This window comes from Gallinula chloropus, assembly GCF_964237585.1.
Source record: "Gallinula chloropus genome assembly, chromosome: 5".
NCBI lineage: Eukaryota > Metazoa > Chordata > Aves > Gruiformes > Rallidae > Gallinula > Gallinula chloropus.
The window spans coordinates 63,532,721-63,676,899 of record NC_140090.1 but is presented as its reverse complement, the minus strand read 5'-3'; the positions used below and the strand labels follow the sequence as shown (position 1 = coordinate 63,676,899).

General features: G+C 39.4%; 2 protein-coding genes and 2 long non-coding RNA genes across 4 annotated transcripts; 3 read left to right on the top strand and 1 right to left on the bottom strand.

The window, feature by feature from the left end:
* Positions 1–49,401: 49,401 nt before the first annotated feature.
* On the bottom strand, positions 49,402–84,013 carry KIF20B (kinesin family member 20B; the record flags this gene model as incomplete). Its single annotated transcript, XM_084264931.1, has 33 exons — positions 49,402–49,594; positions 50,852–50,994; positions 52,388–52,535; positions 53,217–53,300; positions 53,510–53,713; positions 54,094–54,216; positions 56,069–56,230; positions 56,794–56,970; positions 58,051–58,206; positions 59,114–59,244; positions 59,494–59,619; positions 60,260–60,320; positions 60,804–60,926; positions 61,712–61,850; positions 62,955–64,170; positions 67,582–67,744; positions 68,942–69,061; positions 69,253–69,314; positions 69,878–70,154; positions 71,106–71,256; positions 71,829–71,968; positions 72,696–72,947; positions 73,957–74,119; positions 76,227–76,373; positions 76,837–76,908; positions 77,326–77,437; positions 78,725–78,919; positions 79,558–79,606; positions 81,272–81,456; positions 82,724–82,862; positions 83,058–83,174; positions 83,278–83,364; positions 83,858–84,013. The coding sequence occupies 33 exons, from the start codon at positions 84,011–84,013 to the stop codon at positions 49,517–49,519; spliced, it is 5,658 nt and encodes a 1,885-aa protein (XP_084121057.1). The 3' UTR covers positions 49,402–49,516.
* A 4,523-nt stretch (positions 84,014–88,536) lies between these two features.
* On the top strand, positions 88,537–95,787 carry LOC311192046. Its single transcript, XR_014617319.1, has 3 exons — positions 88,537–88,577; positions 95,321–95,416; positions 95,679–95,787. It is a non-coding gene; the product is annotated as an uncharacterized lncRNA (long non-coding RNA).
* A 716-nt stretch (positions 95,788–96,503) lies between these two features.
* LOC311192291 lies at positions 96,504–104,067 on the top strand. The gene is made up of 5 exons (XR_014617329.1): positions 96,504–96,569; positions 96,664–96,735; positions 101,005–101,117; positions 101,438–101,487; positions 103,948–104,067. It is a non-coding gene; the product is annotated as an uncharacterized lncRNA (long non-coding RNA).
* Positions 104,068–106,776: 2,709 nt separating this feature from the next.
* PANK1 (pantothenate kinase 1) lies at positions 106,777–134,397 on the top strand (the record flags this gene model as incomplete). The annotated part of the gene is made up of 7 exons (XM_084265497.1): positions 106,777–107,032; positions 115,406–115,758; positions 123,441–123,694; positions 126,176–126,352; positions 126,756–126,879; positions 131,552–131,677; positions 132,281–134,397. 7 exons carry the CDS (start codon positions 106,777–106,779, stop codon positions 132,338–132,340), a joined length of 1,350 nt encoding a protein of 449 aa, XP_084121623.1. The 3' UTR covers positions 132,341–134,397.
* Between the last annotated feature and the right edge of the window lie 9,782 nt (positions 134,398–144,179).

Genomic DNA, 144,179 nt, shown 5'->3' with positions numbered 1-144,179 from the left:
CTGTTCAATATCAGAGTAAAACTCTTCTTGCCTTTTCAGGTTTTAATTGCTTCCAGCACCCCATAAAATTCTGATCTCCTCCAAAAGCCTGAAGAACACTCATCTCAGGCGGTGCAACCTAATTAAAGATGAGGAAATATCACTACAAGTTAAATAGCTGTTGCGAGAGCAAGACTTTGGAACAATGCAAGTCCGGGTTGCGTTATAGAGGGAGTTCTTTGCTGTGACAAGAACAGAGCAACATTAAACTAAATCAAAATTCCTTAAAAAAAAAAATCAGAATTAATTCTACTCAATTACTCTTTTCAATAATAATAGAGGTGTTTGCTGAATACTTATTAACCTGAAGTTTTTCCTCAAAGAAAATAAAAATAGTTCAATCTGTATTTAATTAAATTTCAACAGGGAGGAAAGAAAAAAAAAGGACCACTGTGAGAAACAGTGAGTAAACAGTGATTTTTGTTTACTTTCTTGATTAAGAGTTCTACAAAAGTTCAAGATGAATTCTCTAAGGGGGTGAGGGGGCAATTTAATGCTATTACTGAATAGATGTGTCTTTGCTGCAGACTAGCACTCATATTCAAGTCTTTATGACTCGGTAATTAACTAAATTGGATGCTCAGAAAATATTCAGTTATAAGTGTGATAGAAAATTGGGGCGAGGGGGGAGAAGGGGAAAAGATACATCAGTTTTCCAACTTATTCACTAAAACTGACTTTTGTTATACTATTTATTCCACCAGCTCAGGGCTTACTTCCCCAATAAACAGATCTTGTGTTCCCAATCTTTCTCTGGCATCACATTCAAGACAAGCAAAATCACCCAGTTATTAAAAATAGAGAAGAATGCAGTCTTGGACAGAAAGAAGTCATTATAATAAACATTTGCTCAATATTCAAATCAAGAATAAGGCAGATAGCAAGGCAAGTGCTAAAGAAACATGAAACATCATTGAAGTTATTTTAAAATTCCTTAGAAGTCATTGATGCCTGACCTTCGCCTATACAACTGAAAAATCTGAAGGGCTACAGTAGATTGATTATTGACCACGGTTGTTCTGGGTATAGAACTTTTAAAGTTAGATTTATTGGATTTTTATCAGTTAGAACTCGAATAGAAAAAGACTATGGGGAGATTTAGGAGGAAAAAGGTGGAGAGATGCTCTGGCAAAACCAGAAAGCCACTAGATCGTCACATCAGTTACCTTTTATATTGTAAATAAAGTCTTTCTAATGGAATGCATTACAGGAAAGAACTTATTACTGCCAGCTTCACAGATTTCATTAATTAAGACAGCCATTGCTTTACAATAATAGTCCCCTTTCAGAGAAATAACTGTTTGGATATTGAATAAAAACAGCCTTAAATTACACTGACTGTTTTTTACAGAGCTGTGATTTGCCATGGTAATTAAATTTTCCAAGAAAACCCGCTACATTTTACAACTAGATGGCACTGTCCAAATAAATGGTTATGTTCATGCTCATTTGTCTGCTCATTAGACTGAGTTTTCTGTTTAAGCAATTACTTATATTTAGAATAATAATTGCCTATTTTCACAAAAAGAATTTAAAATAGGTTTTTTTTTAAAAAAAGAAATCCTTTTCTAAAACAAGGGCTAAACCAAATTTCCTCTAATTTCAAGTATTGACACAGAAATTCCTGCCTGAGAGAACTCAATGGCAAAATTCCCAGGTGACTTGGGCAGAGCCAGGGTTCGACTCATGATGCCAGTGTTCATTAGTAGGATTATATAATTTTCCCCAACCTTTGGCTTCTTTTAGTCTCTCTCACCATCACACTGACACACAGAGATGTTTATAATATTCAAAGCAAGAAAAACATGGACATTGTCCAGAACATAGCAGAGTTTGATCACGTTCCCTCTCCAGTTTAAGTAGGCAAGAATTCCAGGTACTTTACTGGCAGTGCTGCTCAGCATTTTGGAAACCGCCTGTTAGCAAGAAAGGAGACAACATAATGAATGAACCACCAGAGTCAATTTTCAAAAGGCTTCAAGCAGGAATCTGTACAGTGGGATGGAATAAAGAAAAGCTGGCAGTTATGAAAAGGTTGAAATTAGCTAGAGGTATTTTTGAAGAAGGATTGTATTGCCTCTATTATTTTTCATGGTTTTCTTCTGTTTTATATACATTTGCACTTATGTTTAGTTTAAATTATTGCCTAGTAATACAGAAGTACAGCATTTGGTACCTATGCACAGGACTTGGGAGAGCATTCAACAGCAGAGTGCCCCATGGAGACAGGCTGTTAAGCATGCATCATGTTAAGCAGGGAAGTTTTATTCTTTATTAGCTTTCAGATTGTGCACTACAAAGCACAAAATAGACAGGAGACACCTAGTCTCATGTATTGTTATGATTACTGTTGTACTGCCCACTAGAAAAGTTTAAACTCCAGTTAAAAAAATATCCAAAAAAACCCCTCTCCACATAAAAAAAACCAGAACAAAACAAAATCAAACACCAACAAAAACCCTAGAAAAGCCAGTAACAGTCCCAATCCAGTCCATGCAGTTAGGTAAACCCAATCTCTTGCCACAAGCCTGCTGCAGAGATACACAAGACAACAAATGAATGGGCTTTGTGAACAGCCTTGATTTTCAGGTACAGGGAGCAAACCCTGGCACAGTGGCAGGGAGGTGCCCACCTCCTACAGTCACAACGCTTGCGAGAAAATATCCTGCACCTAATCCCATGAGATACAGCAAATGGGGAAAATGTGTAAGGGATTATAGTGGTACTACTATATTTATATGATAAATTTATTTGCTCCATACGACAATAAACATTGTTTAATTTTGAGCAGACCACACTTTTGAATGTATAACTGACTGTGGAAAATTTCCCCAAAACATGGAGTTGCTCTTTCTGAAGAAAAGTATTATTGCTATCCCCAGGTATCTGAATGTCCCTTGACTGAGGCAGTCAGGCATATTGACAGAGGTACGTGTTTAGTTTCTTCTTCTGCTTGACTGGATTGGGTCCCACATCCTCCCTATCCTGGAAAAGCCCTGACCACAGCAATACAGTAAGGTGTCCTGGCAAAGTCTCCTTTCAGTATTAATGCTTTGCCCTTATGTTTGCTTACCTTTCTGAAACACATACAACATAGTCTAATGGCAGAGGTTTTTTCTGTATGCAAGCCAAGGTCTGTAAAGAAAAGAGTAAATAAAATCACTAGAGCAGAGAGTAAAAACCCTCTGTCCTATCTCAAAAGTGCATCCTTGCTGGCAGGCTGAAAAGTTACTCTTCTCTTGTTCTCTCTCATCAGCTATTTAATTCTTTTACATAAGATAGGACAGCTCTAACAGGAGGTTAGGGCATCCTCCTAGGCAGTGGAACAACATGTTTTCAAGTCTTCCTCTTGCCAGGTGAGTACCTTCACTACTGGGTTATTACACAAAAGAGCAGTCTGTTCCTTCAGCACCACCAACACAAACCGTGGTTGTCTTTTTTTGCAAATGCACTAACATGTTAAAAAAAACCCAAAACAACCAGTTTTTGTGACATGTGGAACACAAGCTCAGGATACAAAAATAGTTTGATTCAAATTTGTTTTGTGTGACTGCCTCTGACTTCTTTTTCTTCACCCTCACAAGAGACATAGGGGTAGCGGGGGCAGGGAAGAAAAGAATTTATTCCCATAGCCCAAAGCACAGGACCCAAAAAAGATTCCGCTAATGAAACAAAACCCAGTTGGGTCTGCTGAGGTCTCACAGGAGAGCTGAGAGCCAAGGACTCTGAGTACAGTGAATACAATTTTATGGGAGAGAACAGGCACAGGCCTGTGAGCTAAAAAGTTGTATCCACACAGAGGCTACACAAAGGCTCAAAGAAACAGCTTGCCCTCTACCAGACACATCACGTCAGACTGCTTTGGTTCACTAATCCTTTTACAAACCACACGCTTTCAAATGCAAACACAGTGAATCTTTTAGGGGAACTCTGCTAAAAGTATCCATAAACCAAATGCTTCAAGATATTATGCAGATTGCAAATTATTTGCATTTTGATTGACTAATCAGCTTCCTGAAACAGAGCTCTCTATATACTATGATTACGGTCTTGTTTGGAATTCAGCTTTGCCAGCCTCCTCTATTTTAGTAAATCCATACATTTATCTTGGATAACAAAGGTTCTGGAGCTTTTTCTGTTGTCACAACTGCCATGGGTGTTTTTTCTTTAAGTTCAAAAAAATCATGTGTTGAGCAAGATGAGTAAAAGCTTTTATTTAATTGTGTTTAAAATGAAACATGGTCATATTTATGCTGGCAACTCCTGCGACACGTTCACGCTCTGGAAAGCATCTGAAAGGTTTTATTTAAGAAGAATGAATTTTTGCTTCATGCTTGCTTCTGTTCACAGCCCAATCCTGAAGCCCTTCAACTCAGCTCTTGCCAAAACCAGAGAAGACTGTTAATCTAGAAGCACTGCTGTTTTTACGTGACCTTCTCTCCTTGAAAAGCAACAGCTCTGAAGAGGCAGAAGACAGTGACAAGTGTTCAGGTAAAACGGAAACAGAACAAGAGCTTCTACTACCTCTAGGCATCAGAAGATCCAGAAAGAGTCTGCACTGAGGAGCTTGGCACCCCTGCTAAATGTGCTCTTGTTGATTTATCACAAAGCTTCCTGCTGCATATGAGGATATTGTTCATCTCCCTGAGAAAAGTTACCATCATGCCAGAGGGAACACTAGCAAAGCAAAGCACACCCAATCTGCTGGAGCATTGCTGGGGAAGCGGCAGGGACACCTGTACCAGCCACAATAGGCAAGAACTCATTTCTCTAATGAGAGAGAGAGATTTATGATTTAATTTGCATTTGTGCAAAGCATAAAGACAACTGATAGTGACCCTTTCCTCTATTGATCACCCAAGCTACAAATAAGTCAGGAGTTTGACAATACCACTGTCATCAGCTCTCAGTTTCTAAAACCATCACCAGGCTCACATGACTGAATCCCTGCACCCATGGAGCAGAATTGCACACCAAGGAGAACCGGTTGCAGGAACAGAGGTGGGAACATACTCACCTGATACGCACCAACCTAAGCCCATCCAAAGTAACAGAAGTGGACATGACAAAGTGACTGCAGAACTAGCACAGTACCAGCCCAGCTCTGCAGCCTCCAGAGAAGCAGAGGACAGAGAGGATGGGCTGAAAGGGTCTTGGTACTCTGGATTTCGCACAAAAGTATTTAAAAAGCAAAATACTTCATTTCTACTTTTGTGAGTGAAGAATTGAATGAACACAGTCTGTCTACAGCTTGAAGGTGTGAGGAGAACATCTACCTAGAAATTTTAAAAAGCACCATATTCAGAGTGGACAGCTTTTATCCATAAAAAGCCAAGTAAATTTTTATGCTAATGAAGGACAAGTTCCAGCAGTTTTCTCTTCTTCCTACTTTGTAGCACACAGAGGCAAATGCAACCAAATACATTGAAAACCTAAATCATTCCCAAGAAATAACTATATACTCAGATATAATCTGCACATGTCATCAGTTCAAAGCCACTCTATACAACCCTTGTTTCCTACACCACAGCCGACAAACAGCAGCTCCTCACAGCTCTCCCCCACATGCCACAAATTTTGCATGCTCCAATTTTTAGATTACTTCCAGTGCCATCTTTCCCACTATAAATCCAAGTCTTATTCCTCTTCTATTAAAAAACAACCCCCCCCCCCCAAAAAAAAAAATCAAACAAAAACCCAACAACAAACATCAAACCCAAACCCCAATTTATTTCTCCTAGCTTTGGTCATGCAGCTGTCCTGCTGCCAATACAGCTGGGTGAGTTTAACTAGCTCCAATCTTTCCTGTAGACCTACTACCTGATGTTCTTAAGGACAGTAAACAATAGACATAACCTCTTTTTAAGTTTTAGTTTTGGAAAAAAACTAAAAAAAAAAGGAGAGCAAGGAAGAGGAGAGAAAAAAAGAGAAAAGAGAAGCTCTTTCACTAGGTCACAGCAGTGGCACTTGAACACCTCCCTTCTCAATCCTGGAGACACTGACCAATTTCTGAAAGTTGGTTTATGTCATAGAAATTTCGTTGCCCATTTTCACTGGGAGTATAGCTTTTGTCCACATATTCTAAACTAAGTCAAAAGGAAAGACCATTGTAAGAAAGTACAAAGCAGTGTAAAAACATAAAAAAAAACCCAGATCCTAACTACTATCCAGTTGTTGCCTTAGGTCCTCTATTGGGGGGATCTCAAAAAGCTAGGAACATGAAAAGGGAAAAAAGGAATCATAGAGTCATATGTTAGAAGAAAAATATTTTCATAGAAGTGAGAGCTTTCTCTCCCCTTCTCTGTTAATACTGAAGAACACATCTGGCTTCCCTCCCACAGCCTTGCTGTTCGGATAGAAAGGCAGCAGTTAGAAAGCACCATATTCTGGAAGACAGTTCAGAAGGGAAAAATATACACTGCATGTAAGGACAAGCCAATTAAGTAAAAAAATGAGAAAAATAACAAAAGGTTCCATTCCCAGCAATTTGAAATAATACACTGAACAAATTAGTCACAGAAGTAAAAGATGACCATTTTTGGTTGCAAAAGGGCTTTTAAAAACCTCTCCACCATCTGCTTTCATAATGTGATCCCTAAATTAGAAAAAATCCTTCCTTCCAGAATCATTTTGCTATGTGGTAGTTAAACTACAGATATTACAGATGCTTTTTTAATTTTTTACAGCATACCTGGATTCCAACAGGAAGGAAGTTGTCAATGAACAGTTTTGGGTTTGGTTGGTTTTAGTTTCACTACTAAGATTTAAGTCTTTTTCCTTCCAAAAATCGACCCGTTTTCATAACCTTTACCTGCAGGTGCCTTCAAGACCATGCAAATTAGGTATAAGAGGCCTTTTTGGATGACACCAATAATGACATGGGGGACAAATGAGCTGAAAAGGCAGGCAGAACACTAGTTGTGAAAGTGTAATTTGTGTAAACAGAATAAGAGATGTGTTAATTAACCCTTGTCCACACTTGGAATGTTATCACAGTAGTCCTCCCAGTATAACTGCTTTGGTTGAAATCAAAGTAATTATTCCAGAATAATTGCTGAGAAGTTTTCTTTAGTTTGATAAAATTAAACTATTTTAGATATTTATAGGGAGGGAGAAAAAAAGCTTGCTCCAGTGATTGCAGGTGATTTCCCCATATAGGACACTGGAGGACTGTTCAAGCAAAAAAAAGGAATAAAAGTTTTGGCCATTTTTAGAACTGTTCTATATTTTACAACAGCAACAAGGTCTGCCACTGTGAAGGCATTTTTGCGTCTTTATAAAAGAACTGTAATAAAATCTGTGCAGGATGAGGCCTTGGTTTGTCTGGAAGAAAAGAAAAAAGAAAAAGAAAATAAATCAGCTCTACAGTAGTCATTTTCAAGAGTTATAGCTTCAGATTGGCCCCTAGCAGAAGTGTTAATACTCCAATCACTTTTACACTCAGATTTTACCACCAGCTTTGACTATTGTCTGAAGATAACCTATTAAATAATAGAAGTTGTGTCAATGCAGTCACCTCTGAAAAAAAGCACTTACCAACAATGACTTAGTTGTCTAACAGCACCACAGAGCTAATATTAAACTAAATGATCCAAAAGAAAGACACCAGTTGACCATCCTTCTGGGTGTCTTTCACTATCCAAAAAAGTGACCACTTTATGTACAGAGAATGAGTACGAGTGTCGCTAAAACACAATGCCTCCAAAGACAATAAGATAAGAAATTATGCCTTGTTATTCTGCCCTAGAAATGCAATACAGTCAGTGGTACATCCTCACCGCAGTACAGAGTTGTAGTATCACTGCTAACAAGGTAGGAAGATCACATTTTTTGTGCTATAACAATTTAAGGTATAATCTTCAAATGGAAAACAAGGAATGGACCAAGCAAGTAGTTGTTCTACCATGAAGCAGTCTGACCCTCGAAACAGCAGGGGAAGCATCAAGGGTAGAAGAAATTTGTGTTTCAACTGTGTAGTCTAAAAAGTTGACTCAGTGTGATACAAGTTAAAATGTAAATGTTGAAATGACCCTTGAAGAATGTCACCCACATGAAAAATCTTGTCTGCAACTCACACATCTGTTCCCATGGAGGTGTCCACACAAGCTAGGACTTCACAACTGATGGCAAAAGCAATAAAAAGAACAAGGCAAAAATTAATCAACAAATCTCAGAATATTAATACATGATAAAGATTTTCAGGCTATCAATAGATTTACAGAATCAGCAGAACTGCTGTCTTTTGTCTTCACTGTGGTCTTGACCTACTTTTAATATAAATATGCACATTTGAGGTCCAGTCTAATGGTAATAGGCAGAAGGGTTATTTCAGGCTTCAAGGCCAGAGTGAATTTGTCTGGGGCACTGGTGAAGGCCAGCTGGCTGTCTTCCTTGTCTATTGTTGTGCTTCCCTTTGCAGTCCCCCTTTAGAGTGGGATAAAAAAAGAAAGAAAAAAAACCCATATTCATTGTCTAATCAGCAATCACCCTTCTGCTTCCCTCCAAAGCAGTGAACTATAAAAGAATTGAGATCAATGCCACTGGAACAGACCAACACTATCACTCAACAAATGATGACCTGAATAACTGAGGCCACTGCTGTTTAAAATAGAAAGTAAGACAGGAAAAGCATATGTACACCTCTGAGCATCTCTTATTTTGTGTACACACTTGTTTTGTTCACACCTGAGGCTGTCTTTGCTTTTAGTAGATTTTTTTCCAAGTGAAACGTACACATTTTAGAGGTGTGACCTTTAAGAAGAGTGAAACACTGCACTGTTGGGGTACAAGAACAGAAACAAAATTTCCACAAATAATTTGCAGTTCTATTAGGTAAAAGGCCAAAATTGAAAAAGCAGTAATCCATTGGGAGATTTTATTTTTGTAGTTTCAAGTAAAACATTTCTACAGTACTACACAAATTTAAATAAAGAAATTTTCAGAAAAATACAAAAAAAATGCTATCAGCAGACTAGCAGCCCCATACCACAACATTTATCTGATTACATGTACCTATGGAAAGTAGGGGGGGGGGTTCCCATCTTCTAATTATGAAAGAGACAAGTGAAATTATTTTGGAAGAGTTCTGTGAATTCTGTTTCAAGGGTTCAAGGGAGAGCAGATGACTGAAGCCAACATGGTAAAGATCCACATTTTAGCATTTGTTCCCCCTCACAACACCTTAACCACACTGCCTCCACAGTTCTCTTTAAGGTATTCTATTCATGTGAAAGTATACATTTTTAATGCCTCTACTATTAGTTTTCATTTCTATTCTAAACATGGCTAGACATCAACCACAAATGGGACTATGTTGTGCTAGGCATCACAGACGGAACAGCAGACAATTTAAGTGCTCCTAGTGCAAGCATATGGAAAAAAGAGGATGTGAAGAAATGAATGTAGAGTAACAAATGCACTGAAAAGCAACACATGCAAAACTGTAGCTGGCTGAAAGCTAGATGTGGCTAAGAAGGTATGACAGTCATGAGAAGTGAATGCAACTGAGTGGAAATGGAGAGACACACAAAGTGAAGCCAAGGTGAAACGTTCAATTCTTGGCAATTCTTTAGCTCCTAAACACATGGACAGTAAACCTGCAAATAGTGAGTATAAGCTCTGCACACAGAAGCTAAATCTCAGTTGATCCAGAGTTTTTATTAATCTCACTTCACCCCATACCTGTGGTACCCTACCCCTGCTCAACTGCCTCTGGGAGAATCTACTGGTAAGTCTTATTCACAGCATCCATATTGATTGATAAGTTTAGTTTTCAAAGATTCCTAGTTTGAACAATTTAAAAACTATTATAGCAATTATTTTTGATAGTTTTCACAAGATCTTCCCCTCATGAAGACTATTTTCTTATCAGAAATTAACTGCCTGCCTCTCACTGTTGCAGCTGTAGAACTGTTCTATATAGGTTATAGCATCTAGTCCTAAAAAGATGAAAGGAATATTTTGCACCTAAATTTTGAAACCCAGAAGATTGTGTTACTGTCATTGTGGGAGAAGGGGGGCAGGGAGGAAAACCACACAAAAAATATTTTAAAAAATTAAACCCAAACACGCACACAAGAGCAAGGGAATGGAAACAGTAATTATAGTCTTTTCCATGCCAATTTTAAAGCTTGAATGAGAATGGTACAAAATTCTTCCTGCAATCAACCTGCTATTCTACAGCTCCCTGTGAAGGGACTGGAATAATCCAACTAGTTTCACATCTGTGAGCAAGACCTGCTTGCCTGCATTAGCCTTTCCTGAGAAATAATGCTGTTACCAGACTAGTCAGAAGAAAGTCATTTAAGGACATAAGACTTACTCTGCCTTCCTAGTATATAAAATATTCTTTTTATTTATTGCTTCCTATTTCCATAGGATGTCATCTACATGAAGTTACTAGCTATATTTACCTTTTCAAAGGAGGGAAGTTTTGTAACAATCAGAATTAACTGCTCGTCACATGCATGCCCAAAAATGAGAATGGCACGAAGGCCAGATAACTCCCATGCAGAAAACACTGAAGCTGGGATATAAATCAAGTAAGCAAAATAGAGAAAACTCATGTAACGAGCTACTTTTTGACCAAAGAAATAATTCAAAAACTAGGATTTGCAAAAGCTAAAAGTCTGCATCTCTTCCTTTTAATAAACTAAACCCTCCCAGGATTACCTTATTAAGGTGCACAAGTTCTAATAAACTCTGAAGACTTAAGCAATTTGCGTTTTGGTTTGGTATTAGGTTTTGTTGCTGTTGTTTTTAATATATGCATTTATGTATACCAAAGACATATATCCATATTGGAATCCTCTAAGACTACAGCTACAAAAGGTCAATTTCTTCACAATCAAAAGTGTAAGTAATAAATGGTGTTTCAAATGACCAGGCTGCTATCTGACTTAAAGTTACTTAGTAATAACCCTCTAGAGTTGGTGGTTATCAATTAACTTCAGTCAGAAATGGTAGAAAAAAAGTGTATTTTAACCAAAAAGGAAGAATAACTTTCCAGTAAGTTGCATAGAATAGCACATATTCAAACCAGACATCCAGACAAATATCCAGGCATAATAGCAAGTGATATTTGCTAATTTTACAGTCCTATCTCCCAAGAGAAAATCCCAACAGAGCAGAAAATCACTTAGAATAAATTAATTTTATTTAGGCAACACAGGTTATCTTTAATTACTAATTAATCCCCCAAGATCCTTCCTCCTTCTGCTCCATGAATAGATAATCCATCATCATTTATGATTTCTCACTTGAATAAATGAGAGCCTTATTACAAACTAGGGTGAAATATCATGTCAGATTTTTTCCAATACTGCATGACTGAAAAGGTTGATTCTGAAGTTAAAACCAATAATTAAATTTTTCAGATACAAAATATTCTTTTAATGTATTCCTAATAATTTTATATAAGTTTGTCAGCTGTTATACAGTTTGCCACAGACCAATTACTTGGAAAAATAATGCTAGATTACATGTGAACTGATTTTTTTTCCTCTTGTTTTTAAACAGTATTACTACTGATCATACTTATTTTATACACTATGGTGTTTAAACAAAGCTGCTCATTAAAATAATTTTGTCTTCATGGAAGCCTGACATAACTTTTATTTTTCCATTTTGTGAACTACAATGCATAATAAATTCAGGGAGCCTTTCTCCTCAAATGGGGATAGAGCACGGGCCACATCCAGTCCCATTTAAGTCAGTTTTTTCATTGGTATCAGTAGGCACTTTTGGGAGGAAAAATCAAGCACCACCCAAAAACCCCACATGAACAAAAATAACCCACCACCACAAAACACCCATGCCAAACATGTTTATTAGTCTTCAACACTGTATAAAAACTAAACTTTCTGGACATCAGCAAGTAAAATATCAGAAAAGAATCTGTAGGCTATAATTCTTTTCTTTTTATATTTCCCCTCCAAATTCTTTATATAGATTTGACTCATTTTCCCCAATATGTTTCCAAAACAGTTTTTTCTGCATGGTTGGAAGGGATACAATTGCTGAACCATTTGTTCAGCTCAGCTGTGCAAATCTATTGTATTTCACTGGATATTTTCAGCAACAGAAATATTCTGCTTGTCTTTGTAACTTCAGATAGGAAGCAGAGAAGTGTTTGGCAAGGAATGCGTCAAGACAACGACAAGCATAACATGATCTTTTCCACCTCCCATCTCTTGAGCATTAATCTCTCATCTAATGTCACAGTCAATGAAAATCCTAAATTCATTTCCCCTTTCCTTCCAAAGGATAAACTTTGTTGGCTAAAACATTCTGAGCCATCAAGCTTAACTAATCAGAGGGTGCCTCCTGACACTTTCCAGATGATTGTAGTATTCTGACACTTCAAGATATCTGAGGTGACAAATGTGTCATTATATTTCAGCATCAATTGTTTAAAAAAATTCATCAGAGTTAAAGGTAAAACGATCAAAAAGAGATTCCTGTGTCAAAATACCTATTAAGAGGAGGATAGCATCATACTTAGTTTAAAATTATTTCAGGAGACAATAGGTTACAGCTTTATATATGTACCTACACAGCTGCAAGCTTTTCCCATGGCTTTTCCACAGACAGAGGTGCAGTTGCAAAAAAGGAATAAGTAACTCAGATTCCTTTTCCACTGCCATCAGTAGTGGTACTTACCTGCATTTGCTGACTCAGCAGGGCTCAAACCAGCTGACATAAAACCTATAGAAGACGTGTTATTGATATTATCCTCTAATGATAGCAGGGCCAGTTTTCTATATCCCATGGCACACAGATGGTATCACCCTTTATTCCTGAACAAAAAGAAAGCCAACAACAACCAGTTAGAAAGATGTCTTAGGAACACAGAGGAAAGCACAAATCCATTGTAGTGACCCTGCAACAATCCCATCAATAGTTTCTTGAGGGTGATTAACTTCAGAGATCTTTTTCAGATAACTGTATGGATAACAGAGAGTGAAGGCAGAAAAAATTTTAAGTTAAGGATTAAAGTTTCAGGTTTAGATGCTCACTCTTAGGTTCAGAACTCTCCAATTATTAGGCTATTACCAAGTTAGCAAAAACTAAGTGAAAAAGAAGCAAAATATTAGACCAGAAATTATTTTAATTTCACTGCCTCCTAACAAGATGCATTTCCAGGACTGTTTTAAATAAAATGTCTGAGAATGTGATTTTGTCTGAGTTTTCAACTACTGTTTCCAAGGAAACATAAAACTAACCATCCAGGTAAATAACCTCTGGCTCAGAGCTACCACAGTGCAGCAAGAGAGCACTAGCAATGGCAAAAATACCAGCTTAGTTTGACAAGGGTAGCACAAGAGTAGCTCCACCAAGAGACAGAGTAAGGAGAGCAAGGGGAAATAAGTGGAAAAAGGGAAGATGCAACACTACAACTGAGAAGGCAGAGGAACTACAGTTATCAGAGAGATAAAACAATGAAGCAGAGATCATCATCTGTCAGGTAAGAAAGCAGACAGGTGAAAAATCAAAAGAGGGACAAGGAGCTGGCTGTGGTACAGCTCAGAAGTGACCACAATCAGAGTATGTTTAGGAGTATTAACAAGATGATAGTAAGGTATTAGAGATGAAGACATGGTTTATATATTAGTCCATTTCCACATCACTTCTGCTACAGTCTGACCTAAACTCACCATGGCTCACTTGAGAGATGCCAGCAAATTATGTTATGTTGTAGTAATGCAGACAACAGTAACTCAAGTCACTGATACCATCTTTGTGGCTAACTTCACTGCACTCTCCAAGAACACAGCTACTAGCCTGTTTGATGACTTTTAGCCATAGACCATCCCAATGACACGAGGGGTGTTGAGAAGAATGAATTAAAAAGGCAACTGATAGCCAGTTAGGAGGGTTTTTTTTTTCAGTAGACAGTAGGTGCAAATGAGATTTCTTCCAATAGCTCAGAACATGAGTCATGCTCTAGTGTTTAAAAGTTAGAGGTGAAATGGCTGTCTCTCCTTGCCTTTGACTGCTGCTCCCAGACGGCAATTGTATGACCATTTCCACCTTTCAGGAGTTTAAAAATACTAAATTTGCTGAAGGGAGACAAGTGAACATGGTAAAGTGAATTAGCAAATCTTTTATTTTAAGATGAAGTTCTGAGACATGCAATGCTACTTGTATATAGAGGTATGCTGGTTGAGTATTTCCATTTCCATGTTTAACCTTCCCATCCATCAAGTCAAATATGTATTTTTAACTGTCTCTAGAAATAGAAAAGTTAATAAAATACTTTGTCCTGGTATCTATGTCACATACATGATAAAGTTCATCCATTTTCCCCACAACAGAAACATCATTCCCTTTAATTCCCCTAAGAAATGAAGGGGGATGGTATGCTTCTGTATGCTACTTGGGGTAGAGAGCTAGACCTTTGACCAAAACAGCAAAAAGATATTTTTTCTTCTTATTAACACACTGCCTCATACCTGCTTACAGTTCTACCAGACTGAGAGCCAGCTGGCTCTAGACTTGTCTACACCTGAAAATTTTCAATAACAACTTCCTGTTCTCTCAGAGTGACTGCTTATATAAGCTTTGGCACTGGTACTTTACTTATCTCTGATAGTATTATTCTACCAAGTCATTTTGTAGTTATTTTCCAGTTTTCATAGTGTGTGGTCTATTTTTTGTTGAAGCAAGAGAGTCATATCAAAGAGTTAACTCTTATTGCAAGGGTTTAAGATTTAAAATAATGAGATGTGTAGGAGGGAGCTGAAAAGAAAGGGAGTCTGGAACAGCAATATGACAAATGCCTTAGAAGATCTCATTGCAATCAATACTTTATAATAACTTATTTTTAATAAGTACCAGACAACAAATTATTTTTAAAGCTACCTTTTATAGAAATGTACAAACATGGAAGGTTTTGTGTTGTGGCATTTTTATAACTTACTGAGTCACACAGCCCCTTTAAAAAGTACTTTAGAATAAGCTAAAAAGAACGAAATAGAAGTATTCACATATGATGGTAATCATTATGCAAGTTGGCTCTTCATGCTATTATCTCCTACACAAAAATGAAGCAGAGGTGGTAAAAATTTCTGGTAAGGTTAAGAATGAAAAACATTGACAAAATAGCAAAAAGCTGAAATTTCTGCACACCAAGCACCACACATCTGGTGTCAAGAGCATCACATCACCACAGTCTCTCAAAAGGGCTTTAGCAGCATGGGAGAACATTCAGGTAGGCCATTGTGGTGGACAGGATTAGTCTGAGGTAAGGGACATCTGAGGAGGATAGCTTTGGTTTCATTTTCTGATAATTTCTTTCTCACTGAGAACAAAGCTTAGCCAGAAACATGCAAACCTAGCAGCCTGCTCAGAACGGACATAAAACCACAGGCTACTGGCTGAGTCAGAGCTGTATTTGCAGTGTTACTTTTGAGATTTTGCACAGTTAAGTGAACAACAGTTTCCATGACAAAAACACAAGTCATTGCAAGGGTAGGGAAACAAAAACGTAGAGGCCCTCAGTGCCTCATCTTACCATGTTACAAGTTATGTTTGCTATTCAAGTAGCATCAAATTCACATAAAGTAGTAACAACTCATCATTTACATGGCAAGAATGGAAACCAGATTGTGAGACACTTCATGAAGACCAAACCTTAACTCGGGAAAGAGCCTAACAAAGCAGCAACTTGCTGCAAGAAGAGCACCCATCACAGAGAATGCCTTGAAATGCTTCTAGCAACATCTTAAAGGATCAGAGCCCTGACAAATAGAAAGTCCTTGTGAGGAGATGAAAATTAACATTCCTAACCTTTCTCATGACAACAAAGCAATGGATTTTAAAGGTTAGTTGCAGACTGATTAAACATGTGATTATGAATAACGTGCAATACAGCAAAGGCTGGATATAAATTGGAGGAGACAGAGTAGAAATTCCAGGCCAAGAGAAAATTGAACCATCACGTTATAAATAGATAATACTTGGCTGAGGGAGATACACTCACTTAACAGGCCTAAAATCAAGTTGTGATAGTAAGTCACTTAACTGGCACATAAGTCAAGCTAGTATGTTATACAATAATACAGAGCCTCCTCCACAGGAAATAACTGCAGAGTCCCTCTGGTATGAGATGTCTAGAGCCCAAAGTCTTGTAAGACTACACCTTGTGCTTGCTACTGGCAGGCACAGAAGCATTTCCTCATATGCATGAGGGTCCCGGGTTTAAGAATGCCTGAAAATATCAGGGCATGACGCTGGGGAAAGAGACGTTCAAGCAAGTGAGCTCTAGAGACCAAATGTGCTAGAAGATCCTCATTTCATTTTTCTGTACAGTCACAGCTCTTCAGCTCCTTCATTTTTTACTATCTCATTACTCTCCCTTATGTACAGGGGATCTTAAACAGAAGTCCCTGAGGATACAGAGGTAGAGCTGATAGAAAAAGGATCTTATTTCCTCATTCGTTTTATTAAGACCAAAATTCCACTTAGTTCACAATCTAAAAAGAGCTTCCCAAATAACACACAGTTGAAGTTCTGTGATGATTAAGTTTAATATTAAAAGTCCGTAAGCAACTCTTGTGCAAAACTGCCATTATTACTCCAGTCTTCAAAAAGGAGGATCTGAGTTAATACAGACCAGTCAGCCTCACTTCCATCCCTCAAAAGGTGATGGAACAACTTATCCTTGATGTGCCTAGAGACAGCACCAAGGATAAGAGGGTTGTTAGGAGCAGTCAACATGGTTTTACCAAGTGGAAGTCATGTTTGACTAACAGCCTTTTATGCGGATATAACCAAGTGGATAGATGATGGTGGGGTAGCAGATGTGGTCTACCTTGACCTCAGTAAAGCATTTGACACCATCACCCACAGCATCCTTGTGGCTAAACTGAGGAAGTGTGGTCTGGAAGGCCAAGAGGTGGATTGAGAGCTGGTTGAAGGGAAGATGCTGATGACTCTAGCTGGAGGCCTGTGTCTAGTGGAGTCCTTCAGGGGTCGGTACTGGAACCAGTACTATTCAGTACATTCACTGATGACCTGGCTGAAGGAATAGACTGTACAGTCAGCAAGTTTGCTGATGACACAAAACTGGGAGGGGTGACTGACACACCAGAGGGCTGTGCTGCCATTCAGGAAGACTTAAACAGGCTGGAGAGTTGGACGTGGAGAAGCTTAATGAGATTTAACAAGGGCAAGCACAGGGTCTTGCATCCAGGGAAAAACTTCAGGTACCAGTATAGGTAGGGGACTGGCCTGTTGGGGAGCAGTGTAAGTGAGAGGGACCTGGGTGTTCTGGTGGACAGCAGGATGACCATGTGCCAGCAATGTGCCCTCATGGCTAAGAAGCTCCATGGCATCCTGGAGTGTATTAAAAGGAATATGGTTAGTAGGTTAAGAGAGGTCCTCCTCCCCTCCACCTTGCCCTGCTGAGATCATACCTGGAATATTGTGTCCCATTCTGGGCCACTCAGTTCAAGAAGGGCATAAAACTCCTTGGAAGACTCCAGTACAGGGCCACCAAGATGATTAAAGGAAGGTGTTCCCCTCCCTATGAAGAAATGCTGAGAGAGCAGGGTCTCTTCAGCTTGGAGGAGACTAAGGGGTAACCTCATTAACATTTATAATAAATAAAGGGTGAGAATCAGGAAGACAGAGCCAGATTCTTCTCAGTGATGGCCAGCAATAGGACAAGGGGCAATGGGTGCAAGCTGGAGCATAGGAAGTTCCATGTGAACGTAAGCAGAAACTTTTTCACTGTAAGGGAACAGACTGCCCAGAGGTGTTGTGGAGTCTCCTTCCCTAGAGACATTCAAATCCCACCTGGATGCATTCTTGTGTGATTTAGTCTAGGGGATCCTGGTCTGGCAGGAGAGGTGGACCAGATGATCTTTCTAGGTCCCTTCCAACTCCTAGTGTTCTGTGATTATAGCCATGCTCACAGTTCTATTGGGATTTTTTTATCTTTGCTGTTTTCATGAAACACACAAAATTATCCTTTTTCCATCATCAGTTAAATCAAGTATGAGGTAGCAAGTTAAATTTTACTTTATTATTACACTGTATTATGTAAATGAAGTACAATTCCATAGCATTGCTTACACTAAATTCATCAGACACCATAACACAGTTTAGGATGAAAAAAGCACAAGAGAAAAGTAAAGTTTTTACGTGACCTGCAGGCCAGGAATGTGCAGGGCTAATAAAAACTGTGATCTGTCATTTTTCAGACTTTAACTGTAGGGCTGATACAGATGCTTAATGAGAAAATTTTCAAGGGCATTCTAAAGCTATCACACCTCAAAAGATAGTAGCACTAGTCTCTTGGCAGAAAGGTATGGGCAGAGGAAGAATCACACTGCTGGATCCTCTGCCACTTCGCAGGTATTAAAATCTCACTGTATTTCCAGAGACACATACAACTAATGGATGGTAGATTCCTTCCCTTCAGCATTAGCCATGGGAACCTCTTTAGAGAGCAACAAAGCAGAGATGAGTGGTAGAAAATAGGCAATTTATTCACAGGATATAATCAAAGGAATCACACAGAAAAGTTAGTACACTTCAATCAGCAATATCCAGGGAATATACATTATAAAAACATACACTGCCACCATTGCAAGCACAAATATAACAGCTTCTGCCAAATTATTTATATATTCCAATTGTAAAACCTGAGCTCTCGATTGGTTACTGAAAATGTATATACACAGACACCAGCAGCCTCTCCTACAATTTGCATTTGAGCAGTGACAATGCTGTAAAGCACAGTAGCAATTATTTAGTTTCACCTTCGCAAAAGTCTCCCCAAAATGTGTTTGCTTGTTTACTTTCATTTTCTCAGCAAAAATCTTGCATTGCAGTTTTGTTTACTTGAGATTTCAGCCAAACATTAGTGGCAGCACTGGAGGGTTTCCCCACCCGCCCCCAACTCAGCAGCCTGTTGCACCCCAACACCAGACTGGAGTCTTCCCTTTCTAGGACCACTGACTTCTCTTGCCTCATAATCCTACAGGCTCTTCAACAGGTTAATAGACATATGCCACTATTCATGATGGGGCAGAGGACAAGGAAATAATGGCAAGACACAAACAGGAGAAACAAAGTGATCCTCCATGCACCACTGACTGCACATAAAGTGTTCTTCCTCACTCAGAAAGTTTCAGACTTCCTCTATTTAAGATCTTTACTGTCTGGCTGTTACCAACCACTCAAACTCCTATGTCCCTGTACCTCATGCAGCTGATACAATTTATAGTTTTTTCTCTAGCTATGTTGCAAATGAAGCCAGTACTTGAGATGAAAAATGAGTGCTCTTTTGTAGTACTGATTTGCAGACAGAGTCAAGGAGTTGTCGATATGGATCTGAGCAACTTCATGCCAAGAGGAAATGCAATCAGTATAATTCCATTTCCTAAAACTAATTAGATTGTGTGTTTAGTAAGAACAGTTTTCTTAAGAAGCACCTGCTTAATTCTCTCACTAACAAACCCCATCAAAATCACATATATAAATGCATACATTAATATGCAGTAACCAGAAAGTAACAGTGATGAGAGTCTACTTCCACCAGCACAGAGACACCTTTCTCTAGCCCATGGGTCGTATTAGCACTCCTGGCATGCAAAGTTAGATGCATATGCATCCAGGTGAAGAGGAGAGGACAGGACATAGGCAGAGAGATCAGGCTAACTTTAATTTAAAAAACCATAAAAACAAAAAGCCTCACCCCAATATATAAATTTTAAGAGCCAATTAGAAGTGTAAATATGTAGCAACAGTAAGGTCAAGTATCATTTAGAATCAGAGATGTGAATAGTGCATTTACCTAGGCAACACCTGGTTCTTTTTCCATTAGGTTTTTTCACCCATGTAAAGTGACAGAAAAAAGTAATTGAGGGCTTTCAGAAATTATTCAGGTCCCTTTAATGGAGTCCCTAAGATATACACATATAAATAATGCTTAAGGGGAAAATGTCAGATTTTGTACACAAAAATCTGTATTTAAAAAGTGAAATATTTCACAAATTAAGAATGACAAAAGTGTCAGCACATCTGAAGTTAACGTCCAAGCCAAAATAGTCACAAAAATTACTTCAATGCAGTGAATAACATTTTAATGATTTGTGTCCTGGATAACTAAAGCCAGTTCATGAATGAGTTTTATTCTTCATGGCATTTTAGATTTCTCTGAAAACAATGAAAACCCAAACTGAGAAATAAGATTACTTATTCGTGAAAAATCTGTTACCAGCATGTAAGTGCATGTCAGACCGGCAGGATCTATTCAGTTTCAAAATCCAACGTAGTCTGCACAAAACTATTTCAGAGTTAATGCAACAGTCAAATGAACTGCCTCTAGTAACTTCTGTAATGGACCATTGTAGGCAGAAAAGTGATAGGATTGAATTCTGTTTCTTTCAACAGTAATATTTACTACTGTTAAAATCTTTCCATTTAAAGAGAAAGTGCTCAAAGGCAAATTTGTATCCAGGAAGACAGATGACTGCATCAGCTGAAATTCGCTAATTTGCTCCTGCTGCCAAATGAAAAGAATAGTTATCAGATTAGAGCAAAGAACAAAATGACATTTCTGAGACATTAATCTTTACAAGATGTTAAATTACTTGTAAAACCTCAAGAAAAACAAAAGAATTAGTCAGACTATCATTTTCTCAAGAAATGAAAGTGACTGAGCTAACTGGATCATGTAACACATTGAGGACATAATTATTCAGTGAGTTTGGTAAATTAGTCAGGGAGGTTCAGTAAGGACAGCTGTCTTGTCACCAACAAGCAACAAAGAAAACAGTAGTTCTGTCACCTGTTTATTTGCCTAGTCATTTCCAGCTTAGTCTTCAGCAATACTTCCAGGACAGCATGTAGAGGAAAGGATTTGACTGCATAAATTTATAGACCAGTAAATAGAAGCAGGAAACTCCATGTTGTTATTAAAAATGGATAAAAGCTTGGCTCATGGCTGATATCATCAGTATAGCTCATTCGGATAATCACACTGCAAATCTGAAATCCAGGATAATCAATTTCATTGTTCAGCTGTACTTCTGAAGTTTAATTATTCATAACATTCAAATTAGAGACTATTAAAATCTACACCCAGTCACAGTTCAAACCAGTTTTATTTTACCATCATGAAGAGGTAAAACACCTGTCCTTTTCATCTCTTTGAAACAATACATCACTTTTTTTTTTTACTCAAGTGCAAATTACAGCTTGGAAAATGGCTTGAAATTTTCCATTAGTCCTGTTCCATGGTTTGCTGGTTGTGGAACAATGACTTCTCTACATCTTGGGTTTGGTTTTGTTGTTTGATTTACTTTTTTCAATAGTTTATAAAACCTTTCTTCACCAGGTCCGTTCATTTTCTTGAGACCTTTCATTAATTAAGGTACTTTTGTAGCAGTGTCAACTGTTAAAACACCACTAGCCACAACCGTAGAAGTTATGTCTGAGGAGGAAATTGGTGGCTTCAATGTTTATTTTCATCAGAAACCAGAGGGAAAAGGAGACTTGAGAAGGGGCAGAAAGGAATAGCTTTCCCCAGTTCTGTGACCAAAAGCCTATACTAGGGAAGCACCAGCCAGGCAGTGATGGTATCCACCTACCCTGTGACAGCAAGTGCACAGCATCGGCTGACAGCACATCAAAACCACCGTCAGCACAGCAATATCTAGTGACAAACACTCATTGCCTTTCCTTTAGGTGGGAGAATTCTGCTTCATTCCCCCATCTAAAGCAAAACCGTGGCTGCCTTAAAGAGCTCTGTCAGCCCAGCAGGTTCCACAGTTGCTTCCAAAGAAAACTCAGTGCATCAACTTCAGCAACCTGTTAACAGCTCAGAAACACAAACTGTATCTATACAGACCAACTATCCAGCTCCTGAATTGCAGCTGCACCAAAAATGCTTTGTACTTATGTATAAAGTTCTCCAGCCCTTGAGAATGAGCAGGCAGTGCTTATGAGCAGCAACACATAACCAAGACAGTTACAGTTCAGCACAGTGATAATAAAATCTGAATTCTGGTCAAACAGCATGGCGAGATGGCATCAGACACTTCTGTTAAAGGTGAGAGTGTGCATGAGCAAGGTCAGATATTTAAGAATCACATAAAAATCACAACATTGTCACAGTTACATTTTAATCTCCTACATAACAATGATCTGCTGGATGTATTTTCTTATAAGCATAACAGATCTTCCCTTTTAAAGCACTTTTTTTATCTGAAAAGTTTAGATATACAGCTTTAGTAGCTAAAAATTAAGGCTGCCCAGGTGATGCTTAGTACTCTCCTAGGATGCCAAGTTAAGCAGTACTCAAGTAGCAGAATTTCATTTCCCTCTCAACTCTAGTCTCTTTAAGCAATGCCCTACACCACCTTTATTGCCCATCTTCATCTATCCATAGAAATAAACTTCTACACAATGAGCTTCATAGTCATGTGGCTTTCCACAGTGCCATAGGCCACTTGACACTAATGCTTCCCAATTGCCCTTTGTTACACCCGAGGTCCTGCTGATCTCTTCAGTGGTCAAACTGGAGGTTCACTCACAGATCTCTACTGTGAGGACTTGCAACCAGTGCTTAAGCAAGATATACTGGGTCTTCTCAGATGTAAAGCACACACACATGAAAACATTACACTGAGAACCTGAGGCATCTTGTTTTACCTAGGTCTCACAGCAGTGCCACACAACCCCAACCAAACTGACAGCACCACACTCAGTGCAAACAGAACTACCTGCATCCTCTACCAGCTTCAGACAGGACAGGTAAAATTGGGGCAAGCCCCTTTATACCTCAGCATTTTCAGTCTGGTTTTTGCTGAAACCTGAATTGGTATTTATTGAATAAATACAAACATCTACTAACCAACATTTGCTACATTTAATGACACCATTAGTTCAGGTCTAGTCAAACAACAAAGCCATTTGCAAACACATGGATAAAAACACCATGCAGGCAAAAACAAGCTTCTGTCAGATCCAGCTCTGTACCTCCCCAGGAAAGTGGCATTTCAGGAAGCACATGCTACAGGTCTTGGATGTATGTATTTATTCTTGTACCACTTACCATCTCAGAGAGGTTTTGCTTTAGCCAGCTGCTGAAAGTACCATCCACAGGTAACGTGATGGGAACACAGCTAATGAAGTCCAGAATAAAAACACCTGATTTTCCATTGGCAGGGCTCATGCCACATCAGACCTACAGCAAGCAGTTGGGGTTTGCTGAATGTAGCTGACTTACAGGCAGAACTGTCCTTCCTCCCTACCTGCCCAAAGTTTTAATTCCAGCTCTTAGCTATAAGCACTTTTGTAGTTAAGTTCTTACAACATTTTACAGGACAAGTAGCAAATGATTCATACCCTTCACACACATCTCGTGTTTCAACTAACTTGGTATTTTAGATTGTTGTGTTTCAAGGAAAATTGTTGTTACTCCCCTCTTGGGCTACTTGCAGTAAGAATAAAAGGAGCTGCAAAATTAAGCAGGTTTGACACAAATCTTAAAAGAAAACAGAGTCACCTATGCATCCTCCAATTCCCAAGTTATTTACACTTCATACCGATGTTTCAAACTCATTTCTCCACAAAGCAAAGCATATGTTTCAAGTCCTGATGTTCTAAGACAGTCTTTATACAAGCAACCACACAAACTCATTTGTCTGCTCAAGCTTACCACAAGCAGCTTCAGTTAACCACAAAGTCACCTTTGATGTAGGCAGCTCATTGCTTGGCCTCCTCTGGTTCACTGGCATGATGCAGGGCAGCCTACCAGCTCCTACCCTCTCCTTCTAGCTCCTGCTTTTGAGGCCTTAGGAGCATGGGCACAACAATCAGGATAAAAGGTAATATTTCTTTCCACCTTCACCAGCAGTATTAGAGATGAAAAAAATCTGCCCAGTGTACCAAAAAACCTATAAGACACCTACATCAAACTCACTATCAAAGAAAGAGTGACCTCATAGCCCTGCACATCAATCTGATCACAGCTGAACCTCATAGTTCTACAGCAGAACTTTGCTGTGCAAGAAGACAAATTGTGTTTCAATATAAACATTTGAAAAATTTGGTAGTCACCTGAAGCCACAGAACTTGATTTTTGCCTTTATTGTCAAGACTTTGGGATTTTGAGTAATATTAAATGAGTCCTTTAAGTTGCCTAGTGTTCTGAATAAAAATTCTGCAAAGTTACCCATAGGGAGAAGGACACAACTGTACAACTCAGGAATGACGCTGCAAAAACATCACTTTATGCCTGAATTTTATCGGGAATGACCCCATAATTGGTTTCCATTTACAGTTATGTGAGAAAAAAAAAGGTCTGTTGAATATTTAGTTACACTCCTATCCTTTTATGTCTTAACAGCACCAGAACATTTACCAACAGTTTTAAAAGTCAGCTCGCTAAATACACAAACAAACCAAAATACTGCACTTGTGAAAACCCAAAGATTAACACAAACTTAACAGACCCCTTAGTCATGTAACCACTTCCACAGCACTGAACACACAGCCCAACGCACTAGGAAAAGCATCAGTCTCTTCATCTCATGCAGAAAAAACACCCGTTCTTTAAAACTGCTCACCTATGTTCTTATGCAAGCAGAGCACTCTTTGAAGTGAAATAGAGTTTTACAAAACACAAGCTAAATAAAGATCAGAGAACCTGAAAAAAAATCTTTGGTATTTTTATCTCTTTCTGCACCACAGAAGATAAAGCCTTTATCAGAAGCCACTTCAATAGCTACCCAAACAGCAGAACCCTACTTTAGAGATGAGAAAAAATATTAACCTCTTGAGAAAAAGAAGCTTTAATAAGAGATATAAAGAAGAAAACAAGCACCCAACACTTACCAAGCAGAGGACTGAAGCTGCACTGGTTCATTCCATGCCTCCAGCAAGCAGAGCCCCAAACTCACACTCAGTGATCTACAAACACTTGCTCCTCAAAACCTCCCCCTTCTGTTCACCAGAACACAGAGCAAATATTACAGAATATATCCACCACACCACCCTTCTTTCCAACCCCAAAAGAGTTATCTAGCTAGTGACTTCAGCTGTAACTAATATGTCAGATCAAACTTCATGACCAATGCCTGAGCAACTTCTCAGGCATCAGCTCACCACCCAGAGACACCTGTGAACTCTCACACCTTTAATGTCTACATCTCTATAAATAATTCCACTGAGACCACATAAATATAAATAGTAACAAAGCCTACTTCACTCTCCTTGTGTTAGATGGCCTTATGTTTGTCTCCAGAAATTAGTGAAGCATCTTTTTTTATCTAGAGATGAGAGAAAGGAACTTTTTCAACTTTCACAATACATTATTTTCCAATTTAAACATATATACAGAAATAATATAAACAGAATATAAACAGAAAGACTTCAAAGTCACACTTTAATCTCTAAATAAGCTGTTTAGACAGTTAAGCTGTTTATTTTGCCAAAGTTAAAATGTTTAGTTACTTTTTTTAATCCAGCATTTCACTGCATAAATGAAAAAGAATTGTTGAAATGAAAAAAGTATTTTCCTCAAAAGATCAGTTGAATAAATTGCAGTTTCCCACTAGTTTCCCATCCCCTCAGCTTGTTGTGTGAGTTAAGGTTTCAGCAGTTCTGTTCCATTCAGAAGGGAAGCCAGTGTAGCCAGCATAACACAGCTCACATCAACAGTTGTTTTTTTCACCACTGAATTTCTGTGGAGCATTTCTAGTTCTAATACAATTCAAAATTTGGTGTGTTAATTAGTTTTTATTCCTCAGTGCAAAAGCCAGATTTTCTTTTCATTCCTTGTGTTTTTCTTCAAAGCTAACAAAACCCCGTAAATTCTAAGTAGCTGTTTTGAATTGAAGGTTTTTCACTGTCAGCCTTCAGCAAAAGGTTAATACTTAGAATTTTTAAAAGTGGTGCATTGTGTAATTACCATTAAATTACCTCTTGCCCACATGAGCTACTCCGAAAAGCAAGATCTGAACATGGCACATCAGTAGTGTCAAGAAGAAAAAACATCTGGCATAAGAGTAAAGAAGAGAGTTTTACCTTCAGCTGTGGTATAAACAATGTTGTTCTTTCCTGAATTAAACAATCTTTAAATGTTCTCACAAACTTGCTGAAGCATTTAATTCATAATGGCAAGATTATAATATGGATACGTATAGCAACATTTCGAGGCTACTTTTCATGTCATTATTTTCAATGTAAGCCATTATTTGAGCTAACATATAGTCTAATGGGTTTCAAGCCCATTTACAGAAATTTTTATAAAGCTATATAGCTATTTTATTATTAAGATACTGTTTATTCAATTGCAGTTATAAGTTTCATATTATCTACTGCACAGTGACTTTCATCAGTGTGGATTATCTGGAAAGAAGTGAGATCATCCTGCAGCCTTTTACTCTTTCCTCTGTCTGGCTGCCTACTTCTATGAAACCTGTGGAGATATAATAATTTTGACATCTCTGCCTACCTTCTAAACCTGGCTGAAATGGGCCAATATAATCAATAGTTAAGATGTGGACACACTCACATGGTATGTTTGTGTAAAATCTCATCACTTCTGTAAACCAAGAAAAAAAAATCCCACTCACCAGCTGCTGTATGGGGTTGCAGACATCATAACTTACCTACAGCTGATCTTTGCCATGACTCTATTGACTAAATCCCAGAAGAACTGCAAGTCCTGCAGGATCAGAGCAATGCATCTTCTAAAAATGCAGACAGTAAATTTACTCACAAGCAAATGGGAGTAACTGCCACAGCCACCATGTGCTGATCTGCTGAGCATTGGGCTCCTGGGCTGCCCTCCAGTCCATCAGCCACATGTTTTTAAGTTTTGACCCTAAAAGAGAAAGCACTACACAAAAGTGGGAAATTTACTAGAACCTTATTAAAAAGTCTCAGCTCTTTTTCTCTTTATGGAAGAGAAGTGTAGCAATATATTGCACTCAATTAAAGCTTTTTTCAGTCAGAGAGGAAATTCAGTCTCTTATAAAAAAAACCCTAACCCTTTCATAGCTGCCCAAAAACTTCTTAAAGGAAGTCAGGATGAGTTGAGATAAAGAAACATGAACATTTCCACCCATGTTTTTCACCATTTTCCAGAATATTGAAGTCTGTTTCTTCTTTGGATTACATAGTAAAATGTTTCTGAACTGGTTCTTAAATAACGAGTCTGTCAGGGCACTCCAATAGTGCCTATGGCCCTGACCAGCCTCCCAACAGGACCTGGTCCCACCCTGGCACCCTGGGATCCCCCCTGGTTCCCCAGCCCTCACTGCACCCTGACAGAGCCAGCGGGGTGAGCAGAGAAAGGCACTGCTTTGTTCTGAAAAAGAAAATGCTAATGAAAGTGAAGGGCCCATAAACTTATTACCAAGTCTTCCCTTGTATCAGGCCCAACACAAATCAGAGGGCTTTCATTCTGCAGAAACAGCTGGTTCTTTGTGTTCAGTTTCATTTGCATCAGGTTTCTATTAGTGTCACACCAGAGGATGTGCCTACAGTGATCCCAGAGAGCAGTGAAAGCCACAAGGACAGCTGGCATCACTTTTCTAACTTCAACATCCCCAGAATATTGCAGAGTATTGGCAAAGGAGCATCACTGGATACCTGCATCTTGTCCTCTGGTGCAGACATTTCAAACCATTGAGCATATGCAACCATTATACCTGAAAGATAATTCTTCTTGTGATTCACAGCAATGGCCTACATGACCAGCACTACCCTAGCCACCACCTGTGACTGTCTGTCCACCTGCCTGTTCCTTCTCATCCCTACCACTCCCAGTGAACATTTGAACCATCCTTGTAAAGTGGAAAAAAAAGTCAGTCAGTCAAACTGAGAAAGGAATGGTGATTAGGTCTCGGTGGCTTTGAAATATAGAAAATAAGTGAACCCCTGACCACTGGTGAAGTGTTAACCAAGGTGATCTTGGGCAGGGGATTTCCACTGGTGCCTCTTATAATGTGATTCTAGCTTCTGTTTCTTTGACTTTATTACAAATGCTCCCAAATTGGGATGATCCAGTTTGCATATGCTTGATAATTCCAGAATCAATAAACTCAAAAAAACAATTTTAGCTCATCCTATGTTTATCTTCAAGATTTCCCCAATCCAGCTGCCACATTATCATCACATTATATTCCACATTATTCCTGCAATCTTAGTGCACATACCTCAAGATACTCTCCATGAGTGTTCACTGTGCCTACTCACTTGCTTAAACTGTAGCACATACCTGACTGAATCGGGCCTAAGTGAAATAACAGAATGATCTTCAGAACTGGCTTATGCATAACAGAAATAAGCTATAAGAAACAGGGGGGAGGAAGACAATTATATCTTCTTCCTTTTCCTAAGAAATGTAAAGCTATTCATAATTAACAGCCACAAATCTCTTGAGATAAATTTATTTGGAATGACAGTTTTGTTAATTGTGGATTTTTTTAACTAGGGAAGACTTTATATGCACATTTTCTAATATAGACCACTGACACAGAGATTAAACCGATTTACATGAGAAATAGCCTCTTCTAGTAGCATTTGCCAAAACTGCTTTGATTTATTATAAAATCAAGTCCCTATGAACATTATACTTGGTTGTATCTTGACTGCAGCAGGGAACAGACATCTGCCATCTTTCTGGTCATGAGAATAGAAACCTCCAAAAGCATTGTTATCTACCAGGTAATAGCTGCTATTTCAGACACATTCAAAGACATCCTTCATTCAAACTACAATTCAGAGAATTCTTAGTATAAAATGATGCCTTTCAGGAGAACTTTACTGTACTTGTTAACAGGGTGAAGCCTGTGTTTTCTAGCCAAAATAAAATATACAAATAGCAGCTGTATACCATGGCCATTTAAACCAGTTTCTGACTTGTATGAGAAAGATCCAAAGGCAGAGAGCAGAAATTTGAATGAGGCAGAGAAGACATGCATGGAAAGTGTTGCTGCTGAGAAGCTGTGAAGAGTTCAGGACAGATGGGTGCTGAATAATTATAGAATCATAGGACTAAAAGAGTTAGAAGAGCTTTTTTACTGCTCATACATCTGACTGCCAATTCAAACCATCTCCCCACATACCGGTAGCTACTTCAAATGCAGACTGTGAAGGAAGGGTGAGTCCCTTTGCAACAAGATCTACAAGCTACAAACAGCAGAATGATGGAAATGGTTCTAATTGCTTATTTATACAGTATACTCTTGTTCCAATAAACCAAGCAGCTTTATTTTCTTCATCACTTATTCCCAGCTCTCGTGTTTCTTGTGTTGCTCATTCCACCTTTCATGGCTGAAGATGACAATTCTCTGAACAGATCAAGTTGATTTCAGTTCATTGGAACTGTCCACTGATACTCGACACCATATCCAAACCTGGTTGCTCTGGAGACAACTTAAGCCATGCTTTTCTGGGTGGTGATGAAGTTACTTTTCAAACTGAGCTGCAAATTCCACTTGTTCTTCTTATTTCTGCCCAGGGACTGCTGAATGGGATTGCTTCAGGTTTGAAGGGAACCATGGCCAAAAGCATTCATATGGGGATCACACTGTCTGGCCCCTTCTCAGTCTCAGACCTCTTTGAAACTGCTTAGAAGAGGACAGAGTATTTAACTGAATCCACTAAGTTGTGGTTGGCTAAAATATCTTTTGGGAAAGGCCTGAGGACATCAAATATTGAGTTGACCTGTTCCTGGAATGATATGCTAGAAATGCTTAAGCCTTCTAAGTCTGAAAAGGGATGCCTAGTTTCCCTTTCAAATTGCCTTGGTCTCTGTACTCCTAAATATTGATTCAGGTCTTGTATTTTTCATTGAACTCAACACAGTAATATCTTATACACAATCCTGCAAAGGTACTCAGAGATACTATATTCCAGAAGCATTCCTCCCTTCTGTTAAGTGTATCCATTGCTGCCAGGTGCTGAACTTCGCATTTCTTTGCATTTCAAACACGTTGGTTGAACGTGCACAACTTAGCTCTGTAATTTACTTCTTAACATAACAACTTGAAACTTTTAAAAAGATATCATATAGCTTTCTCTGCTGTTTACAAAACCTCCAAGTTGTATCAGACCTCCCAGTAGTGTTTACAATCCCATTGGAAAATCTACTGTTTGAGGATGATTTTCCACTGACAATGCCTTTTGGGGATCTCTCAGGCCATGCACCATTTCTCTTAGATTTTACTATACCTTTCTGGTTGGTTGGGTTTGGGTTATTTTTGTTTGTGGGGTTTTTGGGGGTTTTTTGAAGTGACACGGTGAAGTCCCTGAATACTTAGAAATTGCTGGGATGCCTTTGAGAAACATTACTGAACAGCATCTCTAGCTGTTTACAGTCCATGAGAGAAAGCTGCCTTCTCAGGATGTTCTTTCTTATAAAAGTGTGTGGGCATATCATGATGATGTAAAATACATAAATCTAAGCCCTGCTACAACTCAAACTGCCCTTTAGGACTGTAACTATCCTGTGTGTCCCACAGGCACTTTAACTGGATTTTTCACCTGGGGATTATTTCAGTTTTGTGACAAAGGAAAACTGATCAGTGCACGAGGACACACTTGAATTGCTGTGCCTAACACACTGACACAAGTTAAGAAGTTTACCACCCTGGTCAGTGAGAATCACCTAGGCATGGTGAGATCAGGCTGACTTGGCAGAGGTTAGACTTTGGCACAAGGAGACACCAAGCATGAGAACCCAGGGTTGGAGCACTGGCTGTAGGAGCGACATCACACTGCACTATATGCAAGCTAGGGTAGCGTTGCCTGGTATGAAAGTATGCTCCCACACCCATGTTCGAGCCACAGTTTGGGACACTGTCAGCTGTAAAGAGAAACTTCTGGGCTGATCAGAGGCTGAATCCAAATGCAATTTTCCCTCTCCTCAAAGAGCCTGCTTTGCAATCGTGTATCAGATGTCAGATATAAGGTGCAGGCTGCTTCTGTAAATTGCCATGTTTGATTTTCACAATAATCCCATATTTCACAGATTATGTATTTTCTATAGAGAAAAATCATGCACTGTTTTGTCTTCAAACAGCCAATCTTTCACATAAAACGTCTGCCTACTAGATAGAGACAACAGACAAGAAAAATACAGTTTGCAACAGGGCACCTTGGAGTGAATGACAGTTTTTTTCCTTTCCCTGAATGTGCACATGTATCACACTGACACTGAAGATCTGACATTAAGGGCAGCAGAAGTCATCAACGAGGAACATCGTACCAGCATTCACCTTCTCTCTCCCACAGGGAACTCGCTGCTTATATGACAGGTTTCACTCTAATTATTTTCCAGGATTAAAAAAAATAACACCACACAGATGTACCTGGAATTGCTGACATAAGGCCAACTTAGTTCCAGGATTCTCCTGTTCAGTGGGAGAATGGGAATTCTAGACGTAACACCAAGAAAAAAAGAAAAAAGAACAAAGAAAGAAGAAAAAAGAAGAGCATTAAGTTTGGAAAGAATCTACAATTCTCAGACACAAAGTAAATTATAACACACAGTTACAGTGCCTTTCTAATCATTTACACCTGATTTTGAGTTCAGATTGCGTCTTCTTATCATAGAGGGAAATTCTCCTGAAGATCCAATTATACCATATAGTGTAGCAGCTATAATTAAATGAGAGGAAGCTTGATCTGTGCTTTCTGACACAGGGTTGTTTGAAAGATTTGTGAGTAATTGGCTTAACTGAGAACAGATGTAAAATTATGCTACAAATCAGACAGAGCAAAGATTTGGCTGCTGTAATAGAATTTAGAATTTAAAAGCCCTCTTCATCTTCAAATGCACATGTACATAAACTTTAATTTATCAAAATTTTTCTCCTTTTAACCTGAAATATCCTGACAGGTTAAAAGGAGACCGATAAAATCTGTATTAAAGAAAATTCCAATAAATTTTACTCATAAACTGCTTCAGATTACCTCCTTTTGACACATCAACTTTTTCCAAGAATCTTTTCTTCCACTTGTTAATGGAAATCTGGACACTGAACTCTGTGAAGGACAAAGTTTAGCTGACAGTTGGGGTTCTTCTAGATTTTTCAATTATAGTCTCGTGGTTTTTGTAAGAGTTTTAGTTAACACAGTTAAAATAAATCCAATACTACCAAAGATAATAAATGATGCTGTACTCTATCACCCTTTTAATCTATTTTTTGAATCAAAGATAGATTTTCTCCTATGGTTTTTAGAAGTTTTCTAAGAGAAAGAAGTTTACCAAGTTGCACACCTCAGCACCCATCAGATTGTAAGGGAATTCAAGCTAAAAATATACTTTGTACATAGACTGCGTGAAGACAGACATAAAGTAATCTGAAAATCCTTTACTGGTACAGGGCTTTGTATCATAGTTCTATTCATATATCAGTTCATGCAAGCTTCTAAAATGATGATCAAATGGGTGGAGATGAAGGTAAAGCCATACAATCTCTTCTGGAGCACTTTTGCCTCAGAGTAAGGCATGACACTCCAGCTGTCCTTTATACCACTCCAGCTACCTGATGGTGCAGCCAAGGAGAAGAAAAGGCTGTAATCAGGTAGAATCATAGAATCATAGAATGGTCTGGGTTGGAAGGGACCCCAAGGATCATAGAGTTCCAACCCCCCTGCCACAGACAGGGACACCAACGTCCAGGTCTGGATCTACACAAGGCTGCCCAGGGCCCCATCCAACCTGGCCTTGAACACCTCCAGGGACGGGGCATCCACCACTTCTCTGGGCAGCCTGTTCCAGCACCTCACCACTCTTTCTGTAAAAAACTTCCCCCTAATATCTAATCTAAACCTTCCTTCCTTTAGTTTTAATCCATTCCCCCTTGTCCTGCCATTATCTGCTTTTTTAAAAAGTCGAATCCTCTCCTGCCTATAAGCTCCCTTCAGGTACTGGGAGGCTGCAATGAGGTCCCCCTACAGCCTCCTCTTCTCCAGGCTGAACAAGCCCAGCTCCCTCAGCTTCTCTTTGTAGGGCAGGTGCTCCAGCCCTCTAATCATCCTTGTGGCCCTCCTCTGAACCCTCTCGAACAGTTCCACATCCTTCTTGTATTGGGGGCCCCAGATCCGGACACAGGACTCCAGATGGGGCCTCACAAGGGCAGAGTAGAGAGGGACAATCACCTCCCTGTCCCTGCTGGCCACCCCTCTTCTGATGGAGCCCAGGATACTACTGGCCTTGCGAGCTGCACGAGCATGCTGTTGGCTCATGTTAAGTTTCTCATCCACCACAATCCCCAAGTCCTTCTCAGCAGGGCTACTCTCAAGAAGCTCTTCTCCCAGTCTGTATCTATATCTGGGATTCGTCTGGCCCAAGTGCAACACCTGACACTTGGCAGTGTTGAACCTCATTAGGTTCCCTCGGGCTCATCTTTCCAGCCTGTCAAGATCCCTCTGGATGGCTTCCTTTCCTTCTGGGGTGTCGACCACACCACTCAGCTTGGTGTCATCCGCAAACTTGCTGAGGGTGCTTTTTATCTATCCCATCCCCCAACACTGTAACAGAGAAACCACACAGCCAAATGCTATCAGGCAGTGTCAGATGGAGCTTCCTTGCTTTGTTTACATTTTCAACATACCTCAACTAAAGCCAAAACTGCGTTTGAAGGAAAGGCTTGTCTTTGCAGAGTTTGGTGCAATTTCTCCCTCTTTCTGCATGGTTGTGTAGAAGGTAGCTCAGGAGACAGCTCTTCATTTATGACCAGTATAAATCAAAGAAAGTGCCAGTGATGGGCTGCATGCAACCTGATTTGCCTGGGATCCCCAGAAGAGTTTGCCAAACAGTAGAAGATTAGCAGTTGTCATTTACCCAAGTGACAAGAACGTGCCTTCAGCACTGATAAATATTCAGACTATCAGCTGCTGACTGCTTACTCTTTTTCCACACAACTGTGCAAATCAAATCCATAGGGGGTCTGAGAGGGACACAAGTTTCAGCAATACAAATTCTCAGATTTTAGCATGCTGTAGGGACTGAGCAAGCCACAAGGATAAGAATTCTGAAAAACTTCTCCCCAAAACAGAGTTATGAAGGGCAACAAATGCTGCATTCTCACAAGATGCCTGAAGAATATTCAGAAGTATCCTTTACCACGAATCTACAGTTTTTATTTGTTCATAGTTATATGTCTATGAATACAGTGTTTCTGTAGACTTATCAACACATTGATACTAAAGAGAGTAAGAACAGATGCTGTTGTCTACCAACGTCTCAGACCCACTGTTAAGGTGTATCAGCTGTTCCTAGCAAGCCAGGAGCACATTAGGTTTTCCTAAACATAAACTTTATTAACTATTTCAACACTGAGCATCTTTTAGCATCCAGTTAGAATTCTTGTCCATAATTCTAACCCTCTTCCCATAATTCCTGAGACACCAAGGAATTCATTCACCACCAAGAAATCAGCAGGGAAAATCTTGTTTTTTTTTTTAAGCACAGAACTGTAACTGAAATTTTAGTGAGTTAATTCAGTTGTCTAGATAGATTCACAGAGGCAGGAAAATAAACCCAGAGCTGCATTTTAAACTTAGCCTGGAAAAAAAAGGTGATAGGCAAATCATAGAACAACTTCCCTGAGCAAGGTCCTTTCCACTACCTTTCAGTATCCTCAGAGCATATTAAGAAGAGGCTGGTGACACGGCAGAGGGGAGTGCTAGCTTCCACAGAAAATATGACTAGTACAGGGTAATCCCCAGTTCCCTCCTCCACTCTGGATTTTTCAAACTCTTTGTATTTCATACCCCTTTCCCTCTCACCAGACCAGATAAAATTAGCTAGATATGCCTCTACTGCTGACTGTAATTGCCTTTGTGAAACCCCAGCCTTAATCCAGCAGCAGAGCTCAGTACTAACAGGCAGAAGGAGACATTAGTGTTCTGCTGCTGCATGCCTGGCTGTGCCCCTCTGCTCTCTTCTGTCACCTGTCACCAGCTGATCCTGCTCACTAAGTCAGCAGAAACACACCTCTCATGCAGCAAACACCCACAGGAGATTATTAGTGGAGACATCTTGAATCCTAGGTGTAACAGATCAAGATCTGCTTTGTAGGAGCACATCATAGCTGCCCAGCTATAAACATCCATAGCAAGCTTGCTATATGATCTGGTTTTGAAACTTTGACTTAGCATGACCAGAGCTGTTATTAGTAGAATAACCTTGCTCTGTCCTAGAAGAGCTTGGAGACAGCATTCCCTGAGAACTGATCTTTTTTCTTAAGAAAAAAAATTACCTTTTATTCTGCTAAGATTGGAAAACTATAGCTGGAGCACATCTTGTAACAATTTTTATTCTCTCTACAAAGTAAAATTATGCTCTCATTTATACAAAGTAAAAATTTACCTCCTGATCAAGAGATCTTTGATATTCATTTATAGATTTTATTCACTGTTATGTATCACTGGAGAGCCTGGTACCTCATAGTTAAGAACAGATTAAAATGAATGACTTCGCTTTTTCTTCACAAGCACATAAATCTCATTCCACGAAGCAAATGTTTGTCTCTAGAGAAAACACATTTACATTTCCCCTGAGAATACAAAAGCTTCACTGAAGCAAGAAGCTATTCTATCTCATCCAAAATGTGACATGTAAACCCATCCCAGACTGTGTGAAGTGGCCAGTGCCCTTCTTGCACCACAGGGCAAGCAAAACATAGCCTCAGCGCCAAGACCCTTGCCCCTGCTCAGCCATTTCTAGCCCACAGGTTCAGACAAGGGATTACGGCACACTGGGGAGAAAGGCGCTAAGAATCACCTCCAAATCAATTACCAGTATGTCTGGGCTCCAGCAAGAGCCACTGACGAGCTGCTGAGAGCTGCCACAACTAAATATTCATGTCAGCTGTGCTTCCTGAAGTCCAGGCTGAAAGAGAGCACAGACCCTGCTACTCAGCACAGAGCCAATGGACAAGCTCAAAGCCCCACGGACCATTCCTGCCACTCTGTGTGGGCTCTACACCCAGCCACATCCTCTCACACCTCTGTGCTCCTGCTGTGGCAGCTGTCTGCCTGCAGGCCAAGCCAGTCCCCTTTCCTCATGACACAGAAAGATGGATGTGCTTGGTTCCTGGGGCAGTTTTCTGCGGCTCTGTTGGGTGCTGGTATCTGCACTAGAAATGGGAGCAAGAAGAGGGGCAGCCACTATGTCAGCTTACCTTTATCACTGAATCCTGTCCTCAGGCACAGTGAAGCAAAGCAACAATGAAGCGTGCATTAGGTAAGCAGAGGAGTTGTGTCCCTTTCTCACTCAAGGATTTGTCATTCAGCCATTCAAGAGCAAGAGATGCCATCTAGCCAGTGTAGAGACATTTGCATCTCTGAGAAAACAAGGTAGGCTAGTCTACAAACAGCAAAAGCATCTAGGGTAAAAAAAAACCCAAACCAAGTCACAGGTAGAATAAGGGGCCCACAGCACTTCAAAAGGAAAGGGTGATGATATTCTACCATGACGAGGTTATTTGTAAAAAATATTTTTTAAAAGAGCAGAATCACGACATCAGGTAACAAAAAACTACAACCAGTTCTGCCAATTCTGGAAGAGATGGAGATTCAATAACTTCAAATTTACTTATGAGTAGGAGGCCTGTCTTTTCTATTTTAAATATTTTATTTACATCTGCCTTAACTTTGCTTCTGTTAAGAATAATTTTAAGGCAAATGAATAACAAGAAGCCATTCTCAAACCATGGATCTGGTAGATGTACAAAGTGGCTACAACAGGGCATGAAAACTGTAAATTCTCATGCAGAAAAGGGCTACAAGCAGAGGAAGTGTGACTTAATAAACTAACTTGTACAGAGGGAAGAATTAGACAAGCCTTTAAACATGTAAGCCCTTCTTGATCTTACAAGGGCAACTGAATCCTTAGACCATCAGGGCTACTGCAAATCCTGTATGTTGGATGGTATATATGCTATATATTTACATATATCTCCATACCATGATATGAAAGACAGAAAAATTGTTGTAACTAAAAAGCAGGGCCCAAGTCTGTATGGCCATAAGCTTGTCTGATCTTTCCAGAAATATCTGTCAATCTGAAAAATATCTCAAAGATATAACCTCTATTTACAGGAACTTCTTCTGTGTCTGTCTTTGGTCCTTCATAGCTACAGAAAAATATCATAACTTTTTACGAGCACAGGCTCCAGATCCCCCAGAACATACCAGGATGTGAAAACGTGAAGCAAGTGGAGCTGGTACATGATTATATTCTATGAGGACAGAACAAGGAATAATGAACTAGTATCACAGCAGGGACATTTAGAGGCCAGAGAAATCCAAAGGTAAAGAAGATGAGCTCTTGGACCAGATTTGCTGAAAGATCTGGACTCCCACTATGGAGGACTTTGATTCTCGATGGGTCTACAGTCTGTCACAGATGCAGCAGAGCAACCTGATTCTTGGAAAAGTCATCCAGTCCAGCCATCCTCCCATCTCTTATTCCTATAGCTTTTTCTTTTATTGTACTTCTAGTTCTACATGCTGTCATTCTTCAGGCCATTTTGACACCATTCAGTAATCCTTTCCCTAATGTTTCATGGCAATAACTCACCCTGGTTTTCCCTTAATTTTCTGTTAAGTTTATTGAAATACTCAAACTACAAAATGCACATGAAAGGCACTTGAAGTCAGAGAGATCAAAACTAGTGTAAAATATTTATGCCCAGAAATTTTCTAAAGTTTTTGTTGTTTAAAAGGGAAAAAAAATACATTTCCGAGAAATGCTGGGTAGGGCATTTTCTGAAGATTGCTTCCTGCAGGAGTTGACTGCAACTACCGTTGAAGTTAAAAATTAGCTATGTCCTTTCTAGAGGTGTGCTCTTCTTTTGTGCTTCTGTTGTACCTGTCTAACAGAGATCACACCTGCCTGAATAGCCTGTGGGCAGTGCTAATCTCTGTTGCAGGAAAATTACATCATTGACTGTAGAAAGTCTTTTTGCTCATGGGAACAGATAATACCACCTCAGATTTTTGGCCTCAGGTATCTACCTTTCCTATTTTCATGGGTAAATTCACAGCATTCAGGTAATGGCTTTGACAGAATACAGGTCAGGCTAGGGAGAAGTAGGAATTCAGCTTTACACTAGCTTTTGTTCTCACTGGCCCCTGATGAAGCTCCTTGAGGTTTCTCTGACCCTGTTAGTGTTGACACCATAACTGCAAGCAAGAGAAAGGTAATGCTAAATTGTTGAGACAGTTGTAGAATTGGGTTTTGTCAAAAGGTTCGTGCTGTCCACTAAATGAAGGAGGCTAGAAATGTGGCAGTTTTGGTTTTTAATTTGGTTTTCTTCCCTTGATTGTTCCAAGTGCTACAAAGTATTGTAGCACTTGGAACACCCATTGATGAACTGCTTAAAGCACCTGAAGTAGTCTAACCTTTATGCTTCTGCTAGTTTTAAGGCTGTAATTGCAGTAGCCACTGCTAACAGCTTCACCAGCTCCCTGTTTAAATAAACATCAACTTGTCAGCATTTGCCTGTCAATGGACCTCTCATAATGGCAGCAACTAATTCAGTGCTTTTTTTGATCAATGTCCCCATAAGGGTAAGTGTGGTGGTTTGACCCTGGCTGGAGGCCAGACACCCACCAAAGTCGATCACTCCCCTTTGTAGTTAGACAGGGGAGAAAATACATATTGAGAGGCTCAGGAGTCAAGGCAAGGACAGGGAGAGATCATCCTGTCATCAACGATATGGGCAGAACAGACTCAACACAGAATAAAGGAAAGCAAAGTATCTAATGTATTACACTACACTGCACACACAGTGACACCAGAGTCGGGTAATGAGAAGTGCGACCAGAATTTAAAGCACCTCCCTCCACCCCTCCCTTCTTAGCAGACTTCACTTCAGTCATGATTTCACTCCCTTCTCCCCCACTGTGGCACAGGGAGGGTCAGGAACTGGGGGAATGGGGGTTTCAGTCAGTTCCTCATGAGTTGTTTTCCTTCTTGGCCGGTAAGCCGGGGGGTGGGGGGTGTTGGACACAGGACAACAGACAGGACATTCCTCGCACCCTTCTCCTGCTGCACCGTGGGGTCCCACCCACAGGAGACAGTCCTTAATGAACTTCTACAATGTGAGTCCTTTCCCACAGGGCTTCAACTCTTCACCAGCCGCCCTGGCATGGGTCACTTCTATGGGGTGCAGACATAATGTGTCTCAGTCTCTCAGGCCCAGACTGCTGCAGCCTGGTCCTCCATGGAGTCACAACCCTTTCCCCCCCCCCCACCCCCCCCACCCCCAGCCCCCCCTTCCCAGCCCCAGCAGTTTGCTGGCTTCTAGATGCTTCTAGCAAGAGCCACCTCTTCTCCACCAGAACCCAGCCCTGCAAAACTGCAACAGTAACTTTTGGATATTTTGGCAGACTCTAAGCCACCACAAATTTCTCACTGCTCGCTCGGACCTCAGAGGCTGTAGTAGTAGAGTAGTGGCTTCTGACTACAGCCCCTCCTGAGGCCACAGGGCTCAATACTGCTTGCAGGCACATTTCCATGGTAGCCAACACAATCTTGTACAATTACATTTAAGGACAGGGTTTGGCACGCTGCAGTTAATGTAGCAGTCAGGGCAGCTTGAATAACATAGCAGCTAATACTGAAATTTTATTTATCACACAGCAATTTATTCCAATTCAATTTACAAATTAAATGACCTTCCAAGCTAGGATATAACACTAACAAAAAGGTACATGGGTTCCCAACATAATGACGTAGTCTCCTCTTTCTGATTTAGTCCTTAGCACACATATCTTTGAATTGCAGTGTTGGAAAGCAAAGCTGTAAGGTATGAAAAAATAACTCCAGTATCTACAGCTTTAAAATCTGTACATTCCACTATCAGTATTTGCTGCAATTCCAGCATGCTAATATACAAGTGCCTTATGTTCTGCAGTGTATTTTGGGGGTTTTGTCCATCATTGCTTCTATCATCAGCTATTCCAAGTCATCTGTAATTAGTCTTACTGTTACACGGGCTCGTGTTCCAAGTGCCTTTAGTTAATGCAAAAAACCTGACAGCAATCAAGAGAAGCATGTCACTAGGAGAAAAAAAATGTCAAAAAAGGATAAAGTAAAAGGTAGTTTTGAAATTTTCTGTCCAGTTTTAACTTAATCCACTGTTGTCCATATGATAATAAATTAATTCAATCATTTTAGTCATTTGACTGTTAACATCAAAAAGAATACTATTTAGTGACTTGTTGCACCTAGAACCCTCATTTGATTTAAGCAATAAGACTGTTAAAAAAACCAAAACCTGAAAAAGATGGGAGAAGTGTCTCTGTGCTTTTTTCCAGGCAGTAAGACCTCCATCAGTAAAGCTAAAAACAAAACCAAAATTGATATTTCGGTTGTCTCCATAGGCTGGAAGAAAAGGCATGAATTAATGTTAAATAAAATGGGAGCAAAGTCATCAGCCCATTCCAATTGCAATAAACAGGACCCTCAAGAGCTGTTTTACTGTAGATATTTTATTGAACTACAGCAATTGGAATTCTAAGTCAAAAGATGGGCTGGGAACTGCGTTTGTGAGACACCTGCTCAAGGCACAGGATGGGCCTAGAGGCTCAGTGAATGCAGTTATTCAGACAGACCAGGGAACCTCCAAGCAGGTGTTAGGTACCACTTGGTAGCTTGGGTTCATCCATACAGCCACAGCCTAAGTGAACATGGGCTGACTTCCCTGCTGGGTTTAAAACCAATCCTAGGGTTTCATGAACCATGTGCTCAGGTGGCAACCTCTTGGTTTTTCCTGAGAGGAATGCACCATATTTCAATACCCACATGAGCCTCACACTTAGTGATATCAGAACAAGGCTAGTGAGATCCCTCCTGCATCGAGAAATAAGTGACTTATGAATTACCTGTGCATAAGATTGATTCAAAGCCTTGTTTCAGACTTCACTATTACAGAAGCTTGGGCTTTTTCAGCTTTTTCATCTCTTCTCCAAATGTCTTTTCCTCATCGACACCTTTAATACAGGTAAAACATGTCTAAAGATGCATGGATCATAAAGCCAGTTTCATGGGAGAAAAGGATGTCAACCTGTGCAGCAGCATCTTGGCTATCACTGAAACCTGAATCCCACAGATGACTATAAATTTTCTTCCAATAAGGAAACACTTGGACCTGCAATCATAACAGCTGATCCAGAGGAGGAGGTTGCAACCTCACATGTGTAGAGCAAAGTCTGAGGCATCCAAACACTCCTCAGAAGTCAAATCCGAGTTCTACTGAAGTCAGTGACACAGTCTAAATAATTCTTCAAAAACATGAAAAGTAACATCATGTTAAATACCAAGAGGCTGGTGTAGCTGGGAGTAAGTGCAGGTTCTGTCATTCCACTTACAACTGGGCAACAGGGAGCTCAGACTGCAGGAAAGACAAGCCAGTGAGTTTATCTGTTCCTCAGCTGAGAACTACACAGTGTCCACGTCCTGGATCCAGAGGACAAAACTGCAGCATCCCAGATGGTTGCAGAGCAAGAGGAACCAGTATTGTTTAGTTTGGTTGAGACATCAAGTAATAAAAGCTCAGTTCTGCAAAGAAATTGTGTGGTAACGTCTCCTGCCCTCATTGCCCCACAAAGCCTCAGCTCAGGTGGAACCTTACTGACAACACAGCATGTTAAAAGAAATTTTCAATAGATTTGTAAGATATCCTACTAAGTCACAGTGGTTAAACATTGCCAAGCTGATAAAAATCCTGCTATGTTAAATGTTTCAATTAAAAAATGTGAAGCAACTTATTTTCCTTGCCTGCTGTGCATTATGAAAATGCACACAAGTTTGAGCTTCAGCAAACACTGACTTTTTATATAAGATCAATGAATTCTTTATTAGCAAACTACAAGTATAGTAAATTCACTACTCCTCCTCTTCTCGATTTTGGAATTTCATTTGTTCAGCAAAAAGTAGCAAAGTAGGCTGTTCTCATGATTTATTTTTTTTTTAAATACTGTGTCTGTGATGTATTTATTGTGAAATGTTTGATAGAGATGAAAGCTCTAGTAACATCTCTTGTTCCAAGCTGCTCACTCTCAGCACAATGAGGCTTTTTTCTCTGCTGTCACAAGATCAATAATTTGCAGATTTCTCAAATGGAAACATTTGCTCAAGGATTTTGCAGATCATAGTTAATCCAAGTCAGCTTCAATGGCCTCTCCGATCATTTCAAGCTTTAGTTTCATTGTGCAACCTGGTCCTGAGGCATTCTGCTCTCTTCTGTTTGCCCAGGTGTCATCAATCCTGGAGGAAGGAACAGTTTCTGTCTTACTGGATTATTTTCTCTAGGTACTTTTGCCACCCATGCTAATAATCTTTTTCCTTTCCCATACTATCCCTCAGACCCAAACCAAGGGAAGTAATATGGGACAGAGGTAGCACGCACGTTGCCCTGTGGAGTGAGACATCTCATGCGTCGCCTTTGAGTTAATCACATCAAACTTTTAAAACTGATTTCTGCCAAAGTTCAAACAGCATTATCTTGTAACTATTGTATGCAAAACAGGTTTGAAATTGTCCCTACCATTTCTAAACACATCTACTTCTATAAATTCCTCACTTAGCTACCTGTGCAGGAGCACTTGTGTGTCTTCCCTGGGAGTCACCAATACTGTGATCCTCTCAGGATCAAAACTAACCTTCACATCGGCATCCACATGCAGGTGTGTCAGGCTAATACCATGCAGTTTAACAACTTGAACTTTAGAAGCTTATGAGCCAATTAAACATACATACTTTCCATGATTTTTTTTTCTACCAATCATTTTCTCCAGAACAAACCTGGATATCACAAATCTAAAAGGAAAAAAGTTTTTTTCTATGGGAACAAATACTGTGGTTCTGTCTTCAAAAAATAAAACCATTCTGTTATAATCATTCTATTGCCAGCTGCTTTTAAGGCAAATCACTCCTGTCAAACACTCAAGTACACTCTCACATCAGCTTCCTTCCACATTTCTATCCTTAGAGCAATTGAGTCCACAGGAGATTGCATGGGGACATAATGCCAGGCCAGAACATTTCAACTGGCTCATCTGATAACACCCAAAGTTTCGAAGGTCACTGAGGGGAGCATTAGTACTTGAAGTTCTGCACAAAGCCTGCGCAGTCGTTTTCACTGCTGCGTTAACACGTGTCAGAGCAAAGACACTATTTTAGGGCTATTGGCCAGAGTTTACAGGACAGAGCAACTAATCTTCCTTGATTAGTCATGCACACAGAAGCACAGCTAGATAGCTTTCTTCAAACATACAGACAGAATTATCCACCTTATAGGAGGTCTACCAAGATGAAGAATACCTGCTCATAAAGGTACAATACTTAAAGGAACTGTAAAGTATACCTGCTGTTCAATGTACAGAAGTATTTTCTCTACACATGCTGCCTCTCCTTTATCTACAGGGTTTAGTCAGAATTTTCTGTCCTCTTCAAGCTGACGTGAAACAACACTGATGCATCACATTAGCCATTCATCTATGATTAAAAGGACTCCTTTTTAAAAGCAAAACACTTTAAACAGTTGGGAATGAACCTAAAGAGGTGCAAACTCATTTTATCCAACTTTCCTAGTTATTTAATGAATTGAAAAAGCTGTTTTTTCAGTTAAACTCTAAAAACCTGTCTTTGTTCCTGAATAAGGGTTTCAGAACTCCTCTTTCAGCAGCAATTTAAGAGCCAATGGAGTCTTCACTGCACAATAGGAAAGGCAGAATTTGGCAGTTTTAATGTTATAAAATAAGCCAAAGCTTGCTTCTTGCAAGATTCCTTATTCTTATAGACCATTCAAAAAACCAAACAACTGTTATACCACAACTACATAGCTTGACTTTATCCATCAATGCAACGATCTATAAGTGGAAACAAACTCTTCCTTAACAACTCTGATCTCACACACCTTCTTACACCTTGTAGAACCTCTAGTTCAGCCTAATTAAATTTTCAATGCAAGTATATATGATTTTAACAAATTAAACTCCTGTGAAATATTAGTGTGCAGCAATGGATGAACAGGTTACAGGAGACATTGGTGCATATAAACCAACAATTCACCTCTGAAGCCTGACAGGAGAAACAAGAGCCCTGTGTGGCAGGGCTACGTGCTGAATGCCTGTGTACATGGGGAGTGTCACAGGAGCAGGAAAAAAAAGAACATCCTGAGGACCACGAATTCACCAAGATATAATCCAGCAAAACCTTGTTCTGAACTTTTTACAAGGCTTGGTTGAACGGGATGAAGAGCAGGTGATTTGAAAACAAAGTGATCTGTGATCTATGATTTCTGCCCCAAGCGCCACTGGCGATGCCGAGCAGTGTCCCGGCGCCATCTCCTGGGGATTTTCCTGCTGCACTCGACACTTGCAGCAGGAGGCTTTGCAGACACCCGGACAGGGTTTATTAAAGCACAGGCTTTTTTTTTTTTTCTTTCACATCACTAATCAAGTTTCAAGAACATTCAAGTGCTTGCATTATCTGCAGAAAGCTATCCTATCGGTGAAAAATCTTCCTAAAAATTTTATTCTCCTTTTTCTCACTTTAATTCCAGAAACACTCTCATACCATGAACTATCTGATCAAACAGTGCTGCTGTTTCTTTTCTTTTTTAAAAGAGAAAAGCCTGACCTATGTGAAGCAGTAACCTCATATTTGCCTTCCAGGAGCCTTCATTATGACTGTAATTGGAATGCCACAAGGACAGCAAGAGAAGTGCTTGTTCCAAACGAGCTGAGGTGGAGTAAGGAGTAGTCTTTTCAAAATGATGTTTAGCCATTAGAAAAGTTTGGGTAGTTTGACACCAGTATAGCATAGGCTGTTTTCCCAGAAGTATCCCCCACTGCATGACATGCTCAAAAGGAACTAATCAAAGCCAACGGTGTTGCTGTATCAGGGGCTTTGCTGAATTCAGGTGTTAGAGCAGAAATAGGATGTTTTCATACTCTGGAAGAGTTTCCTTCCTTGTGTGGGAAAATACAAAACAGCAAAGAAGTAAGACCAAGTCTTAGGAGTCTGTTATTGAAGTTATAAGGATCGAAGCTTATTCTCTTGTGAAAAGAAAATGGAAACTTCATATTAAGTATCATAAGTGTTCAATGCATAGAAGAGTGATACTGAACTAGGTTGTCACATTTCAGATTTACTCTTTTTGGATAAAACCTTTTTATTTTTATTTTTTTTGAGAAAAGCAACACAGTTGAAGCCATAGACTTTCCTTTGTGAGATCTGAGTTCTCTTAGGATATCATCACTGCATGACCCAGTTTCATACACAAAAGCTTTTCCCCCTTTTTAGCCAACAATGCACAGGGATGCATGCACCATACATCGTTGTATGGTGTATGTACACCTTCATACTACCAAGTCAGTGCTGAAGGTAACAAGGAAAATTTAAGTATTACCAGATGTCTTCTCCATGTCAAAATATAGACCAATTTTCTATTAAATGTTTATCTTGGTCTTTGCTAGGTAAAGAATTGAGCTCTCCTCCCTTCATGCGCTAAATCTATCCTCTTTGCTCTGCAAGCTAATTGATGAACCTTACACTTAGGTAAGAACAGAATAAAGAGGAGGCATATTTATGCTCAGCTTTTAATTAGCTACAGTATTTATCAGGGAGTCAGAAAGAAAAAGGGAAAATTATGTCCTAAACCACCTTTGCTGTTGTGTTCTCCAGTGGAGCTGAAAGAAAGATAATACTGAGCTAACCCCCACCCACTCCTGACCACAAAAAAAGTACTCCCCGTTACTTCCAAAGAACTCACAACAGACACCATTATATGCAGTAGTACTGAAAAACTTGCTTTCTTAGGTCATTTTTCCCCTTCATATATCTGCATATATCTTCATATACCCGCTGGAGAAGAGCTCTGTGGAGAAGGACCTGGGGGTCCTGGTTGATGACAGGTTGGCCATGAGCCAGCAGTGTGCCCTGGTGGCTAAAAGAGCCAATGGGATCCTGGGGTGCATCTAGAGGAGTGTGGCCAGCAGGTTGAAGGAGGTGATCCTCCCCTTCTACTCTGCCCTGGTCAGGCCCCACCTGGAGTATTGTGTCCAGTTCTGGGCTCCCTGGTGTAAAAAAGGACAGGGAACTCCTGGAGAGAGTCCAGAGAGGGGCTATGAAGATGATTAAGGGCCTGGGGCATCTCCCCTATGAGCAAAGGCTGAGTGAGGTGGGACTGTTCAGTCTTGAGAAGACTAATGGGGGGGACCTAAATAATGTTTATAAATATCTGAAGCAGGGGATGCAGGGGGAAATGGCCAGCCCCTTTTCAGTGGTCTGTGGAGACAGGACAAGGGGCAATGGCTGCAAGTTGGAGCACAGGAAGTTCCGCACCAACATGCAGAAGAACTTTTTCACAGTGAGGGTGACAGAGCCCTGGGACAGGCTGCCCAGGGAGGTGGTGGAGTCTCCTTCTCTGGAGATATTCAAGACCTGTTTGGACGCCTATCTGTGCAATATGAGCTAGAGAGCTGCTTTGGCAGGGGGGTTGGACCCAATGATCTCTGAAGGTCCCTTCCAACCCCTAAGATTCTATGATTCTATATCACACTCACACTCTTCCTGCTCAGGGAATATTTGATAATCCTGACACATGCAAAGGGCTTATACAGAGTAGGACTGATTTTCTAGGCTACCAACATACATGCTCAAAAGCAAGAGCTGCAGGAAGTAATCACAATCCTTTGACCAAAACACAACCAGGATGCTTTATTTCTGTATGTATTAAAAATCTGTAACCATGGAGTTTGAAAACCAAGCCTAAACCTATGAAGTAAATTCAGTGTAGACCTTGCAATTGCAAACACAACCCTAGGGACAGGAAATGACAGTAAGTGAAATATAGAAAGGTTTTGTGCCTGTATTCGTACAGCCACACCAACGCTCAGATTACATTAAACACAGCCGTTCAAACGGCTCACAGAAAAAACCACAAGGTTTTCCTATAGCCTCCAGATAGCTCAGCAACACTGATAAAATTTTAGTAAAGGAAAATTGGCAATACAGATAGAAGTATAATAATATTGCCGAGTGTCAGTGACTTGCCTAATTTGAGATATTCTACTTCCCAGTTACTTGCACAGATAACTAACCTGCAATTCACCAGAGAATTGACACCAACTCCAGTTAGTGTTCTGTCACTTACTGTTTACCCATGAAATCTGAAAGAAGTCTAAGTTATTCGTTATATTTGATCTGGAGAAGAACAAACACTATCAATCAGTGATTTCAGAGACATCAAAGGGCTGGAAGTATTTCTATTACTTTCCACACATTTGAATCAATAAAGAAATCGTACATGCAACAATCAAGTAATTCAGTGTTGTTCCAATCCCGCGTTTACCTTGCAAATGTTTTTCAGTTAAATAAGAGCTACGAGGCCATTTGATGATTTAATGATAAGCAATCAGACTGTCATTCAAGGCAACATGATGGGATATGAATTTCTCTGCAAACAAGTGCAAGGTTATACACAATGGAATGAACAATCCAGCTAAACAGGCACATGCTGATGGGTTCTAAAATTAACGGAAACTATTCAGAAGAAATAGGAAGGGTCAGGATGAGCAGCTGACTGAGAACATCTGATAAAAATGGAAAAAACACCCCAGACAAAATGTGAAGAGAAAGACAGAGAGCAAATATTCCAAATATTGTTCCATTAAGACTATTATATGACTTCACTTTATATATTTACTGCCTTCAGCTGTAAGACTTCTGTAAGATGAGCAACTTGCACCTACATGAGGTAAGAATTTTCACTGCTGCAAATTTCTGTAGCCCTGAAAGAAATCAGTCCAGATATCTGGACCACAGATAGCAGAAAAGAGAAGATCTGGGGAAAGACAAAGGGCGTCAAAGTACAAAATCATATCTGTGAAAATATACTGAGTGACATTGCAGTCTTTTTTATTTAGATTTATCTGGTCGTCACCTGGATTTACATTTTTCTCTTGAAGTGAAAAGAGGGACGAAAGAAGGTGGTAATACCAAGCATGATCCAACTAAAAGAAAACTGAGTTCTCATTCACCCAGACAGAAGATGAAGACAAAATTGAGGCAAGGGAGGAGCTGAATGATTTTCTTGTCTCACTTCACCACTTTCAAGTTGGAAAGAAGAAAACATCAATCAATCTTCAAGGACAAGATACAGAAGAGAGTCAGGGTACAACTCCATTTTACAGTTAGAAAACCAGAAGCAACTTAGTATGACACTCTGATCTTACAAGTCAGGTTCTATGGAACTGAACTGTACATTACCCTTATGAAAAGGCCAAACATCACATATGGGCAAAACAGATTGAAAAGGAGCTCTTTAAGCAGAAAGATATCACAGACTCATAGATATGATGGGTGAAACACACAAAAATACAGTAGCAATCAAGATAATTCAATACACCAAGTAAAAATGATATTGTATGGTTGGCAGTAATTCAAGAAAATAAAAATAAGAAAGCTGCATGAGCAAGATGTTAGAGTAAATAAAAGCCACTTTCTTGGATTGTCCTGCTTCATCCACATCAGGAGCTGGTGATTGTCAAAAAAAATTTCAGCTCTTTCTGAAGACCACCTGTACTGTTCTTTAAACAATGTAGAACCCTATGAGATACAGTCATTATCTGTGACTTAGGTAAATGCTTCATTGGTGAAATCAAAAGTGGTTTAAATGTTTACTCCGTCACGGATTATAAAGCCGAAACCTTACTGTAGAAAGAGCTCCTGTTCTAGTTGAGAAGTGGATGGTTAGAATAAAACATCAAATGCCTTCAGAGTAAGTCACTTGTAATAGTAGATGTAGTAATAGTATATGTTCTGAAGAATGAATATTGTACTTATAAATTACCTAATTTAGAAGAGTAAATAGAAGGCAGTTAAAACCTGTGTCTGTCTTTGGTCCTTCATAGCTACAGAAAAATATCATAAATTTTTATGAGCACAGGCTCCAGATCCCCCAGAATATACCAGGATGTGAAAACGTGAAGCAAGTGGAGCTGGTACATGATTATATTCTATGAGGACAGTACAAGTAATAATGAACTAGTATCACAGCAGGGACATTTAGAGGCCAGAGAAATCCAAAGGTAAAGAAGATGAGCTCTTGGACCAGATTTGCTGAAAGATCTGGACTCCCACTATGGAGGACTTCAATACTCACTTTTTTCCACTCAAAGTAATGGTAGGTATGGTAGGTATACTGGCCACCTGAAAACTTTATTCTGCACAGCCATAATAATTCTGTTTGCACAGTGGTTAAGGTATGAACACTTCCAAAGACTCCATTCCCAAAAATGACTCAGACACAAGCTTTCTCGAACAGTATTTCACCTTTAATAGTCATAACCACAAGCCATCAATTCAATACATCTATATACAAACTTGCATAACTAATTACTACTTCCTATATACAATCAGCTGAAATAATACAATGGAAATATACCATAGCTAGGAAACAGATTCACATTTGCAAGATTATTTAGCAGTTTTTGATCGTAGCCGGCGCTTGATCACTAGGTGATCACTTTCCTTCTCTTTTTGTTCAATAACAACCTGAAAAAGATATTTCAAGAATTAGTCAGCATTTCTTCAGAGACAGATGACATGCTCTTTTGCATCCATGTAGCCAAGAACATGCATTTTTCCAGAACCTGTTTTCAGAAAGTTTATCTTTGTTAATCAGGGGTCTCCAGGAGAGAGGTACCATTTTAGTGTATCAGAATAATTGACAAATAATAGGAACATACAGAGTTCTATGATTCTGTAATTCTGGTTTTGAATGAAGCAAATATCAAAGTCCAAAGAAAAACGTGATCTGAAGACAGCTCTTGCTTCTAATGTCTCCTACTCATTATGTGAAACAGGAAGTACTCAGAAAACATACTTTTAGCTTAAATTCCTTTAGCTTTCTCTGACTTTCCCACAATTCAGCCTGTCACTTCTCTTTTCAGTCTCAGGCTGCTTCACTGCTGCTTTTGCTCTGTGATTTTCTTCATCCTCCTACGAACAGGATTTTGGTTTCTGCCTTGTTCATTCACACAATTTACAGAAAATTCAATAGGATGTCTCACAATGGACAAGTGCTCACCACAAGCAAAGGGAAAAAAAGGATTGAACAGAATAAAGACAGATACATACTTCCAGCAGAGCATGAGTATGCTCAGCACTGTAGTGAGCTTCAAAACCATAAAGGTGGGTTCCAGAAACAACACATCAAGCCTTGGCCTATGAGACTCTTCATAAACTGTTTTAGCCTTCTAGGTGTGCATCAGTTGTGTTGCCCTGTTTATCTGAACTGTGCTTTGAAAACCATGGATGCATACACATCCTACAGTAACCCAAATATCAGTGGGCATAAATGGAATTTGAAATTACCTTAGGTGCTCACTCATTATGCAAAGTGGACCCCTTAGACATATTTCTAGTCTTCCTTTACACTACACTTAAATGATCAGCAACTACTGGTAAAACAAATTAAGAGTCAACTCCTAAGTAGAGGAAAAATGAATCCTTTACATAACACAACTATGATACCTATGAATCCAAAATATCTCTGTATTTGCTGTATCACGTGTACAGTAAGTCAGCAAACACAGCGAAAGTAAGGAGAATGGAGAAAGTAAAGTAAAGCAGCAGGAAGAGAAGACAAAAAGGAATGGTGAGGTAGAATCAAGAAATAAGCTAGTACTTTCAAACCTCTTCTAAAACTTGATTAGACCTCAAGTTTGTTCGGTCCCCTAATAGCTTACTTTAAGACAAGATTACAGAAATATGTTACAGTGGGTAGAACAGTAACCTGTAACCACTTACTGAAGAAGGAGAGATATCTAGAGGGCAAGAAATGTCAGTTGAATACAGCTTTCTCTTGGCTCGTTTTGGCTTGTGCTCATTTTCTTTGACACTTTCTGGTTCTCCAGATTTGGGAGATGCTATTGTTGCCATCAGCTTCTTTGCTAGAAGAAAAGTTTTATCATAAATCAGTGTCATATTGTTTTTGTGAGCCTCAAAATTAACGAATAAAACAGGCTTTATTATATACAGTGTAGAAGTGAAGCAGATGTAGTCTGAAGTTTAAATATTAAAAATTCAGAAGTGGTATTTAACTATATGTAGCTTTAAATAGTTAGAATGAGTTTTCCATAGCTTTGTATGCAAAAGATTAAAGGACACATTTAAGTAGCACACTAGAAATTGGGATTTAGATTTCTCTGTTCGTTAAACACTTCAGCAGGAGTTGAACAACAGGCTGATGGGATAAAGTCATTTTTCTCTACACAGTTGTATAGTTTTATCAAACTAGTACCATCTCTTTAGAGAAATGAGCGTATGCATATTATGAGCTAGAACATTACTACTTTTTGCAAAAGAGGAAAAAATATAGGACAGGTAACAAAGGTTACAAACAAATTCATTTGATCAAACTAAGTATTTTCAAGAAGAAATTACATAGTCTGAATTTGGCTTCCATTGATAATGATATGTTGTCCTCCTGGAACCAATCTGGCAAACCAGGAAAATAGAAAAAAAGCACTCAAGCTATCATCATCTAGACTGTCTTACAGCAGAGAAGTATGACATACTCTGTTGCAACAAAGTTCTTAACTTTACCTGTCCATGTTGACTAATGACCAATCTTGTTTTAAGCACCAAATAACAGTGTCTTTTAGAATTTAGTGCTGGCAATTCCTTGTGCCCTCTGCTAATTTTAGTCTTTAAAAACACTTTTTAGTTTTTAAAAACACTGTAACTAAAAGATCATGTCTAACAGTAGGAAAGAATAAAAATACATTCCTCAAAGGAGGGGCCTAGCAGTTTATCTTCCCAAGGCTATGCTTAAACTTAATGAAATTCATTAATCACTTCATAGTCAGTTTATTGAAGTCTTCTACATATTATCATGAGACTAGGGCTTTCAGATTCTGTAGAACTAATCTTCCCCTACCACATATGTACATCAAAAATCATTAATACAGTTTCCACAGAAACAAAGCAGGGCAGGAAGAAGTTTTTGAAACTGCCTTTAACTATTTTACTGTAAATAAGAACAAAGTAACTCAGACATCGAGCTTAACAGTTATCACTGCTTTTATCAAAAAGTTACATGTGTATATTGCACAGTGTCCTTTCTTTCCAACTGGTTTACCTTTCACACCTAGCCTAAACTTTAGCACCTGTGGTCCTTGCAATCAAGACTACCTTTTCTACTCTGCAAAGCTCAGTATAGCTTGCCCCCATTCAGACTCTTATTTCATAAATGAAATTACTTAATGCAGCAATGTGTTGCAGTACATGACAGCCATTCTACAGTACCCAGAGAATGTGGGATCAGCCTTATTCTGTACAAACCTTTGGAATGAATAGCAGTAGGAGAACTTTGAAAAAAATCTCCAAGTTTTTGTAGTGTTCCATCTTTCTTTTTAGCTGACTTCTTACTTGAATTAGATTCCTGCTTTCTTAAGTAGTATTCTCTAGTAAATGTCTGTGCAGTAGATATCTGTACAGAAAGACAAGATCATTGCTTAAGTTGAAAGCTTACTTAGCTTCAAGCTTTAATTTCATTTTTACTTGACTTCAGTGTTATTTTCAAGCTGACTTCTGTTCATTATGCTAATCAAACTATCACAGCAAGTAACATGGGCATCCCCACTTTACACCCAGAACAAAAAGTCAAAGTTTCACATAATACATTTAAGGGCACAAGTAATAGTCTAAGCATATATATATACACACACATATATATATATTTATATAGTATATAAGAAACAATATCTTAAAAAAAATTATATAGATTCAATGGTTGTGGAGTATGCCATTACACAAGCTGTTTTAGATCTGACTAAAACAGAACACCAACTAAGAAAACAAATCTACTGCCCACCCTATGAAACCGGACAGATTATAAAAAGATTATTTTAGTCTTTAGCAGTAGTTATGCTGAATATGCAACATCCTCTCCTTCGAATCACTGTACACTGCAGCTAGTACACATTCTTGGCAAACACAGACTTACTCTATTTAAAATACAGACTTCAGTAGGAAGACAACATAAATGTTTAAGAAACCTATTCAAGTACATAGACAAAGTTAAGATATTGCTGCATAATAAGAACGTCTGCTCCTTTCACAAGTTCATCTCTACAGAAAGGGCCAAACTAACTTCAGAAACAGAAAAAAACCAAACCATTTTCTTGTGGCTTGTGGAGGGTGAGTTAGTCACAGCAGGTTTTGCATTTTTCCTGTTCTCACTTTTCACAAAATCCTAAGAAAATAAGTATGACAAATTGTAACTAGGATTCTTCTGGAAAGAACAATTATTAATAGTACAGGAGTGAGAAGAGATTTAAATATACCCTAGATGCATCCTTAGGACTCTCAGCATTAGAAGACAGAGACAGGATTTTAACAAATGATCAGAGCAATACATTGAAAAACTGCCCAACTTATTTTGTTGCTTGGTCTATGTCATACCTCATCCATCTCTTCACTCTTCCTTTTCTTTCTTGGCTTGAGCATTTTAACTGTAACTGGTAAGGTGCTACCCTGGTGCTTCACCTCTATCTTATTGGGTTGCAGAGGTGTGAACTGGATTTCCATCTCTGGCTTTGGGAATCGACTACTGTTTCCATTTTCTGTGGATACTTCTGAAGAGTCAAGAACAGTTTCTGAATGGTCCTGCAAGCACATGGAAATTTAAGAAGACAAGTTTTAAAATACTTATGATTTAAAAAGCTATGATACATACACCTCCCCAGTGGGCTGCAGGAGCATTCCATTTTCCAGCTGTCAGCTTTCAGAGCACTTGTAACAGAAACAAAGAAATCTACTTCAACTGTAGTAGTTTAACTTACTTTCTAAAACTTTTGTTAAACTGTGTGGTCTTCAAAAATTTACAGCAGTTGTAATTATTCACATGATTATGTTTTAAATTTATTTCTACCAAACTTTAGAATTGTGCAGGCAACAGGATGCATTTTATTCCATATTCTGGACTTAGCGAAATTCATACATAAAGCTGCACAAAAATTTAAAATTTTAATAAGTTTTATACCGACCTCACTTAATGAAGAGGCACTACTATGACATTGAGAAGATGAATGATTCTGTTTAACTTCATCACATCTTACTGGAATACTTTGTCCAGCTATAGGATTAGTCTTGCTCTGTTTTTTCATAAGCTGTAAATATTTAGAGTAAGATTATGCTGGACTGCAAACATCAAAATATTTTGACTTTCCTGAAGTTGCAATATAAAATCTCAAGCACAGACAGCCGACGAACGCCTGGACTGAAAGACACCACAAGTTTAAGGCAGTAACATCACAATGTGATTAAGATGTGCCCTGCTGGGTCTCAGCAACAGTCCATCCAGTTCAATATTCTGCCTCCAAAAGCAGCAAAGGGAGATGCTATTTAGGGATAATGTGTGTTATTCTGGCCACCTTGTCATCTGTTCTCTCCATAGTCTCCCACCACTCTAAGTTGTTGCATTAGAAGTGTCAGAAGGTGTAGCTCTTCCGAATACTCAAGAGTATCCATTTACAGAGACATTTATGAATTTCTACTACAAATTTTTCTAATCCCTGCTGACAGTACCTGTTTCCACCACCTCCAGAAGATCACTAGCTGCTTCATATAGGAATGTGTTTTTTTAACTGTTCTAAAATTATCAGCTATTAGTTCCATCAAATGCTGCCCGGTTCTTACAGGATTTTAGGAAGGACAGTTTCACTTTCTATTTACTCACCACAACCATGATTCTATAAGCCTTAGCACCATAACCCTCTGGTGGCCTTGACCTCTCCTAATCAGACTGTCAGCTTCTTAGCTTGTCCTCACAAGGCAGGAGATACATATCACCTTGATCACTTTAGTTTTTCTTCTTTATCTCCACTACGTCATTCCCGAAAATTATTTGACTTGCACCAAAACTCTACCACATTCACTTCAACACCACCACAAGTTTCCCACAAAATAATTCTATAGCAGCCTCTCCTTATTCATAACATGAAGTGTTGTTCCCTCCTGGCTTGAGGCAACTACTTCAGACCAACTGTTTACAACAGCTCTGCTCTATAATTTTATAGGAAAAAACCTGATTTATGGAGCTCCTTTAGGTGCTATTACAAAAGCTGTACAAAGCAGTAACCCTTCTGAGAGCCATTCTGTCCTCCCTCATACATCACGAGCTTTATCTACACGGCAGTAGTTGAACTGATGTAGCAAGAAATTAGCCAGTTGTCTTTGGCAGTAGACAGGAAAAAAGATGAAAGGATGCATTTTGGCATTCAGTCCAGTTCTGCAGCAAGAGAATTGCACCTTCTATGGTCCAGAGGAGGGACTGCTAGGAAATCCATGTTCAGCCCTGATCATTGTTATTTAGCAATAGAGCCATGTAGCATTAATTCACTGTAGCAGAACTACTTCATTAAATACTGTTCACATGTGTCACACAAGGGATCAGTCAGAATCAGGAGCCTCAGCACAGTTGCAAGGTTTCAAATTTCTGTTCAGGAAATAGGCAAAGTTGATCTTGTCTTTCTGTAAACTTCAAGTATTGTTTTGGTTTTAAATGGGCAGCAAAACAATGCTTTGTTCCTGTGAACCCCCCCACGGGCTGGCAACTGCAATTACAGAGTCATCTCTATTGCCATAGGAGATATCATGAAAGTTGTTTGAACTTAAGCCCCCTTAACATAACTAGATTGAGATGGCACTACAAATACTATGTCTTCAAATCATTAGAACCTGGATTAGTTAACTAGTTCTTCTCTTGGATATACAAGCTCTGTAACATATAGAGAGGTGGTATTCTATTAAACTACTTTTGGGTTTTGTTTTTTTTCTGAGAGGGAGCAGAAAAAATTAACAAATACTCCTCTTCAGTTCTGAGGTCACGTACAACGAACTATGAAAAATCATTTGTGGGAGCTTCCCACTACTGCTGAAACATATATTTAAAAACAACCACCCAAAAGTTATTAACAACATAATATTAGTGCATACTTTCTATAAATATAGCAAACATACCTCTCTGTTTACAGACTCATCTACTTTATCCTGTCCTTCACGTGAAGATCCTTCTGCCACGGACTGAAGACTTTCACGGTTAATTCTTTGTTTCAATTCCTTTACTAAGTCATCTCTCTCAGCCAGCTGTTTTCTTAGTTCTTCTATATCAGCTTCCTTACCCTAATAAACATAGCAAAAACAGACACAACTTGCAGTATTGGCAACAGACATTAACATATACACAAATATCATTATGATTACTTGTTAGCATTAGTTTTACAATTGCAGGCTAAGACAATCAGCCATCCAGTAAAGTCATTAATTTCATGTAAAAGTGGCCACTATTTAAGCTCAAGTCATATAATAGCCTTTTTTGTTTTATTCTACTTACAGTCATAAGAACATCACCTCATTTGTTCATGAACTTACTTGATGCTGTGAAAAAGGCAGCAGCTACAACAATTGTTTCAGATTTTCAGCCCAATATTACAATCAAAGGATCAAATAGACTTGAATGCTTACTTGAGCTACTAAATGTTTTGAAGCTTCAAATACTGTTACAAAATTCAATTTAAGCAAAAATAGTTGGTTTTTTGAAAGAGCTGCAAATGGTTTCAACATGTCAGTGTTGAAAAATAAAAACACAGAGCCAAAATGCACAGAGCAAATAGGTTTTTGTAGAACTAATGGATAACAATCATAAATAAGAAAATAATGACACAAGAATGAAACATAAATATAACCTGTCCTGAATCCTTTTGTGCAGCCTGTTTCAGTTCTGCTATTTCTTTGTCTTTTTGTGCGGTGTTACAAGCCAGAGTCTTGAGCTGTGCTTCCAAAGCTTCTACTAATTTATCTCTTTCTTCACGCCACTTTTGAAGATTGCTGTCCTTTTCTGCCAGCTGTGCAGCAAGACTTTCCTAAATAGGGAAAGAATGAGTTACACTTGAACACCATTTCTACACATTATCATAACTGTGCCAATAATTTGCTTTTGCATAGTTAGTACTATTCTATGGCCTCAGTAAACTCAAGAGCCTATGTAGATCCTAAACACCTCTCACTGAACTATGCAAAACCCAACCACGCTTCAGTTAGAAAATTCTGCATCTATATTTATACTCTTTTTGTAAAGAGGATTTTTGTGAAGAACCACCACTCCCATTTGCTTGCTTTGTGATTTTATTACTAACATGGTCTCAGGCAAGCAAAGTCACAAAGTAAAACAATCCCAGCTCATAACATCCTCTTGTACTGACTGCAGGTCTAGAAAGTCATTGCTACCCACTTCCAGATACAGTTTTAGATTGTACAGATTCATATGATAATTTTCTACGTCTAAGAAATTATAACCTTGACAGTCCACTGAAGAGGCAAGGTATGCACCTTGTAATTAAGTATCAGTCACGCTACTTTGAAAGGGATATGGAGCAAGACCAGTGTCATTTTGATTAAGTATTTTATATCTGGAAAAAAGCTTTTTTAAGAAAAGCCCACACCCATCAAATGCCCCACAACTTCTACTATTCTATTGCATTTTCTCTCCCTTTTAATGTTTTAAAGCTTCATAAGCTTTCTGTTGTGTTTTTCTGGTTTGGGTTTTTTTGTTTTTGGGTTGTTTTTTTTTTTTTTTTTAAAAAAGCCAAGCAACAAATCTTGTTTTTCAAAGTATGGGTATTTTTATCTTCATTATGTAGCAATTAATCAAGCATAGGTTACTTATTGGTCTTTTACACACAATATGAAATTTGAAAAATTCCTTGTTAGGTGGCAGTAGAATAGAAAGTTATAGACATGTTAATTTCCAATAAACATTAAATTTTTACATTTTGTGACTCTCCTTGTCTTCTGTTTTCATCCAGGCTTTTCCATGTGGTACAGTGAGGGGACTTTGACAGAGGTCAGCTACCCTCAAGTGCCCATGCTGGTAACACTTGACATATTTGCTCTGTACTAAAGCCTTACTGTGGAAGGCTCTGCTGCGACCTCCAGTCACTTACAATTTCTGATTGCTGCTTTACATAACGTTCTCTATCCTCCACGTATTTTCTCATTTCTCTGTTGCGATGGCACTCAGCTTCTTTTACTTGACTCACAAGTCCCATTTTTTCCTCTAGCCATTTCTTTCGATCAGTTTGATACTTTGCCTCATTTTCCTATTGTAATAAAAGCAGAAATAAAACCATAGGTAGAGGTTAAAAAAAGCCTAAAGAGTCTTCAAACCCAGATTACCATTAGCTGAATAAGTTTCAAAAAGATAACAAATATTATCACAGCTTTAATCTAGCATATTCCCAAATGAAAGTATTAAATTCTCATTTGTCTTTCTCTACAGAAAAAAATTAAGTTTTCAGCACTTCTTACTCAGGCTATCAGGTCTTCACAGAACAAATTTTTTTTCCTCTAAAAATGCTCTGGGTAAGTCACACCCACTATAAAAGTCACACAAAAAGTAATGGTAAAGAAAACCTTTTACAGATTCCAAATAATTTTATGCTACCATGTGTGTTAGGAAACTTCTACTTCAAGACTGAAAGGCAAAGAATGCAGTACAGTTTGAAGAGTAGGCAGACACAGCATGGACGTAAGAACATCACTCCAGTCCACAGCACCTTGGCCTCCTTTTTTATCACAATCAAACTTCTTGTCAGATGTTCTCCCACATAAGACAGGAGACACTTGAAAAGCTGCTTGGAAAAACAGTCTACTTTGTAATTCAAGGAGAATTAGAGCTAAATCCTAACAGCAAGGGCTTACAGGTCTTACAGCAAGCACAAGTATGATTTAGTTGCTGAAGTAACTGACGGGAAAGCTGTCCAGAACAGAAATTGGGAGTTGGAATGGTTAATACAACTGGAAGAGGAACCCAGCCACAGAAGCACTGTCCTGTAGTGGTGGACTCCATTATGCAGCGTAAGTGATAGCTTTTAGGGAGGTTTCCTTTACCAATGTAAAAACTTGCCATAGTATACTCTAGCTCTTAAAGATAGTGACACAAAAAATTTAGGCTCCCAATGAAAGTTATGGCTTTGAAAAAAAGTATGAATTACATCACCATTTTACCTTCAGTTCTGTTTGTAGCCTTATTAATTCTTCATTTATGTTTTTCTCCTCATTTTTGCTCATCTTTTGCTGCCAGTCACTACCATCATGGTTATTCAGCTCTCTGTATTTCTGCTTCCAAGCTTGCAGTTCTAATCAGTACACAAAATGAGGTTACATAACATCTAGCATCAAATGCTTATTTGGCCACCTCTTACTAAAATTATTTGTATTTATCAGCTATGATAACAAAGACATAACAGAAGCCTTTAACTGTTAAGTTTGTTATGTAGCACAGGAAATTGATGCCTAAGTAACAGTCAACAAGTAAAAACAGAAATTCACAGCAACTAACACAATACATACACAACAATTTTGCCCCCCTGCTCCCTTTTATTTACCCAGGAGTAATCTGTTGATCTCTTCTAATTTGGCCTCAAGCACTTGATCTTGTTCAACCTGAGTTTGTTCTTGTTCTTCTAATGTCAACCGCATATCTTCAATTATTTTTTCCTTTGCACACAGATCTGAAGATTTGAAAGAGAATTAACAGATGTTCCCCTCATAATTCCTCCTCCCCTCTTGTTTCCTATCATCCTCTCTCAAAGCACCTTCATTACAAGACTTCCCCCCCATCGCCATCTCCCAAGATTAAAAGCTGTTAGAAATCAAGCATCCCTACTGAACTACCCAAATCCAAAATGAAGTGATTCTCATTGACTTGATTCAGGTCAGTGTTTCAGTATTATTGTGAGTCAGACTACAGCTTGCATTATACAAGAAACTAACCACTGCAAAACATTTATCAGACCTGCAGGCACCATCATTGTGCTAGTTCATGGTTCAGTGTTTGATTTTGTTATATCAACCAACTGAAGTGACAAATAAATACCAACAATTAGTAAGTTAACAGATAGAGCTAATCCAGACTTCCTCTAGGGCTTATGTTTCTTATTTTGAGACCACTTCTTTGCTTTCAAGCATGCCTGCTAATAATGACTATGACAACAATTAGCTCCTGACTGTAACGTTTTAACATCCAGGTAGGAATTTCTCAGTATTTTAAAATATACAAGACTTTCCAAATTCATTAACAACATGGCAACTCATCATGTTGCTATTCCACAACAACAACAAAAAAATTAAACAATAATGGCTTTTTCTGACCTTTACAAGCTCGCTCATACTGGTTGGAGATATCTTCCAGCTTTTCATTATTCAACTGCTCCTAAATATCACATTGAAAGCAAATTAGAGACAGCCTACTGAAACAAGCAAATATACATGCAGAAATGAATAGCTTTTCTTTCAGAGCTTTAGTAAGTCTTAAATAATTTATTCATTACTAACACTCCAGAATAAGTAAGCTTTTCATACGGTGTAAATTAGCATTCAAGCTGATTAAAAAAAAATGTTTAGAGGAATACATTACTACTAATACATTTAAGTATCACAAATCAGAATCAGGGTATCTGGAGATATTAAGTATGCATGTACCAAGCAGATTATTTAAAACAATCAGACAGTGTCCTGTAATGACGAATCCTTTAAGCATATTTCATTTATCCATTAAAATTAAATTTCAGTGGGCTACTCCCATTTTCACCCAAATTTCTGTAAGATTTCTTCTGTTGCTTGAGAAGTTTGCTTTCTTAATTTGAATTAATGGATAAATAAAAATTAAGAGCAAGTAATATTAAAAATGAAATACCTTTTTAAGTTGCAGGATTGTGCGCTGCTTGATCTCTAATTCTTCATTAAGCTGGTTTCTATTTTTCTGGAGTTCATTAACTTGATTTCTTAGGGATTTCTCCTCAGATCGCATTGTACACACCTGTAACAATGCACAAAGACAGCAAGCAAAACTAAAAGTTACCTATAAGTGTTTTAAAATCTCTCAAAGTCATCAAAATAAGGAAATATTTTAATTAAAAGTCACATTTTTACAAGCATCTTAGCTGAATTTCGGAGGGTGGAAGCGCACTATGCTGTGCATCCTTTAAGCAGAGAAGAATTTTCAACACAGAATATTACATTTAGCATAGGGGAAGAAAAAATAAACCACAAAACCCATGACCAAACCACCCCCTAGTAAATAGCCTAATCAAGCCACAAATGTTGGGCTGCTAGGGAAGATATTAACACTAATTTAAGGCTTGACTTTCAAGCCCAAACTTTTGCAATAGTATTTTGCATATTAAGTTCTTGCAATATCCCACAAGGTTCTAAGAAATACTACTTTTCTTTCCAGAAACCACTATTTTTTAGAAACTTGAAGTCAGAGCTTTGAAGTCAGCACAAATAACAGTGTAATGAAACTGTTATAAAGATTATAAAGTCCTTCCTCCATAACCAGACTAACCATAATTTCCAAACCTTTTTCCAGTTCACTAATAAATCTACTTCCCCCTTTCAATATGTGTATTAACCTATGTTTTGACATCTGTTCTTTAGCTTACAGCTTCAAGGACAGATTCCCTGTTACTCAAAATGTAACACTCAAACTTATTGCGAATCACTTCTTACATTTGTAGCTTGCAACTTCTGAAAATAGGTCTTAATAACCCAACTCCAATGACAAACCTGCAGAATAAACACGTTTGGCCTATGGTTACCAACCTCTTTTTGTACTTGCTGAATTTGTTTCTTGGCATCAGTAAATTTCTCTTTCAAATCTGTATATTCTTCCTCTTTTCTCTGCAAATCTTTTTTCAAACTCTGTATAAGGACAGTGCTCTGAGAAAGATCTTTGCGTAGCCTTGTATTAGAAATTAAGAGACATAAAATAACATCAGTGTCACACACCTCAATAAAGCAGCTTTTACATGGTAATTCAGGCTCTTTGCTGGTTTTATTCATTAATAGACACTCAGATCTACCAGATCAATTACAAGCTTTATAGTTTTCTTGTGATTTCAGCTTCTTATTTTATGGTCCTGAAATAACTAGCTGCTCAGGTTCATTCCTGGACACTGCAATTTTTAATTTTTTTTTTTTAAGCATAGTAGAGCAGCCACTTCTACCTTTAGGTGTCCTTACAAAGTAACAAAAGGATCAAAGTCGGTACCAAGTAAGTTTAAGCTTACTCTACATCCCAGACCTTGTGAGGGCCAAAATAAATAAAAATCAGAAGAAAGTAGAAAAAACATGAACATTGCAATAAGCACTGCTGTTACAAGTGAGTACTTAAAAGGTTTGATAGAAGTTTAAAAGTAAAAAACCAAGATAGCTTACCATAAAAATAAGTAATAGAATGTTTTTTAGATTCTAAAATTCACTGTACAAAACGAGGTCTCACAAAAGGAAAACCTTTCAAAGCCTTATAAGCAAAGGACGGGGATCCCCATTTCATGCTAAGTTGTACTCTACAGTACATGCAGGTGCCCACAGACAAGGCACTAGAGAAAGTGTAGCCAGGAAAAGGGCTACACTGCATCTTAGAGCTATTTTCATATGACTGCAACTGCCTTAACATATGGCAAACATAATCCATCAGATACATTCAATCTCTTACTTTTCAAAGACTTAAAAAGCAGAGAGCCCTGGAGGAAATTCTACTCCCCTACACTATTAGAAATAAAAAACAATTCCTCATATCCTTCGTGCGCTCCTGCTTTCTCCAATAGTTCCCTGTAATTTAGAACTATTTTTTTAAAGAATATACAAACAAGCAATGAAAACATAGCTAGTAGAATACACAAATATAAAATTCAAGTAGTGTATTAAAAGTCTTAAAGCAACAGTTCGGGTAATAAAGTTAATAAACATGCAAGTGTATTAAGTCAAAATAAACTAACGCTTACAGGAGGGTTTTAACTTAAGTCTACTCTTAAAGGGCTACAAGATGTCATAATTTACTTACAGTTCTATAGATTTTATTTGCTCATCCTCATTTTTCTCTTTTTCCTGAAGAGCGTGTTTCATGTTCTCCAAGCTATTCATCAACTGCACAACTTCCTCCTTCAGATTTGCTTCTTGATCATTTAATTCTTTCAGGTTTTTGTCTGAATTGGCACATTTCTCTTGCAGAACTGCAGTATTACTTTCTAGATTTAAAATAATAGATTCTTTTTCTTTAAGTACTTCTTTTAATTTTGTTATGCTGTCATCTTTAGCTCTAAAAGTTTCCAAGAGACATTCAAGCTCACTTATTTTTTCCTTGTAGGTAGTAACTTCCTCCTCAAACTGTGCAATTACTCTGTGATTTTCTGCAGCTTCTTTTTCAAAATCCTGGGTTTTCTTCTGGATTTGCTCTTGTAAATGATTCATAATAAGATCTTTTTCTTTTCTCGATTGACAATCTTGATTTGCAGCCTCATTTAATTTTATTTGTAGTTGATTATTATAATTCACAGCATCATCAAGTCTCTTCTTTAAGTCTTCAACTTGCTGAAGTAGTTCTTGAATCTGATGACTTTTTTGTGAAGAAGCCTTAACAATATTTTTGCACTCTTCCCAAATGCTTTCAACACTGCAGCGAAAGGAGCTCTCCCATCTCAGATCTGCTGCAGAAGCAAGTTGGGACTGCATGCATACAGGGCTTATTTGAGTCCCCTCAGGTTCATCTTTTTGAGACTCTAAAGTATCCTTTAGATTAATTAAATCAATATCCATAGTGTAAGACTCTAAGTGACATTTATACAACTCGTCTACTTTGGACTGCACTTTTTTAATTTGTGACACTTTAGCAATTATATTTTGCTTGGCACCTTCTACTTCATTATTTAGCTGAATAATCTTTTCTTCTTGTTCCTTACTTATAGCTTTCTGTTTGTCCAAGTCAGAAGCAATCGCCTGATAGTCAGCTCGACACTGCTGCAGTTCTTCACTTAAGCCAGAAGCCCTTTCTTCAGAAGCAGAGAGCTTGAGATGCAAGTTCATTATCTGCTCACTGAACTCTTCTTTTTGGTCTTTTTCTCTTTGGTATTGTTCTTCAAGTGTGGCTAGCTGGCCTTCCAAGACTTTAGTTCTCTCTTTCAGTGCTATTATTTCTGCAGAGTTCTCAGAAATATTTGGGTTTGCGTATTCAGTTCCCTCTTGCTCTGGAGAGTTATCTTTCCAGTTCTCCTTCATATCTCCTAAAAAAACCAAAACAAAACCGCACATATACACTTCAGGTTGATTAAAATCAATGGTACAAGTCATCAGCAATACCAAACAGCAACTACTATATAGAAAATGGTCACCACCTGAAAGCCACACTCTCATATCATATGGCAATTTGAAGTCTTGAAATAGTTAAAGCCCTCTGAACAGTTTTAGAAGCCTAACAGGCAATAGACATAGCTTGCAAGTGTTCAGTAATTTTAAAGAACACCTTCCCATGGATCTGTAGCCTTCTATCTTGTACCACTAGTAGAAAAATCTAGCTAGTTTTACTAGTATACAGTAATACTTATGAACTAGATTACACCTGCACCTGTTCAACAATTCCTTTAATGCAGCCAGCAATCCCATAGCACCATTTTGGTTGGAAAAGATTGAATATCAAGTCCAACTCTTAACTTAGCACTGCCAAGTCCACTGCTACACCCTGTCCCAAAGCAACATTCTACATCTAGAAGAACAATGGCATTGCATACTTCACTGATAAGTTTAATTCATACTCAGTATCCCCTTGTTTTGAAAGTTGAGCTGAAAATCCAGCACAATTTTTTTCCACTTAGTGTTCAGGACCTATCTCTCTTTTTTTCAACTAGTTTCTAAACTAGATAACTATTTGTGCTCAAACCATGTGTGTTGCATGTAATATTCTCCTGGGAAGATGCACAACATTCAATCACAACCCAAAATTTTCATAAGTGTTTTATTAGCTTAAGACTAGCTTTCCCCATAAGCAATGGCCAGTATTAACTAAAACCACACGTATTTCACCACCTTCAAAATTGACTCCAGCTGTATTTCACACAAGTATTTTCAAATCCAATTGTGTTAATTTAGTAACACACATGCTACATTTTAGTATTAAAATTAAGCCTATCTCTAAGGATTAGGTCATCACAACTATGTACTCGAGGGAAGTACTATGTATTCTTGTGAGCACTGCAGCTGCAGTAAGGTGGAGTTTGGCAGTCATCAAGCATTCATGTACACATCTACTGCATGGAAACATCCTCTGAAGAGATTCAACAAGTTAGTGACTACATGTAAGTGCCATACTGAAGGACTAGCAATTGTGTTTTCTCAGTTCAGTGTTTGGTTTTTGATTACTTTTCACATAATCAAATTCTACAGGACACTCTTTCCTCCAGCTTTTCTGCAGCTTTTGTTTTAACTGTACATTATCAAGTGTTTCTGCTAGGTCAGACACAAGAGCAGCTTCACTTGAGATCGTAAAACCATGCTTCTACATCCTATAAGATTAAAAATTTTGTACTGGGAGATGGTTTTCTCTGAAAGCATAGCTGTGCAGTCCCAAGAAAATATACCAAACCAAATACTACATATTCTTCACACTGGACATGATTTTTATATGCTTCACCAAAAGGAGAGGTTATGAGGTATCTTATGACATTTTGTAGTCTAAGGTAGCAAGATGAAAAGTGTAGCAAAGCTTTACCCAGCACCAATAGTGAAGTGGTTACGATCATTCACAAGTGAATTTAGAAGCTATGTGGAAGGCTTCATACTAAGAACCACAATCATGCAGCAAAGCAGGAGAAATACTGGTGTAAGATACATGATATTTAGTCCAAAAGCTTTTTTCTAAGTACTAAGAAAATGCCCCATCCCCCAAAAAAGGAGGCAATGCTTCAAGAATACAAAAACCTGAACTGTTAAACAATGTAACTTAACCCAAAATAAACTTTGTTCATAGGCCACCATATCTACATTCTACTAGAAATACATCACAGTGTAGCTGTGCTCATTGTTCTGTTGTACCAAGTACGTTTACAAGAACAGTTTAATGGACAGGTATATATATATATAAAGCTCATCATTATGAAGTATCAAACAAATCAGGTTTTAAAGTCAGATGCCTTATCTTCTCAACACCCACAAAAGACAATTAATATAACTGAGTAGTCTGTTCTTCCCAACAGAAAAATCTGTGCTGATGTTACTTGGCACTGTTAGCTACTTATTTTTATTTCTTGTTTGAGAAGAGCTATCACTTTTCTAATTTAAAATGAGCTTCTGTCACGAGATACAAACTCCTTGATATACTGGCTAGCAGTAGGTTTGTTATCACTTTCATTTCCCATCCCCTTCCAGTAACATTCAGATAGATGGCATTGTCTAGTCATGCTAGCATATAAAACATTACAGCCAAAGGTGGTAGAGCCAAATGAGAGATGCACCTGGTCAGGGACAGAAGTTCTTTGTTCCATAAGCTTAAGATAATCTTCTACTAGACTGAATGTTCCCCTGTTCTTTCACTGAACAAGGTGATGAATGACAGTCCACCATTTGGTTTATTCACAATCTGTATCCTCAGTTTTCTGTAATCATGTGAATTTGCAAGTCTCCTTTTCTCCCTCTTTATGGAGATATTTACTGCTTCTCAATTTTTGATCTATTTCTCTTTTCCTATCCCATTCTCATCCAAAGTGCCTGTAAGAATTTTTCTTCCACCTATTCCACAGGAAGGCAGCAAGCAAGGGACAAAAGAAAGACCTTTCCTCCTTTCTCATCTCTTCTCCATAGTTCTATGGAAAACTGAAGCTCAGATGTGTGCTGAACTGAAGTTAGGGGAAGGTAGATCTTAAAAATAAATCCCATTTTGTACAAAACAGTCCCATATAGCTCAATCCCACAGGCTTTAATGAAATGGGTAACATAAGTAGCAATGTCCTTTTAAAGTTTCACCCTTATACTTGAAGATCTTCAGCTGAAACTAGTTTATTCACCTCATTCTAAAAAGACTAGCAAGCTCACAGATAAAGCAAGGAAAGCAAAAAGATTGCAAATGCAAAGGTGAGAGCTATACAAGATATGCCATCTGTGGATCTGAAGTTATTTTACTTCCATTCAAGTGGAAAACTTTCTCCTTTGCCAGCACTGTCACCTTGACCAGCAGGAATACAGAACGAAATACCAAGTTGCACAGCACATGATGATTGTTCAATCACAGGAGTAAGCCATTTCACAGCTTTGATGCACATTTAGGCAATTCAAAAAAAAAAATCCTTGAGCAGGAGATGGTACACTCCTAGAAGTGCAGCAACTGCACGTTTAGTTGTTAACCAGTTTCTTAACGGTTTGTTTTGAACTACAGCCAAGTCTGAAAGTATATTAACCGATGAGAAAAAGCAGCAGGAAGGAAAAAGTCTGAAAACTAACTTTTATTTTAAGCATTTAGGAATGAACAGTATAGGACCTTAAGTAAAACATATGGTATTTACATAATTACTTCCGTTTACAGTTTAACACAGTAGACTTCCTCCTTATAAGATAAAATTTACGCTTCACAACTCTTTGCTTCTGTTCTGAAATAGTACTCAAGTTTTTTTGGAGGACCCCCTGTTGAGCGATGGTAGAAATTGTACCTTTCTTTGTAGGTGGCTCTTCTTCCACAGTAAGCTTTTCAAAGCAACGTTTTCTTCCCACTTCAAATACAGTTTCCTCACAATCCTTGAGTTGGCTGCTTTCAATTATTTTGTTAGAATTCTGTTCTTCCAGTTGTCTTTTAATGGTAGTTACAGTGGTGTCCTGTGTTAAAATAAGATCAGTACAGAATGAGCACTTCCATGGCTTAGTAATCTTTTATATGCAAACACATTTACAAAGCTATATGGATAACACGTATAGGGGTTATCAGAGGCACAGGTCAGTTAAAAGCAGGTACAGCTTTAGATATTAATAAATGCTATGCTTTGCACTATACAGAGAGCTGAGCAAGAGACTTGGAATCTACAAAATGTAAGCGTCAGATATAAGAGGATTGTTTACCATCTGAAAACAAATTTCCCATGTCAAAAGAGTTGATAAAATTCCCAATTTGTTCAAAGAGCAAGTGGTCAGCTCTACAAGTTTGTCATTTTCTTGTCATAGTTGGTACAGGTATAACTTTTAACCACTTTCAAAGCCACAGATCAGTTTTATCATGACAGATGTGATGCAATTTGAAAACCTATAGTTTAAAGTATATGACAAGCGACTGTAGTTAAGAAGAAAACTTCTTTACTTGCAAGATAACACAAGTGGCAAGCCATGCTGGTTGTCAAGTATCAGTTACTCATCTTTAAGTACTTCATTTTAAAGACTAAGCCTATGAGGTTTGTGGTTAAGTGTTGCAACTTTCACTAATTGCATCAAAAGCGGAAATACCCTGGCTATCCACTCTTAGTTCAAACTACGCTCAAAACACTCATATTACTGCTCTTCCTTTGCAAGTATGTGCACATCGTGGTGGTCAGTGGAACACATTGATTTTTGTTGCCTGTCTACACAACAACTGCCTCCCTCACATTAACCTCTAACTGAAATTTGATATTTTGCTGTCATCAAAACCTTTTCTTTCCTCTTCCACAAGAAACAGCAACATAATCACTTTGTTCCCACTGTTTAACTCCTCCCAGTTGGGGGAGGGCATGGGGGCAGGTGGGCTGGGTTTTGGAGAAGGGACAATGGGGGGCAGTGGAATTAGGGTGCTTGGATTTGTTTGGTTTCTTCTCTTCCTTTAGAGTGTCTCTTCAGGCTCTCATCTATGGTCCTCCAGATCACTGCTTCTGAAAATCCCATTATTCCACACACACCCCCATTCATTTTGCTGTAACCTGAATTTCTACATCAACTTCACTTGCTACTATTCCCAGCAAACAGCATTTTTCAAAACCAGTTAAGTCCATGTTAAGCACAGATTTAGATTTTTTTTGTATAAAGAAATCTGAGATGTCTATGACTTACATAGTCTTTTATGGTTTCTTCTAAATGGGATATAAAATCTTGTAGCCTCATAATAACATCATCTTTTTGCTCCACAATGTCCATTAATTCTTGAATCCTTTTATTCTGTGTATTCATTTTCTTGGAAAAGAAAGAATAGTAGCTCAGTGTTAAACTGTTGAACTATACCATGCATTTAGAAGCCAGATCAGTTAAGCTAAGCTAAGCTTGGTTAAAAAATACAATATAAGCATACCATAATAGCATTTAAACTACTGGAGTTTTATATTAAAACAAACAATTTTGCACAAGTGTTTCCTTGAGACACTTACCTCAGTTGCTTCTTTAAGCTGCTCAGCAGACTCATCCAATTTAATCATTTGCATTCTAATGTCTGTAACAGGAAAAGAAGCCTGCATCAAGTAAGCAGCCATTACATAGTTTACTCAGCAATCCATTTTTCCAGATCTTCTGATACCTCAGTAGCTTTTGAATAGATTAAGCTCTTACTTACAGGACACATGTCAAAAATCAGTTCAGCTTTTTTGAACAGGAAAATTAGGCCTAGCAAGGCCTATAAAATATAGATCTCATCAAGAGACTTCTGCTGAAGTAATATTATCAGGTATTAATACTTTTTGTTCTAAAACATTCCATAGGATACCCTTTTTGGGTAACACTACATCAGGAAAACGTCAAGTGTAGAGATTAGAATATAACTGTGAAATAGAAAATCAATGATGTTGACATTTTACCCCACAGTCTGCAACTGACAAAACTTACCACTGTCTTAAAAATAAAATAACCACAAGGCTTTTGAAATTGTTCAACCTGAATATACACGAAATAATTGGTTAACACCTCTCTACAGATATGATTTGGTTCCAAAATCCTGTTCAACTAGATTATTACTTTCAGTAATTTTTATTTATTTTTCCTGTCTTTCACATCACAAACCCAGCTCACCTTTGGTTTTCTGTGTCAGCTCTTCCTCAGTTTTGAGTAGTTCATTGGTTTTCTTTGTCAGGTCTTCCTTGGTTTTAGTTAGTTCAGTGGCAGTTTCTCTCAGCTGTTTTTCAAGCCAACCTATAGCTTCCTGTGGATCCTCTAAGGACACAATGTATCTGTGTGCTTCTTCTACATGCTTTTTGATATCTATTACATCATTCTGCAGAGAATCAATAATGCCCTCAAGATCAATATAGGTGCCCGGTCCTATGCTATGCTCTTTATCCTGAAAAATAATTTATAACCATTTAGAAATAGCAAATAATTACACAACATCAATTATTTCCACAGAAAATTTTAAAGACCATTATGAATTCAAACAGTTAATTCTAAATTCAAAACCATCTTGTGGGTTCATATGCAGTTTGATTGCCAGTAACAGTCTATGTTCACGCACAAGTCTCCAGTATCAAATAACAGTTAATTTGTTTTTATAGTATTTAATGACCTATCACATTTCCTCGTGCAGCACTATATATCATCCCCTTCAAGATTAATATAAAAGCAATTTTTTTCTTACACAATGAGAACACCTGAAACTTCCATGTATCAATACAATTTTGTGAAATGAAGTAAGATTGTGGTAATTTGTAAAGTTGTACTCAAAACATGGACTTCTTGTCTTTCCTATTTGTTTCTCAAAAAGCAAAGGGTTCCAAACTCACAAGAGCTGGCTTTAAGAGTCTAGTTATGGCTTAAGTGCATACATATACAATTCTCATTGCTTCAGTTGTAGCTGCAATAGCCTTAAGATGAAAAAAAATCTAAGGGACAGTCCATATATGGGGCCTAAGAAGTCAGCTTTAAATACTCTTAATGTAATAATATTTATATCATAGTCATCTCTCTTCCCCCGATTTCACATACATACACATACGGGGTTGGAGCTTTATGATCCTTGGGGTCCCTTCCAACCCACGCCTATCTATGATTCTATATATAGAGTAATTTGCACTTCGTGTTGCAGAAATGCACAAAATCCAGAAGATCCCAAAACTGAGCCTAAGGGCTCAGTAATTGCTCCTTTCAAATGTGATAAACATATCTTGCTGACTGTATAGTTAAACATCATGCAATTCCTCAAACCATCCTTCTAATCCCTGAGACATACCACCACCACAAGTAGCTAGTTAGTAAAATAGGTACTATCGGGGTGGGTGGATGGATATAAAAATACCAGAGGTCCAGCTTGTTCACAGCAAGACTGATCCTTTAATCGGTTTTCTTTATCTGTCTCTTCAGTATAATCATTTACGAGTTCCTTGAAGATTTCCATGCGCATTTCAGAATTTTCTTGAAGCCGTTCCCGCTCGTGAGAAAGACACTTTCTATACAGTAAGAAGAAATAAACCATCTAATAGCTGCTGAGTTCTTATTCACACAGCTTCTTATAAGCAATAGTTTTTCTTCTTTATTGAGGCACAACAGAAACAAGAAGTAGTGTTGTTACACCAAATAGATGTATATTTCACACACACCACCCGCCCACCAGAACAAGAGGGAAACAAATATATACACAGATTACAGACAGCACCTAGCTACAAGCTTTTTTCCAAAGCTTTATCTGGTGATACTCTATACAGGTGTTCTAAGAGTGCAGTAAACAGAGATTTTTAAGTGCCACTCTTTCTACAGATATCCTATCAACAAACCTCTTTTCAGAGAGCGCTCTTCGGGAACAAACACTGATTGTAGATCCCACACATGCACACCTATCCACCCTAAAAAAAAAAATAAAGCCTTTCCTACACAGTATTATTCCTAAACTCATAGTCCAAACTGGTCTATTAACAGAGGTGGTAAGTCTAGCAGAAGTGTGTGGTCTCTTATGGCCAAAAGATAAGACTTAAGAAATAAACAAAGTTTAGCTTTAAGTGGTATTAAAGTGAAAGTGACTTACTTGAAATCTATTTCCCCCTCAGCAAAGTATTTAGTAAATTCCTGTGTCACTTCTTCACGAATTTTTAGTTCGAGCAGTAACTTATTCTTCTTTTCGGTAATAAGTTTGTTCTTCAACTCCTCTATGAGACTCAGCAGTGCCTAGAATTACCATTAGTATTAAGGTTTTCATAAAGAAATTGTTTCCCAGAAGCGAAATTTTTCCCATTACTTGAACGCTACAACACTTTCCTCTTCCAGCTGGCAAGATCTCTTCCAGTTATTTTATTACCTTATTCATAAACAGGAGGTCTCATGAGTGTATTAAAATACCTGTTTCATACTAGCACAGGAATTCATGCTTGCACAGAGTGGGCATTTCCAAAGGACATTAAGTTGATTACAAGAATAATTGAAGTTGTCTTAAAAGCAGGTGTAAGCTCCATAGAATTTGGCTCTTGTTTTCCACATACTCATTTTTGGGGCAATATTAATGAAACCTAGAGACAAAAATCTATCTAGTCCCCTCTTCCTTGGAAGTGGCTAAAATTGCTGATCCTTAAAGGGGAGTCTGAGTTTTCTTGTGCAAAGAATACAAAGGAACCCTCTTCTGTATTGCTAAAACCCAGGTAATGCTTACTGTCCATTGAACCACAGATTATCAAAAGGAGAAAGAGACAAATCTGTAGGTCTCACTGCTCAGCCTCTATTTAGACACACTTCATAGTTTTCTCACAGTAAGCACTAAATTTGAGTAATCCCACTTTTAGTTCTTAACACTAGACTTCGATAGAATAAAGGAGATCAGAAAAAGAGAGGGAAAGCCAGAAACACACCCTGCTTCAGGACTCCCCGCTACATCAACTCTTAAATTAGCCCTGGTACATACCATATATTCTTCTTCTCCAATAAGAACATCATTTTCTTCGTGTTTTGGCACTGCTTCTTCTCTTGATACGTTATGCTGATCCTCCATCTCACCATCATCTTCAATCACATCTTCTAAGGTCCTGTCCCATAGCATAGTAGTTCTTTTCCTTGGGAACGGCATTTTAGTGACACTACTTAGTGATGATCCCCTTGCTGATTTCTGACCAAATGATTGATCTTGGGCAAGAACAGATGCATCCATAGCTAAAACCTACCCAGAAAACAAAAAGATCAAAGTCATCAGTATTTTTTAGACCTCTACTGGTACTCCCAAGATACCTGTTGCACATTCCTATAGGTCTTCTGTGCACAGCACCACCCTAGCCTGTCCTCTGAACTGGTTTAAGTCACTGCTTAAGCCAGTTTCCAGCTGGAGTACAAACAAGTCACTTCATAGTTTAACCCTTCTTTTGATCCCTGTTTCACTAGCTCAATAACCTACGAAAAAAGTTGCCACCTCATGTATCAGATGCCTGCGTTTCCTATTCTTTGAGTTTCTCATTGCATAACATCAATATCATCCTGCAAATTCTATTTCTGAAACAGCAGTATCACCCCTACAGTCTGGTCCTTCAGTGCTGTACTTAACCTGCTTAGATGAGCCCACATTCCAAAGGACTGGATATGTTGCCCTTTGAACAAATTTAATCGTCCACAGAATTTTCCTGTGGTTTCCATTATGCTGCAGCATTGATGTCAAATAATTTTGTCTTCCTTCCAACTTCAGAGTTATATTACTGCACTTAGTTTACTTATTCTACTTCCCACTGAAGTCTCTGTGGACTTAAAGACAACCTTTCAAACACTTTGGTGTTCAACCTATTTTATCAGTATTTCAGGTGAGTAATATTCCAAGATAACAGTAGCAAAGGCCAGCTAGAATTGCTCCTAAGTGAGAGCATATTATGAGTGCAGAAGAAAAATTTACCTAGATCAAGGACTTTCTTCCAAATAGTGCAAGTGTCTTGTTAGACTGGGCATTTTAAGAATTACGGATTTTTAGTAGGAGATGCTCCCACACTTGCACTCCAAAGGAAAAAAAAAAATCCAACAAAGCCATTTCAAAAGCTTTACAAGGAAATAAAGCCTAAGAACAACAGAAAATGACTGTGAGAGAGAAAAACTAAATCACTAAATCAATACTCCTAGAAGTGGGAGAACATGCTCTTTAAATGCAAATCATATGTACTGATCAACAAGATAAGCTACAATATACTTACTTTTTGAGCAATGGCTGAGAACTTGAGCACATTGAGTGTTTCATCATACGTTGAAGCACATCGGCTGATGTTTACTATCATGTAGACCTTCCCCTTTCCACTGAAGTATCCTTGAAGGAAATGAGTTAACTTACTTTCCCGAAAGGGTATGTGCTGCTGCAACCTTTAAAGAAAAAGGAACAGATGATCAGAAGTTCAATAATTCCTAGTCAGTGTAAGAATTATGTAGCCTGAAAACTTAGAAAATGTTTATAAAAATAGTAGCCTTTAAATCAATTAAAATTTATTTGGACTAAAACACAGCTGTTTCTGAAGAGATTGCAAGGTGGTTGTGACTGCTGCTTTAGCCATAGTCTCAGACAGACTATAGCAATGCAATACAATTCATCAGAATACTTAAACCAAGAGGTTTAAGTATTTAATGTTCAACATTAAGCCTAGGGTAGGTCACAAACTATACCCCACCTCTCTCTTCCTTTGCACATTGATGAAAAGGACATATCAAGTTCTAGGCATGCAGTATTCAGAGATCTCTCTCAACCAATATCCTGCCTCTGAGAGCAGACAATAGCAAGTCTCCATGCAAGAACACAACTATACACCAAATACACAGAGCAACTAATCAGAACTTTTCCCTGATCCCAGACCAGTTTTGCTTTTTCTAAATCAGAAGGTGAACAGTTGAATTTAATGGCTAGCAATGATTCTTATATGAAGTTTTTTGGTAATTCCTAAAACATGATGAAACATACACTTGCTACTGAATAGGCTGCCAACATTTGGATTACATGACAACTGTTCAGCTATACGAATAGTGCTACATGAGATAATGGCACTCCTGCTTGAAGACATATATGGCTCACAAGTAGTTTTGCTACAGGACTGATAAATAAGACTAAAAGTTGCTGCTTCCTAATCAACTTTCAAGGGACATCTGTTAGCACTTCAAAAGATCATGCTTCAGAACTTTTGTTCTGCTGTTATACATCAGAAGCTGTTTGGAACAGAAAAAGACCTAGAATCACAGACTGGTTTGAGTTGGAAGGGACCTCAAAGACCATCTATTTCTTTCCCATGGCAGACGGTTGGGACAGCCTTCACTAGATCAGGTTGTCCAAAGCCCCATTCCAACATGGCCTTCAACACTTCCAGGAATGGGGGTCCCACAACTTCTCCGGGCAACCTGTGCCAGTGCCTCATAACCTTCTTCCTAACATCTAACCTAAACCTACCCTCTTTCAGCTTGTCCTGTCAGTACTCTCCCTGATTAACAATCCCTCTCCCACTTTCCTGTAGGACCCCTTTAAGTACTGGTAAGCTGTAATCAAGTTTCCTCAGAGCCTTCTCTTCTGCAGTCTGAATGAGCCCAACTCTCTCAGCCAGACATTCTGCATACATGAACAGCCCACTATGCAGCTGTTAGTTTTAATGCATCCTTCCTCTCTGGAAGGAACAGAAAGATAAGACAGACTGTAAATTCACAAAATGTAGGGTTAATCAGGAACACTTGCTAGCTAGCTCTTTGATCTTAAGGTGTGGTAGCCTTTGAATAGGCTGTCAGGAACAGTGCTATGGGGTAGGTGAATTTGGCAGAACACATCCAGGCATATCAATCACCAGACTGAGAATTCATTTAGCTCTGAGGACAAAAATAGATCTTTAAATTAGAACCTGTGAAAAAAGTAGTACCTGGATGGTTACATCCAGTAATAACTATACATTGCATTTTTTTGACAGAACTTTTTGACTTATTTTACTTCTATTTAGATCTCCAAGCTAGCGCATAAATAGTGAAGAGATTTTCTTTTGTCTGTATTTGGTTAGCTAAATCAGGAAGAAAGTATTAAACCTATGTCCAAATTTAGAAAAAGACAAATTTTGTCAGTGCACAATTATGACCACAAAGAAAGTGTGCTGCTGATGAAAAATGTTACATTAGAAGAAAAAGGAGTTTGTTCACAAAGGGGTAATAAATGCTGAAAACTTGACTCTGACACCAGTGAAAAGTGGGTTTTAAGCTTATTCCAAAAGTTGTTTGATAAGCCAAGCTCAGAAAAAAACATTTAATTGCTAAAACCTATGATAGCATGTTTAAAGGATGCTAGAATTTTAGTGATTTAAAGAGCAAAACAATGGAAGTTTGAAATAACTTTGGTAGATAACAAGAATTTATACTATAGACAAACCTATGCAGCTTTACACCAAAAAAGCTTAGTGGTGTATATTTTAAACAATAACACAATCAGTTTGAAATTTGTAAAAGGACTTACTTTGACTGATGACAGTTCTTGAGTGCCTTAATACACTTGCCTAGAATCAGGAGAGAGGTGTTTATATTTCCACTCTCTTTCAATCTGTCACCTTCATTGCGGGTCTTAGTACATCTTTCCGAACCAGCAAGATCACACAACGACAATCTGAAAGCAGTTATGGAAAGTTCAATTATTTACCTTAGAACATAGGCAGATCATTCACTTTTAAAAGCAAGTAACTTTTCTTAGAGGAAGAATTCCTTGATCTTCATCTGCATGAACCCCTCCATCCTTTTCAATGATGCTTCCTCGATCAAGTTCACACCACTTCCTTCCAAACCGTGTCCCCACTTACTTCCAGTTCCCCACCACCATCCCCATCCTCTTCCTTTCAGTAGTACAGCAGGCTAGCAGAACCTCATGCTGAACAGAGGGGACAAGATGTAGAACAGTATTGCAACCTGGTGGCTTAAGGTAAAGGGCCCAGTACCATATGAGTGTAGGAAGCAGAGAAACCAGCACAGATGCTTGAGGCTCTACCAGGGAGCCCTGGGTGTATAATATAGTACCAGTACACCAACATGAAGAGCAGTTAACATCACAGAGGGAGATTCCGCTATGAACTTACTCATTCACTCGGGTCACTTGTGGTGCTCCTGAATCTTCAATTTTTAGTATCTTAACTGTAAATACACTGTGGCTAAAAGGAGAAGCTTAAATCAGTAGAGAAATTGTAAAGTAGACCAATACCTTCAAAATATTTTTAGCCTCCACAATATCCATTCAAAACACTGTTGAATCTGTCAACATATCTAAAAGTTTGTATCTGATAGAGTACTTATGCAGCAATTATTTTGCTTTTTCCTCATACACTTAGATGGCATAAAGCTAAACACTTTGAGTAGCTGATAAAATGCTATTAGTTTTTGTACATGTTGGTCTTATTGAAAGATTGAATCCTTTTGGCTTAGAAGCATTGGGTCACATCTAGACATTGAATATCTAGACATTGTGGCTTTTTGGATGGAGAAGGGGCTTCAACGAGCCATATTTTAATTTCTCCTTCCTCCAACACACCATGTCCTACACACTCAGTGTCCCTCAAAATGTTTCTCACCTTCTGCTGGAACAAGCATTTAATTTCGTGCTTCCAATACTCAGATGTTTCAGCCCCAGTTTTAGAAGTCTAAAAGCTTCTCGAGAATCAGATATCTGAACCCACTGCAGATCTTTGGAAAAAACAAACATGATAATCTTGTAAATATCATTATCAAAGAGAAATAAGAGATATGGGGATAACATGCATACCAAGAATAAGACATTTACTTGAGACATACAAATATTTTACTAAGCAAGCAATCTTCACCTAAGCACTGAAAAGCCAGAAGGCACGGTCTAATATTGGTATGAAAGCCCTGTGTTCATACTAATAAAAGCAGAATTCTACCTTGACAGGTTCTCTGTTTCAGCCTATGATGGAAGGGAACAAGGAAGGGCAATTATCTGCATATTTTTCAGGGCCATCAACTGAAAAAATTCAGTGAAGAATTTTGTCTGTAATATAACAACCGTATGTCATCTAGGTATGTACTAGACTAAATACCTACAATCCTATTAGTAGAACTTACAATAGAAACATTATGGCCTCTACTAAACTCTAAGTCATTAAAAATGTAATAGCAAAAATACCAGCTATTGACAAGAAAGAAAATCTGGGAGTTCTCAATAAGATCAGGAACACCCTGATTTTTCCAAGATTTATTAAAAAAAGCCAAAACATTATGCTGAAGCATAGCTCAAAGATGTTTTTCTACTTCCAACATTTTTTAGTCTTTGAAGAAGTTGAGTGTACTTTCCAATTCAGTTTTTTGAATCTAGTTTGGCATAGGAAAGATAAAAGCAGTTGTCCAAAAACCTACCAAAAAAGCCTTTAATGTAGAGTTGGTGGCTTGATTGTCCAAAGAACCTGTATCAAATCAACCAGGTTTCAAACTCTACTTTTTCCATGGCCTAAGCCAAATGTTGAACTATTAAATTTGAGATCTGTTAACTCTCCACCTCAAATCAAAATTACACCACAGGTTTCATTAAACTATCATACTGTGAAATCTGTAAAGAACACTGTAAAAGTTTGTAGAAAGAACTCTGACATCCTCTCAAGTTATTTCTCTATGGAAAATTCTAAAAGAGACACCTACTGAGCCAATTATAACTGCACTTAAGGACTTTCTTTTTTTCAGAAAATGGAAAACATCTAAACCAAATTCATTAATTTCACAAAAATACCAAGGCAATGGAGCACATGCAAACTTTTAAAAGGGTTACAATCACAGATAAAGAGAAAGAGCTATTAAAGGGAAAGATACTTCTATATTTGTAGATTGTTGCCTTTCATACTGAAGGTAGACATTTCTAGTAGCACAGTGAATGCAGTTATGGGTTTTCTAGCCTAGAAACATTATAGGAAGACTGATTTCAAATTATATGTTTGGCAATTTGCAATGTATTCTAATCACCTTTTACATAAGAATATCCCTTGATGTCTTGAGCAAGGCGTAGTGTTTTTCTTCTCTTATCATTTGATGAAGGAATCAGTAAGTCATAAAAACATTCATTATAAATCTCAAAAAATGAAACCCAGACAGAAAACTTTGTGCAGTTTTTCACAGTTGCACTAGATTGTTCCGAGTCTTTTAAGAATTCTTCCAAATCTGCCAGATACAAAATATTACAAGTCAATATAGGCCTACTAAGTCAATTTAATTTAAAAAAAAAAAATCAATGAAAATTAATATTATAATTCTTACCCCAGACAAAAATATGTTTACATCCTCCCCTTAAGTATCTGGAAGTCATATGTTTACTCTATGTACTCACAAATGACACATACTCTACCACTTCCTCTTGCACTTGCAAATGCTATCAAATGTATAGCTTGGTTATTCAAGTCTCTTCAACATCGTTTAGAATACATAACTAAACTGACAAGTACATTTCATTCTGACTTTAAAAGCAAGCCTTTTATTTAGCTATTTTCTAAACGCTGCAATGAATTAAGTTTGTGTAACTACCTATAGGTATGCTACACACCCATCATGCTATGGGCCCCAGTGGTATCCCTAATAGTACTACTTTTCTTTGCTATCGTTTCATTTCATTTAATACCTGCTCAGTTATTCTTCTAACCATTTTATCCCTCTGTTTTCCTCTCAGATAACTTGCTCGTTATTTAACTCACAGGGGTAAAATTTCCAAGTAGTTATTGTATTATTAATATAGGCCAGAAGTTAGTGAGCTTGAGAAAGCTTCCTAGCCATCTGTAGTTTCAACTCTTTCATATAAAACATACCCTTAGAATCAACAGGTGCTTTGTTGTTACCGCTGTTTTGATGGTCTACCTACAAGAGAGAACAGACACTTTAAAGATACTTGTTGACAACACAACACCAGTACACTACCAGTAACTTCTGTAACAGCTCTATTATCATACTAGATAAGAATACAGTGTAGTTGCAATATGCCAATAGAAAGACTCTGGCCATATGTCATGTCTAGTTCAATGCACCCATGCACTCCTATTGCAAGGATCATTCTTACCTTGATACTCATTCCTAACACCTCAGATCTGATCACAGTATCTAGCATTTCACCTGGCCGAGCCACAAAAAATAAACACAACCACCCCCATAACCTAGACAAAGAAAAACGGAGGGGTAGGAACCCACACAGAAACAGATTTAATAGGATGATATGCAGGAGTCCAGTTGCAGTTTACACTTTACTTTTAACCTGTTTAACCTAGAGTGTCTTGAATTGTTATTCTGCTAATTCAAGAGCATGAATTTTTACAGCTTACTAAATCAACTCTCAGAAAGAGTTAATTAGAACACTCCACTGAATTTCTTAAGTGAGCAGCTTATTGCTTCATGATATAGACTGTAGAAACCTTTCACAATCAAAAGGAAATCTAGGTAATCAAAAGAAAAGGAATTTAAAAAAAGAAAAAGCAGCTCAGCTAAAGAAAAACAAATCCTGACAGCTGAAGCTTAAGGAGTTCACACACACTTCATTACCAGTCTTAGTTTTGTTTGGTTGGGTTTTAGGCACAGAAGTGCAAAGAAGTACAATTGATCTATCAAAACCAGTATGCTTAAGAGAAGTAACACAGACTTAAAACAAGTTCAGGTTTTTTGCGTGTTGGCCTCACCCCCTCCCCAGTTTTTTTGTCGAGACTGTATTACATATAATGCTGGGATTTCATAATGTGATTACTAAAATAGTTAATTACTGATGTCATCAAAACTTTAAGTTTAAGCTTTATACAAAAGTACCCACCCAAGTAGATGCAAATCTGCCACCAGTTTTATAGGCTGAAGCATTGTTCTTATAGCTACAGTTTTAGAAACTAGAGGGGATGTGTAATCAAACCCATGACAGGTTTTTCTGATGTCCTTAAAGACAGCTAAAACTAGATTTAACATATGCCTGTGCTTTTGAAGAATTTTGCTGCCACCTGCCTTCCACAATGGGGAAGTTCAGTGGACTAATTCATGGATAAAAAGGTAACGGATATATTCCATCCCACAACATCCAAAGTATCAGTTTTAATTCAGATCATTAGAAGCCTGCTGGCTTTACAGCTCTGCTGTTTAAAAAAGGTTTTGCTCCCTTTCAGGATTTGCCTCAAAATCATTGATTTCTTTCAAGTATTCTGAATGACAGTAAATTGTTTAAAGGAACAGATTTATTACTATCACTGCAGATAGGCTGTTAGCATTCAGTCCTCATTAAGCAGCAGTAACCCCAGAGGATAAGTAATCAGATGTCCCAAGCTACAGGAAAAAAAAAAGCTATCAAGTATTCAGCCACAAAACAAATCTACAAACGGTGTTCATCAGTTCTATTGCGCACTTTACTACTCATATGTGTAGCTGACTAATAGTAAATAGCTACATCCATGGTGGAATACAGATAAATCTCTTCCTACTGAAGAATAAACAGGGTAACATTGAGCTATGAAAACATGTATATATTCATCAGTATAGAAAGAAGTGCTCCTCTACCTCTTTTGTGAGGCGAAGTATTGAATTTTTAATAGCAATTTCTTCTCTCACTTGGTCTTTAGTCAACTTTATATAGTCTCTACACCGATGGGGTTTGAAATCCATTGCTGTGTATAGCTTTCCTTCAATACTTTTGAACACCATATCCATAGTCCTTGGCAGAATACCAACATCATCTTCTGTCCCTGAGAACAGACATCAGAAAGACTTTAATTATTACTATGAACAAGTGAAGAAAGAAAGACTTGACCTTTCTAAAATCTGATGCAAGTTTAAAAGAGTTTCCCTTAACTTTGATTTCTAAACCACAGAAGAGCAAAGAGGGGAACGTGGAAGGGAAACTACTGTCTCACTAACAGCATCACCTTCCAGCCTTCCTGAGATAGATGTGCTTTTACCAGTTACAACATGAGCTGCATCACCTAAGTTAGAAACTATGTCAAGTCTCATTGGCACTCAAACACCAAGCTAGTAACCAAATAGCATACTAAGCTAAAGTACTGTTGCATTACGTTTGTTTCTCCTCCTCTAATAATTCTTGTTTCTAGCAGTTCAGCTTAACATGTGCAAAGTAACAGTTATTGGCAAACAATGAAGTGAGCAGTCCTAAAGAAAACACAAAGCAAACCACTTCACCCTTCACTTAAGTCCTTTGCCACTGACTGAATGCCAGCTCCCATGTAATGCTAAAGTGGAAAGACTATATGAGCAATACCAGGAATAACAGGAGAGTCACAGCACGCAGTAAGCGACATTCAGCCCTGCCAATTCTTACCAAAAAAAATTGATAGCTGAAACAAAAAATATAACACCATGAAGAAGTCTCCAGAATTGGAAAGCACATGAATCAAAAATCATTGAAGAAACACACAATACACTCCAAGCTAGTCAAGCACAGGGGACTGTACATTTCAGGAACTCTGTTTTCATCTATCAACTTACTGTTGGAAGAGGAAGCATCCCATTATTGCCCCAGATTAACAATAACTCAAGGTACTAGCAGTAGTCTTCAGTTATAACCCACCTAACAGAAGTTCACTTAGACAACAACATCAATTCAATAAAGATCAATTTCCTTATTTGAAGACAATGCACATGAGATGTATATGACCTTCACAATAAGAAAAATGCAAGTGTCTTCACATCCTGACAAACAGAAAATGTATTTTCCTAACTCCCACTCCTCCCTGACATTCCCGATAATTAGAGGAAATACACAAGTCACACACATCTGGCTGAAGTTATGAGAGCCTTACAATGAAATACAACTACTGTCTGTTGGCACTTGAGTCGTGTTTGTTATGGATGAGAACTTTCAAAGGCTATTAATAAACAGCCAAGAGAATCCAACATATAGGGCCTAGAGTTTTAATACAGCAAAGTCTTATATGTGCCAGAAGTAATCCTCACTTAAAAGAAGTTAATTCAAGAATAATGCATTTCTATATATACCTTGGAATGTGTAGGTTTTCCCAGCATTTGTAACACCATATGTAAAAATAAGACGATTATATCCATCTAAGAAATCTTGCACTGGTTGCTTCATGGTACCTTCAAAGAATTCTTCTTGAGTTGTTTCAGGTCCAAACACCTGAGCATTACCAAGAAAGAAATTTATTTTGTTTAAGCAATCATTATAGAAGTTTAAAGAATCTTTAAATTCTATGTGTTTATAATCTAAAAGACTACTGACAGTTTAAAAGTCTAGTTTGCTTGGTAACAAAAAAATACAAGTTCAACAAATTTTTCCAGGAATATATTAAAAACTTAAAGGCAATTCATTTACTCGTGAAAAAGTGAACTTCTGTATCATCTGTCCAGCAGTTTTTTCACTTAGTTGACCCAAAGAGGTTTTGGGTGGCTTCAGTATGATGCTTGTTGAGTCTTCAAGTGAAACACAGTCCTATTAAAAGGAAGCACAAGCAACACAGGCATGAAAAGAGTATAGAAAGCTCAGTTGACATTAAAAACAGCCAAAAAAAAGCATTTTTAAAGTAATGTCATACCTGGGATCCATTTTCTCTTTCCAATGATGTAAATGGCCTAACACGCAGGCAAACTTCTATGTGTCCCTTAGATTCCAAACTGCTTCTCTGAAATTAAAGTTAGAAATTTGACTAGATTATTTGTTTGATATGTAGCATGTTATAGCAGTTTTATTTTCACTTGATAATTTGAACTAACTCATTTCATGACACAGGAAGTAACTCACTATGTCAGTTTTCACAAGTACTTAGGCCCCTGCAGAAGTTCTACGTGATAACTTAGCATTAATGATCTTGAAGCACATATACACACACACACACTGCCTTCAGGCCAACTAGACATCAAGAATTAAACCCACAAAAACATTCAGTTGTTTAGCTACCCTAAACTGGCAATTAGACTCATTCATAGAGGACTGATGCACACAAAGCATCAACACAGCACCACACAAATTAGTTTAATCCCATGTATTTTCTCCAAGTTAAAGACATACTAAAGATGCTTTTCATCCTCTCTGTAAAATTCTGGCTATTCTTACTGATAAAATTACTAATCTTATTTTAAAAAATCCAAACAATACAAGCATTAAAACATTCTTACCTGGCTTGTGTCTGAGTGTGAAGAAACCAAAGAAAATTCAGAAGAGAGATCTACTTTAACATCTTCCACATTATAAGGTCCAGTTCTTTGAGGCGGCTCAATGCTACCAACATAGGACGGTCTGAAAAACTTCTCTGTATCCAAAGTTGGTTCCATACTGCAAGATGAAATAAAATTATTTGTTGCTTTCTGATCACATAACAAACAAGTTCTGAAGTTCCTTAGAAGAAAAGTCAGTTTGAGACCAATACCTGCAATTCTTTTAGTAGGAAAGCTTACTTCAGCCTACTCCATCTATATTTCTAACAGCCAGAGAGAATCTACAGGTGGGTTTAGATTTCATTGTGACAAAACAAGAACAGTCATTCTTCTTTCAATGAAAACCACTTAACAACTTGTTAAAAAAAAAAAAAAGACACACAACAAACTGTTCTACATCCACCTCCTCATCCCACTGTAGTGTCCATTTAGAATAAAAGGTCATTGCAAGAGTAAACCAAACTCTGTAGTTATGGCTCCAGGACCTGATAAAAAGTTGGTATCATAAAGGTAACATAATGTAGCTTAATACAAGACAGATTTCATAAACATTCTAAAGACTAGTAGATATTTTCAGCTATTATGAGGACACTTGAAAATTAGTAGAACTCATGCCAGAGTACAAGTTAAAGTACTGCTTTTTAAGTATTTTTTCCAGTCATTTTAGAGATCAGCAAATCATTTACTTTTTGTGCATCTCAGAATCCAGTCAGTGAAAGTTTGCTATAAAAACGAAAGTAGATTGATTCAGTATTAATAATAGGTAACTTTCAAAATAACCTTTGAAAAGTGCACTTTGTTTAAATCATCATATATTTTGTCTGCACTTTCCTATTGTTTTTTCCTGAGGTATTACAAATGTGACTTTGCAGTTTTTGGTTTGTTTTTTTTTTTTTTTACAGGTTAAGTTTAAAATAACTTATTGGGCAATTACTCACAGACTACGGCAACAAGCATTCTAGTAATTAGCCACCCACCATATGACCTTCTACCACTCTGGAGACAATGATTCAAGGGTCTTTTGATACTACATTCCCTTGTCTAAGCTAATGCAGCACATATACACTGTCTCCCTAGATACAAATGGAGAACATTCAATGTTCATTAGAACACTAGACAGACCAGGGCCCATTTGAAGGCCTTCTGCTCAAGAACATTAGTTATTAAGCAATTAACTTCTTTGTTCTTGAAATATGTCTGCACTTCAGTCTCAAAACACTTAACTGAGCTGCTGCTCAGTCTTATCTCACCTGTAAAAGGCAAACACACAAAACTAAACATCACCAAGTCAAATTAAGTTATACTGAAATTAAGGGGCAATATTTTTCTTTCCCATTTACACTTTTAATTTTTGTCAAGCAATTGTATGAAAACAAAAAAAACAAACCCTAAAACAAAACTGAAAGCCAAACAACAAGCCCCAACCTGGAGTGCTATCACACCTTGAACAAACACTGACCCGTGAATACGCTGCTGTTGGAAAGAAACATGCTGTCTCAATCTAGAAGCCTTATTCATCAGCTACACAAAGTCACACCGCAAAACTCTTATCAGGCCTTGGCTAGAAACTTTATTTGTTAGATAACTGACAGTTTAATTGCTTTAAATATAAGCTTAAAGTGTTATTTTTCAAGATTACACTTTCATTCTGTGCTTTTTTTCATGAGGAGCAAGAGACAAGCATTAAGCTGGAACCATTCGTACACACCCAGCATTCAGACCAGTAAGACCCAACCACGGCCAGCACGCAAAACCGAAGATACAGCCTGCCTACCTGTCCCCATGTTGTGCCATACAACACTGCAGTGACCTTAGATAACCCGGTGTAAGCGTATACGCTGCCTGTCTGTAGCCTCTAACTTGCACACTAGGGTACGTTACTGTAACTCTGCTGACCGCGACCACAGAGCGCAGGGCTGCGGACACACTAGAGGGAGGGGATGCAGAGGGGCACGCACACAGCGCGGCGCAATCGCAGCACACACAGGGCCCGCGGCGCCCCAGCAAACATCAGCCCTTCGCTCGCAGGCTTCGCACCACTTCCTCGCTCGGACGGGACGCCGCGCACGGCCGGGCCTTGCCCGCGATTTCTACAGCGGTGCCGAAAAGCTCTCCCCGCCGCCGCTTCTCACCCCCCGGGACACTAGCGGCCGCGGTGCCATCAGGGAGAAGCGGGGGAAAAGGCTCCGGCGCAGCTCACCACGAAGCCGGCAGCCACCGCCGCCTCTTTCCCCCTCTCACGCAGAGGCCCGGCCGCCCCACAACCCGCACAGCCTTACCTGAGGGCCCACGCCACGCAGGACGGGCTCAAGTGCCGACCCGCGCCAGGTGAAGACGGCTCCGCGTCCTGCTGGCTTCACCTAGCTACGGCCGCTCACCGGCAACAGCGTCACGCGCGCGGCCGCGGGTTCTTTTCAAATCCGGCCAATAGCAGTGCGCGGCGCCGCGCGGCTTTCTGGGAGGGCGGGAGGGAGGGCGCCGCTGCGGCGAAAGGCCCGACGGGAGTTGTAGTTTTGCGGGGTAGGTGAGAACAGGTTTCGGGAGGTTTCTTCTCAGGCGGCGGTTGTGCTTCGCTGTGGGTGGGCTACGAGACTTCTGTATCGTGCATGCCCAGGGCCTGTCCCCTCAGCGGTACCAGGGCCCTGACTGCCACGGGGAGGCGTCCTGGGTTCGCTGGGCCGTGGGGTCGCGGCCTGCTCTCATTGCCCCGCCTCTCCAGCCGCAGCGCCCGGGCTTTGCCTCCCTCAGGTCCGGCAGAAGGGTATGTGTGAGTTCAAGCTCGGTATTCAGGGTGGTTACAGCCATGGGACTTCCACAGCCGTTTTGCTGCCAGAGGCGCAAGCTGAAGCTTTGCAATCTGCGTGTAAGCGGGGTAACCAATGTTTGCGGGTAGTGAAAGGGTGAGCGGGGGGGGCGGGGGTCACCCGCTCCAGCCTCCCTGTATCAGAATAGGAATCAACAGAGTTGGGAAAGGCCGATATTAAGTTCAGGCTGTGCCTGGCCCTCATCCTGGGTTACAATACTGACAGAGTGATAACCCTGGAAAACACCTTAATAAGGTATCTTTCTTTAAAACCTTCCCTGGGTAGAAGTTACGGTTTGGTACCGTGTTTGTGTGATAGGGATTTAATCTCTTAACAATGAGAGAAATCTTTTGGCTTTATTTTTGAAAGAAGGTCATAATGTCAAACAAATCTTCCTATTCTAGAACATCAAGGTATGGAAACATACAGGTTTTGGTAACAAAAATTACCTTAAGTTTATCTTTAGACTCAGACAGGAATTCTTTGAACTTTAGAAAGGAATGTCTGCCTCTTTTAACTTTAAATAAAAGGAAAAGTGATTTGTAAGTATTCGGTAACCACCAAATCAAGCTTTTATCTTTCATTTGAAGAAAAGAACGCCAGCTACTGTAAGTAGTTCTGTAATAGAATAATTCTACACATATCTTGTGTCAGCTGCCTATGTTTGGTTGTGTTTAAGATCTTTCTTTAAACAGAACCTATGTCATATGTAAAAGATGCATACTTTATTTCAGCTCAGATGCAGGACATGTTGCAAGGGTTGGTCTGTTTTAACAGGAGAAAATGATGCAACACTGAATTTGAAATTGCTGAACAAAACTGAAAAGCTCTTGTAACCATTCTTTAAGGCTTAGGCTAACATTTTAAAAACTTTCTTTTTTTTTTTTTTTTTTAGGTTTTATCCTAAACAGAACAGTGAATTGAAACTACTGAAGTAACCTAATGCCAAACTGCCTTTTTCGTACCAGAAGGGGACTGAGAATGGCTCTCCAAGAAAGCAAACAATTAGCTCCAGGGAGCAAACCTGAAAGTTGTTCTCTTCTACTTGTTGGAAATAAAAACTGAAGACCTCAGAATACTTTGCAAGGTAGATTCCTAAAAACGTTTGGGGCTATTTCATGTAGAAAAGTGTACTTGCTAATCTGGGGCATAACAAAGCTCATGGCACGAGCAGTGTTTTGGTTTTGTTTGAATATTAGATTTCTGAAACTTTTTTTATAATACTGCACATGATGCATAATGTAAACTAGTATCTCAAAGTTTGACTACCATCAGCGTACTAGAAGAGCAAACTAAAACACAATCTAACATGTGCTCTTAGCCTCACGCAAACCACGATAAAGAAAACATTAGATCAGCATAACCAACCCAGCCTGTTTTGGAGTGGGAGATGATGAAACTCCATCTATGTAAATAACCTTTATGGCTTTCCAGCATTATGTTCTCCTTAAAGTGGTTTGTGCAAGGGCAGCCAGTTGCAACAAAAATATCTGCTGCCAAAACTATTAACTCATTAGCCCCTGAAATTTGATTGTGTTTCTTTTCAAATTCTCTGTAACTCATGGAGCAAGGTTGGTTTCTCCCAAAGGGGAAAAGACTTTTTATAAAGACTTGTTACAACTCTCCCCATTACCCTTAAAACTTCATTCCCTGTATTAGGGACAGGATTCAAAACTTGTATATAGTCTACTCATCAGAATGATGAGATGGTATCCTATGAGATAGCCCTGTCTCAGCTAACTTTTATATATCTGTCAGAAATAAGTAGAAACATAGTCAACACTGCTGGGACTTGGCCTGACATCCTTCAGCACATCTGAGCAGCAACCAAACCAGACCTGACTTCAGCTTCTTTGCACTCAACTCGCCTTCCCCAGGTAATTAAGGAAATACTTCAGTTTCCCCTGTGCACTCCTGGTTCTGCAGTGCTTCCCCACACACTGGCAGTGCTGCCTTCCTGTCCTGGTTTAAGGCAGAGTTCTTCTTCAGGGTTCATTTGGAGCTGACTGTCAAGAAAGCTCCTGTTCCTTGTCTCCAAGATGCCTTGGAGGAAAGTGATGTGTTGTGTTACCTTCCTGGTAGTCTGCCACATCAGCCCCTTTTCACCCTATCTTTCAGGGTAGTGCTTGTCATTTATCTCATTGGCACAGCCCTGTGGATGCATTTCATACTTCCTTGAATTTGAACCTATGGAGTGGTACCCTCTCTGTCCTACTCCCATGAGTTGCCTTTGGGTGACACTGTTTCTTACACATATATGACTGATTTTATGAACGCATGACTTTGCAGGCTGTTCCTTTGCTTGTTTTTCTTTAGTAATATCAGTATGTTTTTCCTTTATCATCTCTTCAGTATCATATTTCCCAGTTCATTCAATGTAATTTTCTATGGCTAACTTGTGGTTCTTTACCTTTTTGCTTATTTCTGCTCATCCCTCCTAAAGCACATCCTCTTGGTTTTCTGTAAAAGTTGGTGTTGTGTTATCTGAAAGAGCAAGATGAGCTTTAAGGTCACAAAGTCAAGAGAAAAATGGCTTGAGTTTGTCAGTGTAAATTTTATAGCTTATAATATATACACGTGTACACATGTAGCATGCATACTTTCAAGCTTTCCCTTGAACCAAGCAGCACAATCACCTGCAAGCAAACAATTTTTCATATTACTATCCTGTGTAAGGTGACTAGCACGGCACTTCTTTCTCCAAAAAGATATGAGTATACGTTAAATTGATTAGGGAAGACAATGTGACATGACTCTGTCCAGAGTTAGTGCCTCAGTCCCGCCAAAAAGGCCCTCCTGTCCCCACAGCACTGGTAGAAGTGGGGAGCAAGACTACGGCTCACCTTGCACTGCCCCAGCCCCGCTGGGCTCTTGGCTAATCCACAGCAGAACATGCCCAAGCAAGGAGCTGCTAGGGAATTTGTGAGGGACCATGGTCACTCCCCAGCTCAGGAGTCTTCCCCCCCTGAAGGGTGGCTGATGGCATCTGGGCCTGGGAGAACACAGCAAGGCACAGTGTAGAACGACAGCTGAACAGGATACCAAGGCCCTTTCACTAGTGGGACAGACAGGAGCTTTCTCCTAGTCCCTCCTGCAAGTCCTGTGGCTGTTTTGTGGCTTATTTGGTTAACTGAGTAATTGTGGGATTTTTAGGTAGTGTGGGAAGAAACCATTGCTGGAAGGAGCTTGTAAATAGTCACAAGGCTGTTCCCTTGAGGTGCTTTAGGAGCATAAACTACAGTCTGGAAAATGAATCACAGACCCACTAGTGAAGAGGGAGCTTAAAGAGCATGTGACAGTGTGATATATCCAGCCAGGAGCCTGAGGAGGAAGAAAGGTACTGCTGATGGGCAGCTGTAGGCAAGCTGTAGCATGTGGTGCTGGGACTTGGGCTTTGATGCTTCACCTCTGGTCATTTCCCAGGGCCAGGACTGGCTGCTCTAGCAAGTAAGGTGTTGGGGTTGCTTGTGCTCTGTTGTAATGGGTGTTTAAAAAGTCATTCACCAAGGAGTGATAGGGAGCTCACAGACAGAGAAATGGTTGTGTTAAGAAGGCTTATTCAGGTACTGCTGTGTGTGTGCTTCTCACAGATGCAGTGAGGCCAGCTGGTCCAATGGCAATGTTTTCTGTAATTAAAGTATGCTACATGTGCTCAGCATATTGTTTAAAGTCTTTACAGCTTCGTTGGAAAACCTGTGCATGGCACAGCCTCTCAGCAGGGGCTGTACTGTCTCACAGAGAATATTTGAAATATATTTACTGAGGTATATTTTGTTTAGTTTGCATAACTCAGTCATAGAATAGTTAGGGTTGGAAGGGATCTTAAAGATCATTAAATTCCAACCCCCCTGTCATGGCCAGGGACACCTCTCACTAGACCAGGCTGCTCACGGCCCCATCCAACCCAGCCTTGAATACCTCCAGGGATGGGATATCAACCACCTCCCTGGGCAACCTGTTCCAGTGCCTCACCACCCTCGTAGTGAAGAATTTTTTGCCAATACCCAATCTAAATCTACCCCCTTTCAATTTAAAACCATTCTGCCTTGTCCTGTCACTCCATGCCCTTCTAAAAAGTCCCTCCCCAGCTTTCCTGTAGGCCCCATTCAGGTACTGGAAGGCTGCTATAAGATCTCCCTGGAGCCTTTTCTTCTCCAGGCTGAACAACCCCAACTCTCTCAGCCTGTCTTCATAGGAGAGGAGCTCTAGCCCTCTCATCATCTTTGTGGCCTCCTCTGGACCTGCTCCAACAGTTCCATGTCCTTCTTATGTTGAGGACTCCAGAACTGGACACAATACTTGAGGTAGGGTCTCACAAGAGACTTAGTCTTTGGATAGAGTGCAGCTGAGACAAAAGAGCTCTTGCTGTTTCTTCCTGGCTCTTGCTCCACCTTCTAGTTATTCCTTCTGTCCCTTTTTGAATTACTGCATAATTCTCTGATGAGCTAAAGAGATAATTTCATCTGTAACCAACCTTTTAATCTTGTAATCAGAGCAAAAAGTTTCCAAAACAATTATTCTCTGTAGTAAGATAATATAAATAATCATGGTTTTGAAGTTTAGATCTAGCATTTTGAAATTAGAACCTTCTACCTCTCATCACCAGGTTTAAAATGTACCTGAATACATAATTACGTGCCTTGGATCCTTACACTTACCAAGTATATGACTGTACTTAGATTCTCAGTTTATTTTCATTTGAACAGCTCTTTAATCAGCATGTGTAACGAAATGCCTCACAGCAGTAGAGTTCTATACCAGCTCTAGAAACTAAAGCAAGTGAATGACTTGGACACCTTGAAGAATTAGTAAGGGGGGGTGTGTTCGGTATTAGTGTGCTGTATGTTTCCTCCACCCACCCCTTTTAAAATCTCTTGTTATTATGAACAGGATTCTTTTCAAGCTTAGATCATTTGGGTCTTGCATTAGGGCAGTTACAGTCATGTTGTTCTAATACAGTGGAATTCATAACCTCACAGAGGCTTTTCCGTATCATGACAACATACATGATAATAAAATATGTTTCTATGGTATAATCACTTGAACTATCAGTTTGCAGTAAAATTTAACAGAGAAATATTTTTTGTGGGTGTGCTTATATATGTATGTATTTACATATGTTTTATGATTGAAGGAAACAAGTTTTACTAACTGGAAGGCAAAAAAGAAAAAATCTACTTTTTTTTTCCTTTTGTCTTTTCTATGGTCTTTCTGTAATGCTGGCAACAATTGCTATAAGACTACTAGTGATGGCTAAGTATCTTGCTGCTTCATTGATGTTATAATTTCTGGGGTATTTGTGATAAGCCCCAGAAAATTAACTCTCTCCCAACCAGATGTAGTATGTTGTCTCAGTTCAGGCTGTGGTTATGCTGAACCATGTAAACCAGGCATTTTTGAGCTATTAGTAATTGCATAATTGGAAACCTTGACAGAGAATCCACAAGCAGGAAGACTGTTGTTGTTATTGACTACAGGTGTAATATTCTTCCCTCTGAGTCCACACCACACTGGACTCTTGGGATGTACTGTTAGAAATGGCTCTACAGCTGGAATAATAAATTGAATCTGATACTTGGCGAAGTTAGTATGAGTTTTGCCACTGTGTTCACAAAGCCAGGATCTTGCATCTTGATTTTCCTGTGGATTTCAAGTTCTTACATCCTTCAGGCAGTGTTGTTGGTACAGAAGTACTGATGCAGTCCAGGAACATTGGCTCCTTTAGAAAATGTTTTTTATACATGCTGCTATAGTTTGTGAAGGGTATTTGAGCTATGTATCCAAATTTGGTTTGGTTCCCTGACATGCCTCCCCCCCTTTTTTTTTATATTATTTCTAAACCTGTGCCTAAGTTCTGCAAATATTTTCATAATGTCTTTTTAGCTCTAAGTCTGCAACTAGGCCTGTTGTACTTTTTGTGATATGTGTTGTTAATTATTTTCTTTGCAGTGTGTTAGCTTGTAACCTCCAGGTTAAAGGTTGGGGATAAATTCCAAATGTTATTAGTAAAACTATTTTTCTCCATGTGTTGTTGATTCTTTTTCAATCATCCACAGTGCTGTTTAAATACTAACACGAGTAACCATAATTTAAAGGTAAAATCTCAGGACTTGACTTTCCTAAAATGAAACATATGTTTGAATTTTATTTCAATTGAGGTTTCAGAAATTTTATTTCAGTTCCAGACTGCTTTTGGAAATTCTTCATTGTGTAAGAAATTCAAGCTTTAATCCTCATGATTACTTTTTTGAGAATACTGTTACTTCTTTTATAGTGTTATGTAAAATACAGGCCGTAAATAGCTCTAATGGTCTCTGAGTCCTCAGAACAGCCCCAGAAAATTTTACCAAAGACTATTCAATTGATAGCTACGTTTTCAACTGTTGCTCTGTCATCTTACCACAAACTTAAGATAAGAAAATTGGAACATGAAGTCAATACCTATCTAGAGTAAAGCAATCCTGAAATAGGGAAAATGGCCAAAATACAAAGATAGATCTAAGTATATATCAGATACATAGCAGATAGCTGAAGATACAGAAAGATTTCCACTAAAGGGGAGTGTGTGTACGTATATACACACATGTGTGTTCAAAAGCAAGAAGTTTATTGTTTGTGTGACATGGGCTAAGTGCAAGGAGCAGGATATGTTATGGTGTAGCCATTACTGTATTTAAGTGTAGCATGACTCATGTTTCTGGCTCTGACACCCAAGACAGAGCTTCTTTATTTCTTGGCAAGTGTCAACTGCCTGTCTTGACCTCAGAAACTAGTGCAGTTCTCTGACATGATGTACCATTCCTCAGAATGTCATCATGGCTCTAGGCACTCAGGTCTTGAACTTGTGTGAAGATGCAATTGGAGTGGGATAGTCACGCCACTGACCTTCTAATGTTTTAACCCGGGCTTCCTGTAGAGAAGTGGAGAGAAATGCTCAGAATAGTTTCAGGCCCAAGTTAGACTCTTGTTCTGGAAGTATAGTTATGCAGCAAAGCACAGCTAAGTGATATAACCATAACCTCAATCGCTCTCTGCAGAAACCTTTCTTTATACGGTAATCTCTCCATTTAGTTATCAAAATGTCTTGGGTGGCACCGAGAGCAAGGAATGAACATTTAGAAAACAGATTTCTTAACCAGTGACTTACCTCTAAAGGACTTGAAAATAATGGTTCTTTGACAATAGAAAATAGCTCAGGACATTTTAAAATCTGGTCTGAGCTCATCTTTGGGTTTTTTAATTTGTATTCTGTAAGAAATGTAGGAAATTTCTACAATGTGGGAAAACCAGAAGGCAGGAGCTTAATAGATGCTAGACATTGGCCCTGCATAGAAATCCTGAAAAAAGGGGCCTGTATTTGTGCCATGCAATTAGACTACAGTGCTCTTTGCAGTCCTTGAAGAGGACAGTTGCCTTACCTGAAAGTGGACCAGCAGATGAAAGGTGATGAAAACTCATGAAGTCTCAGGTGCTTCTCAAGGAGTGGATTAATGAGCGGCTAATTTTTTTTTAACACATTCTTGTACCATTATTTTCAGCCAAATCAGCAAGCAGATCCATGTGGTCAAACAGGTGCTGGGACACCAGAAGAGCAGGCAGAAATGCTGGTGGGATAAAAGGGCACAGCAGCTTCTGTTATGAAGTCTTAGCTTGGCTGAACTGCTTGTGATGTTGCATCTCTGGCAGTTCTTCAACAGGGAGTCAAATATGCAGGTCTCTGGCTGGCTGGCAGCCTTTGGGCATATCCAGACTTGCAGAGTTAGAGGATTTCCAAATGTAATTTAACAGACAGTTCTTAATTTGATGCTGCCGTGCCTGATGTTGTCACAACATGCTGCAGCCCAGGATAAGCAGAGTTTTGAAACAGTCCAGGCTTTCTTACTGAAAATCTGAAGAAGCTGAAAGATACCCTCTGAAATGATGTTACCAAACACTGTCTTATCTGACTCTCTCTAGTCAGAATAAACCCTGTTTTGCAAAAGCTGAGGTGTAAACAACATTCTATTGTTAGTAAATCAGTTTTGTGCATCTGAATTCCCCTTTGCTGTTTCAACAGATTATAGTATCTGGCTGCGGTTCCCACTCAGTGCATTTGGGTAGTTTTTGAGTACTGGCATGCTACCATACTTAAGTAGATATGTGGGCACACTGAAGAATACACACACATTTATAAAGCACCCTAAGATCTTTCTGGGTGAATGACATTTTAAAATGAAGATAATGATTTCAACAATTAATTCCAGTATTCTCTATTAAAGCAGATTTTGGCATTGTAAAAAGAACCAAAACATGCGACAATTAAGGAGTAAAGGCAGGAATCCCTTTTTTTTTGTTTTTTTTTTTTTTTAAGGACAATATTAGTATAAAGTTAGAAATGAGTCATTCTCTAATTCATTGCTAACTGGGTGACTCATGTTCTTGGCAAATTAATTATCCAGTGCAAGTGACTCAGAAATGAATGCTATAGTTGTATTATTGTTTTAATCAGATGGCTGCTGCTGTTACAAATAAACATAAGGTTTTATTTCAGGTGTAACAAATGTAGCTATACCCTGCACAATTCTGCTTGAGGATGTGTTACACATGAGAGTTCTTTTTAATCTGATGGTTTTGTTTTCAGCTTTAGGTGGATGATGTAGCTAGCTGCTGGGTGTCTAAAATAGCCATGGCCACCAAGAATCTCAGCAGAAATCCTGGGCAAGGAAAATCTAATGTGGTATGTACTTCTTTCCATTCTGGAACTGTTAGTTATTAAAGCCTTGTCAGAGGAAAGTTCCTAGAAATAAACTTTTCACCTTAGAATTTCTAGGAAATTGCCTGATGAGAACATTGCCTTATTGAGAACATTGATATGGGGATGATGGGGAGATCCATGCCATCATTGCTTGGGATGGATGCAGTCCCATATTGTTAACTGTAACCCTCTCTCTGTTTTGTGTATTTCTCTCCCCATGCTCCCTTCTCCTCCTTGGCTGCAGTTTGTAAGGTGGTGTGACAATGCAGGTCTGCTCTGATGAAACCACAGCTAATGCTGATGACTGCCTATGATGGGAAGAGAACAGAGACCACAAACTTGGGATTGCTGGCTGCTTATTAGGCAAGTCTGTTGCTCACCTTTCCCTTTTCCCCCTAGTCCCCTTTGTTCCTGTCCTTCCTATGTATCATTAACTCATATCAAAGGTCAGTGTCACTGATTGCTAGGAACCCAGTTTCATTTGGCTGTACAGACACTCTTCCCTAAAGAAGTCAGATATTGTCTCCATGTTGAGCATTCATCTTGCAATGAAAATACAGAACAACATTTTATTGTAATAATTCTGAATGATTTTCAGATGGAATAATGAAGAGTAAAGTCTGACACATTCTAGTGAGATATTCATGTTTCTCAACTAGCATTCTTAAATTGGGAGTTTAAGGTTCTGGTAACATTACAGGTCATTCATGTTCATTGCAGGTATCTATTTATTCTTATTCTTAAAAAGTAGGCTATTTGATAGTATAGCAGTAATTATTCCTCTACTGAGCCAGGAAAATGTCTTTAAGAAAACTTCATTGAGTGGTACTTTCTATTCTGGTTTTTTTGTTGTTCAGTTGTAAATATAGTAGACTACATATCACATAACTATTGACGTAGAGATTAACACAAAATATGTCAAACAAGGACTTCAAACAGCATGTTTTGAGGTCAGTAACCTGTGTGCCTAGAACTTTGATCACACTGGCAACAACTGAGGGACATGACTTATGTGAATGCACATGCAACAATAAATAGGTAGCTCTTTCACTGAATTTCACCAGCAGAACAGCAAAATGTCAGTGAAGTGAAAATGTATATTTCCAGTAGGCTCAAGGAGCTTAAACAAAGGAAGGTAATACTGATTAATAATTTGCTGAAACTGCATGTAAGGGTGGGTTTTTTGGTTTGTTTGCTTTTAAACCTAAATGGATCCTGTTTTCAATAAGGAGCATGAAGGAGGAGTCTTTCCAGGGCCCTGCTATATCAAATGGAAGACCGCGTGTTTTCTCTGATGAAATGTAAGTTTGACAGCTAATCAGCCAACCCAAAATATTTCTAGATTAACAGCCAGTTTTGATGAGATGACAACTCCTGAGGAACTGAAATTGTTTCTTGAATTTTGACTGAGAAAAACGTTAATTCCTTTTAAGAAAATTAAGTTATTCTGATCTTTTCCAAATAGAACTCTTCTGGTTTTTCATTTCAGCACTGCCCCTGCCTAGGCAAATGAGTTAAAAATCAGAAAATTAACTCTGGAATACTGCAACTAAATTTTCCAGTTGGGGTACATGGGTATTTTCGTTTCCATTTGGGGTCAAACTGATCTAGATACTTTTAGTTTGGAGGTGAGACATGTCTGCAAGTCCTCTCTCACGTTTCTCACAACTTCTTGTTTTAGCATTGTTACTTTTGTTTCTTTAAATGGAGGGTGAGAAGAGCAGTTATTCACAGTTCCTGAAGTGTCTGAAGGTCTGTGGATACAGAGTGATACATGAGTGCAAAGTATTTAAATTCAGAACTATGTTAATGTCTTCTTACTTTTTTATGTCAGTCTATGCTGTGACTAAAATCAACGTTCTGTAATCATATTTAAACTTGGTGAATAGAGGCAGAGAATTGAGGGGTTTTCTTTTAATCACACACTATCCACTTCGCTGAGACTAGGGTTCCCACCTGATTTCTTTCTGCAGGAAAGGGGGTTTGGGTTTTTTTTTTAATGTTTTCCTTGCTTAGGTAATCTTTATGTATTCTGTGAAAACAGTCATGATGTGTCAATCCAGTGCTGTTTACATTTGCCTCAAAATGTGGAATTAATCTGCTCTAAAAATTACTTGATTTAGGTACACATTGTTTAGTTTATATGTCTTTTCTTGGTTTAGGATTTTAGGTCTGGTATATCAATTAGATTTTATACTAGATTTCAGTTGTGCCTGTGAATGGAAACTAGATCATGGCATGTAATTTGTGGGGATTGTTTTATTTGTAATCCTTAAACTCGGATACCTTGTAACCACTGCAGCAGTATTTTCATGTTTTCCTCATACCTTCATCTGCTGGGGCAATGGTACCTTTTTTCTTTCTGGCTTATGTGCTTGTTCTTCCCCTTCAACCCCCACCTGGCTCTTTTAAAAGGAAATGGAATGAAGATAAATGTCTCCTTGGTATTTTAAATAAATGTTATAAATGGAGGAAAAACAAATCAATTGCTGCTTGCTACTTTTAGAGCAGTCAGACAAAAGTCTTATACCTGTCAGGTTTGTTTTCAGTGGATATACAGAGGTTTTGTAAACCAACAGACAAAAAAGTATCTTTGTCTCCTGTTGTACAGGAGATACACAGTGCTTTTGTTTCTTTGCCCATGTGTGAAATGACTGGCACCAGGGGAAACCTCGTAGCTTCTTTATCAGACTCCCATGCCAAAATTGAGGATAAATGTAACTTGTTTGTTTAGTAGTGTTCATCAGATCAAGGAGTCTGATTTACCATTCTACATTAAAAAGGACAATGAAAGTGTATAATTAGGACTTTAGATACGAGTGTCTAAATGCTTTGGTCCCAAGGTGTTCTGTCATGTGTTACAACATAACAGACAATCTTTTTGTGTTCTGTGGTACTTGGCATATATTTTTCTTAGACCCTTCTAAATTAATCATTGATTCAAATAACTTATTTTGATGGTCTCTTTGAGTCTCAAATTCCAATTAGACCAAGGGTGTGTTTGTAGTAGTTATGTTTTATTACAAGAAAACAAATATTTCTGTGACCGTAGGGTTCCTGCAGTGAAATGCAATCGCCTTCTATGCACGAGAGACCCTGGAAGTTACTTCCTGATGTTTTGGTTTGTCCACACAGTCTATCTAATGAGAAGATGGAAATCTATGATTATAGTTATGTTTTCTTTATTTGTCTGTACATAGTTTGTGTTGAAATTGTGAGAACCTGAAAGTTCTAAAGTGGCCTCTTGAACAAAACAAAATGCATTGCACAGAACAGACTATTCACTGTAATAGTTACTCTGTAAGGTCACCAGTCCCAGAAGTATCAGAGGATGTAACTATGGCAAACCAACCCAATGTTAGCATAATGTTTGGTTGTTTCTCTTCTTTGTTACTAGGTAGTTGGAGCCTTTAGGAACAAATCTGTCATTTACAGAACAGCCCCATTCCTACACAAGACTCATTGTTTGCAAACATGGATAAAAAGGATATTTTTTAAAAGATTGGTGGTTTAGTTTTATGGTCTCAGATTTCAGCTTAATCTCTCAAGGCCATATTAAATGTTTTTTCCAGCATCAACGCCCTAAACAAATCTTTGGTTTATCTATCTGAAACCAAAGTCATGTTGTTCAAGTATTATAATTTTAACTCTAAATTAGTTTTGGTGTTTGGACTTAACCCAGTGCTTAAATGCTTACTCATACACTTCCCTACTACTGAAGGTGGTTGAGGAGAAATACCAAAGCTGTGGTGTATTTCTATTTTACACTGATTCCCAAGCATGGATTAGTTTTGAAGAAGGAAAATAAAACCCCTGTGTCCTTTCTACCCTCTAATGGATACTGTGTGTCGCCTCCTGGGCTAGGGGAGTTAGCCTGTTTTGTTGGGATTGGAGGTATGTATGTCTAGCTACAATAGTTCATAGAAATGATTTTTTTTCCTCTTGCACATACAGGCATAGAAAGGCTGTTTCCCTGTTGCTACCTGATTCATAATCATTAACGTTCATGGGAATTTCATGTTAGCATTTAAGTTCTGGCAGTACAGACCAGTGGAAGTGAAAGGTCGCCGTGTAGCTGAGTATTGATAGGAGGATCGGTTTCTCCTCCTCTTCAGATGTGGTAGTGCTGAATGAGGAAAGAGTCTTGTAATTGTCAGACATTCTGTTGTCTTTCAAGTGCTTATTTTGAAACTGTCACTTCCCTTCTGATAGCGTTATGAAGGACCATATAAAAATGCAGAGTTGAAAAGCAAGTGGAGACATTCAGACAAGCAAAAACCATATGTATACATACAGGAGGGAGCAGCCAGGAGCAAAGGCCATTACTTTCTCTACCAAATGCCCTGTCACTTGTTGCAATCTATTGGTTGTGAAGTTGCATGTTTTCTAATTACGTGTTGTATATTTAAGTTGATAGTTAAACAGCAGGACACTGAGCCAAATACTTAGGTATGAGATAGAGTTGATGGGGGCAACAGAAAGTGTATTTGAAATGAGATTTTTAGCTTTTTTTTATCTAGCTAATGGTTTGAATCCATTACCTGGGGTTTCCTTTCTTACAAATCCCCTGCAGAATACAAACTGTGACATGCATAAAAGTGGTTCAGCTCCAACATCTACTTGATCTTCACTGACTTGTACTCCTAAGTCATAGTCAAGGACTGTTTTTTTAATGTTTACTAATTTGTGGCTTTTTATTTGAAATGTCTGAACTAAGGCATGGAAGGTTTTTGTGTCTGTTGTGGTTTTACCCCAGCTGAGATCCGAGATCCATGCAGCTGCCTGCTCCTTAAAGGAAAAGAGCAGGGGAAGGAGAAAGCGGGGCGGGGGGGGGGGGGGAAGAGGCAAGGGAAGGGAAAAGGAAGGGGCAAATAACCCCAAAACCGAGAAACTAGAAGGCCCATGGGTTGGGATAAGGATAGTTTACTAAGATAACAGAAAGATACAATATAACAATGCTAACAGGACTTTAGAGCAAAAAATATATGAAGCTGTTGATACACAATGCAGTTTCTCACCGAACCCACAACTCAGGCCGTGCCACCCGGAGCCGTCCCGGAACGTGACCGTCCCCCAAAAACCGCCGTCCTGGAGCCGCCCCTGCTTCTTCTGCCATCACCCCCTGTTGAACTGGGCAGGACATAATTGGCATGGAATACTCTCTTTGGCCCGTTTGGGTCACCTGTCCTGGCTTCGCCCCTCCTTTCTCATGAACAGAGAAATACGAAGAGCTGAGAAAGTCCTTGACTGTCTGACAGCAACTAAAACCATCAGGGTGTTATCAGCACTGCTTTCATTTTAACTCTCAAACACAGCATTCCATCCGCTGCTACAAATGAAGTTAACTCCATCCTGACTGAAACCAGGACAGTTTCTTATAAAAGAAGGGCACCAATAGCCCTGCCAGGGATCAGTTAAAGTTGTAGAGAGTAAATGCACCTACAAATTAAGTTGTAATTGCCTAGTTGGACACATAGAAATAGAGGTATTGGCAGGGAAAGCTTTAGAAGGAAAAGGTTCTTGCTGTTCTGTAACTGCTGCATGCTTTTTTCATTTTATTTTTTTTTCAGTTGGGATGAAAGATAGCAACCACAATCTCTAACCTCATCTCAGAACTGCCAGAGGATAACTGTAGAAACATCTTGGGCCACTACAAAGTCTGGCCACAGGGACGGGCAGGCTGGTAAGACTCTTCTGTTATTCCCTAGTCTTGGCTATTGTTAGATAAGTAAGTCATGTCCTAGTCCAGACAGTGTTTTCCAGGTAGCATTCATACTGCCTTGCCTGGACACTTCAGCTTGGTCCTTGGGGCAGGAGATCAATCTATGCTCTGTTTGTCATCAGTGAAGCGAAAGAATATTGCTCATGAGGGCTGCTCAGATTGCCAAGTTCTTGCTTAGACAGGCTGCCTTTCTCCATCTTTCTCTCTTGTGATGAAAGTGAAGGGGAGATGAGCTTTAACTCTGTGCAGGGGAACAAGGCCTTTCTTCATTAAATCCACAGGTTTTGCTTGTGTCACAGAAGGCATAACTGAAAGAAGCCGGCACCAGGAGGTGGGTGAGGAGGGAAGGAACTCATGATCTCAGTATAAGCTTTCTTGGCCTCAATCTGGGAAAGATTTAGGCATATGTCTAAAGTTATGCCCTCTGCTTTCTCTGTCATCTGCAGTCAATTTCCCCTCTCAGATGCACTGGTGTTTGGGGAAAGCAGAATTCTTGTGCTAACTGGCTGTTGTCGTAGTAAGGCTTAGCTTTCCTGGCATCCCACTGATGATACTAGAGCCACTGGAATCCCTTTTAAAATACTCTGTCATTGCATTTTCCAGATAAGAATTATACACAGCTGTAGACATATTTTGTCCCATTTGATTTACACATCTGTCATTTGTCATTATATAGTTATGTTTGACTGTTAGTCTTCTAGCCTTGCAATTTAAAATAAGGGGGAAGGAGCATTAAAATATAATTTAAATATGTTTACCGAAGGTTCTGCATATGCCAAAGAAGTATGGAGTTTTTTTCCCAGTTCTGAAAAGAAATTAGAAAGAAATACTGGACTCCTAAACTTGGTGCTTTCCTTTTGATTTGTGTGATATGTGAATATGCCTAAACCAAAAATATATGGGGTTGGTTTTTTTTTTGCAAGGAATATTCATAATACTTATATTAATTAAGTTTTACTGTATTTGCTTTATTTTCAAAGGGATAAAATAAGAACTAGTATGATTTTATGTAATATAGGAACAGGATAAACATAGACATAACTTGAATGGAAATATAAACAGGAATGGCAGAGTGCCAGCAACCCCTTGAACATAAATCTGCTGGCAGCTATGCCAGAAGTCTGTTTCATTGCAGTCTTTGCATTGCATAAAACAGTTTGTGTAATTTGAGAAGCATATATGCTTCTCATTACCACTTCTCTCCATAATACGACTAAAGCTCTGTAGCTGGCTGGTTTTGAATTAGAATAACACTGCTGGTGCCCTGTCAGATTTTTTTGTTTGGTTTTGTTCTTGGATACTGGCTTTACATGTGGACCGCACCTGTTTGATATAGGAGCCCCACAGAATGAGGGAGGCAGAGCTAATCCTCATAGGTTCCTAAAATTTCAGGCCAGGTTGCCTGGTGATAACATAACTGAAAGGGAGGAGTTTCCTGGTTTGGTTCTGTTGGCTTTGAAACTGTAAGGGCTGGAGCACAGCACTTTTGATCCTGTGGCAGAGTATCTTAGCCACAAGGTAGTCATCAGTTTGCTGAACCTGACTCATAGAATTAGAGAACTGCAGCCTGGCTCTCTGTGTTTATAAGGAAATGAATAGCAGTGATAGAATGCTGGGTGTCTGAAGTGCAGGCAGATATGGAAAAATCCATTAAGTGTTTGCTGTGTGAAGGTGTAATACGCAGTGAGTCAGTATAGCAGACTTGTTCACTGTTCTGAGTCTGTTTGCATCCTGGATTCTTCAGCATATTGTGTGTTTGTAGTCTTTTTCCCCACCAGATTGCTGGTTTACAGTGAAATATATAGGAAAATATTTAAAAATAAACAAGCAGTTTCCGCCTCCTCCTGGTTGAAAGGAAGGCAGAAATACTGAAAGAACTGAAAGCATCCTCCATTTTATTTGTCAGTATTGCAGCTCTGCCTGGATTATTGTCTTGCAAGTTAAAACCAAACTGTCTCACTGAGTTTGTTCAGCAAGTTAGGGTAGAAGGAAGAAGAAAAATTTACTTTGGTTGCACTGAAGTGTTAGAAACTGAGCATGTAATAACGTGCCGTGACTTCATGGATGGATGTTCTGTGTTCCACCTAGTTCTTGACTTGCAACAACTTTAATATATAAAAAATATACAGAAATTATTGTAAAGGAATGTAGAGTAGGCAGTAACATACTTAATATGTATATGTAGTATGAAGGCAAGAGTGTGCAGTGCCTCTTAAAAACAATACCTGCTTTTAGTCAGTTGCGCTGTGATCCATTGTCTCATAAATGGTACAGATAAAAAACCAGCAGACAGCAGGTCTTGAGCCACCTGCTCAACTAGGAGAGTAGCAGGACAGTTTATTTCTACTTTTTTTTGTCCTGTTTTGAGGAGGTGACATTATCACTTTGGTCATATTTCTTCTGCATTGTGTTTTCAAAGATGTTCCAGATTTTCAAATGTACTAAGTAGGATGTGAGACTTTCACATCACCAATTTAGCCCCTGTGCAGTATTTTAGAAGAGCACAGGCTGTCTACATCAGGTGATGAGTTCATGAAATGTGCTGCTGTGATTCTACCTGTGGCTCACAGCTGATGCAGCATGGGGTGAACAGGTCATCTGCTCCCAGTTTCAACTTTATTAATGCAAAAGATTCAGGTCTTTTTTTTCCCCTTGAATGTCCAATGTATTGGACTAAAATTGGCTCATGCCCAAAATAAGCAATGCTATACGCATCGGAAGATGTGAGATTCCTTCATTTTAAACCCTTACAGATATTAAACATACTCTTATTTTATTCCCTTTGTCCTAGTTTATAATGTAGAAGAGCTGAAGCAATCTGAAATTAAAACTGAAGAGGGTATATAAAGTCTTTCTAAAAGCTTATTCCAAAATTAAACAAGTGTAAATAAAAATAATATGGAAAAAGCAGTATTTTGCGGTTCGTGTGATATTCATCAGTGCAAGAGTCTGAAATTGTTTCTTAAATTGAAACTTAAATCTTTCCACAACACAAAAAGTTTGGGAAGTTTCTTCATCCATTCCTGCTGGAGAGCTTACCAGATCAGGAAAACTTGCACATGTAGAAGTGAATCTGCCCCTGTATGTAAAATCTGTCAGTTGATTTGGACAGTCTTTTAACATTTCTCTACTTCTGTATTTTCTGTAGCATTACTTGAGGTGCCATTTGTTGTTGTTTTTACCTGACATTGGTCTACACACCCCCTGAACTTGTCAGCAATTTGGATCTAAGACTATTGCCTTGACCTACTTCTATTCAGCACAGTCTAGTCCACTTCTATCCTGGGCATAATTGTGCAATATTCACAGCAAAATCTTAGGGAAATATTTAATTAGAAATAAAAGTTTGGGAAGAACCTCAGGAAGGTGTCTAGGCCATGCCTTCTCCTTGTTGTTCTATGTCAGGGTCAGTTCTAGCTAAACTGTTTCTCACAGATACTGAGCTTTTCCTAAAAATTTGCAGTAAGGGGCAGTTAAGTCTTCTGGTACAGTCTAATACTTTTCTAACTTGATTCTAGGAAGTGTCTGCCTCATGTCTAATGTGAATTTTGCCTTACTGCAGTTATCTCTTACAAACTCTTGTTTCTCAGCAAATGTGATATATTTCCTTTGCTGTTACCTGTTCCACAATTTAATATCCCGTCAAATCTTTCATTTCCTAGACTAAAACTTTGATGTTTTCATTTAATCCTTTTTTAGTTATTCCATAAGTGTAGTGCCTAAAATTATTGCAGTACTGGGAGCAGGTGTTGTATTCTATTGCAGAGTCAGTGGACAGACTGCTGTCCTACTTCAAGGAAGTAATAGCGTGAGGTTAAAGGTGGTCTTGGTTTTTTGGAGTGAACTTGATACCTCAGCTGAAAGATACAGTAACTGCCTGTGTGTCTGCTACTGGTTACACTGCAATTGCAGAGGAGAGCAGGTTTGCAGGAATGATCCCCAGTTCTGCATCGGACTAATTGTACATGCAGTCAATTTCTGTGTTGAGGACAGAGAAGAGGACAACTATTGTCACCTGAGGACATCAGCAGCAAGGATTCCTCATGCCCTGAGAGGTCTGAATTAACAAGGGAAGTTCATAAAGCTTAACCAGCCATTTGTCTAGAACTGCCGGTGAGTGGTATGAAGGTCTCATCCAGTCCAGGTAGCAGACTTCTGGTTTTTAATTTAGATATAATTCAGTAAGTTAGGGAGTTTTTCACAGTCTTAAAACACTACAGCTCCTTCTAGCAGTAAATGTATAGAGTCTGCCTTCCTACCCTCTTAAGGGCAGTTGCTGGCAAATACAGCAGCTGCTTATGCATTAGGATATGAGGAAAAATTGTAATGTTTTAATCATCTTCAGAACATGAATGTTCTGAAAAACAGTGAACATGATGTTCACTGTTTTTTAGGAAGAAAATTTTAAATGTTCTTTGTTCTCAAACAGTCTTTTTTCTCCCCATCTTCGTAAGCATGCGTTTCTGTGGCTCGCTCCCAGTAACCTAAATACAATGTTCTGGTCCCAATCACGCAGGGGAGAGAATGTCCCATTACCTTTCATGGAGCAGTTTAATACAGTATCCCTTTCTGGAGGCAGTTAGAATAGCTTTTCATTGCTTGTAGGTGGTGTACAGCGGAGGGCCTGTGCCCTGTACTAATTTTAGGCATAAGGAGGAGCCACCATGTGACCTTGCTTTTACGTTAAGGACAATCATCCATGTAGTGTCTAGCAGCTTGTGTAAAGAAAAGAACTCAACTGAAAATCAAAATTCAATCAGTGTTTCTTTTCAAGCCTACGTGACAGGGCAGCACAGTTCACACAGACTTATAACTGCTTGATATTTAATACATTTCATTCAGAAAATGTGGGTTTGTGTTGGAATGTCTCTGTGCTCAGGGAGTAAATCACAGTCACAAGATTACCAGTGCTGGGCAGGCAAAGCTAAAATGCTAAAAACCGTGCAGATACGTTCAAGGTCACCCTCGTCCCTCCTCAGCTGCTGAGGAAACATGTGACAATGTAGACAAAAACATGACCGAGGATGCTGATGCACAAGTAAGTTTGGGGTCCAAGGCATACCTGGGATCGCGCGCACACTGACCCCCGAGACATAGATACCTGAGTCACCTGAGCGTGCGTGTGGATACGCTAGCGAGAAAATGACACCGCAGCCGGGGCCCGGGACACGCCTGCCCGGGGCGCACCGGCGAGCGGCGTCACGGGAGCGAAGTCACACTGAAATTGCACCGGGTGCCAGCTCCCGCGTGACCGGGCCAGAGCCGGCCAGCCCGCGCCGTGCGAAGGGGGGGGGGCCCGCACCCAGATCCCCGCCTGCCGCGCTCCCGGGCCGCCTCCAGAGCCCCGCAGGTGCCGGGCGCGGCAGCCGGGAACGCGCACGTTAGCCGGGGGAAGGGAGGGTCGCCGCGTCCCCGGCGGAGGGCGGTGGCTGCCCCTCTGCAGCGCGCTGCGGGCAGGACGCCTGCGCCGTGCGCCGCCGGCGGCGGAGCAGCGGGGGGAGGGGGGGCGGGCGCCGCATCCCCAGCGCACGGAGCTGCGGGCACGGGCGCCGGTATGAGCGGAGGCTTCGCCGCTCCCAGCCGGAGCTAAGCCGGGAGACAAAAGGGAGAGGCTGCCGCTATGGGGGAGCAGCTCCGCGCTCAGCCCGCTGCCCCGGCAGGGCCGTCGCCGACCGCCGCCTCCTCTTGCTCGCTGCTCGGCGGGCTGCTGCAGAACGGCTTCCACCCCTCCAGCCAGCCGCTGAGCAACAGCGGTTGCGGGGAGGCGCCGCACCCGCTGCTGTTCCGCCCGGAGCTGCCGCCGCTCAGCCACGGCTCCCCGGCCAAAAAATGCAGGCTGCGCCGGAGGATGGACTCGGGACGGCGGCACAGGCCACGTAAGTGATGAGCGCGGCGGGCTCAGCGCGGCAGCCAGCGCCGCCCCAGCTCCGGGTCGGCATCCTGGCCCCCTCTGCGCGGCTGTTCCGCGGCCTGGCGGGCCCCGACATCGGCCCGGTGTCAGACGGCCGCGGGTCCTGCGCCGCCTCCCCTGCAGAGCGCCGCCTGGCCGAGGCTGGCGGCCGCCCGGCTCCCCCGCCGCGGGCGTTGCCCCCGCCGGGTCGGGCGGGGCGAAGGCCCCCGGTGCCGGCCAATGCGGCGGCGGCGCCCGGACACGGCCCCGATGCCGCGTGGGCCGGGCCCGCCCTGCGCCAATGGGGCGGCGGCGGGCGGGGAGCGGCGGCCCGGCACAAACGCGGGCGGGCGGGCGGCGGGAGCTGACTCCGCGCCGTGCATCCCGTCGGGCGGCGCCCAGGGTCTTGCCGGCCTCTGCCGCATCCGGACGCGCCCATGAAGCTCATCGTGCCGAAGCAGCACTGTAAGTACCGCCGGGCGGGGGGCGACCTGGGCGCTGTTGGGAAGGCTCTGCGGTGTTAGTACGTGCTCGGTCCCCAGAGACTGAGCTGAGTGCGGATTATTCTGACTGGGGGGGGGGAGTATACCGCAGACATGATAAGTTTGTGATACGCACTTTATGAACATAGCTGGTGGCGTTTGGGCCTGTTTGGGAGCTGTCGGTGAACCGGCTGCCTGCCCTGTGTTTTGTTTTACGAGTTGCAGGCATCTGTGCTGCTTGTTGTGTGTGGTTTGTTGATTAACAGTCTGTTGTACTTAGTTGTAATAAGTTAGCTAGGATTGAGTCTATGTGGTGTTACTGAATGGTTCCACGGTAAACTCGACAAGTAAAAATAATCCAATGGAGAAGGTGCCTTTTCTTTACGTTCTTCTTCAGATAAGACCAACAAATGTTTGTTTGCTGCTTTGGTACAAAAGCTCAGCTTGCTCTGAAAGAGTGATCAGGAATAGCCAGGGCACAGTGCCCACTGCCGAACTTAAGGATGTTTCCACTCAGTAGGAAGTAGAGTGAATTCAGCTACTCTAGTTTGGGTTTTTTTTTCTTCTTTCTTTTGAAATGAATATTTATACTTTTCTGTAGAAGTACAATGAAATAGTCAGGAGCCTTGAAGAGCGGTAGCTTTCACAAGGCTACTTACTAGTTGGTGCCTTCTCTTACTAGCTATTTAAATGCTTTTGCGAAGCTACACAAGCTACTCTGTCCTCCTTAGAATGTTGTCTGTATTGATTAATCGTGTGGTGCTTACAGTACCTGTAGATATTTAGTTTAGTCTTAGTCTTCTACCAAACTTAAAATACTGGTGACCAAATCATTCTGTGTTACAAGTTGGCATCGCAGTCTTCTTCCAGCTTCACGTTTTCATTCAGGAACAAAAGCTGAAGAAATTGGATCAAGTTACATTTTGATTTGGTGTAACTAAGAAGAGCCAGCACTTGCATGCCAAAGTGATGATAATATTAAAAACTATTTTGAAGCAAAGAATAAGGCTTTTACAGATACATATAATCACTTCAATAAGAAAGAACAAAGAATTTGGAACTTCCCTCCCATCTTGGCAGGAAAAAGAGCACAGGTGAATAACTATTGCCCAGGATGTTTGACAATCCAGTTGTCAGTTGTGGGGTTTTAATGAGATGAGGCTTTAATGAAAACAGCAGGTGAGAGAAGTGCTCGTAGATCTATTTAGTGGGCAATTTCTTTGCTGAATCAGAGGCATGAATGCTTGCTGATCTTACACTTTCTAATTTATACACCTAAATCTTTACAAGAATAAATTTGTAATTTAGTAACGTCTTGCATGAAAATATTTGTCACCAGCTTAAATTTGTTAAATTACCCACACTCCTGGTACTGCATAGCTTTCCACTGTATCCATCTCGAGTGAATACTACACAGTCCCGTTTTACTGGTTTTTATATTTAATCCTGGCTTTTGCAGATGTTTGTTCTGTGCTTAAGGACACATTGCAAAATGAAGTGCTATTGCCACATGGCATGTAAGACTTCAGTATTGATTGTGGGGTTTGCTTTGCGTGGTGAAAAAGATAATGAGATAATTGGCATTTCCTAATGCTTCCAACAAATGAAACCTATCTTTCTTCAATGCTCATTCCTTTATAAGCCTTATAAATTACTTGTTTATTGTTTTTGCTTTCTGCCAAGGTGATGTAGATGTCTGTATTCCCGAGTCCTCTTCCCCTCTGAGAAGGGAAGATTCCCTGTGAAACCAGTGTGCTTTGCTGATTAGTCTGTGGTGAGAGAAGATCTGGGGAGTAACTTACCTTCCCTTTGACTCACCTGCTTCCTCTGCTTAAAAGTTTGTCTTGGGTTTTTTCTGTAGTTGAGCTAGATGAGTTGTCGGGGGTGTTAGGCTCTTGTTGGTTTTCTAGTTCAAATCATTATTGCAGACCCTCTGTGAGACCAAGGTATATGTTACCACAGCATAATGAGTACAGATAAGTACCTGTTATCATGCCTTGTGCTCTGAAGGCTCTGGAGGAGAATAAAATACTGAAACAGCTATTTTCAAAAGCCTGCTGGAGTGTCATGTTGTTCAGTTTAAAGGTGATCTTTGAACAGAAAAAAGAAAGAGAGCCGTGAAATGCCTTCATTGATCCCTGTGAAACAGCATTGTAGCCAAGTAGGGACAAAGTTTTTGACATGACAGTTAACTAGACTGGTGCTTCACAGCATTATTTTACATCAGACTTGGAGTAGGAGCCCAGCTGAGTATGCTAATTCTGTTGCTTTTCTTCAGTTAAGATAAAGCTTTGGGGTCTCTATTCAAACGAGTATCCTACATCTTTCCAAGTTAGCTGGGAATTGCCAGGGGCCCAAGAAGGGCGTTGTGACCATTTAACCATGGCAGTTAGAGTGCATACTAGTTGTAAGCTCTAAATGTTCAAAGCTGTAGCTTCACAGTAAAGAATGCTTTTGGCCAATATTTAGGTTACACCTATGATGTCTGGCTGCAGCATGATTATGCAGTACTACTTAAAACCAGGTGCAAGCTGTGGAAAACCCAGGATTTATTTTTTTTTTGCCTGTGGTGCTGTTAAAAAAGAATGCCAAATGACACAGTGAAAAAGTACAACATTATTGGATATTTAAATTTTGTCCAAGGAATTGGAGTATCCCACAATCTTCTGGACAGGCTGCTTAAAGTTAGTCACCAGTTGTTTTTAACGTAGGTGGGAGTAAGAGTTGCCAAAGGAATAGGACTGGCCATAACAAACTGGAGGAGTTGTTGCATTTTAGTCCAGCATCTGTGAGAACAAGGTAACACACTGCCAACAGGAATGGGGAACTCGGGCAAATCACTTCCATCAGGATTGGTGCCGTCAAATCCAGGAATGAGATTCTCATTAGCTAAGCATTGCTTCTTGTAGCTTTCCAAGTTTGGCTTTTATTTGTTAGGTGGTTTTAATGAATCCTACACTGGCAGGTAAGGACCTAGCCTCCCAGTGCTATCTTCAGAAATCAGTTTGGTAATATGACTACATATGTGTGAACACACCTGATTAGCAAACAGCTCTCTGCTTTTGGCTTTGAAGGGTTTTTGTTTGAGTTGTGGTTTTGTTTTGGTTTTTTTTTTTCTGTTTTGGTTTTGCATGGTGTTTTGTGTTTTAGTGTGTTTTCATTTTCTGGTAAGGTGGTAGGCATTCAGTAAGCCCTTGCTGCTGAAAATTAACTGGAAGGCTTTGCCCTGTATATGTGCATTATTTATTTAGCTTTACTGTGTAAGATTTGGCAAGTCTTACATTATTAATTTTTAAGATACAGATTCTCTTACCGTTCAAAGGAAAACAAATGCTTCCACTTTACAATGTTTTTGTATTGCTCAAAATAACTGTAAAATGTGGAGTATAGAACTGTAAAATACGAAAAAGTAATTGCAGTGAAATTGTAAGCTATTGACAGGTTCTCTTTTAATAGCCTTCAGGAGCTGTGATAATGCTACCCCATCTTGCTAGTGTCTTGGTGTGACTGGTAGGTTTTTTCTGGTCTTATTTTTATGCTCTCCCATCTTCCATCCCAATTAAAACAGGAATTTGTTAGATCATCAAAGCATCAAGCAATGGAAATTAAATGCAATTTAAAATGTAAATGAAGTAATAGGATTTCATAATATGTGTGTCCAGGAAGAAAAGTAGCTGCACATAAGATAGTTCATTGGAGATATTTATGTCAAAGATATCAGAGTATAGATACCACCATTCAAGCCATCGATAAAAAATTAAGCTACTGTACCTGCATTTGAGGAAATACAGGTCTTGGGAGAGCTTTTGGCGAAAGAATAAACTGCTGCAGGGTGGTCATAAAGAAATTCAGGGTCCAGGTTCTAACCAGCAGGATTCAGGCACAATCTAAGAGCTGAAGAGTAAGAAGATTGAGCTAACGTTATGTGGTAGTTGCTTAAACAAGTGAAAAGGATCGATCGTCCACTTCAATGGGAGAAATGGTCATTTTGTGACCTGGGAGTTCCCCTTCATTCTCACTTACCCTGGTCATGTACATGTTGTGATTTCATACTTCCCCTCCACACCCCTCACTCTGTTGTATGCTAACCATAGGATTTTAAAAAAATGTCCACAATTCTGAATGTAATATGCCTTATAGAAGTAGCTTTGCATGTTCATACTCTTCAGATTTGTTTGGAAACTGGGCAAAACGTATCACAAGTTCTCATGAGTGAACCTTTCCCCCAGATAGCATTGCAGTTGGTGTGCATCAGATTACCTAATTATGCAATGCTGTAGATACCTCCTGTTTGCATTGTTGCATGCTTCTGCAGCTGAATTTTAGAGTAATGGAGATTTTTATCTCAAGATAACAAACCTGTCAGTAGTTGGTGCAGTTTAACATACAGAGGATTAATTTTCTTAAGAAGATAAGCAAGGCCTTTTGATTTATGCTAAACTTTTAAGAAGGCATGATTCATCCTGACGCTTTCTGTATCAGTTCTGTGGGACCTAGAGTGAGTTTATAGTGGTAGTGGGTTTTTATGACTTACTGCAGTGTAGCAATACAGTAGAATAGTCTTATTTTCTCCACAATAACAGGTTGCATTGATCCAATAATTATGTTTTATACTGACTTTGCTGAGAAATCTGCTCATAACTCTTATGAGACAATTTTAGTTGAGGTGCATTTCTTACACTGGGAAAGCATTTCTGCAACGTGTCTAGCACATAACACAGTTTTAATAACTTATCAGTGACTGATTTCACTTACTTCTCCTTGCTTTCCTGGCTTTTAATAATTCAAGAAAACAGACATTTATTTAGGTTATCAGTGAGATACTGGACTTATAGTTTAAAACAAAACCCTAAACAACAAAACAAACCCCACATTTCCAACCCCCCCCCAAATTTTTCTTCAGATCCATGCACATTGTATCTACACAAATACTGTTCTTTCTTCATACTCCAGCAGTGAGGGCCCTAATAATTTTGGTGACCCCAGTACTACTCTCTATAGGCACCAGCTAGGGTGGGTTATTTAAAGATACTAAAAAGAGCTGATGGTGCTTCAAGCAGTGCATTTTGTTTTGCAACATATTGATAGCAACACATGAATACATTTATTTTCTTTAAATAATCACTGGAGTACAGAACTGCCTCTACTGACACACCAGTTGCATGGAAATTATTTGAATTTCAGCAAGACTTGTCAGGAAATTAGAGACTTGTTTTTTGTCCTAAGTGGTCACCCAATTAGAATAGTTGTCATCTTTATTGCAAGTGATTCCAACAGATAGCTGGTGTTAGCAGCTGTGAAGCAAAACTTACAGCTTGGCATAGCTGAAATACTGGTTGCTGTGGACTGATCTTGTGCTCTTTATTTGTGCTGAAGAAAACGGCTGCTGTTCTAGGAGCAAAGTTCTTTTCTTTCTGCAGCTCTCCATTTGGCTCACAGCAAAATGAAAGGAGCTTAGATTCAGAGAATAAAAAAAAGTCTCTTGGCATTTCTGCTTGCTTTTTAAATGTAATCATTATGTGTAACTATCCCAGTACAGTCTTGATATAACTTCATAGTTGTTTCCTACAGTACATAATGCTTTAGTTGTGACTCCTCAAAATGTGAAGATATAGAAGTAAATCTCTTGGCAGTCCTTTCTGAATAACTCTCAGCTGTTAGTACTTAACACTTTCGTTGCTGGACTTGTGTTTGGTAGGAGGGTGGAGTGCTTCTTTCCTCTCTAAAGAGTGAATCTACACTATAGCTTTAAAGCAACTGTTGGTGCTGGTAGATGGTAGCAGGTTTTATGCCCTTACTGTAGAATATTGGAAGCTGGGTTACCCTTAGCGGCAGGATGGTTCTATGTGGCACAGTCCAACCACACTGCTTTTAATTTTAAACTTACTACTTGTTTAGTGAAGATACGTCCAAGGAGGAGGGTTAGTGTTCCAGTGAGGCAGGTAATGAAAGTTCTCAATAGCCTGTAGATTTGTGTAAATCACTAATGGGATTGCCATCTTGAGCCCCACTGCACTGTAGTGTTGCACTGTGTGGACCGGGCTACTTTTGCTTTATTACCTTGTACTTCCACCAGTGTTTGATACTCAGGTTCCTGTATGGTAACATATTTTTCCTCTTTAAAATAAAGCCTACTTTAAAAATACTTGTTTAAAATTCTTCCCCTTTCAGGGAGCTTTCATTCACCTGCGTGGAATGTCTCTTCCCAAACCTCAAATATTAAATTTCATTTCAGTGTCTTTGTGTCTTGCAGCTTGTAGGCAATGAAAAAAGAAATTAGACTTTGCAATAGATAGCAATAGGTACTCTTAGAAAAACTGAACTGCAAGCAAGCTGCTTCATGGGAGTTTATGTATGACATCTTCCTTGTCCTTAGGGAAAGAGGGGAGAAACTGGAGATTCAATTATTTGGCATACAGAAATAAAGCAAAATAACTGTTGTACACATCTAACACTTAAGGATTGGTTGGGGGGGGGGGGGAGGGGTGTAAACAACTGTGAAATGTGAAATACATTTTTTAATTATTCAGCCAGACATGAATGATGCTGAGACCTTTGTGGTAGAAAGTAAAAGACTTAAGCTCCTTTCAGACAGAAATTGAGTAACTTAATACTAATCTGTGATTACCTGAGGAGAAACCGTGTGATCAGTATCTCCTGTGCTTATTGAATTCTTTCCCCCAAAGATGTTTATGTTTAGGTTCACAGACAGAAATATCAGTAATGCTTATGGTGTTCATGATCTGGAGTTAATATCAACTCTGAGTTGGAATGCCTTAGTTGGTAGAATCACATTTCTAGTGAGTCTGCCTGATTCTTCCTAAAAGCAGAGAGGTGACTGTGTGACTGCTATTTTAGGAATGGATTTTAGATGTTAGCCACATACTCCTGATTTCTTGAAGAAACATTAGTAGCTGCCTCCTTTTGCAGTACCTGTATATCGATTATCTATTCTCACTTCTTGTTTCTTCATAAAGTTACCTGGCTTGCTATTTAAAATATATATGTGTATATAGCCAAGCAGATCAGGCAGACCAACCTGATTCAGTTACTATCTTCTGTCTGCATGTTTTCCATAGTGACTTTTCTCTTGCTATTAACAGAACAAAGACTTTAGTAAACCTAGGCTGGCTGTGGCAAATATGTGTATGCTGAGAAGAAAATAGTGGCTTTTCTTGTATAGTTGTATAATAGGTTAACTCATACACCAGCAGAGGGAAGAGCCTATGCTCAAAGTAGTAAATACTGAACTTAAACTAGTCCATTCTCTTTCTGCTAAGATATGCAGGTGATGTAGTTCCAATAGAGCTGGTGGTGGGTTGCAGTCTGAAGACTCTTGAGTGTAATGGGAGAGTTATGTATTTCTGCTTCTCACAGAGCCTTGGAACTGTGGAAATTCTGTCTGGTCTTGTAAAGACAGTTGTATATGTTATGCATTGGGAATGTGACTTGAGAAATCTTGTTCTCCTGTTTGGTTGTTTCGTTCTCCTCCCCTCTTAGTCTATTTTAAGAACTGGTGCCAGAAGTCAGGCTGGGTGAAACGCAGTAAATGTGCTCTGTCAAGAGCTGCTGAAGAGTAAAATGTCCTACTAGGAAAAAATACTTTCATTTTATTAAAACCTGCTTCTCCAAAGAAAAGTATTTTGATGTTTTCTTTATTCATTTTCTTAAGTGAGGCTTCATGAAGCCCTAACTTAGAGAGGTATTGAATCCATGTGAACTGGGTGTTCACGTGACCACCAGCATTCAGGGGCGGATGCTGCTACTGTGACTGCACTGAATTGTTGTTCAGTATGTGTTTTATGCCAGATGGTTAAACTGTATATTTATAGTGATTTTTTTTTTTCCCTTTTCCTCCCCACCCCCCTTTTTCTTAGCATTTCCATGGTTCGGAATGGATATTGGTGGAACACTGGTTAAACTAGTCTACTTTGAACCTAAAGACATTACTGCAGAAGAAGAACAGGAAGAGGTGGAAAACCTGAAAAGCATCAGGAAATACTTGACCTCCAATACAGCCTATGGTAAAACTGGCATTCGTGATGTACATCTTGAACTGAAAAATTTGACTATGTGTGGACGCAAAGGAAACCTGCACTTCATCCGCTTTCCCAGCTGTGCCATGCACAGGTTCATACAGATGGGTAGTGAAAAGAACTTCTCCAGTTTGCACACTACGCTCTGTGCCACAGGAGGTGGAGCTTACAAGTTTGAGGAGGACTTCAGAACGGTAGGTGATACAATTTATAAGGGTTCAGTGGGAAGTACTTTGGGAAAACATCACGGGAGTCCTGTTAAAACTTAGAGAGAATATAACTTTTTTTTTTTGGTCCATCCCAACTGGTTAACATTAACAGAATGAATTCATGTTGGTTAATCAGTCAAACTGCTGAAAACATGGAGAAGACAGGGGAGGGTGTTCTACTGAAATATTGCTCTGCAGGTTGCCTTTGGTGAATAGGGATTTTTGATTACAGGTGTGATGATCAGATGCTTCATAATCAGTGAGGGTGTGTTATGATAGCCTAGAAGCCTGAGACTAGGTACTCATTTTACAAACTTGAAATGCATTAGAAAACTGAAAATTAAACTGTACAGGCTGGGGATTAGATTTGTGTTCCCTTCCCCTTGTACTAGCCTTCAAGCGGAATGAAGTCAAGATTCTGGAAGACCAAGAATGGAGCAGGGGGAGAAACAACATATGAAAGCATGTCAGTAGCAGCTAGCATTTGATTTCAGTTCCGGGAGTGTGTCATGAAGAAAGGCAGTTCATGAGGTCTCTGGAACCCAGATCTCCTAGAACTTAAAAATAGCTTCTGCAGGGAGCACCAGTAGCTGAGGTTAATCTGAAAAATTTGGAATGCCAGTGTTTCTGTAAACTCCAGCAATAGTCCTAGCTTCCAAACGAGTGCACTAGTGTACTGCAAAAACTCATTGTGAGCTTTGTTTCTATCTGCCATTAATATGAAATTTACAGTGAGAGACCAATTTCTGTTGTCTTGGTAGCAATACAGTTAATGTAGCACTTGAAGCCATAGTTGAAGTTGGGGCTGTTCTGCTAGCTATTGAACAAAAACATGAGGTCACAAAGCAAATGATTTGTAGCATTTCACGCTGTAGTCCATGTCTCTGCAGCCTTAGTTAACATTCAAAGGTATCTAAAGAAAACCACTATAAAGGTTGGCTGGGGTGTTTTGTAGCATAGAGCAATCAGTGAAGTGCACCAAGTGAGTGCTTTGGATGCCTCCTCTTGCAACTCTTGTGTTCCACACCTTCCTTTATAGCAAGAGTTTCTTGGCTCAGACTGCAATATTCACAGAGTATTACAGCAGCAAAACACTCTCTGCTATATGAATGTTTGCTTGCTTAATCTCTTTCGAAGGGCTGTTTTGGGTACCAGCACTTAAATTGTCACACTTCATTAGCCATTGTTAACAGCAGCTGGCTATCTCTGCGTCCTGCTAACTGTAAATTGACATTGGACAACAGATTCAGGATTGCGTTCTCAAAGCATTGAGATGTCTGTTTCAAATATTTGATCATGCCTCTAATGCACCTGTAGAAGTAGAGAACATGTGCCAAGTCTAATATCCTGCTGTTGCAGGATTCAATATTGTATAATGCCTTTATGGATCAGGCTTCAAATTTTTGTGTTACGTAGAAGCGACGTGGAAAAACTAAAGCATGTTTATGAATGCTGTTGATTTCATAAAAAGATCTGGTTTTAAGTGCTAGGAAACTCGTGAAAGTACAGGCAACATGCTTTTATTCTGGCCCTTTAATATCCTGTGTACATAATTTTCAGTTATTTGTCTTTCATTGTATACTAAATTCTTAGGATTGCTTAGATTTAGGAAAAAAAATCCATCATATTGAAAATGAGCATTTGAATCCCAAAGAAGGAATCTTTCTAAGATCACAGCAGCTTTTTCTCCTTAAAGTAGACAAGCAAACACCTTGTTGTTACTTGCTTGTTCTGGTGTCTGATTCTGAATATCTGAATGAGTTAAGGTTGATCTGGACACCTTAAATGTGTATACATCTTATATGTGTATTATAAAATAAAATTAGGAGGCACCTTCTGCCTCTCTTAAGTCTGTATTTTGTGTGCTGCAGAAAGGCAAATAAAGCTACAAAACTCGGTAGTTTAGCTATGTGACCTCCTTGCATGGGATCCACAGTGCTGGATAGGAGGAAAGATGGAAAAGTCTCCATGGACTGCTTGGTGACTGCTGGCAATGATGATCAGTAGCTGGCAAATCATTTGATTCGTTGAGATCTGAGTGTTTCCCTTAGAATCAGGAAAACCAACTCTATTCATTAAACTAGACCACAGAAATAATTTTACCAACCATGTGGTTGTACTTAATGTTCATTAAAGAGCATCAGTAAGTAATACACTAAAAGGACTGATTCCATCTTAGGGTGGTTGGTTTGGAGGGGCGGGTTTTTATTTATCCCCTATCTGAATGACTGTAGAAATGGCTGGCTGACTTTTCAGGTAACAGTGTGTTAAGGCATGGATGAATCTGTTGACTAATGCTGATAACTGGGGGAAGGAGGGAAGACTATGCACTGTTACTTCTCATATTCTGCAAATGCTTACAGTATTACAGTAGGAGTAAGGAGTACATATATTGCAGTACCTGAGCAAGTTTAAATCTGTTTACATTCTGTGACCCCTCCATGATAGTGCATACACATTACTAGCTTAAAAGTATGCTTTTAATGTAATGAGGCTGTCAATCAGTTTTGTAAAGCAACTCAGTGTAAAGGATATGGGGGGTGAGGGAAGAAAGGACTATTCACACTTTTGCCTAAGTCTTGCTCCATTGCACAGTTCCTGCCAATTGCAGGGGCCCTAAAGTGTAATCCTTGCCTGAACAGACACTTATGGAACCTGACTTGTCTTGATAGAAATTTTATAGATGGCTTCAGTGGAAACAGGGCCTGTGCCAAAAACCTCTTACTTAATAATAGCCATTTGGGGCAGGAGAGGAAGGAAACTTGTTACCAAGACAGACTTAAACTCATGTCTTAACTTTCCCCATGACCTTTAAGGAAAATGCTTTATGAGTAAACTTGGCTGTTGGAGAGTGATTTCTTTGTGCCACTTATCACCTGATTCTAAGGCCTGACTCTGTGGTATGAACCAGGTGACTGACTGACTTCTAAGATAAATACAGCCTATAACAAACTAACTCATTGTCCTGTGTTACAGGATGTATAACTGTGTAACTCTATACTAATGCAGAGACACCCAGAAATGTTGCATCGCACTTGCTTGAGGCAGCTGGACACTGCTGCTTAGGTGCTGGTCTGTAGTGTGTGGGCTGGAGTTGAAAGTAGCATCCAGAGAATAGGTGAAGTAACCATCATACCTTCTGTTACCACTGGAGGGAATAGGGTAAGTCACCCCTGTCAAGAGAGAAGAGATCCTTACAGCTAGCTGGGCGAGGAGCAGACCTTATGCAGAGGATCCCAGACTAGTGCTTTTTTCCATCTTTTATTCTGCCCCAGCAAATGTTGGGCTTGCTTGTTTGCATTAGACTTTGTCTTGTTTGAATGTGAATGGATATTTCCCAACTTCAGTGTGGAAGGAACTGGAGGAAGTACCTCATCTGAACTCATAACAAAGCAGGGATGATGGGAAGACAGTCAAAAATATAAAGGAAGCAAAGTACATTTATATGGAAACAGAGGAGGGGTAATGGGAGGGAGATGAAAGGAAAAGCTAGACTACAAGCTATTAGAAGAAATAAAAATTGGACCAATGCCCAGAAGGAATATATAAGTCAGTCATATAATAAATAAAGCTGTCGTAATTGAGAATTAAAAACTTGAGATGTTATGTTTCAAACAGTTTCTTAAAAAAAAAAATAATTCTGATTTAAAGTCCACAAGCCAGATGAGCTTTCAAGTGCATGTAGGTTAGGACAATTCCTGTGCTCACCAGAGTTCTAACTGAAAATTCAAACTGAGTGAAATCTTTCATGAGCTGGAACTTCATTGAAAAGATGGCTGCACATCAGTGTTGATGCATCAGGCTTTGATCCTGCTGCATATATCATGTCTGTCCTCAGCTCACTGCTATAGGACTGGGCTTTTTTTGTATTTTCTTTGCTGAGGGGGAAATATTTACTTACCCATAAAGAAACAAACGTGACCCAAATCCTTAACTTCCTTGATTCCATTGTTCAAAGCAGTAACAAGTTGGTGCTGTATCTTTTTCCTTTTATACACTCTGGTACCTGAGTGCAGCTAAAAATCAGTTTATGTTTTTGCACATTTAAAAAAAAAAAAAACAAACCCACACACCCAACCAAAACCCACAAAGAAACACTAAGCCTTGAACTTGAACAGACAATACTGTTTTCCAGAACTTCCTACCAAGTGTACAAGAAGATGTGGGCTTTCATTCTCCTTAGAATAAGATCTGTACACAGTAACAAAGGACTTTTTTGTGTATCCTTGAATTATCTCAGTCTCAGGAGTTTGTTGCTAAGGTGTGAAGTGCTCACTATTTCCTTGCTGTTGGCACCCACTTGTAAACGTGGTTAAAGTTGTGAGGCTGTCCTTTTGATGGTCTTGAAGAGGTCCTTGAAGTCCAGAATATTTTGTTTCCTCCCCTGGTGTTTAAATAACAGTCTAAAATAAAGAGGAATTCCTGTAGTCTGGCTATAATGCACAAAAATTGTTTTGTTTTGTTTTTTTTTTAAGAAAAAGTACACATGGTTTCCCTGTAACCATTAGAAATTTTCGCTCTGGCGTCCTGTATGCTACTTTGTTCATCAGTTCTTCCTCTCATAGCACAATTTTCTGATGCAGAACTTTTCTAGAGAGGCCCTGTGCTGAATATAGTTACAGGAGTGCAGGATAAGTTGACCTCTAGGCTGTCTGCCTTCACATTAGGGGTTGTAAAGGTCTAGAAAATATATGCAAATACATTTTGTAAAATACTGTAGGGAGAACATCGAACTAAAATGTGCTTTTCCTCATAGCTCCCAATTTTTGTTTGCATTTTTGCACATAAGCTTTGGTTTCTGTAGGGAGAAGTGGTTTGAACAGCTGAAAGGATAAATAGAAGTAGAGTGTGGTAGGGCAAGTGATGGCACCAGAGAAAAACATTTGCTTACTCGCACATCAGTTACTTTTACGGGCACATATCCTGTGACACAGTTTTTTGACTTCTTGAGTCATTCTGAGCAGAGAAAGGAATATAGCAAAGGCAGTTCTGTATGCAGGGAAAGGGACTGGGAATTGGGACTCTCTCATGGCTTCTTGTGTGAGACTGGGTTGTAACACTTCTTGCAACTGTGCCCTAATTTGTGTTTAGAAACATGAACAGTGGTGGCTCTCAGAGCTGTTTGGAGCCTCAGAGGTCTGGTGGCTGCCGAGCTCGCAGCTCTGAATGAAGGCGGATCAGCGTGGAATACTGATGCCAGTCGTCTTTTGAAAATGAAAATCAGACTTCTGCAACAATGTAGGAAAACAGTTTTTCAGTCTGGATAACATACATGAAAGAAAGCAGTAATACAGATTTTCTGCTTGCAGTATATCAGCACAGAACTATAAAAAGCAGAGCATGTTCTAGTATGTTTTTTGTGCATGGAGGGCTGGACCTAATAAAACAACTACGGTTAGTACTTGAAAAAGAACCTTTGATTAGTTTCTGTTGTTCTGTCCTTAGAAAATTGTTGGGCTGACCGGAGTGTTTGTAGAAACAAGGATTTTGTCTTTGTGAGTGCACCAATGGCAGAAGTGTTTTGGGGGCTCATGTCTCTCACTGATGCTTACTTATTCATAAAAGTTTAAGGTGGACAAGGCAGACGCAGCTTGTGACTGGGTATTTGGCTTGTGGAAGAATAGAGGTTTTGACAGTAGGGGCCATAGATCTGGTAATGACCTGTCTTTTTACAGCAGGCTTCTGGTTGTAGCATGCTTGTTTGTGTGTGCTGTGTCTCTGTTAGATTGTGTCTGGTCATGCTGCATCTAGTGTTAAATTGAGACTGTGCAGTGCACAACCTAGAGGAAGATCATGGTTAATGTAGAATCTTTCCTTACTTTGACTAGCTATGTGCAAAGTTAGTTGAGTTTTAACAAAACAAATCATCTCACCAGAGATGACTTAGTGGGCTCCATACAGAGTGCATGAAGCATTTATTATGTTAATGTTGTATACATCTCTTGGAGCTTTTTCTCTGCCTAATAGGAAGAAAATCCAAGATACTTGCAAAGTAGCCTGAAGATTTTTCTAAAATTTTTTTTAAAAAAACGTTTTTCCCAATTTGTGTTCTTTTTTTCATTTGCTGGCTAAATGGTTCAGGTCTTATGCTTCATTTCTATAACTAATATATAACTAGTAGCCATGTGATAACCAAGAAAAAAATAAATGTTGCAAAAGTTACAGGAGGAAATACTGATAGGAGAAGAAATGACCCCCACCTTTCTCTTGTCTTATGACTAACTGCATCTATGTTGGGGTCTTTTGAGGCTGTTAGTTGGTGGATTTTGGTCTTACTACTTTTCTGTGGTTCCAGGATTTGAAGACTATCAAGTATAACAGAAGAGCAGACCCAAAGAGTAGAATGGCTTACAGTTAAGGCAAGTTAGTTATTACAAGTAAAGAAAAAGACCTATGGGAAGAGATTTAAATAACTCAAAAGAATGTAACCTACTGGCCATGACCGTTACACTTCCACAGAAATATCTTTCCTTTAATAGTGGAAGCTATATTAAGTCACTATAAAAAAAAATAGGAGTTAGCCTCATAAATCTTCTCCATGAGAGCTTATGAAAACATCCTACAATATGCAAATGTTTGAGAACCAGCTCTGTGCTGTACAACTCCCTTTTGTTCCTAATAACCTGCTGCTATTTCTCTTAGAAAGCTGAGTTAGGTAAGACCTACTTTGCTGGTGTGAGGATACAAATGACCTCAGGGCAACTTTACTATGTTTTCTCCCTCTCCTCTCCCTAAGGCAAGACTAAGCTCAATGTCATCTGTAAAGGAGACTTCCTACAGATTGTCACAGATCCTATTTCAAGAAAGGGATGTGATTTCTGATTCTAGTTAACAGAATGATACAACAAGTAGATGTGTCTGTTTTAAATACAGGCATGGGTGACTTGGAAGATCTCAGAGGGAATGTCCTTTTTAAGATCTTACTGGTTTTCTACCTTCTGTTGCAGTTTCTTTGGGTTTTTTTTAACGTTTTCTTGGGGCCATAGGCATAGGTTTCTTTTTTTTAATATTGTTGTTCACCAAACATTGGGAATACCCTGTGTTTCATGAGGCACTTTAAAGAGTTTATTGTAATTTAAACAAACAGTGCTCTCAGATTACTAGCGACATATACTTCAAAAATTGCGTAATCCACTGCATACTTAATGCATATTAACATAAGTACATGTACTTTGGAAGTCTTTAATGATCTTGTTCTTTAATTGGCGTTTTTGATCTTGACACTTCTATTAAAAATGTCATTAAATTGCTGGGAAAATGTAGTTAGATGATCAGTTAAAGCATTTTGCATCCTGAGGACTGCTGCTGTGTAGGCATGTGTCAGATAACATCCAAAAGCTTCACAATGCAGGTGCTTTTGGGATGAGAATGAAGGGAAACAAATTTATTACTTCAGAATACTTAGGGTGGGAAAGGTTTCCTTCTTGCAGAGTGGGGAATATCTCAAAGACAACTAAATGACATTACTGTGCAGCACATCATTGTTTGGGGAGGTACCATTGTCAGGCCAATAGCAAACTACTTTGCACTTCATGCTTAGATCTTTAAGTAGCATAATATGTTGCTATTAAAGTGATCAAAGTGTTTCAGCAGAGGCTTTTGCCCTTCTGAGTGTTGCATTACATAAGGAAATGTTTGTTTATTAATTTCTTCTTGTTCTTTTCCAGATAGCTGATCTACAGCTCCATAAACTGGATGAATTGGACTGTTTGATCCAGGGCCTCCTTTATGTTGATTCTGTTGGTTTCAATGGCCAGCCAGAGTGCTATTATTTTGAAAATCCCACAGATCCCGAACAGTGCCAGAAAAAGCCTTACTGCCTTGATAATCCATATCCTATGCTGCTGGTTAACATAGGCTCAGGGGTCAGCATCCTCGCTGTGTATTCAAAGGACAACTATAAGAGAGTCACAGGATCCAGGTAAACTGAAGTCTTTGTTCTTTTAATTTGGTTTTCTTTATGCGGAGGAACTTTTTCACAGAAAGCATGACAGAGCCCTGGGACAGGCTGTCCAAGGGGGTTATGGAGTCTCCTTCTCTGGACATGAATTCAAGACTCATCTGGACGCCTATCTGTGCAGTATGTCCTGGGGAACCTGCTTTGGCAGGGGGTTGGACCCTATGATCTTTCAAGGTCCCTTCCAATCCCTAGAATTCTGTGGTTCTGTGTGATTCTCCTTAATAATTGAAAAGGTAAGAGAGTGAGACTAGTAAGTACAGCCCCAAATTGTGCTTTTCTTCCCATTTTTTTTAAAAGCCCACCAATAGCAAGGCTGCAAGTATCCTAGGGTCCCTTCAGAGGGATGGGTCTACGGCAGAAAATCGTTGTTTCGTTCAATTTTAGAGCTGCCATGTTCTCCTGTTGATGTTCCTACCTATTTCCTATCTCTTGTTGTAAATTACCAAAATAAAGCCATCTCAGTAAATGAATCTTTTTATCCACTGCTTTGATCACCCAGAACAGCCAGAGCAGTGAAACATCTGGGCTAAACAAAAACTTCTGGCTTAGTAGTTAGGATGCATCCAGGATATTGGAAGACTTTGTACAATTACCTGCTACTAAGGGATTTTGTCAAAAGAATCTTGCTAGACCTTGTTTCTTTACTTATTGTGCTAGTCTTTGAGCTGTGCTGGTAAAATGAGGAATGCCAGCATGTAAAGCGTGGAATCTGATTGTCTGTATTCTTACTTTGCCCTCACTATGGTTTCAGCCTGGGTCAGCAAGTGCCCTCCAAAATGATTTGTAGGGTACAGCTGAGGTGAAATTGTCCCTGGCCTGTGTTCAATAAAGGACTTAGATAGGACTGCTCTGTTTAGGATTTCAAGAGTTCAGTAGTGTGGATGCAGAATTTTTTCTCAAGCCCAAAAAGCAGCCTCTGAGGCATGTTTAGGTTTACTCTATGGATGTGGCAACAGTGTGTGCTTACAGGGGGCAAAAACTTCAGTTACAAATGTGTTCATCCAGACTAGTAGTAAGAACACTAATAAACCTATTCTGTTATTTCCTCATATACAGATACTAAATTGCTATACTTAACTGATCTTTAAGATTAAAACCAAACAAACCAAGCAGCGAAATAGAAGCTTTTAAAAAAAAAAAAAACCCTTCCAAAACAATGACAAAGATTTAGGGATTTGCTGTAGTCCTTCCCAAAGCTGCATTCTGTTTTTCTGTGCATAGTACACATTAATGGTTTTTCCTGTATCATGCACGTGACTGCATGTCTGTCCTGTTGCTTTATCTTTGCCACAGTGAATGCTACGAGCCATTTTTTCTGTATACAGTACAGGTGAACACAAGTTGAATGGAAGAGGTATTTGTTTTCTTGCAATTCAGGTGGTTTTTCAAGCATAGTCCTTTGGATATCTGCAAATCTACTTGTGGTATTTTTAACTACAAAAGGAAAAACATGACTGCAGTGGGTGGCTGACTTGTTATAGGTGACAAAGTCAATACTGTCTTGTGGCCGGAGTGCAGAGCTTCCTGCTGTTCAGATACTAAATATATTCCAGTGCTACTAGATGTGTTCTGGAAAGCTTGCCTAATAATCCAAGAGCACTGACTAAACGGTGTTCCTATCTGACCTCCTGTGCTTTTTTGAGATGTGCCAAGTGTGGTGTCTCACTGATCCTCTCATTTACAGTGGCTCCAGTTAGTGTGACTGTACTCAGTACAAATAAGCTAACTTTCTCAAGGGTTAAGAAAGAATAAGGAAGGATGTAGAGGTTAGGAAGCTGAAGAGACTGAAGAGTCCCAAGTAGAATTTTAGTGAATGAAATAGCAACCTGTTGTGTGTAGTCAAATACTCATGGCCAAATTTATGTAGTCAGTAAATATACTTGAGTGCCTGAAAGATATTGAAGTGACTGCTCCTTGCTCAGTGTTCTTTGGAGGGCTGAAACAATCAGGACTGATGTTAACTTTGCTTTGAACAGGAACCAACTAGATGGCTTCCTGCCACTGGCTAGGGGCACAAGATCTGATTTGGCTGTCTGCCCCTGCATAGATGTTTAGCTTTGATCGCTGTTTATTCTTTCATCTCTGACTTAAGTGATCTCATGGCTAATTATTCTTGCTCAAGGAAAACTTGCTGGGGTGCTACAAATAACAAACCAATGACTGTAGAGTTGGATTGAACCTTGCTCCTGGCTAACCCTTTATTTAGTGTCTCTTCTTGTATTTAAATATTAAAGATTTAAGAGTAGTTCTGTTACAAGCACAGTGAATGATACTTGTGTTAAACAGAAACTCAGTTTAGGCATCTACTGTCACCTCTCTGAGGGAGGAGTTCCAAGACACAGTTGGTCGCTATGTAGACCGACCACACTGCAGATGGGAGTTTGAAGACCTGTGGTAAAAGCTACTTCTAGCTGCTGTTCTGAAGGAACTGTGCTTTTCTAGTCTTGGAGGAGGAACGTTCCTGGGCCTGTGCTGCCTGCTGACTGGCTGTGAGACATTTGAAGAAGCACTAGAAATGGCGGCGAAAGGAGACAGCACCAATGTGGATAAGCTGGTGAAAGATATTTATGGAGGAGACTATGAGCGGTTTGGTCTTCAAGGGTCTGCTGTAGCCTCAAGGTATGTGTTAACTGAGCTGTTTTTAAGGAGTTCCATGGGAAACTTAGGGGGCATGCAGAACTGAGTGCGTAATCCCTGGACTATGCACGATGTCCCTGTGGAAATGTCACTCTGAATGTATCATGTGGTTTGTCCGTGGATCTCTCACCTACTTCTTGCTCTGTTTTTTTTATACATACGTAAGCAGTGTTTGATGTAGTTTGCTTCTGTTTAAACTACAGTTGTTTTAGATGTGCCTTTGCTCATTGTTCTGCTTTTCCAATGAGATCCTTTTTCACATTCCAAATCTGTCTCAAATCAATAGATAACAAATCCAAGCAAAGCTTACTAAATAATACAATTTCTAAGGGCTTTTAGCACTCTTAAATAACTTACATTAAAAGGAATAATCTTCCTCACACAGCTTTGGTCATATGATGAGTAAAGAAAAGAGAGATTCCATCAGTAAAGAGGACTTGGCCAGAGCTACTTTGGTCACCATCACCAACAACATAGGTTCTATTGCTCGCATGTGTGCATTGAATGAGGTAAGATAGCATATTTACTATGAGCTTAAAACCTTTAGAAAAACAACATAGTGGAATTATCAGAATAGAAAAATACAAACTGGTGTAGTAGGTGTGTACCTGGTCTAGGTAAATGCACATGTATTTAATGTGGTGTTGTAACTCCTGTGATATGTTATGTGTATGCTTTGATGCAAGTGTGAGGTACTCTGAGCTTCAAAGGCAAGGAAGAGAGGAGAAAAGTTAACTGCACAGATCTACTTCAACTGTTGATGCCTAGAGCTGTTAAGTTTCTTGCAAGCTGTAATACATAGCTATTAACGCCTTTGTAATCCAAACTAATGCTCTCTATTACCTTGTCATTATTAACAGGTCTTACTATACTATGACAAATTATTTTTTAAAAAAACATTGTGCTTGGGTCTGTTTTGGTAGATACCCATTATGTTGGATCAGAGAGAAGAAAAATATAGTTGATTATCCTGCCTCAAACTCATATCAGATGCCTGTTGTATTCTTTTCTTTAGGCATGGTAGCTATGGATGGATTTTTCCATTTATTCACCTTCCAGCAGTTTAAAAACAAACCAACCCCCAAATATTTAGGCACTTGTTTTGAGCTGAAAATTGCATCCTTTACTGTTATATGGTAACTAATCTCTTTTATCTGCTCTCAATGAATGTATCTAGGTTTTTTAATACATAGATGTTTTTAGCTCCACAGCATTCTGTGGTTAGAAGGAACTGCTGCTTTTTTAAATCAAAAACAAACCCACACAACCCCCCAAAAAAACACAACAAAACACAACCACGAAGCTTGTCAGATTGCCATCTGATTACTTTATAGGGTCCTATCTAGCTTTTTGCTTTAAGAAATAGCAAAAGATTCATCACCAGTGCTTTTGGTGGTTTTTGGTTTTTAATAAACCTTTAGTCTATCTCCCTCCTGGTCTTTCCAAGACAGAACATCCTAATAGTTAGTCTCTAATCCCATGTAAGATGCTCTGTGTCTATTCCACTGTTCGTTGTTATCTTTTTAATCTTCCTAGGGTTCTGACTTTGATCAGATCTTCATGCAGTATTCAGAGTGTGGTTGCACGATGAATTTAAGTGGTGACATATTGAGGAGTGTTGTGTTCTGAGTTCCTTTACTAACTTGTTAGTTAGTAAAGGACTTCATATTTTTAAGAAGCCATCTGCAGTCCCTCTACAGTCTTTTTTGAGTGGTAGCTAACTGGGAGCTATCACTGTGCTGGAGTACAATCTGTCTCTCTGAGACAAGTCTGTGTCTGTCTCTCCATTCCATTTGTGTAATTTATTTTTTAAACTTAAATTAATCTGTCATTCCTCAGTCACTGGGTATGTCTTTTCAGCGCTGCTATGCTTTTCTTTTTTTATACTGACTCCCCTGAATAACTTTGTTTGCAAATGAATGTTTATTGCTAATATCACTCTCTAGAGTGCTTCTAAAATTTGTTTAACAGTACAGGTCTTGGCGTATGGCTCTATTGAATACCACTGAGATGCCTCCTTTCATCATGAAAAGTGGCTGTAGACTTTTTTGGGGGTTTTTAGCAATTTGACTCTTCCAGTCAGGATGATTCCCTCTCAGTGTTCTCTTTGCTTTCAGCTTCTTTACAGTGTTGCCTTGTGGCATGAAGTTCAAGCAGCATTGTACAGGGCTATCAAAGCATGGAGAGTTGCAGCAGGGAACCACATGTGATGCATTCAGAGAGGGAAATAGGCTACTAATGAAACTAGTGCTTCTGAGGCATGGTGGAAAAGTTCCTAACATCTTTATTTTGTGAGCGGGCTTAAAAGCTGGACGTGATCCATAGAATTTTGTGAGGAATATGGATTGATGTGTAAAGTATTCTTCATTTCACAGGCATTGTCAAAGTAGAATTTCTCCAACACTTGAAATAAATAATTTTGTAGCTTTAGAGAATGAAAGCTCCATTTAGTAGCCTTACAAATTATTTTAAACAAAAATCCAACATGATATATCATTGCAAGTAACCTAATCTCCAGATAGCTTGCTTTGAGGTGGAGGAAGTAATGCTATCATTCTGCTAAATCTAGATGCCTAAATTGCTTTAGTGGGAGACATAGCTCTGACTCACCTAGCTTGATGAATGAAATGCCCAAATGACAGCTTAAAAGCCACTTGAATATGATATATTGTTTTGTGGAGTTTATATTGGATTAGGATTATGGTGAATTTCACTTTTACATTATTGGGGAAAAAAAAAATCACCCATCAATTTATGCCCTGGGCTATGAGTTTTGATAGGTTGGTTGCTCTTTTGTTGATGTGTTTGGTTTGGTGTCCCCCCACAATGATTGCAGCTTTAATATTGTGTTGAAAATGACTTGCATATGTGTGAGGGGGAAAAAAGGAGGCTGGGGAGTAAGTAAAATATGCTGTCTGTAGAAGTTCAAAGCGAAGTTTGCTTGCACAAAGTTGGCAGTGGGGTAGAAAAATTCCATCGTCTGGAACCATTTGGCTACACATGATGTGAAAAGAGTTTGTGCTAGGCACAGCAGAAGTGCATAAAGGAAACCAGTCTTCCTTATTTATACTTTTCTTACGTGGAAAACCTGTAAATTGCATCTGCTCAAGGCTTCTTGCAAAAAGATGTACAGGGGTTTTTTATTGGACTTTTTGATATAGATTCCTCTATTCAAATCTGTTGGCAAATGTGTATATACTACACTGAAGTAACGCTGTAGCTTTCTACGCCAGGATATTTGAACAATTTAGCAAGATCCCACAAAGTGAAGGAATGCATGTCTCTTCCAGGATGTTGTAATTTGGTTAACTTAAGGATTTCATCACTGTCCCTTCATCAGGTTAAGGCTTGTCTCTTTCAGCTTGGAATATTTCAGCAGTCAACAATTTAAAGTAAATGGGCAAGACTCCCTTAAGAAATGAAAGTAGCACTTCTCCATTTTCAGACTCCTGAAAAATGCTAAAACTGCCCTTAGTTCAGTTCAAAAATGTAGGAAACTTTACATCTTCAGCATATTTTTTAACCTTCACAAGGTTAAAGGAATGCTGGAAAACAAAGTTGATATAAAATGTGCGTGTTGGTATCCGCTCGGCTATTCCAGTATGTACAATTAGTATTCTTGGATTTTAAAATTTCAATGATTTCTATACTGTGCTAAGTACTGCTTACTTGAATTTCTGATAACAGTAGCTTTGTGTGTATAATCAGCAAAAAAAAAATGAAATTGAAATGTAGATTCTAATCAATTTGATATTGCATTACAGGAAATTAATTAGTTACATGTTTGTCCCTCCTTTGTCAGAAGCTACTTCAGAGCCAGAACTGCCTTGTCAGAGGATGCAAAGTGTTCTTGGCTGTGTTTCACAGTGGCCTTCTGAAATTTGAGACGTTCTTATTTTCAGCCATATAGGTTCCTAGGAATGAGTCTGAATGCATGCTGATGTGACTGCAGAGTCGCTGGGGATAGATGACTAAACCTGAATTATTTAAATAAAGTTTGTGTTGTGTTTTGGTTTGAGGACAATGAGACATGTATCTCAGTCATTGGAAACTGGGTAAATCAATTGTTGCCTCTGGGTATCAGCATTCTCCAATACTGAGTATTTGAGCGAGGAGGTTCTCTGTGGTATGTCACATGCACAGTACTGGACATGACAAATCTGCAGTCTGTAGTAAGGTAATTGCTGCAGGACCAAATGTGGGCTTTACGAAGCTGTGTGAATGCAACAGTTGGTAATTCTAGCCTCTGTGCCGGTTGTTGCTGGTAGTTTTCAGCAGATAAGTCTTGAAGATAAGTTTTTTTTTAAAGTTCCTTCCAGACTCCAGTAAAAACTTGTGTCTCCAGGATTTGGCCTTCTGCCAGATCTTCTAGTGCATGGTGAACATTGTATGGTCTACCAATGGAAAATGCAAGTGCATTTTTGTGTGTAACAGGCACAGCTAGGCTTGGTAAGACAGTTACAGATGTTGTTTAAGCACCAGAAATGTTGCTGATGTGCACCAGTACACATAAGAGTAAGGTTAGTGTGTGGCTTTCTCACACATAGTGCTGATTGTTCAAAACTCTTAAGCTTCTGTATGAAAACAGAGTTCAAGTGAGATTGGGAACAAAGGAGTGTGGTGCAATGTCAAGTATCATGTTGGCCACGTTTCACTTCCCTTTTGAAAATCAAACCACAGTCCAGATAATGAAAGATATTTCTTCCTACCTGTAAGTAATCCTTTTCAGGCACCCTTCAGAGCTTCTCCATCTGGATTGAGTAATCATAGTGATGTCTGGGAAGTTGCCCCGTTTAACAAGTGGGGAAAAAGATGTCTTCAGTGCAACCACATCATACACAACTTAGAAACAAGCAACACACACACGCACACACACACCCCCAAACCAATAAAACACTCATAATCCAGTTCGTGTGGGGAAGGTCCTGAGCTTTCAATCAAATATTCACCATCTGTGATATCAGCCTCTTGCTCTCCTTTGGAATAGAACTTTTTGTCTTTGCAACATCTTGACTTAGTGGTCAGTAGCTATAGTTATTTTTTTTGACTTTGTAGTCTGCAGAATTTGAATGTAACCCAAAATTACCGTCTAACTTCATAGTGGAGGCAGAAATACATGTTGAATGAGACAACTGATATAGCTGAATATAATTTTTGCTGGTCTGCTTTTCAATTTTACAGAACATCGACAAGGTGGTATTTGTTGGCAACTTTCTCAGAATTAATATGATTTCTATGAAGGTGCTGGCATATGCTATGGATTATTGGTCCAAGGGACAGCTGAAAGCTTTGTTTTTAGAACATGAGGTAAGGAAATGCATGTTGAACTTCTGTGTATTTGAAAGTGCAAAAATCTTGTGGGTCTTGACTTGAAGTTAAAAGGGAGAGTTCCAGTGCTGTTGATTTGAAGTGAATGCACAAGTAAACTCTGCATAAATATAATTAAAGTACAAATTCATTTGAAAACACCCCTTGTTAACACCCTGCTAATCTTGTGGTGTCTATTGCTAGACATTTCATGTCTCTTAATTTTGCTTTCTGACCCCAGTACCAACAGTGCTGACTTGTGTGGTCTGGTATATGAACCTCAACTAGAATTAACATCATTTTGAAGTGACACAGACAGGTGTGTTTATAATGGAAACTGCCCTGCCTCAATACAGCATCGTTCTAGTGCTTCTGTAACTTCTCCTTTTGGCGATTTTGCAGAACTGTGTAAGACTTCTGCCAGTCTAAGACCTTTTGTTGGACCTAAGGGACATCATATTAAATCGTAATTCAGATACAGCAAATGCAGGGCTGGCCTTATACAAAAGGTCTTTTAACTGCTTTAATGGAACTGAAGACTCTCATGCTTATTTCTAATTTTGGAGTTTGATTGGTTTTGATTTACTTTTTTCCTTGTTCAAGGGTTATTTTGGAGCTGTTGGGGCTCTTATAGAATTGCTTAAAATGACAGATGATCAGTGAGAAAGCTGTCTGAAGAGATTCCTACTGCAGATGCTGCTGGATGAGAGTGAAAACCACTACATGGATGGAAATGAAGCCATTATGGTAGTTCTACCTGCTGGATTTGTAAATAACTTAAAATCCTTTTAACTGATCTTTAACTTCTGGGTTTTGAGCTTATACTTCAGAATTCATACTGGGAATAACAAGATTTTTTTTTCTGTACACTGTATTTTTTAGGGGGAAAAATGTGCAAAGTGGCCAAACATACAGATTTTATGGATTTATTCTAAAGAGTGGATACTATTTCATGTAGTACCTGTGATATGAGGCATCTGCTTTTCTTCTGGGGTTTACTGATTAGCGTGGTAATTTAACTTCATTTAGTAATCACTCTAGGAGATTTTTTTATCTTATTTTCATGACGTTTCATGATTTGTTCTTGGTTTCAAATGAAACTACAAAGCTGATGCATTTTACTGTGAAAACTCGTCATTGATTTTTTTTTTTTTGCCTTCCTTTCCTCGTTAGATGAGACACTTTTATTTAACACATTGCCTTGCCTCCTGAAAAAATACATTTACAAGCTTTCTGTGACTATGTGGGTTTCTTGGCAAGGCTACAGGAACTTGCTGGGGGCAGGGGGTTTAAGATTGTAATTTTTCAATAGTAATGACTTGCAACAGGGACAGACTGCTAACTGGTTTTGCAGGACTAATTCTCCTCTATATTAATTTTTAATGAGATGTGAGCTAAAATTTTAACTATTGGCTTGAGACTAAAATGCAATCCTGTTTTTGTTAAAAAGCTCTAATTTATATCAAGAGTTCTGCAGATGTGATTTATATGGTACATACTTGTTAGGTGACAAAGGGAAGAGATTGTTTTAAGTTCTTTGAAGACTTTTTATTGTCTGTAATTTTTAACTTTATCGTAATCGAAAACAATGGGTAACTGCATTATTCAAAGCCTAGTTTCTAAAATTTAGAAAAATACTGAATTATAAAAAAAAGAGTGGTTTTAAGCTAATTTATCTTTTCCTCCCAGTCACTAAGATTTGAGTGTTTATTTCAATACTGTATAGTCTACCTTTTTTTTTTCATGGGAGTTGGAAGGAACCTCAAGAGATTATCGGGGTCCAACCCCCCTGCCAAAGCAGCTCCCTGGCTCATATTGCACAGATAGGTGTCCAAACAGGTCCTGAATATCTCCAGAGAAGGAGACTCCACCACCTCCCTGGGCAGCCTGTCCCAGGGCTCTGTCACCCTCACTGTGAAAAAGTTTTTCTGCATGTTGGTGTGGAACTTCCTGTGCTCCAACTTGCAGCCATTGCCCCTTGTCCTGTCTCCACAGACACTGAAAAGGGGCTGGCTAATTCCCCTGGCATCCCCTGCTTCAGATAATTATAAACATTAATACGGTCCCCCATTAGTCTTCTTTTCTCAAGTCCCAGCTCACTCAGCCTTTGCTCATAGGGGAGATGCTCCAGGCCCTTAATCATCTTCATAGCCCTTCTCTGGACTCTCTCCAGGAGATCCCTGTCCTTTTTATACCAGGGAGCCCAGAACTGGACACAATACTCCAGGTGGAGCCTGACCAGGGCAGAGTAGAGGCGGAGGATCACCTCCTTTGACCTGCTGGCCACACTCCTCCTGATGCACCCCAGGATCCCATTGGCTCTCTTAGCCACCAGGGCACACTGCTGGCTCATAGGCAACCTGATTTTTGATTTGTGGAACTCTCTAGATTTTTTCCAATTGAATTGAGACCCCTTTGAAATCTATGTACTTAGACTGATGTGTAGCATGTATAATAATTGCTTTTTGTAGACACAAACCAGAGGCTGAAAACCAGCCCATAATTTATTTTGTCTTGCAAAACTGTGATACCACATAATGTAAAGGGCTCATCAGAAGGACAGTATAAAATTCAGACACATGTATTATCCAGTATATTTTTGGAAGGGGTTTATTTCACTTTTTAAGTCATTGATTTCTGTATGTCCCAAATGTTGAAATAACATTAACTGAAGTGTTAACTTGTCTGATGGAAATAAAGACCACTACTGTTTTGACGGGTTTAATGTATCTGTGGCGTTCATTTATTGAAATCAGTGATGTGAAATACAAAACACCAGTTTGTGGTACACATGACTACTTATTTACGTGATAATCCTTTTGTTCTTGACTTTACTCCTCACTACATGGCCTTGGTGTTTGAAGCATTCTGCCTGCCTGAAGCTGACTTTTTTTTCATAGACTGTAAAGTACAACATGAGACGAATACCATGTTATAGCTGATGTTTCATGTTGAGATAAGTGGGAATAGTTCTGCTTGGCTCCTTTTTTTATGAACCAAATGAAATGTCATTAGGCATATTTGCTGAGTTTTGTCTGCAGCTAAAAAGGTTGATTTGTATGTTGGCCTGTTTTAAGGAAGGCTTCTGAATGTTGAGGTAGTTGCATTTCTTATGATAAACAGTAGAGGGAAGCGTAACATCGACAATGTAAGCAGGCTGTGCTGAACCGTGCAGCTCAGGGCAAGGTGGGTTGGTTGTTTCAGAGAAAAGTTCCTTTTTCCTCCTGGTCAATTTTTGAATTGAATGTAATACTAGAATATCTATCATTTAGGTGCTCTTGTATGCTTAGAATTTATAGCTATGTGAAGGAAGAATATAATGTTAAGCAAACAAATAGGAGGTGGTGTTTTTAAGATCAAAATCCTCCAATACAAAAAAAAAATTAAAAAAAAGAACCAAACAAAAATGGAAACTCTAGCAAGGAAGAAAAGTATACTGCAATGGTATTTTTGTTACCTACAGCTGACTCTTTTTTTCTGTTCACACCAGTGCCATCATAGAAATCTGCTAGTACTGTAACTTGCTGCTTTACCTTTAGCCTTTGCCTGCCCTTGCTAATCCCAACTTTGGTTTTCCTCCTGTGTACATCCTCTGTAACAAAGGTAATGGGCAAATGACAGTGTGACTGATCACTAGCACTGTTGCACTACTTTTGCCACGGGAGCACTTTGGGGCTGTTCTTAGAGCATCATTGCTGTCTTGAATTTTTCTTGACTGTGTCTTGTATCCAGCACATGTTTTTGCTGGCAGAAGTCATCTGATGGAGGGAGGGCTCTCTACCCTGTTTCATCATTCAGAGGTGTCTAAAGAGTCTGAAAATACTCTTAGCCAACTCCATAGATGAACCTCTACTATAAGGGGTGCAAACAGGAAATTTGAGCAAAGCAAGCTCTGTTGTAGCACTACTGAAGAGTTGTATTGAGAACCTAGAAATATTCAGATCCTTAGATCTCTTTGTTTTGGGAATTGTGAAGAAACAGACTTCCCTAAGGAAGATCAGCAGGTTTGCAGATTCAGTGTGTATTCAAAGCACTTGTTTTGGTATAGATTGATGGCATCCCTTAAGCACAGATGTGTTAACCTCGTTTCTCATCCTTAAGCATGTTAAGGTAATTATTACGGTAAGCTGGAGTAGCATGAGTGGGACTCCTTGCTCTCAGTTGTCATTATTTGTGCCAAAGTATGCTCCTTTTCAACTCCAACATTTGTTCTTGTTGAAACACATGCTGCTCTCCTCATTCTTTCTCCCTGCTGAGAAACTAAAATTCTTAATGGTTTTGAGAAAAACTCTTAAGTCCTGTAGGAAGAAGGGTCTGTGTTTTACAGTAAAGTTTCCGGACTGAATTATTGAGGAAAAGTTGCTTATGCTGGCTGAAGAGTGAGAGACTACTAAGAGTATTTACTTAATTGGATTTGGTAGAGAAGGCTAGCATGGGGTGCATGGGGCAGTACAAGGATCTGACTTCTAGGACAAGCGTGTTTGCAGTGCATTCCAACCTCAGCAAAGCCGTCCTGGTGTTTGACTGTAACTAGTGCTTATGTTCCCGTTGGACTGTCACAAGATACTTGAAAGTGATTTTTGGCAGGACACCGCAGAGTTTTAGAGATTGAAGAACCGTATGGGGTTGAACTGATGACAAAATAAACATGATTGTTTCCAGTTGGATGAGTTCTACTGGGATCTGGTTTTGAAGAATAAGGTGTCTTTGAATTTGGGATTAAATGAAATGCAGGCGATGACAAAGATGACAGTCTGTTTTGTGTCCTGCTACCTCTTGGTACCTGGGAGGTAGAGAATGTCTGATCTCTAGGATGTCATGGAAAACAGATGCTTGTTAAAGCCTAAAAACTGAATCCAGCTTCTGATTCTTTTAAGCATTACTGTGGTGATTGAAACTCACTAGTTGCATGATAACTACTGTGTTTGGAGAAAGATGCAGGGACTGTGCAATAAGAGTCTGTTCCTCAAACTGTCATGTGTCCCTGCCCCCACCCCCAAATCCCAACCAAAGAAGCAAAATAAAACTTGTAGTTCTAATTGTAAAAGTTAAGAGAACCTGTCATCTGCTTTGGGAATTGAGGTTCCCCTCAAGCCAGAGGAGGTACTGGCACTTGGAGAGGTGGAAGAGAAATGAGTAAGAAAAGCTGAGGCTCACAAGAGCAGAAGCTGCTGAGTTGGGGGAAGGGAAATGGCTGCAGCATCTTCACAGCTTTCTGGGACTGTGAACAAGGTGGGAAGAGCACAAGCAATGATGTAGCTCTCTGTTAGCACAGCCAGTGAGAAAAATGCGTGGCAGAGGTGGGGAGGTAGGTTGTTGGACAGCTGGGCAGGCAGGGTGTTGTCATAATTCAAAGGTAAAGGAAGGGTGCTGCTGGGCAGTTGAGCTAAAGCAGGTAATGGTCATGGTCACACCTGGGTCAAGCCACCCCTGTGTGAAGTACCCAGAAACCTGGGCTGAAGCCTCAGGTCTCTAGATGCAGATGTGCTCTCCAGTGTAGACAATAGCGTGGTCTCAAACATTGCTTGACACCAGAGACGTGTCAAGATGTGAGACATTCAGTAGGGGATGTACTGGCCTCCAAATGTGGGCCTTTTTTATTTTTAAATATCAAACCCAGTTCTTGTATTGGCAGAAGCACAGCTCTTTTCTGCTGGCCTTCAGCAGTTTGCTCTCCTTGCTGCAACCAGCTGCTCTGCACAGCTGCGTACAACAGTCAGCAGCCTCCTGCAGCTTCCTTCCCTCAGGGTAAACCCCAGCCTGGTTATAAATGGCAGTGTGGTGCAGCTAGCAGAGACCCCAAAGCAGAGTGCTTTGGCCCCTTTGTGTTTTATTTCTGAAAGCTGTAGGTGTAACTACGAAGCACCAAGCTAAAGGTATGATTTAAGGCAACAAAGGAGAGCAAACAGCCTGAAATGATACCATGTTGTGCTTGAAACAGCAATGTGTCACTCCTGGTTCTTAAATGGTTTTGCTTATTTTGTTGCAATGATGAGCACTCTTCCAGCTTCAGAAGAGTCTTTCCAAGTTGACAGCTTCACAGTTTTCCAGCTGTTTGGATGGATGACCTATCCATCTCTCTGCAAGCTTAGAAGTTTGAGCAAATCTGAACATTGCGTCTCATGGAAAGCAGAAGTTACCCTCTAACAAATGCAGTGATGTACCAGAGCAGCCTTGGCAGCGCATGTACAGAGCTGAGTTTACCCTGGTTACTGGTGCCACCCCATGAGGATGTGGGCTCAGCTAGCTATGCTACTGCTTTCTTGCACAGTATATTGGAATACTTTCTTTTTTCCCCAAGTGGCTTACTCTCTTGGTGTAAATCCTAATGAGGGGGGAAATTTTCCCTACAAGAGAATAAGTTTTCTCTACTGCCTTGAAAACATTGGGGAAAAATGCTTAGAGCAAGAGAGACCCTCATCAAGAACAGCTGCTGGTTTGATAACACAGAAGATTGTCACAACAGGGACATCAGTATTTCAGGTAACAGGATGTGGCTGCTGTAGCAATGTTGAGACTTGGTTGTTTTTTTTCTCTTGATCTTGATTGGGGATATTTTATTTATTTATTATTTTGTATTCATATGTCTTAGCCAATTGCACAGAATAAAACAGCTGGTCTCATTTTTAAGGAGCTGAGTTCCCAGCACTAGGCTGGGTGGAAGTGAGGATGGGCATGCCAGTAAGGATGAGGAAGTTAATGCCTCAAGGCTATAGGACACATGTGCTGATCAAAATGTTCTTTCCTACAGGCTTTTGTAACAGTTGCATCACTTGTGAGACTGCAATCAAAGTATTCTTGTGTAAATTAGTAAATCATTGCCAACTGGCAGATGTAGTACTGTGTTGAGATAGTATTCTTATCTACCTGACTGAGTCTGTCCTCTGTCTTTCCACTGGCATTACCCTATTGATATCCTGATTGTCAGCATACTGTTAGCATGCAACTGAGGGGGCAAGTAAAACATGTTCTGTGAATGTGTTTCATGAAATGCAGAAGTATGATGCAGGCAAGGCACCTGAAGCTATGAGAAACTTCCTTGAGAAGGTTGCATAGGCTTCACCTGGAGGTTGAAATAATTTATTATTGGAATTGATTTGAACAGTGTGGAGGCTCTTTGGTATTCAAAAAATGGTTTTACTACTTCATATTTTAAAATATAAACAGTAAAATCATTCATATTTAAAAAACTAAACAATTTTCCATTTTTGAGCTGTCTGGCTAAATGCATCACAAAATGCTGAATACACTTAAGACTTTTTAGTTCCTTCTAGCAGAATTGTTTTGTTTTTTGAGCAACCTCACCCCTAGTGTTATTTGAATAAGTAAACAAATACATGCTGTTCCTGTGTCCTGAGCATGGAGCACGCTGTTACCCAGCTAGAGTGCAGCATATTGCACTTGGCTACAAAAGGCTGTGCACAAAAAAAAAATCCAGAAATATTTACAGGATAAGCCAAAAAACACTCCCAAATGTCCCAGTGTGTTAGCAATTTCTTTTTTTAGATTAGAAAGTAAGTTATATCTTTAAATATAGGGTGTTTGAAGTTTCTCTCCAGCAGATTTGCCTGTGCAATGTGGCAGCTTCTAGTGCATCAGTGCTTTTCCTCTTTGAAGGGTAGGAAGCAGTGCAAGGGAGAATAAAGCCACATTCTGATGACGGATGCAGACTGACCCATAACCCATCATACACTACAGCTGTCTATTTACAGGTAGGATATAAATTTTTCAGGAACTGAACTTTCATGAGTTTTTTCTTCCCTCCACCCTCTGATCACACAAGAATTTCCATTTTTAAAAAATAATAATTAAACAGAGGAAAAGAGACAGCAACCCCTGAAAATGAATTCACCTTTTATTCATGGGAAGTATCATCAAGGTCAGCTGCCTCCTGTCAGGAAGACTTTTTTTCAATTTCTGGTAATTATTTTTTTTCCCCTATTAGGAGCTTGATGTTTTTAACCCACCATATAACCTATCTGCCCGTTCTGGCTCTTTACCTGAAAACCTTATAAAAGTCTTTGTCAGGTTTCCATGAGCATCTGCTTCCTAGCACTATGGGAATCTTTAAGCATCATTTTTTTACGCATTACTATAAAGTTCTTGGATACCAACCCTGGGACTGTAAGTGCCTTTATCGGTGTAGGAGCAAAAGAGCTGTTACTAATACCATTCTGTGGAGTCCACTGACTACTGGTGGGAAGGCATCATAGAAGTCTGTCTTTCCAAGTATGGATAGTATTAGGCTTGCTGATTGGAATCTCCTTATTCACAAGAGTAAGAGAATGGCTGACTTTTCTTTTTCTAACCTATTTACCTTGCAGACCTGTTGGAGGAAAGAAAATAACTCATTCCCTTTCAAGTCCTTGACACTCCTGCCTGCCCTGCAGTGTGGGAAGGTGATGGTATGTGACTGGTGAGGCAGTGATGAGAACTTCTGGCCACAAAAAAGGCTGAATACACAAACATCAAAGAACTGATTTTAAAAAAAAGCAAGGTACCTTAATTAGTGAAGTGTTACTCAGGCTTGAGTCAGAAATCTATCAATGAAGAAACGGGTTTCTGCCAGCAGTCATAACATTGGCAGCATTACTCTTTTAACAATTACATGGTAGATAATATGGTTCCGTGCCTTTTTACTATTTAAAATTTCATGTCTTGAGCAGGTAAGGTGAGGCTGCAAACCTGTGTGCAGACATGTGTTCGTCACACAGGAGTAGTGAAGGAAGGATGCCTCTACCCAGCCGACCGGAAAGCACGCCCGCACACACACGCGTGCAAAGTGTTGTGCTCTCTTCTGCTCTACCAGCCTGTGGCCACATCCCAGACCCTGCTCAGCATTGGGGTGTTTTCGCAGCACAAAAACCTGGGGAGAAGGGGGTTTAGTTTGTGCTGACCTGCTAACCCTTGAAGGGATGATGCCTTAAACCTTCTACTGAGTGGTACCGGAGCATAAAGAAGGGTCCAGCACTGATGCTGGTCTTCCAGTCACGTGGAAAGCCCTGATTTTTCTGCCAGACCTGTTCCAGCCCCTTCCCCTGCTGCTGAATTTCCATACTGAAAATACTTCCCTGAGAACCCGTGAGGCACCTTGCTGTGCTGCTGCTGTGTGGCCAGAGGGAGCTGAACCATCACTGTGTCAGAATGGTCGTGGCCTGGCTTGGCAGCTGCAAGGCTGATGCCAAAATGCAAGGCCCTGGAGGGTCAACGTTGTAACATTTACCAAAATACCTTGCTACACAGAGCAGATAATTTCTGATGTACTTTTAGTTGGCTCTGGTTTAGGTCTCTGTCCACACATGCTTAACTTGGAGAGAAAAAAGCAAACACATGGGAAAAAAACAAAGCACCTTGCACATGCCCAGAGAGAGAGGAAAAAAAACAAGAGGCTATAACTTTGTGTGTTGCATAAGTGCCCCTGGAACTAATCTGGTACATCTCCAAGTAAAACAAATCTTTGATGCTTGTAACTTTCTCTCTGGTTGGAATGACAATAGTTTCTGTGTAAATGTTTGCTGTAGGTATTATCAATGGACATATTTTATTTGAAGGAGTGTATTAAAGTTTAAAGCAAAGAAACTCTTTCCCCCAGCCTGTGAACACAACAAACACAACAGGTAGTAAAAGCTGAATTGAAAGTAATCCTAGCTGTTTAGCTGTCTCTCTTACAGGTAAGCTAGAGGGAAAATATGTCTGGAGGCACGGTGCACCCTGGGCCAAGTGAGGAGCTCTCCTTGACAGTCCCAGTAGTCAGTGAGTGCCAGGCAGTTTTGTCTGTGGTACAGCGCTCTCTAGCCAGGTGAATGGTTTTCTGTGTGTTGCAGGGGTGGAGAAATGATGGTGGCTCACTGTCTTTTCTTACTTGGTATTGTGCTGGTTTGGGGAATAGGATAAAGATGACCTGTGCTGCCTCAGGCTTTGGACCCGAGGCTTCTGCTTTTCTCCAAGAGTTGGTACAAGTGAAGTTGATGATGCTGAGTAGGATAAGGTGTTACTACCACCTCTGCAGAAGAGCATGTCAAGTCATAGTCATCATAACACCATACAAAGTTGTAGACCCATGGGAATGATTAGTTCTCAGACTAGAGCAGCATTATAGGCAATGTTTGGTGTCAGATTTCTCTCTGGATGGAAATAGCTTGGGCCTTCAGTCCACAGTCCAGTGCATATGGAAAAGAGACCAGAATGGCTGTGCAAAGGTTTGCTTCCAAGTAAAACTAATTCAAATTTATTACTCCCATGCTGTGAAAAATTCTGGTATTTAATTAAGTATTTCTTCTTATGTGAAATGAAATTCAGACATTTTGAAATTTCCTTTTTTCCACTAAAAAAACCCCTGCTAGCAGGAAGCCTAGCAGGCTGCCAAAAGAAAGCCATTTGATGGATAAGATTTTTTTTTAAAGCTCCTGCCTTTGTACAGCCAAAAGTTTGTTAGAACATAGGACACTTGTTTTGATGAATTTGTGTTTTCAAGTGAAATAGTTTCACTGAAAATTTCTGGCTAGCTTGAGTGCTGATCTTTGTAAAATACGTGCATCAAAAATTGTCCAGAAAGCTTACTGCATGTGCTTGGACCAAGGACTTCAGTGACAGACCAGAAAGAATACTTCAGACAAACATCAGCAAGGCAAGATGTTTGAAATGTGGAAGCTTGTAATCACTAACAGGAAATGAATCATCCTCCTGTTCCACTAATATTAAGTATTCATCTGCCTATACTTAGTTTATATGAAGAAAGAGGAGATACTTCCAAAGATTCTGGATGACCATACATTGGTTTAAGTAAAGTAGGTTGCAGGTTCTACCTGTGTCTAGTTGTGGGTGTCATTAGAAACAAGTCTGTTAAATCCACCTTTTGATCTGAGGCCATATGATGGACTAATGTTCCACGAGCTGCTAATGTCCATGCAGAAGTGGAGGATAACACAGTTTTCCATAGATGATTGTATATAAAGGTTCAATTAAATAACATGCTGTAAGAACATACATCCATAGGAATGTTGTTCATCAGCTGTACCGTGGCACCTAAATGCTTTTACAGTTTGAGGACACTTACCTTACCTGTTAAATTCTCCAGTGTTAGAGTTTCTGATTATTATTTTTTTGTGATGTAGAAAGTGTAAAAGAGTGTAAAGGTATTATTCTTGTTTGCATAGGGACCAAAACAACTCCATTCCCAGATGTGTTGTCTTTGCCTGGTCAGGCACTCCAGGTGATGGAATGTATTCCTTTGATATGATTACAGCAGTTCTAGAGGAGCAACATGCATATTCCTGCAGCCCTGGAGGGATTAAGGTCATTACAGGTGAGCTATATTGTGTTGATTGTCAAACTGCTAGATGGAGCAGTGCAGTGGATTATTTATCTGGTGTCAGCAGTTAAAATTTGGATGAGAAAAACCTTCTAGCAGTGACAAGAGGAAGCCTGTCGTGAATGCGTAAAACATGAGTGTAAACCCAACCCTGGTATATTGCCCAGAGAAGCTGTGGCTGCTGCTTCTCTGGCATTGTTCATGGCCAGGTTGGATGGGGCTTTGGGTAGCCTGGTCTAGTGGAGGATGTCCCTGCCCATAGCAGGGGCTTGGAGTGAGATGGTCTTTCAGGTCCCTCCTAAACCAGTCTGTGACTATTTCTGTTACTGTTAGTATGTTGCTTCAGAGACCCAAATGAAGTCATGCATATTTTTTGGATGATATCCAGCTTGTGATACTTTAGCACTGAAAATGAATTTACATAACATTTAAATAGCACAAAAATGTGCTTTAAAGTTGTTATAGGGCCAATAGCCAGGTCTGCAGAGTATGTGCTGTGTTATCGTCCCTCTGTGTATTCCTGCCATCTAAGATACCTGCGGTGGTGCTCTGGCTATATCCTTTCCACATGGCAGAGAGGAAAGCATTACCTGTTGTTGACCAAGATGTCAAAATGTCAGGAGCCAACATAGATAACCACTGTCACTCCCATCGCAGACGGGGAGTTGTCACAGAAATGCTGTCAGTGAGGCTTGCGGAGGGAGTCGGCTGTGAGGCTGAGATCCCCAGTCTCTTCAGTGGTGGGTTAGTGCAGAGGCCACCTTGGTCAGAGCTGCCAATTATCTTGCAGTGTTGCACAGTATAAATAAAGCCTCTTGCAATTACATAAGCAGTGTATTTTGGCAAGGAATATCTTTCAACATGACGCACTGTTTCATCCAGGTAAGGTTGAAAATCTTTCAAAAATATTGCAGAACTGTAAAAAAGAAGGGAAAGAAATCCCAAAATCTGACCAAGAAAGTAAGAGCTGTGCTTTTTTTCTTGGTCAAGAGCAAGTTTCTGTTACCCACACAGTTGGTGAAAACCTAGCCCCTTTTCTCTACAGGTGCTGTGAGCTTCCACACCATAGGAAGGGGAGCACTCATGCTAGGGAAGCTGTGTATAGGTGGTGTGGGATGCCCAGCACAAGCTTCCCCCAGAGTGTGCAGAGGAAGGGAAAGTACTTGTAGACCGGTCTCTCCTAGACACCCC